Source organism: Hippocampus guttulatus, chromosome 6 (genome assembly GCF_054856545.1).
Source record: "Hippocampus guttulatus isolate MCC_2025c chromosome 6, RoL_Hgut_1.0, whole genome shotgun sequence".
Taxonomy (NCBI): Eukaryota; Metazoa; Chordata; class Actinopteri; order Syngnathiformes; family Syngnathidae; genus Hippocampus; species Hippocampus guttulatus.
In genome coordinates, this window is record NC_141266.1 from 2,827,052 (window position 1) to 2,956,578 (window position 129,527).

Consider the following 129,527-nt stretch of genomic DNA (forward strand, 5'->3'; position numbering starts at 1 on the left):
TCTTGAAAATAACTCTAAAATGTATGGGGAGCCAGTGAAGGGATGCCAGAGTAGGAGTTATGTGCTCCGTCTTACGAGTACCAGTCAAGAGGCGAGCAGCGGCATTCTGGACCAGCTGAAGGTGCTTATGGAGGACTGGCTGACTCCAAAGTAAAGGGCATTGCAGTAATTGAGCCGGGATGTGCCAAAGGCATGAATTACTGTCTCAAAGTGTTGATGTGAGAGGAGAGGTTTTATTTTGGCCAGCTGTCTAAGGTGAAAGAAGCTGGATTTAACAACGGCACCAATTTGCCGATCAAATTTGAAATCACTGTCCAGGTTAAGGGGGCGGCCCGGTAGTCCAGTGGTTAGCACGTCGGCTTCACAGTGCAGAGGTACCGGGTTCGATTCCAGCTCCGGCCTCCCTGTGTGGAGTTTGCATGTTCTCCCCGGGCCTGCGTGGGTTTTCTCCGGGTGCTCCGGTTTCCTCCCACATTCCAAAAACATGCATGTCAGGCTGATTGGACGCTCTAAATTGTCCCTAGGTGTGAGTGTGGGCGTGGATGGTTGTTCGTCTCTGTGTGCCCTGCGATTGGCTGGCAACTGATTCAGGGTGTCCCCCGCCTACTGCCCGAAGACGGCTGGGATAGGCTCCAGCACCCCCCGCGACCCTAGTGAGGATCAAGCGGTTCGGAAAATGGATGGATGGATGTCCAGGTTAAGGCCCAAGTTTGAGACTGTTGACTTAAGATAAGGAGACAGGGGGTCCAAGTCTACAGGATGGGATGTACAAGGGCCAATGGGACCAAACAATATCACCTCTGTCTTCTTTTCATTGAATTTCAAGAAATTTTGTGCCATCCAGGTTTTGATTTCTTCCAGGCAGGATAGGAGTGGCCTTAATGAGAAGGTGTCTTTCTTGCTCAGTGGGACATAGATCTGGCAGTCATCTGCATAGCAGTGGAAGGGAATACCATGTTTCCTTAAGATGGAACCCAATGGGAGCAGATACAGCGAGAACAGCAGAGGCCCCAGAATTGAGCCCTGTGGAACACCACATGACAGGGGAGCAGTGCGTGACTCAGAACAGCCAAGGCTGACACAAAAGGTTCTGTCAGCTAAATAGGACCTAAACCACTCAAGAGCACTGCCGCCAATGCCCACCAAGTGCTGCAAACGAGTCAGCAGAATACTGTGATCCACTATACCTGCAGTTAAGTCCAATAAAACGAGACGCACGTGGTCTCCAGCGTCATTTGCCAGGAGGATGTCATTAGAAACGCGTAACAGGGCTGACTCCGTGATATGCATCGTCTTGAAACCTGACTGGAAGACCTCCAAGATGTTATGTTCATCCAAGAAAAATTTCAACTGCATGTGCACCACTTTTTCCAGAATTTTGGAAATGAAAGGCAGTTTGGAAATGGGCCTGAAACTTGACAGCACATCTGGATCAAGACCAGGTTTCTTGATCAAGGGTTGGACCACAGAATGTTTAAACCGTTAGGCAACTATACCAGGAGAGAGGCTGCTGTTGATGATATCCAAGACCGATGCGCCAACACTCGGAAGGACCTCCTGAAAGAAGTGCGGGGGAAGAGAGTAGCAGGGGGAGCCAGATGGCTTCGTCTGGCGAACTACATCCTCCAAAAGCGTCAAGGACACAGTTTCAAAAGAATTTAGCACAGCTGAACATGGAACATGGACAGAGGGGTAAGATGCAGTATTTGTGACCGGAGTCCTAGCTGTAGAGACCTTAACAATGAAAAACTGAAGGAATCTGTTGCACATCTCGGGTGAAGAATCCGAGCAAGTCGGTAGAGGGGGTTTGAGTACAGAATCTATCGTTTTAAATAGTGCGCGTGGGTTGTGACGGTTAGCTTGAATAAGGTCCGACAGATATTCTCTTTTGGCCTCTTTTACTGTGAGCAGGTAGTCTTTCCAAATTTGATAAGAGACATGCAATTTGTCTTTTTTCCACTTGCGTTCGGCTTTGCGACACCCCTGCCTAGCTGCGCGGGTAATGTCGTGAAACCATGGCTCGGGTTTAGGTTTTGGGAGCACAGTTTTTGAAGGAGCCACCAAATCCAGGATGGCACGGCATTGATGAGTTGAACCAAGAGGTGAGTTCCTCTGTGTTAGACGAGGGTACGCAAAGGTTATTAAAGGCATCAGAGAAACGACTAGCAGTGCGTGGGTTAAAAATTCAGCGTTTACAACTAGGAGCGGCAGATTTCACAGCAGCATGCAATAAGACTACGTCAAATAAAACTGCCATGTGATCAGAAATCCCATTTTCAAGGACTTCCAGATTTGACACCGGTAGACCATAAGCAAGGACAAGGTCTAAAATATGTCCTTGTTCATGTGTCGGGCTGGTCACATACTGCACGAAATTAAAAGAGTCGATAAGTCTTAAGAAGTCCTTTGCTAGTGGTTTTTCCGGACAGCACACATGGATATTAAAATCCCGCATTAGGAGGATATGATCATATCTCAGCCTGATTTTCGCAAGAAAGGTTGCAAAGTCGCTTAAAAAGTCTTTGTTGTATTTAGGAGGACGGTAAATGACAGCACAGAGCACCGGGAAAACACGACCGACTTCAAAGAAGGTTGCCTCAAAGCTGGTGGCCGATGTGGTGAATGTGCACCGTTTACATTTGAAATTGTTTTTAAAGATACTCACCATTCCTCCACCACGGCCTGATGTCCTCGGGTATCGAGGAAACCACAGTCAGGTGGCAACAATTCAAGCAAAGCGTTTTACTCACCAGTACCTGCCCAAGTCTCCGTCAGACACAGGAAATCCAAGTCATTGGAAAGGAAATACTCCCTCAGAATATGGGTCTTGTTCGTCAGCGACCGGGCGTTTAACAACGCGATCCTTGTGGGAGTAGCAATGGGAGGGATTGCCTCTTCCGATCGCCGAGCCCGGGGGAATTCCCTCAAAAGCTTTCGCTGGATTCCTTGCCGAGAAAGGCGTGGAGGGTAGAAATGCCGTGGCGCGGTGGGAGAGGGCACACCATGCCGGAGCGATCGAAGTGTGTCTCAGATCCCGTTTTAGCTTCACGAGCTGACCGCTACGTTTGCCGCGGCGGCGGCGCTTCTGTGAAGGGGGCGAGCGAACGCGGAAGAGATTAGCCGGCAGGTTAGCCAAGAACGGAGGTAGCGTCTTTTCACCACCGTCTTGCCAAAACGCGGCCGAATCGCCGACGTGTTGTTGAATCAATAACAACGATCGGCGATCATAAACCAACCGAGACGCTGTTAGGGAGGTAACAAGCATTGCGAAAAGTAAAAAAACCCGAAATGACAGGAGCGTCGCCGAACACACTGGCGCACAGGCGGTCATCTTCAGAAAACATGCCCTGCTCTACTGCTACCTGTCAATCAATGATATTCTTTTTTTTTCTGATGGCTCAATGCCTTAAGCAAATTTTTTAAAACTGTTGGCCATTTATGCCAACTTTCACCAAAATGGCAAAGCATCATAGCTCTCTTGCAAGAAGTCCTCATTGTTCTTGGCCTTAGGCCATCAGAAAAAAAACTGTAAGAAGCTATTATGAAACAAAGAAATTCAAGCAAAATAACTGAGCATACTTTGCTAGACAAACTTGCTGAAATGCAACTTTCAGAAAAAAGAGGAAGTGAAGTCCTGTTATATCACATCCTGTTTAATCTGGCCATATACTAATTTGTTCTGGTGAACTCTGATTCTACTTTCACACACATTCAGCGGTCACAACATTAAAATTTATTAAATCTAATGAGCTGCCATAAGAGTTATTTAGATAGATAGATAGATGGACAGACAGATAGATAGATGGACAGACAGATAGATAGATAGATAGATAGACAGATAGATAGATAGATAGATAGATAGATAGATAGATAGATAGATAGATAGATAGATAGATAGATAGATAGATAGATAGATAGATAGATAGATAGATAGATAACTGTTCAAAAGTTTGGGGTCACCCAGACAATGTCGTGTTTTCGATAAAAAGAAACACTGTCAAATGAGTTGTGAAATGAATAGAAAATATAGTCAAAAAACTGACAACATTAAAAATATAGATTTTTATTTTTATTCCTTTAAACTTTGCTTTTGTCAATTACAGCATTGCAGACCTTTGGCATTTTGTTGTACTGCCCTTTCCGCTCTCCCAACCCGCCCCTCGGCTCCCTCAACCCGCTGGAACCGTTGTGGCGGGTGCGCTGTGCAACTCCGGCCGGGCCCAGTAAGTGGCAGCAGCTCTGTTCTGTACAGTCGCACTGGTGGGCAGTGGGGTGTTTTTGCCTTTCCCTCTCCATCTGCCCCCGTGCCAGCCCTCTGCCCCCCCCCCTCCCCGCCAGAGCTGCTGTGACGGGTGCGCTGCGCAGCTCCTGCGGGGCCAAGTTGCCAACAGCAGTTCGGTCCTGCAATGTTGCCCAGGTGGGCGCTGAGGTGTTCTTGCCCTTCGCTTGCAACCCGCGCCACTCCAGGTCCTCCTTCCCACCGGAGACACTGGGGTGAAGAAAGGGGCAGAGCTGTCAACTAATCATCATCTGGTGGTGTGTTGGCTCTGATGACCTAGCAGACCCAAACGTATTGTGAGAGTTTTTTGGGAGCCTCTGGCAGAATCCCCTGTCAGAAGGAATTTCAACTCCCATCTCCGGCAGAGCTTTTCCCATCTTCTGGGAAGTGGGAAAAGTGGAGTGGACCTTGTTCTGTGCGTCTATTGTTGAGGCAGAGTTGTGGCCATAAGATGGTCAGTGCCTGTCGTGGCGGCAACCCCCGAACCCGCTAGTGGACACCAGCAGTAAGGGATGCCGTCAAGCTGAAGGAGGAGTCTTATAAGGCCTTTATCGGCTCCAGGAACAGGCTGGCCAAGTAGAACACAGCTTCAGCGGTCGGCGAAACAAAAACTCAGATGTGGGAAGAGTTCGGTGAGGCAATGGAACTTGACTTCCGTACAGCTTTGAGGAAATTCTGGTCCACCATCCAACGTCTCAGGAGGGGGAAGCAGTGCACCATAAACACTGAGTACAGTGGAGATGGGGCTCTGCTGACCTCGACTCGGGACGTTGTGAGTCGGTGGACAGAGTACGATGACGACCTCCTCAACTCCACCAACATGCTTTCCTAAGAGGAAGCATAATCTGATGGGCTCTCCTATCTCTGGGGTTGAAGTCACCGAGGTGGTTAAAAAGTTCCTCGGTGGCAAAGCCCTGGGGGTGCATGAGAGCCTCCTGCAGTTCTTGGATTCTGGATTGGATGACCGGGGTGGTGGTCCCTCTTGTTAAGAAGGGGGACCAGAGGGTCTGTTCCGATTACAGAGGGATCACACTCCTCAGCCTCCCTGCTAAGTAAGTAAGTAAGTAGCCTCGTGTACTCAAGAAGTGGTCTGATTGCGGGATAACAAAAATTGAACTTTTATGATTTTTTATTTTATTTGATTTAATTCTGCTGGAAAGGTCAAAAGTGGACTTTTAGAAGCGATTTATTTTGAAATGCAACTTCAGATCTTAACCAGATACCTGGTGTGGTCTCGTGTTCCTTAGACCTGGTCTGGCTGTGGGATAACGAAATTTGACATTTTTATCCATGCATCCATTTTCCACCGCTTATACGGGGTCGGGTCGCAGGGGTAGCAGCTTTAGGAGGGAAGCCCAGACTTCCGTCTCCCCAGCCACTTCTTCGAGCTCTTCCCGAGGCGTTCCCAGGCCAGCTGGGTGACATCGTCACCTAGATGTTTTTTATTTCCAAGATGGTGCCCGGATAGGTAGCCATCGGCAAGTGCTCTTCAAGGGCCTTGCGTTTTTTGTTGTTTTTGTCTTGTTTTGTCACATGGTGTTGTTGTTACGTCATGTGGACCTGATGTGGACTGTTTTCAGCATTTTTGGCCCAGGGCATTCGTCAAAGAAGAAGAATCTGTGCTTGGTGGTTGCGCCTTCTCGGCAACACACGCGTACCAGCACTGATTTCTTGATTGGGAGGAATGTCTGCGCCATTTGACTATCGTTGCTGGACATCCCCGGGGTGCTTGTGTCTTGCGCCTGAAGTAGGCAGCATTTTCACAGCCCCGCTTTGTTCAGCGAAAAGGTCGGTGCTGATGGACAGTCTGTGGCTGGATGGATGCATGGATTGAGGAGCCGGCGATGAGAAGAAAGGAGCGTCAGCGCAGAGCGCCGATGCGTATGTGGAACTGAGAGTCGCGGCTTGGAATTGAAGCGGACTTACATGGGACAGGAGAAGAGAGCCAATCTCTCTTTTTCGTGAATGGATGCTACAGCTTCTTGTTGCTTTCAAGCTTCGCTTGTAGCAGATGTGCACATTGCAGCATGACGTCTTTGATCCACTGGTGAAAAGGACACTTTGATTCGCTCCTCTTTCATCTATAACTGCTTCAGACAACAAAGTGTATGCAGGAAAGTGGTTAAGAGTGCACGATTGTCTGTGTCTCATGTGTTGTTTTGTATTATTTTGTCTTTTTTTTTTGTTAACTTTTCTTTTGATAGCGGCGCGGACACCCGCAGTGGCTCTTGTTTTATGTTGAGAGGGAAGAAATTTCATCTGTGCTGGATGTTACACATACAGTACATTTGACAATGAAGCTTATCCAATCCAATCCAATAGTCTCTCCAGCGTGTCCTGAGTCGTCCCCGGGTTCTCCTGCCAGTGGGACATGCCCTGAACACCTCACCAGGGAGTCGTCCAGGAGGCATCCTAATTAGATGCCCGAGCCACCTCATCTGGCTCCTCTCAATGTGGAGGAGAAGCGGCTCTACTCTGAGGCCCTCCCGGATGACTGAGCTTCTCACCTTATCTCTAAGGGAGAGCCCGGACACCCTGCGGAGAAAACTCATTTCGGCCGCTTGTATCCGGGATCTCGTTCTTTCGGTCACGACCCATAGCTCGTGACCATAGATGAGGGTTGGGACGTAGATCGACCGGTAAATTGAGAGCTTCGCCCTTTCGCTCAGCTCCTTCTTTACCATGACAGACCGATATAACGTCTGCATCACAGCAGACGCTGCACCGATCCGCGTGTCGATCTCTCGCTCCCTCCTGCCCTCACTCGTGAACAAGACCTCAAGATACTTAAACTCCTCCACTTGGGGCAAGATCTCCTCCCCGACCCGGAGAGGGCACTCCACCCTTTTCCGACTGAGGACCATGGTTTCAGATTTGGAGGTGCTGATCTTCATCCCAACTGCTTCACACTCAGCTGCGAAACGCTCCAGTGAGAGTTGGAGAGCCCTGCTTGAAGGAGCCAACAGTACCACATTGTCTGCAAACGCAGAGATGCAACACTGAGGCCACCAAAACAGACTGCGCCTAGACATTCTGTCCATAAAGGTGATGAACAGAATCGGCGACAAAGGGCAGCCTTGGCGGAGGCCAACACTCACTGGAAATTATTCCGACTTACTGCCGGCAATGCGAACCAAACTCTGACTGACAAACTGCTCCTCCTCAATCTGAGGCTCGACTTCCTGACGGACCCTCCTCTTCAGCACCCCTGAATAGACCTTACCAGGGAGGCTGAGGAGTGTGATCGCTCTGTAGTTGGAACACACCCTCCAGTCCCTCTTTTAAAAAAGAGGGACCACCACCCCGGTCTGCCAATCCAGAGGCACTCTCCCCGATGACCACGCGATGCTGCAGAGGCATGTCAACCAGGACAGCCCCACAGCATCCAGAGCCTTGAGGAACTCCGGGCGAATCTCATCCACCCCTGGGGCCCTGCCACCGAGGATTTTTTTAACCACATCGGTGACTTCAACCACAGAGATAGGAGAGCTCACCTCAGGGTCCTCAGACTCTGCTTCCTCCAAGGAAGGCGTGTTGGTGGAGTTGAGGAGGTCTTCGAAGTCCTCTGCCCACCGGTTCACAATGTCCCGAGTCGAAGTCAGCAGCGCCCCATCCCCACTGTACACAGTGTTCGTGGTGCACTGCTTCCCCCTCCTGAGACGTTGGATGGTGGACCAGAATTTCCTCGAAGCCGTCCGGATGTCGGCTTCTATGGCCTCACCGAACTCTTCCCACGCCCGGGTTTTTGCCTCGGCGACCACCGAAGCTGCGTTCGGCTTAGCCAGTCGATACCCGTCAGCTGCCTCTGGGGTCCCACAGGCCATAAAGGCCCGATAGGACTCCTTCTTCAGCTTGACGGCATCCCTTACTGCTGGTGTCCACCAGCGAGTACGGGGGTTGCCGCCACGACAGGCACCAACCACCTTACGGCCACAACTCAGATTGGCCGCCTCAACAATAGAGGCACGGAACATGGTCCACTCGGACTCAATGTCCCCCGCCTCCCCCGGGACATGGGAAAATCTCTGTCGGAGGTGGGAGTTGAAACTCTTTCTGACAGGGGATTCTGCCAGACGCTCCCAACAAACCCTCACAATACGTTTGGATCTGCCAGGATGGACCGGCATCTTCTCCCACCATCGGAGCTTACTCACCACCAGGTGGTGATCAGTTGCCAGCTCCGCCCCTCTCTTCATCCAAGTGTCCAAAACATGCGGCCGCAAATCCGATGATACAACCACAAAGTCAATCATCGAACTGCGGCCTAGGGTGTCCTGGTGCCAAGTGCACATATGGACACCCTTATGTTTGAACAAGGTGTTCATTATGAACAATCCGTGACGAGCACAGAAGTCCAATAACAAAACACCTCTCGAGTTCTGATCGGGGGGGCCGTTCCTCCCAATCATGCCCTTCCAGGAATACTCTCCAGCACACCCTCAAAGGACTCCAAAAAGGGTGGGTACGCTGAGCTGCTGTTTGGTGCATATGCACAAACAGCGGTCAGGACCCGTCCCCCCACCCGAAGGCGGAGGGAGGCAACCCTCTCGTCTACCGGTGTGAACCCCAATGTACAGGCACTGAGCCGGGGGGCAATGAATATGCCCACACCTGCTCTGCGCATCTCACCGTGAGCAACTCCAGAGTGGAAGAGAGTCCAACCCCTCTCGAGAGAACTGGTACCAGAACCCAGGCTGTGTGTGGAGGTAAGTCCGACTCTCTCCAGTCTGAACTTCTCTCCCTCGTACACCAGTTTGGGCTGCTTCCCTGCAAGAGAGGTGACATTCCACGTCCCTAGAGCTAGCTTCTGCAGCCAAGGATCGTACCGCCAGGGTCCCCGCCTTTGGCTGCTTCCCAGCTCACATTGCACCCGGCCCCTTTGGCCCCTCCCATGGGTGGTGAGCCCATGAGAAGGGGGACCCACGTTGCCTCTTCGGGCTGACCCTGGCCGGGCCCCATGGGTGTAGGCCCGGCCACCAGGCGCTCGCCAACGAGCCCCACCTCCAGGCCTGGCTCCAGAGGGGGGCCCCGGTGACCCGCGTCCGGGCAAGGGAAACTTAGATCCATTAATTTTAATCATTATAAAGGGTTGTTAGAGGAATCTATGAGCAAAATTGTATCATGTTTAAAGTTTCATTTAATTTGGGCACATCGAAGCGTTTGGGTGCGTATCCAGCACCCCCAAATGCCTGCACACAAAGGCGCCGGCCATCTGGCCGGGGGACTGTTGAAGTCCACAATTAGCACGTCAATACAGGTGGACAACCACAGGGGAGAAGGCGACACTCGGTCACAAAAGGGGAATGAATAATTCGGGAACAGCGGTTCAGCAACAAAAGACGAGTTGAGAACACCCGTCGCGCCCAGACGACATTGACCATCCGCAAAGTCTACAACATGCTAATTCGATGTAGACCAGCCAGAAAAGGCGCCAATGTACTGGTGGTTCAAGTTGGAAAAACAGGTAACCAATCACTACCGAGGAGCCGGACCGGGGTGCGGCATGCAAACATCGGGGGCAGTGTTTTTCTTGTATTTTGCATATGTTACAATAAAATGTCGAACTCGCGGTGGCGGGACTGAGAGTGTGATCGCGGAGCAACTAACCGTCGTTCGCTCTCAGAGATCCGCTCCCGCCGATATTGAAGACAATTTTTCTGTGTGACGAGTCATTTCTTTAACTTTGTCCGAGAGAATCTCTGACAAGGGTCTTTGAGCCGTGCTTTGTCTGGTCCCTCACCTAGAACCTGTTTGCCATGGGTGACCCTGCCAGGGGCATAAAGCCCCAGACAATTTAGCTCCTCGGATCATTGGGACGCACAAACCCCTCCACCACGGTGAGGTGACGGCTCACGGAGGGGTTGAAATTTTTATGATATACTGTATATATATATAATTTTTTCTGATGTTGAAAAAAAAATCATTTAAATTTTTATGATTTTTTTCACATTCATGTATAAAATTCAAAATTTCAGATTACAGAGGCCTTATGTTTTGAAATGTAACATGATATATTAACGAAAGTATTTTCGCTGAAGACCTGGTTTGGCCTAGTGTGCCCTAGACCTGGTCTGGTTGTCAGATAACGAAATTTGAATGTTTTATGAATATTTAAAATCAGGTGTTGTTTTAGTCAGTGACGGAGAGTTAACTATCGGGGTGTTCACACGGCACACATTTGCTCCGGCGCTACACCGATGTATTTTGTTGCGATATATTTTACACCGTAGCAAATTTTGTGGAGCGGTCACGCGTACAAAGCCGCTAAGCGTGTCAGCACTGGCGCAGCGCCGGTGCAGCTCCACTTGTGTTCACACGGCAGTTTCTGCAGCGGAGCAAAACGACAGAAAACAAATGAGCTGTCGTGTTGGTTCTTTTTAAAACTTTTACACAACTCAAGCGACTACTGTACAGGCGCGTCCTTCTCCTTCTCGGTCTCCGTGCCTTCTGCTCGAGAGTGACCGCCCCCGAAAACGTAAATCAACGATGACTCTAATGACACTCCGAAAAGCAAACATGTAATGCGCCAAACAGAAAATCAAGAGAGGAAATCACAAAATAAATTATATGGGGGGCGGGGGTTGTGAACACACAACAAAGGAACAAACTACACAAACAACTCCGAGACAGTCCAGCCTCCTACAATAGGAAAGATGACATTTAGGGACTATTTCCCCCCCCCCCCCCCGCCCCCCTCTCCGTTCTAGTTGAGATGGTATAGCCCAAGAGGTGCTTGCTACTGTTACCAGCCAAGTCTTGTGTCGTTATTAAACAAACACATGACGGAAGTCCGACAGAGCAACGCATTTTCGCTGACAGAGCAACGCATTCTCGCCGTACGTAATCAACTCTTCTCGAGCATTTGCTCTCGAGCAAATTTAACCCAGTTGCGTTCACACGTGCAAATTTACATTGGTGCTGCTTCGCAAACGAGCATTTGCTCTGGAGCAAATTTTTAAACCACCTCCCTGAGGTGGATCAAATTTGCTCCGGTGTTAGCTGTTTTCCGGGGCTACGCCGGAGATAATTTGCACGTGTGAACACTCTACTGGGGCAGCCCCGGCATAGCACCGGAGCAAATCTTGCCGTGTGAACACTCCTATTAACTCCTGCTCCGATCTCAACCTCAGAACGTTTCTTGGTGCAATTTTGAGATGGTTTGCATTCTCCCTGGGTGTACAAATTGATGCTTGACCACAAAGAAGTTATATCCATCCATCCATTTTCCGAACCGCTTGATCCTCACTAGGGTCGCGGGGGGTGCTGGAGCCTATCCCAGCCGTCTTCGGGCAGTAGGCGGGGACACCCTGAATCAGTTGCCAGCCAATCGCAGGGCACACAGAGACGAACAACCATTCACGCCCACACTCACACCTAGGGACAATTTAGAGCGTCCAATCAGCCTGCCATGCATGTTTTTTGGAATGTGGGAGGAAACCGGAGCACCCGGAGAAAACCCACGCAGGCCCGGGGAGAACATGCAAACTCCACACAGGGAGGCCGGAGCTGGAATTGAACCCGGTACCTCTGCCCTGTGAAGCCGACGTGCTAACCACTGGACTACTGGGCCGCCCAAGAAGTTATATTGTAACATTATTTTAAATCCTACGGACCCCAATCTTTGCGTTACCTCGCAAAGATTGCATTCACTTGCAAAGATTGCGACATACTGGAACGCAAACTTTTTTTGGGAGGGGCGGGGGTGGAACAGGCGCTTTTTTTAAATGCACGTTGATGTACTTCTGGGTCATCTCCCGGGTAACTGAAAACAACAAACATGGATGGCAATACTAATGGAATTTTACTTTGAAATCGGCTTGAAATACAAAGACATTAAATATGTTCTTGAGCTTAAATACAGCTTTCAAGTCCTCCTCCATAATTCTCTCCTTCCCCGAAGTAATGTCATCTCTCAATCAGCCGCGCATGTGAGCCTACATTCGCCATGATGACCCGTACAAAAATGTGCATTTAAAAAAAAGCGTCCCTTACAAAAAAAGGTTGCGTTGTCTCGCAATTTTTGCGAGAGAATGCAAAACCTTGCGTGAGAATTTTTTTTTTCTTCCATGTCCCCCGGCTCAGGGGCTCCGCAAAATCCCAATCATTGAAGGTGAATTAGTTGTGAATCTTTACTTTGAAGGTGGTCAACACCGCTCGCTGGCGGCTGGTTATTGTCATGCACAGTATTGACAATCGCTGTGGTGACTTTCTTTCGTCTTTGCGTGTGGAGACTGGCTCGAACGCAGTCACTCATGTGGTTACCATACAGTAGGTTTGGCTGTCTGACTGTGTCCAACCTGTTCTAACAAACGCGACCAACTTTACAACGGTGTAGGTACTGATACCTCTCAGAGCTTTTGAGATTGCTCATTGTCTCATGCCTGAAGTGACAGAGTTCAGAAAGTAGTTAAACATGTCACCGTACCTTTTCACTGTCCTCTTTTTTTATTACGTCATCCTCCTACCTGCCTTGATTAGCAGCAACTGAAACTGAAACGTTTTGTCTTCTAAACTGCAACAACTGACGTTTCACATTGTTAAATTCTCCAACTATCCTAGGAAGAGGACTGGGACTAACCTTTTCCTTGGAAACAACTAACCACCCCAGGTAAATCTGACATTGTCTGACACGGTCCAAATGAAAATGAATGAATGACAAGCTTGAAAATGAAAGACAAGCTTACAAAATATGTGAGCTGTACGTGCTTATTTTTCACATTGTGACGTCCTCATTGGACAATATTGCATGGCTGACATACATACATACATATATATATATACCGTATTTTCACGACTATAAGGCGCCATTAAAAGTCTAAAATTTTCTTCAAAATGCACAGGACGCCTTATGATGCGGAGCGTCTTGTCTATGCGCTGAGTTCCAAAACCTGACTGACAGCCGACACGCTGTTTATATAAAGAAAGGCGGAAGTGACTGTGGACAGGCATGCGGCAAAGAAGTCGGCCAATCAGTGAAGGGTGGGCGTGTATATATACATATATGGAGAGAAAGAGAGAGAAAAGGCAGACGTGAGTGACAGGCATGCGGGGAAGCAGTCCGCCAATCAGTGAAGGGTGGGCGTGTAAGTGGACGCTAAAGGGACGCTACAAGCACGTACCAACACCTGTATAGAGTGTGGCTATGTGCATTGTTGCAAAACAACTTCGGTTTTGGTTTCTAAGAACCCCCGAAAATAAATTCTACAAAGAGACACGCCAAAGTTCAGCTCAAGTTCCATCGGTTATGCTTTTGGCATACGTGCCCATCTCACAGCAGCGGTGAAAAACCAAGTCAAGCAAATGAACTCTGAGCTTGCCGTTATTCCCGGAGGCTTGACTAAAGAACTCCAACCGCTGGACATCGGCATCAACCGGGCGTTCAAAGTAAAGTTGCGAGCGGCATGGGAACAATGAATGATCGATGGCAAACACAACTTTACAAAGAGTGAGAGGCAGCGCCGGGTGAGTTACGCCACAATTTGCGAATGGATTGTGTCTGCTTGGACGAATGTGTCTGCTTGCACTGTTGTTCGAGTTTTTGGCAAAGCCGGCATCATTTCTGTGGAGCCACATGGCAATGAGAGTGACTGACAACGAGAGGGAACACGGCGTTTTTGATGGATTACCGGTACTTGCACAATTGTTCAATTCGGATGCAGAGGATGAGGACTTTGATGGGTTTCTGGGTGATGATTGATCGAAAAACGTGAGTACATTGTACGATGGCTAAATAAAATACAACGGAACTCTGTTTTGCTTCGTTGCCTTTTTAAAAACGTGTTTTTAGCTTGTATCTGTATGTCTTGGCATGCTACCGTATGCTACAAGCTAACGTGTTTTTAGCGTGCGCGCATGCATGCCGTATGTTTAAGCTGGCGTATGTTTTACCACTTTAAAATTGCGCCCAATAATACAGTGCGTTTTGTCTATGTGTAAAATACAGAAATAGCACCCATTAATGAGACTGCGCCCAACCATACGGTGCGTCGAATGGTCGTGAAAATACGGTATATATATAAAAAAAAAAAATATATATATATATATATATATATATATTTTTTTTTTTTAAATCCTCGTCTCACCCCTCGGGTGGTGTCCGTCCCTCATTCAGCTCGGGTCCTCTACCAGAGGTCAGGAAGCTTGAGGGTTCTGCGCAGTATCCTTGCTGTTCCCAGAGATATATATATATATATCTCTATATATATATATATATATATATATATATAGAGAGAGAGAGAGAGAGAGAGAGAGAGAGAGAGAGAGAGATATATACTGTATATATAGATATATGTGTGTGTGTGTGTGTGTGTGTGTAAAGGAACAGCAAATGAATAGAAACGATTGGGTTTCTTCAAGTTACGATGACCCTATTTAGTGTTTAGCATAAAAAGTTTTTCAATGTACGGTACGCCCTCCAGTGCCCAAGTTCAGTAGTGAAAATTAAAAATCGTGTGGTACGTTCTCTACATGATGTAATACAATGGAAATCCATTGTTTCTTTTCCTTTCTTTCTTTTTCCTGCTTTTTGTGAAACCAGCATTCAGTTTCATTTAAGAGTTCAAATTTATATTGTACTTAAAAACAAAACAAAACAAAACAAAAAAAAGAAACACACACAAAAGCAAGGTGGCACACATTTCCAAGCCAACAAACAAGCTGGGAGCAGAGTACAAAAGATCACAACGTAATATATAACACAAATACATGACAAGCATTCTCAGTGAGACAATAAAAAAAGATCAGTATGTACACGGAAAGTGAAAAATATGAATAAAATAAAACAAATGTATCGATTAATCAAAATGGGGGATGTGGGGAATGCCACTTTACACTGGATATACGACAGGCACAGTAGTTATTCTTCATTAGTGGTTCATATACAAAAATCACTGTCGAGGTTCATTGATTCTGCATAGTGCAATCGTCTTTTTTAAAATTTTTGTTTTATGATTGTTTACATTCAAGCCAGCTGAAGACATGGGCTAAGCCTGTATATGTAAAAGCTTTAATAAAACAAAGTATTTGATCAAAATATGAAAAGAGATTTATGTTATGTCATAAGCTCTTTCTTAAAACAGGAACAGGACCCTTTGTGTACAACTTTTTAGACCAGCCTACGAGACAAGCGAAAAAGTGATGATAAATAGAGACGAGGGTAAGCATCCTAAAATCAACATTATTAGGTTCACTTTGTCACATTACACACAAGTAGAGACATACAAAACGTACAATGCAAACAGAAATAGAATATTTTACACTTTTATATCACTATGAAACTTCCATAAGTGATGGAAGAATCGCATCCAACTTCAAAAGAATTTAAAAAACAAACATTTTACGTGCCACTGGATATTGACATGCTGTAGTTTCCCCCATCTTGACTGCAGTATATGGTGAATAACAGCAAAGACATCTTTTGAAATGATGTACGATATGATGAGTTATGCCATGTTGAGTGAGAGTTGCATAATCATTAGCAACTCACCTATCATTGCCTTTAGAACGATTGATCAGCTTTATACATGTGAAATAACTGTATGTGCATTAAAAAAAACAACAACAACAAAAACAAAAAAACACCAAAACCCTCAAGGGAATGTTAATTTCCCCCCCAGACCAAGGCTGCACCACTTGGCAAAGAGAAGAAAGATTTGGATCTGGCACGAGTATATTTTGGCCTCTTTGTGATAACAGTGGCCTCTGTATGACCTTTAGCATCTCCTATTAGCTAAACGACAATCCCTCAACACAAGCCATTCCGTCACGTCTTGAAATTAACACATCACACATTTACCCCGCCCATCATTCCTCAAATAAGGTCTTCTGCAGGCTGACACGATATAAACTCAAAGCAGATCTAGCTTACTTCACCCTCCTCCTCTAATCTCTTTTGGCTCTTCCTTTCCGCTTTCTCCTGCTAGTATTTTCCTGGGGTTTGTTATCATTGCTCCCTGCCGCCACGCCGTTGGCGGCCTTGCTGAGTCCATTGAGGGCCCCGTTCGAGATGGCCCTGCCCACCTTGGAGGAGGAGGCGTCGCGCCTGGGCTGCTGGCGGCGGTAGGTCTGGTAGTAGAAGTTGCCAAAGAGGACGATGAAGGTGATGGCATAGCAGATGAGGGAGTAGTGCATCCAGTGGGGGAAGTCACAGTTGACGTAAAGGGACAAAGCCGTGTGGCCGATGGTGACGTGGAACTGGATCTGAGACACATGCAGAATGTCAGATTGCATTACACATTTACAGATTCATGAATACAATTAATAAAATTTAATTTACGATTAACATGAGATCACAGGCCTTTCATAAGGAAAAAACATTGTCAGGCACAAAAATGATCATCTCATCAGCAAGCTCTGCAGGAGACTGGTAATGATGCTGATCATTTGAACCAGGTGTGTTGCAGCAGCAGCGAGAGATGGAAAACATGCAGGAAAGCGGCCCCCGAGGACCGGAGTTGGACACCTGCGATGTATTGTATATGTCTATGTGTATGGTTCACAGCAACTCTTCAAACCATTTACCCAATAATAATTTACCCACTGATCATTTCCAAGATGGCGTCATATTTAGCAGCCATCGGCAAGTGCTCTTCAAGAGCTTTGTTTTTTCTGGGGAGGGGCTGGCTTTTGTTTTATCACATGGTGTTTTTGTTGTTAAAATGTGTGGACCCGATGTGAACCGTTTTCAGTGCTTTTAGCCACGACATTCGTCAAAAGAGAAGAATCTGTGCTTGGTGGTTGCGCCTTCTCGGCAGAACGCGTGTCCCAGCATTGATTTTCATTGGAAGGAATGTTGGCGCTATTTGACTGTCGCCGCTGGACTTGTGTTTTTTTGCACCTGTAATTGGCAGCATTTCTCACAGCCCCGTTTTGTTCAGCAGAGATGTCGGCGCTGTTGGAAAGTCTGTGCTGGTGTGTTTGAATGGATGGCTATTGGAGCCGAGGACTGTATGATGAGAGAGGAGCGGTGGCGTGGAGGACGGGTACGTATTTGTAACTGAGAGTCACCACTTGGAATTGAAAAGCATTTACATGGGACAGGAGAAGTGAACCAATCTCTTTTTTCATCAATGGACTAAACCAATCACTTTTTTTCGTCAATGGATGATACAGCTTCTTGTTTACTTTCAAGGACACTTTGAGTCTCTCCTCTTTCATCTACAGCTACTTCAAATGACAAAGCGTACGCAGGGTAGGTGGTTAAGATTGCATGACTGTCCGTTTTAACACTTTTTAATGACAAATGGAAACCCTGTTATTGTAAATATAAATCGGTGTGCACATTTTGAATTATTTGCACCCTTTACACACTGGACAAAAATTACTTAACTTTCAGTTGCACATATTTCAAATGTGGCCAACCACCTAATTTTCTACTCTTTTTCTCCAAAATATTCAAATACATTAGCTTCATATATTTTGATTGTCTGCAACCAAAGTGTGTTTCTAAATAAAGTAAATCCAATGTATCAGTGCAGCATAGAGCATATTTTTCCCCTATATAAAGCAAACATTTAAAAATCTAAATTAAAAAATGTTAGTTGGTGTAACACAAAATCTGAGTCACTGATGTTTAAAAAAAAAAGAAAAAAAAGAATGATCTGGCTCATGTAGCAACGAAGAATGTTACCATCTGGATAATGGTCAGGTACTTCTTCCACCACAGGTACTTTTGGATCTTCGGACCACAGGAAGCCAGGCCATAGTAGAGGTACATCAACACATGGATTGCGGCGTTCATGTGGGCACCAAAAAATGCTGAAAATATGTCACAGGTTCAAACTATTGATCAATGAGTCTCAACCGTATGTATTGTGATCATTTTTTTCATTTGCAGACACAAACCCTCACCAGGCACAATGCAATGTGATATCCAACTTAAATATGCTGGCGAGGGACATGGGGCAAAAGAAAAAGCCCGCCGTGTGCTGTTGTAACATGAGCCACTCACACTGTCCTCCTGCCACCCATTTGATGCCGATCCACCAGAGCGTGAACATGGTGCAGTGGTGGTAAACGTGCAGAAAGGTGACCTGGCTGAACTTTTTCCTCAGGATGAAAAACACTGTGTCCAGGTATTCGATGCCTTTGGAGATGAAATACCACCACAATGCTCCTGCCACCTGAGCGGGGTACAGTGAAAGACTCAAAAATGTATGACTGGATGACTTTGGTGTGGAAAGACCCGAAAGCCCGTACCTCAACCCCATCAAAAGCTTTTGACATGAACCAGAAGAGTGACTTTACAGATCTGTCTACTTGTGGCCTGTCTGTAATGTGTGCATTGTTCAACATTGTTCTATAACTACATCGCCTGCACTTTGGCTTCTTTTGTTTCATGTATTGTTACATCATGAAGAGAGATAACTGAAACTTCACATCCTATGTTACCCAGTTTTTTGTTCAGTTATTTTTAGCGTGAACAGTACCGGTACTTGTTTTAGAACAGGCATGTCCAGCTCCGGTCCTGGAGGGCCACTGTCCTGCCTGTTTTCTATCTCTCTGGGCTGCAACACACCTGATTCAGATGATCAGCTCATCAGCCAGCTCTGAAGCAGCATTAGAACGATCCTGATTATTTGAATCAGGTTTATTGCTCCTGGGAAAGCTGGAAAACAGGCAGGACAGCGGCCCTTGAGGACCGAATTTGGACACCCCTGTTTTAGAATATCCCTTCCATGAACCCCTTTAAAATTTTGGTTCAATAAAAGAACATGGTAAATATATTGCTTGACATCGCTTGCATTATACAAAATTCTGCAGATTGGCTCCTTGCACTCACCCTGACTTCATTGGGATCGTCTGAGTAGTCCACTCGTTGACAAATGTAGCTGTAGCTTGCTGCCCGGGCTGCCATAAACAGCTAGCGGAACAAAATTTGAGATATTATCTGAGTCCCTCCCAGTTGGTTGACTTAACAGAAAAAGACAGACACTCCAGGGACTGGAGGCAAAGCATCCAAACAAAGATGGATACGCTCATGAGGCTTATCTAAATCTGTCATCAAGATGGAATCTGATGAGTTAAATGCATATTTTAAAAAAATGTATCCTTACCTCTTTAAAGATGAAGAAGTTGAGGAAGACCATACTGAAGTTGTAGACAATGAGCGTTTTGCGAAGCTGGAAGGGCTCCCTGTTCTTCATATATTTGGGCCCCAGCCAGAGAAACAACAGGTAGGATGCACTGATGGCTAAAGTGAGCAGGGGGTTGTCCATCAGGGGCCATTTCTCCACTCGCTTGTCTGCAAGAAACATTTAGAACATTGAACTGGCCACTGTACACACAAGTGCTGCTTTATTTTAAGGTTGCGAGTTGGGCGAGTACTTAAAAATACAGACAAGAGGCAAAATGCCCCCGATGTTGTACATCCTATTATGGATCAACATTTTCAGGAAAAATATGCCTGTAAAGTTGTACGTCATTTCAGTTGTCTCAAATTATAGCGAAACAAGTATCAAGGGATTCACTCGGAGTGCTCTGCTTTTTCTGAATTAGTAGACGCAGCATATTAAGCGAGTAAGCCGTGTCATCCTGGATTCGGTGGCTCCTTCAAAAACTGTGCTCCCAAAACCTAGACCCAAGCCTTGGTTTAACGACAAAACTCGCGCAGCTAGGCAGGGGTGTCGTAAAGCTGAATGTAAGTGGAAAAAGACAAATTGCAGGTCTCTTATCAAATCTGGAAAGACTACTGGCGTAACTACCAGATCACAGTAAAAGAGACCAAAAAAGAATATTTATCGGACTTTATTCAGGCTAACCGTCACAACACACATGTACTATTTAAAACCATCGATTCTGTACTCAAACCCCTCAGCCTACTTGCTTGGAATCTTCACCCGAGATGTGCAACAGATTCCTTCAGTTTTTCATTGATAAGGTTTCTACAGCTAGGACTCCTGTTTCAAATACCACATTTGACCCCTCTGTCCATCTTCCGTGTTCAGGTGTGTTAAATTCTTTTGAAGCTGTGTCCTTGACTCTTTTAGAGGATGTGGTTCGCCAGACTAAGCCATCTGGCTCCCCGTGTGACTCTCTCCTCCCACACTTCTTTAAGGAGGTTCTCCCGAGTATTGGTACATCGGTCTTGGCCATTATCAACAGCAGCCTTTCTTCTGGTATAGTTCCCCAACAGTTTGAACATGCTGTGGTCAGACCCTTGATCAAGAAACCTGGTCTTGATCAAGATGTGCTGTCAAATTTTAGCCCCATTTCCAAAATGCCTTTCATTTAAGAACATCTGGAAAAAGTGGTGCTTTCTTGGATGAACGTAACATCTTGGAGGTCTTCCAGTCAGGTTTCAAAACGATGCACAGCACAGAGTCAGCCCTGTTACGCATTTTTAATAACATCCACCTGGCAAATGACACTGGACACTATGTGTGTCTGGTTTTATTGGATTTAACTGCAGCATTTGATACAGTGGATCCCAGTATTCTGTTGGCTCGTTTGCAGCACCTGGTGGGCATTGGCGGTAGCGATCTTGAGTGGTTTAGGTCCTCTTTAGCTGACAGAACCTTTTGTGTCAGCCTTGGCTGCTCTGAGTCATGTACTGCTCCACTGTCATGTGGTGTTCCACAGGGCTCTATTCTGGGGCCTCTGCTGTTCTCACTGTACCTGCTCCCATATGGTTCCATCTTAAGGAAACATGGTATTTCCTTCCACTGCTGTGCGGATGACTGTCAGATCTATGTCCCACTGAGCAAAAAAGACACCTTCTCAATAAGGCCACTTTTATCCTGCCTGGTGGAAATCAAAACCTAGATGGCACAACATTTCTTGAATTTCAATGAGAAGAAGACAGAAGTGATACTGTTTGGTCCAGTGGCCCTTTGGTCTTGAACTGGACAGTGATTTTAAACTTGACCGGCAAATTGGTGTCGTTGTTAAATCCATCTCCTTTCATCATAGGCAGCTGGCTAAAGTAAAACATCTCCTTTCTCATGAGCACCTTGAGACAGTAATTCAGGCCTTTGTCACATCGTGGCTGTAATGCACTTTACTTTCGAGTCAGCCAATCCAGCTGGTCCAAAATGCTGCTGCTCGCCTCTTGACTGGTACTTATAAGAGGGAGCACATAACTCCTACTCTGTCATCCCTTCACTGGCTCCCTATACATTTTAGAGTTCTTTTTAAGATCCTATTATTTGTTTTCAAATCTTTAAATGGCCTCACGCCACCGTACGTCTCTGAGCTCATCCGCCCCTACACACCTTGGTGTGGAAAGAATGTGCGGACCAGACATTAGAAGTACCAAGAACCAAACAAAGGCTCAGAGGGGATTGTGCCTTTTCCGTTGCTGGTCCCTCTCTCTGGAATGACCTCACACTGAACCTTCAGCAAGCCCCCTCACTGCCCATCTTTAAAACCCGCCTCAAAACTCACTTGTATTCTTTGGCATTTACTCAGCATGACTCAGACTTGATCTTAGTTTTACCGTTTGGTCCTTTCTACCGTCCTTGTCACTGATTTATTGCTTTATTGTTGTATATATGATAGTTGCTCCATGTACAGCACTTTGTATGCAGTGATGGCTGTTTGAAAGTGCTCTATAAATACAGTTGAGTTGAGAGTAGAGTTGAGTTGAGTACTGCCTCTGTGTTTTTCTTTCTTCAGCTTTTTGTTGACAATTATTCTGAAGAAGCAACAGCATCAACAGAAGATGAACGTGTGAAGGGCAAAAACAGGAATATTAGCAAAAGTTACAAGAGCAAAACACACCTTGGTGTTACCATATGCATCAAAGATAGGGGTGTCTTTTGGTGAAGATACAATACAATACAAATTTATTGACATTGCGCTTTCACAACAGCTGCAGCTGTAACAAAGCGCTTTACAGAACAGTTAACATAAAATAACAAAATAATATAACAGAACACATAACATAAAACAGTCACGCAATCCTAACAACTATTCCTGCATACGCCTTGTTGTTTGAAGGAGTTATTTACGTAAAACTGGTTAACTACTTTTTATACTCATGTGGTATGAATGTGAAATAGCATTTCATCGATTTATACGGTAAAGGTGATGTTTATAGAGCAGGGATGCACAGAGATGGGCGAGTGGAGGAAAACACCACTTTGGGGTGCTTTTGATGAGGAATTATAATCTTAACATAGCTAAAAGATCAAAAAAGTTGAAATTGCATAATATAGACCCTTTAAAATCAATCACAGGACAGAAACTTCTTTTATTTGGGTTGTCAACGATCTTAGAATCAATTCCGACGATTATTACGATTCTATTCTGGCTCTGCTCGACATCAGTGTGACTTTTGATGACTGATCATACCGTTTTGCTTCATTGCCATCTGTGGTATTCCCAAGGAATCCATTCTTCACGGTTTCCTGTTTATTTTATATACGCTCCATAATTTTAACAGCATAACATATAGGACGGCACGGAAGCCAACCGGTTTGCATGTCCGCCTCACAGTTCAGAGGTGTTCTCCCAATGCCTGTATGGGTTTTCTCTGGGTATTCCGTTTCCTCACACATTCCAAAAACATGCATGGCAGCAACACTCTAAATTCAGATTACAAAATAATGGAAAACATGTGATGTAAGGTCACACGTGATTTTCTTACGGGGGGTTGTGGGGGGGGGGGGGGGGGGGGGATCTGGCCCCCAGGCCTTGAATTTGACACGTGAATAAATATGCGTGAAAACCTGTAACCATTGCAAATAGCACAGCCACCTTATATGCAACTTATATTTATGTTGTTTACAGTTTTCTGAAACATTTATTTATTTTGTGCATGCAACACTTTGTTTTTTTCTTCTCCCCCCCCCCTCATGTTGCTGCTGTAGACTGCAAATTTCCTCAACGTGGGACAAATAAAGGTTATCTTATCTTATCTTTTTCTGAACAGCTTGTGGGGTTGCTGGAGCCTATCCAGTGATAATTTTACAGTTTACCACCAGCGAGTCCCAGGGACTCGCTGATCAGAAAAGTACAAGTCCCATTATGCATTTCGAGAGTCCCAAATTTCGAATTTTGAAATGGTCTACTTATTAAATTCATATCATATGATAATAACACAAACGACAACATATACTGTACATACATTTATAAATAAACGCTGCAAAACTTTAAATAATTCAGTAGCAGGCCTGAGGATTTCGGGAATTCACGTTTTTCGGTTCCGTCGGATTACCCAATAGGAAACCACGGTAACTAATTTTGGGTTCCATAAACGTTCATCATGGGAACCCATTTTTCTATTTTGACTGATATTCATAATCAAGAATTCTGAAACTCAAAAGTATAATGTTTCAAGGGTCAATGTTTGAAAACTATGCATTAACAATGAACATTCCATCAGTTGCTGTGTACTCCAGGTTTATTCAATAAAATAAATGGATCAAAATATGTTGTACTCATATGGCATCATGAATACAGCATACCACAAAATCAGAGTATTTTTTCCAATCTTACGCTGCAACGATTAATTTACTGGTAATCATTAATACAGGTAAGTATTGATGTGGCTTGACATCCTCTTCCCAAGACAATGCATGTGCACGATCAATTTGACGAAAGAATCCAACACGTCATCATTCGTTCTACCAACAGTTAACATTGGCATTACTACACCTTGTGACGAATGTTTTATTCCTAAAGTTACCATGTAAAACCAGTAAATTAAATGTAGCCGGGCCTTTGGAAAGACTGGACTGGACACAAAATAATTTTTAGGTGGGCTTTATTCCCGACTGAACAATGAAAAATTGTTCAGCATTAAGATGAAAGACTGAGATGTTAACTGAATTTTAAAAGAGTTGGAAAAGGGATCTAAGAGATCAAAGAAAATTATCTAACAGATTAAAGAAAATTTCACCATAATAAACAACAGCAGTGGCTTGTCGACACTTTCCGGCATGTTGGGTGTATACAAAACACGTGGAAAAACACAAATGATCTCCCCTGCTATACAGCTGTTCACACGACTCACTAGCGGCAGATTTCAAACTCCAAACCACGATATTTTGCTCTGAATATCGCCAGGGTTACAACGACGATCATGGGTGTATCAAGTTGGAACAAGCAGCAGGCACAGTTCAACGACTACCCTCCTTCACGTGCATGTCACCCTTACTTCGCTTCCTGGTCTGATTCCCACACGCTCTATATGTTCCCGCGTGTTTTCATCTAGCGTGGCTCTTAAAGTGACAGTGCTACATTTGTTAAACAAGGCAGCCTTCACTACAAAAGTCTAAGTATGGTTCACCTGGTTACATAAAGAATAACCAACACTGTTTCATAATATTTTTCATAGTGATTAGCCTATACAGTGATCCATCGCTATTTTGCAGTTCGTTTATCGCGGCTTCAGTGCATCGCGGATTTTTTCAAACATTCATAAAAAAAACGTTTCTTTTTTTTTTGGAAGTCCGCAAACGGTCCGCGAAGAGCAGCGAAAGTCAGCAAAACAACAGTGAGTCACATAGAGCAAGGTTTTCTTATCTTATCTTATATACAGTATGTGGGGTGAGGGGGGGGGGGGTGAGAAGATGCAGCAAAGCCATGTTGATTGACTGCATCTTCTTTCTGTCTTATCACGTGGGTTACTCTTTGATCTTTAATCGGTGTCTAAGTGTTGTTAACGATGCGTGCTAGTGTGTGTGTGTGTGTGTGCTCGTGTGCGTGCTAGTGTGCGTGCTTGTGTGTGTGCGCGCGTGTGCGTGTGGCTGAGAGAGAGAGAGAGAGAGAGGTTTATAAGAACAAAGCAGGTCTCTTCCATTCTTAATTGACAAATCATGAACACGTCTGCTGCACAGCAGCGGGATCGCTGGCGTGTGCGTGCGTGTGTGTGTGTGTGTGTGTGTGTGTGTCGTAGTTTTTTTTTTGTTTGTTTTGACTGAGAAATGTCCTTGCGTCCCAAAAAACGCACACTATTTGGAACTGTGCGTCCCACGGGAAAATTGTGCGTCTAGGACGCGGGACGCAGAGGTAACGAGATGGCTGCTATCCCCGCTGACTTCAGGCGAAAGGCGGACTACACCCTGAATTGGTCGCCAGTCAGTCGCAGGGCACATCGAGAACAACCATACACACCCACATTCAAACTGTCAGTGAGTGGGAACCAATCCCACGCTGCTCGAACACAAGTCAGGCGAGTAAACCACTACATTATCAGCGATTTATTATGATTATTGGAAAAATCAACAATTTTCTCAGTTTGGATTATATGACAAAACCCCCTCATAATTACCTGCGATGGTTAAGGTCCATTTGTAGAATTGTATGGTGTCATTAATAAGGTGTGTGACAATCTCCATGACCGATGACCTAAAATGAAAACAAACAGAGCAAGATGGAATTTTTAACTCATGATATGGAACATGAATTCTTAGCACTTAATGGGTTAATATTGATACAGTATGGTCCGGAAATCATGCTTGCTAACTGTGTGTCTGCTTCTGAATGATTAGTGAGCAGACCACGCCACAGACAGGCCACGGGCCAACCACGACGGATACTATATCTATTCTATAGGCTTGAATGCGCACAAAGGCGCATTCAAGCCTATACGTGTCATGTGCCGTGACAGAGCGTGTGTCAGCAAATTTTTTCGGATAGAACACGACCACAGGCAGCAGACACGAGTAGGAAGAGGAGTAGGCGGAGGAGTGACCTGAGCAGGAGGAGAAAGAGGAGGAGGATGGAGAGGAGGAGGAGGGGGGAGGAGGAGGAGGAGAAGAAAGAACATGGACAAAATTGAAGATTCACTTGGCCTGATTCATCCATCCACCCATTATCCGAAGTGCTTAAGGTAACACCCACCCCCAATGACCCCATCACTAACACCCCAGGCAGCATCTTGTTGCAACATCCGTCATCGGCCTCTTATTGCTTCAACGCTTCCCAATAAACCCCAATTCTCCAATGATTATAAAGCACATCACTGAAAGTAATATGATAATGAACATCTGCACTCTGCGGCAGGCACTCAGGCCTTTACCTCATGAACCTTTCTCTAATTACTGACTCATAACCGTGAAGATATTTCCGGCTTCAAATTCAAAACTGTCGTTACAACCGTGGTGTCCAACACGAATAACACAAAATGTCATTCTATCTCACCCTCTCCACAAGAAAGGATACCCATTACCTCTGTGTGTTGTTTTTTATCCGTCTATGATGACATTCAATGCAAGGTCATGCGAGGTAAAAATGGTCCCTCCTCCCAATCGGCCGTTGAGCGTTTTTACTTTCTTCTCTTTCAATTTTTTTTTCAGAATCACTTGCTCAGCATCCGCGGTGACTTAAATGACGATGGCATGAATGTGGCGTACAGCTGTAGCCTCCCTCTACAGTCGGTTTGCCTAACAATTCTCCTGAACATTCGCAGCAGTTCCGTCTAGTTACCTCCTCACACATAGAAAAACACACTGTTTAACTATGCTATCCACATTTCAAAATAAAGTAATAATCTGAAACATGAACGTACAGAGAGGTATACTGTAATAATACTTTTATTTTTGCAAATATTCAGTGATATCCGGTTTCTGTTTAATCTGTTATTATGTGGCGCTTGATTCGGCTCAAACTGGGTGCGTGAGGCACGGACATAGACAGTATACGGTGTGAGGATGGTGGAAAGATGCTTTGAGCATGCGCACAATAGGAAGCGAAATGCAGAACAAGTGCCTTGGTGACATCGTCAACCAAAACTAACCACAACAGGAAATACGGCTGTTGTGCCATCAAAATCAAATTACGCGTTTCTTCTATGCCGAACAGGCCACAGACGCAATTGATCCAACACAAAGTCGAAATGTGGTGTTTCAACCACGAAAGACAGGAAATTGTTCGATACTTACCAAAATTATTTCCAGAAAAACACAGCCCAGTACACGTCACGTGTGTGTGCGCGCGTAAGTGCGTGTGTGTGTGTGTGCGTGCGTGCGTGCGACCTTAATCAGTGCTAGAGTAACACATTGTGATTGTGATTCATTGAAAACTCCAGTTCATGTTCTTTAATCCGAGTGTTTATTTTTTAGAATAATGTAAAATTTGTTGCATTAATTAAAACATGTTCCTCCAATATCACTTCGCTAAAATGTATCAAATAATTTGGTGATTATTGTTTGTTTTATTATTTGTTTGTCAAAAGAGGTTTATTTATTGTGAATAAAATAAAACACATTAGTAAAATAAAAAAAATGTAACATACTTATTTTACAAAACAATTTGTGGTTTTTATTTAAACAAATAACACAATTATTTAATTATCAAAATTAACTACAGGTATTTTACACATACACCATCACATCACCTCACAACTGTGAGGTAGAAAGCATTGACACTGGGTTTGTTGCTGTAAAATTCACCACATCATGCTGCATTATTATTATCAATGGGTCTCACGGCAAAACCTGTGTGGGGCCCATGACGTTTTATTTGGAAAATCCCAACGTCACTTGAGCATCTCGCTCAGGCTAACTTTACGTTTGATGGCAATAACGCTGGGCCGGCTTTTCTCCTCGTTTTCCTCATCGTTGTAGCACATACTGTAGCACCTTCTCCCTCCTGTTCCAGTCTCTTGAGGAACGGAGTGATCCGTTTGCAAGTGGTTCCTCTTCTTCACCGTTGATGCTCGGAAGGAAACGAGCATCTGGATGCACTGAACTGATGGTGGTGGTCACAGGGCCCAGTATACTTGCTGAACATACCCGTCGCGTGATATGGTCTGCTGAACTCAGTCAAGCCAAAGAGGGTATTCCGAAGAGACAAGGTCATTTTGTTGATTAAAAACAAAACAAAACATGAAGATTTGGACCACAGAGCATGCTTTCAGGTACTGTTTTTGTTGGTTTGATTGTTTTTTAAGACTTCCTCGTGAGACAGCTCACTGATGCTATAAGATCTGTGAGGGTTGATAAGATTCGTATGAAATAAGTGTAAACTAACAAAATGCGAAATACACGTCCATTTTTGTCATTTTTTCAAACTACGTTAATGGGGTGTCCGCGTTTCGGACATTCCATTAACGTAAAAAACAGACAAAAATGGAAATAGGTGGCTTTTATTCACAGTACAGCAACGACATATGAACATACAATAGAACATAAAGTAAATGACCACTTGCCCAGTTTTATTTGAATGGATTTGAAAGTAAACTCAATGGCCAGATTGAACTCAATTGTTTATTATTAGCACCGTATGGTGTACTAGTATAGAAATTAGCACGTTTATCTCACAGTGCGATTTATGTTTGAATCGCGACGCAGGACTTCCGGCGAGGATTTTGCATTGTCTTCCCATGCCTGTGTAGGTTTTCTCCAGGTACTACAGTTTCCTGAGCACATTTCAAAAACATGCATGTTTGGTCAACCAGGGACTCCAAAATTGTTCAAAGGTATGCGTGCCAGTGATCGTTTCATCTGTATGTGTCTGAATTAATCATGAATGTGAATGTGAGTTTGAATGTTTACCTACACTGTATATGCCCTTTGATTGGCGGGTGACCAGTTAAGCGGGAACCCCTCATCCCTAGAGTCAGCTCGTTTCACTCCAGCTCACTTGTTACAGCAAATGGATAACGTCTGTGGTATGGAAAGCGCACTGCAACACACCGAGAACCGTTTCTCATATTCCGCCCCAATCATGTGGTTTGATGAAGCAACCAAAATATTACAAATTAGAAACAGCCCAACGAAGTACAATCACAACAGTAAGCATATTGTCAAATGAATACCTCTATGGCCCGTTCGCCTCATTCCCTTAAAGGGAGTTTAAGTGGCCCACGTTTAAAGCAGGTTTGAGGAAAGCTTTGTTTCCATGTTGTACTTGCTTGTGTGAAGTTACCCATGGGAGACGGTGATCAAGGCCGCAATGAGAAAGTACCCTAACCCCATGAATCCGCACGTGGTGGGCGTGGACGTGCTGGACCGCCGCCTGGATGCAGAAGGACGCCTGCACAGCCACCGACTCCTCAGCACAGAATGGGGCCTTCCAGCGATCGTACGAGCGGTCAGTGGTCACGCTATCATGATGCTCTGTTCACACTATAGCAACTCTGAGACATGCGCTTGTTGTCATTTCTTCTTCTTGTTTTCGTAGATACTGGGAACCAACCACCTGCAAACATACGTGAAAGAGCACTCCATAGTCGACCCTGAGGAGAAAAAGATGGAGTTGTGCTCAACAAATGTAAGATCGTTGGCATTGTTGAAAAGTGTTGAGGGAACTTCCACCTGGCCCTTTTATCTGTGATGCTTGCAAGATTGTACGAACAGTAACTACCAGAAGACTCTATATTCTCAGTTAAACTATTTCATGGATGCCAGAAAGATCAAGACGCGGCTGTGGAGCCTTTTTCTGCCAGGGTCTAATCTGTGCAAAATATTTCCCATTTATATACTGTACTACCAGACAAGAAGGCGGCTCTACTTCGCCCATGTGACAATGTGTGAATCCACAATCTTTATTGGTTTCAACTAGAATGGTGTGTATGGGTACAGAAAGATAGGAAGATGCCGATCCAGACTCACAGCGATAAAACTGCCTCAAATCACCTCTCTACTTCTGTGCAAAAGAGCCCTACTCTAACATTGTGAATATTTCAACTCTTTAGTGGGCAAAGAACCATTTCTTCAACCTTGATTGACATACAGTAAGGCAGGGGTGTCCAAAGTCGGTCCTCAAGGGCCGCTGTCCGGCCTGTTTTCCAGCTCTCCAAGGAGCAACACACCTGAATCAATTCTTCAGGATCGTTCTAATGCTGCTTCAGAGCTGGCTGATGAGCTGATCATCTGAATCGGGTGTGTTGCAGCTGGGAGAGCTAGAAAACAGGCAGGAAAGTGGCCCCCCAGGCCCGCAGCTGGACATGCCTGCAGTGAGGCATATGTATTACATTGGGAAAATTTCATGGCACAACACCAAACAAAAACAACCTGTTTATTCACAGAAATACGGATGTTTTTTTTCTCCTCGATTTACTCACAAAAGTAATTTCTCAGAATATCTGTGACTGTTTAGGTGAACACAAAACTATTCTTGTATTACGATTCTTACTCAGTTTTCTGACAGGCAATAGGTGGATACTCAATTTAAGTGGCCCTTCTGCCATCTAGTAGGAGGAGCATTTTATTGTTCTTCCAGTCACTATACTGTAAATAGATGATAGTTTTGGCTCCATGATGTGAAATGGAATTATTTCGCACATACTGCAGGGAGTCACTGTTCCAATTTACAGTGTGTGGCACACATCTCTGTCACCCAGTAGAACTAAGCCCCAGCCACCTAAAAACGGAGAAATGATCCCATTAAAATAAATTTCAGTCATTTTGATGTGGTTAAACAGTAACTCATCAGTAAATCAAGACGCAGGTGTGAGCAATGATATTTGCCACTGGTCCGGTCCATTTAGGTTTTACAGAGACCAGTTCCAGGAAATCTGGATTGTTGTCTAAATATGTCTTGAATCGATTCTACCTTAATTGTGTGTATTCTCAACCCAACTCAACTGTGTTGAGAGCATCTTAAAACAACCACTGCTGTATATAAAGTGCTGTACATGGAGCAAATTTCTTATATACAACAATAAACTAATAACGAAGACAGTAGTAAGCACAAAAACAGTAAAAGTAAGATCAAGTCTGAGTCATGCTGAGTCAAAAGCCAAAGAATACAAGTGAGTTTTGAGACGAGTCTTAAAGATGGGCAGTGAGGGGGCTTGCCGAATGTTCAGTGGGAGGTCATTCCAAATTGTTCAAATCACAGTTAGCTTTGCACTTTGGCAGTGTTTCCCAACTTTATTGAGGCAAGGCTTGTATTTTATATGAGAAATTCTCATGGCATCCATCCTCTGAACCGCTTATCCTGATGAACATCGCAGGCATGCCAAAGTCGATCCCAGGTGTCTTGGGGCACATCCTGAACTGGTCGCCAGCCAATCTCAGGGCACACATAGACCAACAACCATTCACACTCACAACGCACCTAGGGACGTTTTGGAGTTTAGTTAACCTACCGTGCATGTTTTAGGAATGTGGGCAGAACTCTTCGTACCAGGAAAAAACCCGCGCAGGCATGACGAGAACATTCAAACTCCACACTCTGAGGCAGATGTGCTAACCAGTTGTCCACCATGCTGCCCTCATGGCACACAATCAAACAAAAAATTCAGAAAAAAGTGTATACATTATACAGTGTAATGTCCATCCATCCATTTTCTGATCAGCTTATTCTCACCAGGGTCGCAGGGCATGCCAGAGCCTGTCCCAGCCATCTTCGGACAGTAGGCGGGAGCCACCCTGAACCGGTTGCCAGCCAATCGCAGGGCACACACAGACGAATAAACATCCGTGCTCCCACTCACACCTATGGACAATTTAGAATATTCCATTAACTTGCCATGCATGTTTTTTGGGAATGTGGGAGGAAACCGGAGGACCCGGAGAAAACCCACACAGGCACGGGATGAACATGCAAAACCCCACACAGGAAGGCCGGAGCCGGAATCGAACCCTGCACCTCAACACTGTGAGGTCGACATTGAAAAATCAGTTCATAGATGTCTTCAGGCCTGGACTATCATCAAATTTGTGAAACTCGTCTCTGTCAAGTTACAGCAGCATTTATTGGTTGGAGTTTTTCGACATTTAGCGACGCTAAAATTGTGTTAGACTCCATAGGCAGGCAGCCATGAGCCCACCTCAGCTAACAGGCTAACGCCACTGTAGCTGTCAGGGATCAATTCACGCTCCACCATTAATACAGCCAAGGGTAGTGGTAACAAAATGAGCATTATAAGATAAGATAAGATATCCTTTATTTGTCCCACACTGGGGACATTTACAGCCTCCAGCAGCAAGAATGTAGGCAGAAAGAAGACGAACCGACCTATACCAACCTAAGATCATATTATTCACTCAATTTTTCTTCCTCATTCACAGATTGATTTGGATTTCATTTTTTTGTGTAAATCAAAGAAAAAAACGTAAATATTTTTGGGTATTATGTCTATGTCTCTGGTTTACAAACATTCTGAAAAGGTCTGTTGGGGAAAGCCTTTTAGAATTATGGAGCAGTGCTACGTACATCAGCACCATCTCTTTTTAGGCCTCCTCTACTTCAGGTATCCAGATGCAATCTCTGCTCTGTGTGGTGTTCTGTGTTGTGCTAAAGCTTGACTTTGAGATGCAGATCTTATTTGTTCTAATGGGCATGGCACCCGGCAAGTAATTGGGGGATGACATCTGTTATACAGTAAAATGCAGGAGGAAATACTGTCATTTAAATGATTCCGCGTGTTGAGATTTAAGTGTGTGTTGCTTTGTCCAGCAGATTACTCTTACCAACCTGATCTCAGTGAATGAGAAGCTCCGATACACACCTCACCCAGACAACCCTGAGGTGTAAGTTTATTTCTTTTATATACAGTGATCCCTTGCTCCTTTGCGGTTCACTTATCGCGGTTTCAGTGCATCGCAGATTTTTCAAAAATATTCATTAAAAATAATAATTAAAAAGCGAAAATCCCGCAAAAGTCCGTGAGAGGCAGCAAAAGTCAACAAAACAACAGCGAGTCACATAGAGCAACTTATACAGTACTACATGTATATCTCATGTTTATGTTTACTGTATTTTGTTATTTATACACTGACCTAACCTAACTTATACATTTTATACGTGTGTGTGTGTATATATATATATTAGTATTTAGCATTAAGTAATGTTAATTACTGCAAGCGTTTACTTCTACATGCATGCATACCATTAAATTTGGCCTTATATATATATTTTTATATACTCATACACGCGTACATATACCTGTACGGCGGGGGGTACCCACTTTGTGGATTTTCCTCTTTCGCGGGGGTTCTGGTCCCCATTAGCCGTGTTAAGCGAGGGATCACTGTGTATATCATTTTTGGGGGGAGGGGAGTTGTTCTTTTGATTGACCTTTCCTGTGCCCCACAGCACCATCCTGACACAGGAGGCCATCATTACAGTGAAGGGAGCGAGCTTGAGTAGCTACCTGGAGGGCATGATGGCAAGGAGGATGTCTGCTAATGCCAGGAAGGTAACACTCACACACATTCACATCGTTGCATGACTTTTCTTTGTGTAAAGGTCTTTTGCTTGACTTCATCTTAGGCTTTACCACGTATGACGTTTGTCCTTTCTCTTCTTTTTCTCTCTAGGGTTGGGATGCTATTGAATGGATTATTCAGAACTCTGAAAGAGAAAATATTACTCTTTGACATCTACTACCTCTGGTAACTCTGCGCAAATGTCTTCTCCTTTATACAATACAATACAATACATGCTGATTTATATAGCGCTTTCACAACAGTGGCAGCTGTAACAAAGCGCTTAACAAAACAGTTAAAATAAAGTAAAATAAATAAACACAACACATAACATAAAACACGGGCAGACGTGCAGTCCTTTGATAAAACATGTCATTTAGCATTACTTGTTTAATGCTCATCTAATTGTTAACACTTGACATTTGCAGGACCGCCACACCATAACTAGAGCAAGTGCTTCAGACTAATACATGGAGGAGTCTTTGTGGACTTCTCACACTGCAAACGGGCTTAGCTGTGGAGTACATGCCCGAAGAGTGATACTGGTGGAGGTGCGGTTCCAATATGACCAACTTCTGCTCCAATAGCAAAGGACTTTGTGTGCAACAAAATTAATGACGGAAAAGGGCATTCCTGTTATTTTGAATAACCTTGATCAGGATGACCATATGGATGGGATGTGGAGATACAATCATGAATAATTAGTGACTGTAACACTCTCGCAGGTGAAGAGTCCTCAGAAAAAAGCTGCTTTTGACGTATTTAAAATCGACATCCATTTTGCACGATGAAGGTATGAGGAAATAAGTACGATGATTGCAGGGTTTAACCCAGTGTTGTGTTCTCAGATGGCAATGTTTTTTTTTGTGTGTTCACATTACGACAGAACACCAGCTCATTTTTAACGCATCGTCGGGCAGTGGTACCTCAAATGCTTTGCAACTGAGATCATGGGTGAAAACCCCCTTTGAGAGGGAGGGTGCAGTCTGCAAACTGCTTGGCCTCATAACACTGCCTGTCTGAGTGAGTGTGTGATCACTGGACCCTCATACCTCTGTACATGTGCTTAAGAACTACACTGCAGCCCAACCAAGTGATTATTGATGAACAGCATTACAGAGCAGAAAATGCTTAATACCGAATAAGTGTCAAGATTTTATTAGAACGTGTACAAGCAGTGAATTGTGACATGATACACATCCTTTGCGAATGAGTTTATTTGTATGACTAGTGCATCAAATAATTTGGTGTAACATTTGCAGTCATGACTACATCACCGATATGTTTACTGAAGCAGCCATTTTTTCTATGGTTATTTTCTTTCAAACGAAAATGTCAGGCTGACGTACTGCAGATGCACTGGGGGTTTTAAACTGCACACTAATTTCTGTTTCGGTTTTCAGAAATTAAACAGTGACTCTTGCAGTTCTCAATTTATCCAAAAGAGGGCTCTCTTCACCTTTGCTCATGCCCGAGAAAGGTGGGGAGGGGCGTAAAAACACTTATCTGCTCAAAAAACACTTGTCTGCTCAATAAATACACATTGCTTCTTAAAGTTAACAATTTATTTTCACAACCAGAGCGTTTATAGAATGCATTGCAAATATATGTACATCAATGGGTTGAGCAGTGCAAACAGAAAGCCTGGATCCGATTTCGAATCCAATTGAAACAAGCTGAGCTACGAACCAGAATTGTAATAAATACACAGCATGGTTCTTTAGCATGCAGGAGGCTTAGAAAAACACGATGTTCCACACACTCTTTGCTATCCAAAAATATACCCGATTGTGTTCAGAAAACCGAATCAGGATCTGGAAAAATGACCACTGCACTGATTTCAAGTTTTTCAATAAGTAAGGCACACCAAATTGTACATATATCAGCCATAAATAATTGCAATAGCAGCCACGGCAGAAAATAAACACATTTAAAAAAGGTATCAAATCTTTATAAAAGTGAAAAAGTAAAAAAAAAAAACGATGGGTGCACTGACACCCGGTTGCCTACATTTGACTTCTCTTCAGTACTGAAGCCTCTTATACCAGCAGTGCCAAACCCAAGAATACCCTCTGAGTTTTAAACATTGTACCCCCAACGTGGTCACGGTTAGCAAAAACAAATAATTTTACAGATTGAGTCATACTCTTCCAAATTCCTATGTTGATCCTCACAAGGATCGCGGGGGTGCCTATCCCAGCTGTCTTTGGGCAGGAGGCGAGGGAAACCCTGAACCGGTTGCCAGCCAATCGCACGGCAAGAAGTCAAGTATGGTCTTGGCACATGCCATGACCAGGATTTGAGACAGGATTGCTGCGACCACAACGCAGGGCACTAGCCACTTCACGATCACAGCCTGTTGAAATAAACTACAACCAACAAATTCATACTTTTGCATTTCCTCACTTCTACTGCTCCCACTTCCTGCAGAAGGATTATTGTTCAACATTCCGTAACTCTCACTCATTTCAAAGCGACAAACCTAAATCTCAAATTGCATATTTGTCCCACTGCCTAATTGCCATCGAGTCACATCATCTGAATATATACAGTACATGCCAGACTAGATGAAATAAAACACATGTTTACATACAGTATGTACACTTTGTTTCAATGTATTTCACGGAGTGTGGCTGGCATCAGAATTTAAAAAGGTTGATGAAGTCTTGAGGGGACAGGGCCATGGTGCAGCTTTCTGGGTTGTTGGCAGTGCAGGGATGATTTGTGTCCTGTGGGGGCAAATGACGACACTTGAAATACTTGATAGACGATAGGCCTACATTTTAGGTGTCATCTCAAAACACAAAACGTGTGTACCTTCCAGAAAAGGATGTGACAGTGTGAGCAGAAGTGCAGAGTGTCGCTGTACTGCTCTCGCCGCGGATAACAGCGGCTGAGCTTGAAGTACATCTTCTTCCATTCCAGGTGACCTTTGTCTGACACCATCAGGCGCTTTCGGATCTAATAGAAGGAGATCCCTTTTTAAGAAATTACTCAAACAACAGAACAAAGAAACAGCAGTTCGGTTTTAGTTTCTTGCTCCCCTATCACAACGTTGTTGTTGTTGTTTTCATTTTTTTTGCCAAACACTATGAGCCACTTTACGTAGTAGCTTAGTACCTTATCAAGTGCATTTGTGTGAGCAGGGGGTGAAGTCACTGCAGTGCCAACACACACCCACACACACACACATACTTTTACATTAAACATATCATACAGGACAACAGAAGTAGCAGAAACACCTCTCATCATGATGCAATGCAGTGCTAAAACATTGAAAACGCTTCATGTTGCTTTCCTGGGCAAGCACCATGTGACTTTTGTGAAAACACAGCGACGTCCAAACTGATAAAACAGACATGTCAGTCGGACGATGTGTGCTGGAACTGCAGTTAGTTCTTGATAAACGCCGAACCACCGCTACAATAATAAACACTTCAAAACTAAGCATTGTTATTCTGTATTTAGAAATGCAGAATATCTGCAATATTGTACCTAGTACAGTATAATGTCTGGTGACTGAAATGTCATGATTTAGGATGAAATTCCGCGCCCAGTGAAATAGTTGGTTGACAGATGTACTGAATATGTACATGCCTGTCTGTCTGTGAAGTGGTACTGGCAGAGTCTTTTCCAGAGTAGGCGGTCCTCAGCAAGGCCCCCCAATTCTGGACAGACTTGGCCCAGGCAGACCAAGTCCCTGCCATCCGACAGTCGCTGCATGATATTCAGCTGCAGGCTGGCAGGCAGCTCCATTAGCGTCATGCCCGTTGATGTTGGCTGGGAGGGCCATAAAAAAAAAAAGGGTTGGTGCTTATTCTTATTTTTTTTTACTTACATAATCACCACTGGGAATACAAAGCAGAGCGTTCATTTTTCCTGTCTCACCCTGTTGATCTCAATGTTGTTTAGCTGCTGCTGCCACTGCAGGATGTTGTCCATGCGGTGCACCCACATGTTGATGTTCCCCACAAGCACCGACTTGCCCATGTCCTGAACCAGACTGCACAGGGAGAGATAGAGCATTTGGAGCAGCTCCTTGATGGGACGCACGTTCTGCTGGTCGTGGAGCACTGCGGCAGGAGTGATGAGAGACAGATTTCTCACTAAAGACAATTTAAACATTTGCTCAGAAATACAGTGGTACCTCTACTTACGAACGTCTCTTCATACGAAATTTTCAAGTTATGAAACGTCTTTACGAGAAACTATTGCCTCTTTTTACGAAAGAAATTTCAAGATACGAAAGGTAAAAATACAGTCTGTCTTAAAATCAAAATAACTCATCAACCTGCCTTTTTTTCCTAAATAACTTTTGATCACAAGAAACAGCACCTTTGAATAAATCCACTTTAAACAAGCATTTAAACTCTGAATATCATGTACCAAAAAAAAAAAACCAAGAATTCAGACCCACTTTAGCAGTTTTACTTCCTTTTTAAATCAGTCGTCTGAGCTTTAATGAGAAACTTCACCCGACACGTCTTCGCCACGAGTTATCGTCTCCCGGGGAAACATATTGCAGCACACATATTCCATTTTACTGACAGGCTTATGAAATGACTGAAAATGTTGACTTCTTGGAAATCAATTATTTCATGTTTCCACGGACCCCCTGCCATGTGCTCACCCCCCGATGGGGAAACACTGCTTTCATGGATCTAACGCATCCCTGCTAGGAATATTAGTGAAATTACAAAAGGTCATTGGTCAAAAAAAAAAAAAACCTTAAATGCAGACCTACGGTAGGTTTAATCAGTGATTCCCAACCAGTGTGCTATGACAGATTATCAAATGAGCGGCGGGAAATTATCCTATCTAGATTATTTTGATCCTACCCCAAAAAATATTTGAGTAAAAAAAGATAATTTATCTATGCCAACAACAGATAATAAGAGGCAAAAAAATATCAAATGCTCTTCCACCAAATGACTGAAGGAACACAATTAACCCATGTACCACTTGTTTTCGCCAAGTGGTGTGCTGTGACATTTTTTATTCCTCTGTGAAATATGGGCCCTGGCTCAAGGGAGGTCGGGAACCGCTGTGTTAAATTAATTTGATGAGAAGTGTAACAAGGCTCACCTTTCTGCACCACTCTCTCCAAAATATTCATGTAGTTCTTCTGAGCCACGCCGCTGAGTGAGGGCAGCTGTGACTTGGCGATAAGCTCCAGCAGCTTCAACAGAAAAAAAAAAAAGATGGGGGAAAGGAGCATAAACTGAATACTGGCATCTGAGAGACTGATTTGGCACTTAAGAAGTATGTATACTGTACAAATCTCTTAAGTAAATATGAGAAGATCCACACACACACACACACTTGCGCGCTCCTGGTGAAAACAGTATGGTTGCAGGCCACCTGGGCTGAAACTTATTGAGTGTTTTTCAAGGGTAAAAAGCTGCTGGGAAGCATTTGGACCACAGCCGAGAAAGCCAGATAGCTTTGCAAAACCAGCTTTAATCACTTGCCTGCTAATCCTCTCAAGTGAATTTAGTGAACTATTTATCCGTGTGTGCGTGTGTTGTTGTCATCATTATTAGCCTATGAAGCCAGCTGGCATGGACCACATGCTGTGACATCATGGAACAACATGTTTGACCTTGGATGACAAAAGACAGAAGGTCCAGGAGCAAAGGAAAAACCACCCTCATGGATTAAGCGTGACCTGAATTACATGAAAACACATTGTATATAAAGCACTGTATGGAGTGGTTCTTCGTCATCACTCCTTGTGCCCGCATCTTCGCTTGTTTGCTTGTGCCTTCTTCCTTTTTCCATTCCTTCCAGCTGCATTCCTTCAGCCCAAACTTATGACCTTGGTCTTTTCGCAGCTCACCTTAATGTGGTTTGAAAATCTCTCTCTCTCCATCTCTCCCCCCTCCCTCCCTCCCTCCCATGCGCGAGCCATCTGTGGCAGAAGTGTGTTCGGTTCTTTCAACCCCTTTCACTCTTGTATTTAAGATAAGATAAGAAAACCTTTATTAGTCTCGCAATGGAGAAATTCCCAATTCACAGCAGCAAAGTTATGAAAGGAAGAAGTAGAACAACAAAATATAGGAGCTGCTGGAAAGGCAGCCACTCTCGCGGCGCCATTTTGAAGTCAAAATAACACATAGGACACAGATCTTCACCACTTTTCTGCATACGTTTTGTTGTCTGAAGCAGTTCTAGATGAAAGAGGAGAGGATCAAAGTGTCCTTTCACCAGTGGATCAGAGACGTCATGCTGAAAATGTGCACACGTCTGCTACAAGCTAAGTTTTGAAAGCAAACACGAAGCTGTAGCGTCCATTAATCCGTTTACGCTGATTGACAGTGTTTGATTGGATGTTACTCTTTCTTCGATGTCAGGGTTAGTGTAAATATCATTTTTCGAGGTTTTGCTGGCTACTGTTCAGCTGCTGCCGCCAACTACGTTCAATTCAGAACGGAAGTGAATGGTGTTTCCGAGTTGGAGAAGTTAACTCACCGCCATGCCGTCAAACTTTGTCCCGGTGCAGGCATTTCAGTGGAGGAATGCAGTTTGGCAGTGGCATCTGGTGTTGGTTAGGCAGTATTAAATCTGCCTCAGGCATCAACAGCGCCATTGTGATTTTTTTTTTTGATAGTCAAAAAGGATAATCGTCTGATTTTTTTGTGATTTCCAATGGACCCCCTTTCTTGAGAAATGAAAATTATTGCAAAAGGAATTAGCCCGCCATGGGCAACGAGTGTCACCTACTAAGATGATCCCCCTTGGATTGAAAATCACCACAGCTGAAACACGTCATGTCCTTCAGGAGACAGGTTTTCATGGTTTTAAAGGGAAACAAGGAGCTGAATGGTACCGTATAGAATATTTTGATTATACCGTTCATCACGTTAGATATCCTGAAGAGTTTTGGATGTGGGGTGGAGGGCCATTTGGTCCGTTCGTGCCCGAACAAGATTAATTAGCTTTCCGACGCACAGTCTACTCGTCTAAGTGTCGCGCAAAATAACAGAGAGCAATTTGAATATTATACCGGGCATACAAAAACGTTAGGATAAACACGCAGAATGACAAATCAGATGCACGAGATGACACACCAAATATGCAAAACAGTTTGGACGCAGATAGTCAGGAGGGTGGAGACAGGGCTGACAGATAGAACACCTCGCTTAACGTTCAGATTGACACTGCCCAGTGCCGCTCATTTCAACTTAAAAGAGCAGACTCTCCACACCGCTACTTGGGTAGCTGAGTCAATCCTGGATGAGGTAAATAAATATGGTGGAGGAAGATTTGCTCAAGTTAGCTGTTAAAAGGAAAGGCATTGAAGCAAAAGAGAACCATGTTAAAATCCTAGAGTGGCTAAGAAAAATACAGATTGCCCCACCCTCAGTCAAAAGCAAATACACCATTTTCTCAAGGAGACAAACAATTCACACAGGACACCTACCTCACTCATGACACACACAACACGCAGCTCGCACACTCATCACAAAGTGCATGTCGCACACGACACATGCAGTCATTTACTCAGCGATATGGAGAGTGACTGTGAATAGGCAACACAAAGTGATTCCTCTTTTCAAAGAGTGAGAGATTTCCGAACAGAAAATAAAGGTCGAAGGGCTGTGATAATAGAAGATTATATTTTCCAGACTTGTGACCGTTTCCTGACGCTATCAATTACTTTTGGAAAACTAACGGTACTTTGGGGCAAGCTGCTTTCGCTGAAAAGAGGATTTTTAGGATCAAGAAAATGTTACTAAAGCTTTGAGCCCATGATGGGTAAGTATTTTTAGTATGTTTTATTTTTCATCTGCTTGATGATATTACGTGGCCAAGAGTATAACCCTACACAAAACGTGATATGAAACTAGGATCTTTAGATATCAATGGTGCAAGAGAAGATGCGAAAAGAGCATCTTTGTTAAGTCTGATTAGGAGCATGAATGTAATGGTAATTTTCTTACATTAAACTGCACTGCAGATCATGAGACAGACTGGGAGAGGGAGTGGAACGAAGATATATATATATTTTTTTAAACAGTCATGGGAGAAGCAACAGCAGTGGAGGTGGGTATTCTCTTCTCTGTTTTTTTTTTTTTTTACCTAGCTGCGCGACCGTCAAAAACATGACTCCAGGTCGACTGCTAAAGGTCAGCACAGAATTTGAAAAAAATGAAAATTGTGTTTATGAGTATTTATGCTCCCTCTGTAGGACTGGAAAGATGAAACTTTTTTTTGATGCCTTGAAAAATGTTCTCAGTAGTTGCAACAATGCTAAGTATTTGTCTCCGGGTGGCGATTTCATTTGAGAGCACATCTCATTTCAACTGAGGCTCAGAAGCCTGAGTGGAGGGCACTTTATAAACCACCGATAACAAAAAGGGTTGGCGATTTGCTGTTGACTCTCTGATCAGTGTCTCTCCACGCTGTTGTGTTTGCTAAGTGCGCGACCTCGATGGTTATTGGGATGATTTGGCTTGTCCGAAAAAAAGCAGCACGTCTCTCTTTGCCTCATCCTCGTCAATAACAATTATTTGTTTTATCATAAACACGTCGGCTGCGCAGGGATAGCTGGCCAGAAGCTAGCTGCTACACTGTCAGAGTGTAAAGTGACAGATGAATGTTAGCATTACTGTATAAGGTTTTATAATTAAAGATTTAAGTAAATATGTGTTCTGCTGTAGTTTTTGTCTCAAATATGTAAAGTATAAATACTGTTTACACTTTTTAAACACATACACTTACACAAAAATTCCTAGGGGGGGGGGGGGGGGGGGGGAGCCAATGCGCCATCGCGATTTTTCACTTATGGTGGCAGGGCCCCAGTCCCTATTCAGCGTGATAAGTGAGGGAACACTGTAATCATGTTTTAGCCTGACCTACGTTGTCACGACAGTGACATCTCAGGAAATAAATGTGATTTGAAAATTCTCTCACCCCATCTCTCAGCACAAGACGCGACCGACCGAATGTCTCTCAGCAAAGAACCTGATCTATGAAAGTAAGTCAGAGTGAAATGAAGTAATCAGGCATAGACAGAGGAAAGCGGTGAACCAGACTGCTTTGTTCAGACTTGACGATCGAGTTACACAGACATATTGTTGTACCGGCTTATTGCACTGGACCGTAAGTGTTAGCTCTGGAGGCTACATTGAAAGGTCATTCCGAAACACATAACCTGCAGGAAGCTCCATTTAACTCATTCACTCCCAAAGACGTTTTAAAACGTCTTTTCAGACTTGGTCTAGAATTGGCTGGTACTGAATGAGTTAATGATCGAAAGTCAAAATGGCAAGTAAAGTACCTGCGACTATTGTTATGATACATTACAAAATAATGCATTTATTTTTGGACAGAGAAAACACAGGGAATGTTGGCAGTAAGGGCAAGACTCACAAAGGGTGTGACTCACAAAGTGCATGTGTCTGGCAATGAGGATGGAGGAGAGTCAATCACCTGACTAAACCAAGTCTACTTTCATGAGGCCTCTGAGGAGCGGTCTCATCTCACTGCGCAGTTAAGCCTTCCCACACCAGCCCATCTGCAGCTCACATGGGTTCACATGTGGAAATGTTTTTAGATCAGTGGGCTGAGGCTTTGTGGGGAACAAAAAGGATATTTGGTGCTATTGTATTATAAGCGTGTGAAGGTTTCTATGCAATTTATTGTTTGAAATTTGTTAAGAATGAATTAGATTCTGAATTGTACGAACTGCAACAACCACATTCTTGTCAGGTACAGCTTGTTATTAAATAATGTATACTGTACAACTATTCACAGTATGGCTCCATTTTGACAGTTAACCAAGGGTAGCAATTTGTCATGAAAATCTATAGTACAAATAAATTGAAGTATGGCAGTACCGGTAGTTTTTAACATTATTTTTATCATTTTGAAATGAACAATGTACTGTATACAAACTTTTGAAAAGTATTGTTGTTAAGTGGCACCAACTCTTTACTGATGATGTCCTGCTTTGGGGAGACATTATTCAACCCCGCCCGCCCCCCACACACACACAATCCATCAATCCATCCACCATTAGCGTCAATTGCTATGACTCATACACGCAAACAGGCACGATCGTGGTCAAAATCATCAGCACTGTCTGCAGAGCATTGATAAGTGAAACACACCCTCATGAAACTGTGACCCCTTCAGCATGGCTAAACCAAACATCAACAAACAATGAAGATGGCAGAGGGAGAGAAGATAGAGAGAGAAAGGAAGGACGACTCACTCTGACGACATAATTGAACCTCCTTGTGTCCTTGATGGCGCTACAGAAATCCAAGCGGTTGAAGGCTTCCCCCAGGGTGCAATATCCGTGGCGCTGAGAGAATTTAATTAACGGGTGATTAGTTTACAATCGTCTGCAGGATGAATGAGTTCTCTCAGTATGTTGACATAAGCAATGACAACAGTTTTTGGTAGCAAAGGTTATGCATTACCTCCTTGGTGCTTCCTTTATGAACATAAATCCATTTTTCCCTGTGGAAATCTGTGAGAAAGCACATTGTTTGTATTAGTGGCCTGAAGTAGAGTTTGGGACAGCGAGGGCAATAAATCCCCCCAAACATTTTGAGCATCAATCTGTGATCGGAAGCTATCTTGGAGTTTTTCATTATATCATTCAGAAATCCACATTCAACAATAAGCGACACTGATCCACGATACAATCAGTCAGATGGTGGTGAGTGACTCACATGGGGCCTTGGTGTTGTTGTTCATGATGTCTTTTTTCCTCTTCTTGGCAGCCATTTCATAGCCAAGAGAAAGCAACAAGTTCTCCTTGTTGTAACACTCCTGCTCAGTTTCGCAGAAGCTACAAAACGACGAAGGAGACATGTTCATCATTACACCAGTGTTTCCCAACAAGGGTGTGGTGCAGGACATTGCATGAATTCCACTTGATTGATCAGAAAATGACTTATTTACTACAAATATTGTCTTAATCCGAGATGCCAGTGACGTATATTGAAAAGAAGAACATTATATGTTCTTCCAATCGGGCAGAAGGTTGTGTATGTGTCCTCTTCTTGTGCCTGAGTTTACTTGAGCAAAATATGTGCCTAGGCTCATAGCCTCGTGGTTAACATCAATTCCGTTTTAGAACAACATTCCTAATTTACACGGACGAAAACGTCTGGTTTGCATTCTGAATGTTGTCACGTTGAAGACAAATTGTTCGTGACAAAACGTCAACTCGGTTTATAAAGTGACACCCGCCGCTAATCTGCGCACTTGTACGGTTATTAATAGATGAGCATGAACAAAAGCATCAACTTAGTTGTTGATGTTTTTTGTGGGTCGTGTATTTAGTATTACTTTATTCAAAATGGCACCTCTATTTCCGTCATATTTTTCAAGCGTAATGACGTTTCGGTGTTAGGCAGATTGATGACAAACCTCTCCACGGAGATGATGTTTTTGTCGTCCAGCGTCTTTTTCCATCCATCCTCGGTTTTAACCCAACATTGTCCGGGCGACCTCCAGTCCTGTCCGAGGAAAGGCATTCTTTACTTTTTTGGGGTGGAATATATATGCTAAAATAAACAAACAAATGGGCAAACAAAACGCGGACGCCTTAATATAACTCCCTCTTTGTGAGCCACCCGTTCTTCGGCATGTTATTGTTCCTGCTGTGTTGTCATTGCGCAAGCTTCTTATATGCTCCCGGAAGCATGTTGACCCCGCCCACCTCGGAAACTTCCCTGCAGCACGTGGCTTTGTTTATCTACTTGCGCGTTGCAAAACGCCGCGGAAAAGAAACACACACGGAAACGCAACATCACACACGAACGCTTTGATGACACGACATGCGCGTGTTCATAAATAGGAGTCGGAAAGACGCCTGAACGAATGTTTTTGTGCTTGCGCTGCCTTGAGAGACCATTACGTAAGCGTCTCCAGCAGCGGAGAACAGAAGCGAGCAATTGTTATTGAACCTCGAAGACACTCCATTAAAACACACTTACTCACATATATCCTTTTTTAATTCCAGTAAAGGTTTTCATTGAAAATCCATCCCTTCCTTGAGACGCTTCACAGGCGGATAGAATACGATATGAACCCTGGGCCAGGTGTTTTGAAGTATTGCTGATGACACGGGCGGAAGTGTCCCAACACGTGCTTAGAGTTCATGTGGTACAAACAGAGCCGATATGGCAATGTGGGATTTTGGGGACCTCTATTTATCCGATAAGAAAACAACTGATCGATCACTGTTGGATGTCTCCCCGAGGGATTATAATCAGTGTAGTCAATGTAAAAAAAATATGTAATGAAAAACACACAAGAGGTGACGGTTTGATTTAAACATTCCAAGGGATGAAGCACTAAGTGGGGTACTGAATATCATTGTCGGGGGGGCTCAGCAGATCCTTGGTTCGTTCTGGATATAAATAAGTTTATATTAAACACCATTTTAGTAAACATAACCAGCCAAAATGGCAGGAACAAAAACAATTGTTCACTGATATATTTTGTTACATTAGAAAGTAAAAACAGAGGTTGTTTGGAACAACAACTCTTGTGAGTGATTCACTGCAGTGACCCCGTGATGGGATGAGCTGAAAGTGACAATATTATTCAAACAAAACTACACAAAAAAAATGTATTGACATAATCAGAATATAAAGATACATTTTGACAATAATTACAAATGAATGAATGTTATATTTTGACACCATTTGTGGGAAGTGATGGTTCCCACAAATGATCATGCCATATATGTTGTGAACACACAAACCAATTTTAAGAGATATTTTTTGGGGGGCTAATGTATTCCTGTCCTTACAAGAACAAAAGATTCAGAAATGTAACAAGGAAGCATGGCAGTGTAGTCCCATGATCCTTAGTCACTCCTGGTAATATAAATAGATCAAGTTGTCCTCCTCATTCGACATGGCTATTGAATTACATTGTGTATTGTGTGTGGTTGCTTATCCTGTAAGGAGTGAGGGGCCGGAACTTTGTATTTCAATTATTCCAAAGCAACAGCAATTGATCCTAGTGAGGATAGACTCAAAGCTTTTCCACACTTTGGATAGTGCCATAAAAGAAACGTTGTCTGCAGCACGAGGTCAGCCCTATTTGCTTCAGTCCACAAACTCTGATTCGTGATATCACGTGTCTGTCTGCTCATGTAAAGTTCACTTCCTTAATGTCCTGCAGCATGATAAGCATAGAGCAGTGGGGAGGGGGTAGTGTGGGTGGGGAAGAAGCTACAGATACTGTACACATATAGTGTGCGTGAGTCCATGAGCTTGAGTGTAAAGCAGTGGGGGGGGGGGGGGGGGGGTTTACATGCATGTATTGCGAGAAGGACATTTTAAGTGTCCTCAGAATTCATAACACTATACAATCCCTCAAAACGTGACCAGCAACAGCACATAGTGTGCAACACTGTCTTCTTCTTGGAAGAAGATAATCTCATGTTTATGTAGGCAGTGTTTGTTGCACTGGCGTTTCTGTTCATGTATAACTCACCACTGAAGACTTCTCGTAGTCCTGAAAATGTTGTGGCAAAGGCACAATATGTGTGAAAATGTATCATTTGATGCTCAGTGTTTGACGGGAAATGTATTTTTACTCCTGTGATGTTTTTAGAGAGGTTGCTTGTACATCTTAGAGTGTGTGGTGGATCGTGCAACACCCTGAAGTAGGCAAAAGGTCACACACACATGCTTGATTCTTGTATTCAGCAACATATGCGGACACTAACTTGGACATTTATTTCACAATGATTGTGGCAATTGCCACCAATTTTGACAGCCATTAGGAAATACTGGCTTATTATTAAAATCATGTGTTTAAATAATGGAGCTCTATTACTGCATGCACACTATGGTGTAAAATGGGGAGGTGAATGATCCTCTCGTGTGCCATTGCTGCCATTTCAGTCGTAGACCAAACGACAAGATGCCACAGAAAGTCCTGACAAGAGTTCAGTCCGCTGGTAACCAAAGGAAAATCCTGGCTTGTATTTAATTATTTCATTTGTTCAATAAAGATTTTTTGAAAAAGATGCAAAGGTTCACCCTATTTTCTTACGCTTATCTGGGTTTGGGTTGTGGGGGCAGCAGTTTAAGCAGGGTGAGGCCAGACTTCCCTCTCCCTAGCCTCTTTGTCCAGTTCCGGTGAGACCAGCTAGGAGACATCGACAGTCCGGCATGTCCTGGGTCATGTCCGGGTCCTCCTCCCGGTAGGGCATGCCCAGAATCCCTCATCAGAGAGGCGCCAGGAGCCATCCTAATCAGATACCCGAGCCACCTCATCCAGCTCCTCTCAACGTAGATGAGAAGGGGCTGGACTCTGAGCCCCTCACGAATGACCGAGCTTCTCACCTTATGTCTAAGGGATCTCTTTCTGGCCGCTGGTATACACAATTTTGTTCTTTCAGAACTGAAGAAAGCACTTCACCTTTTCCGACTGAGGACCACGGCTCCAGATTTTCAAGGTCCGAATTCTCAGTCCAACCGCTCAGCTGGAAACTGCTCCTGCAAAAGTTGAAGATCGTGGCTTGATGAAGGGAACAGATTCACATCCTCTGCAAAACACAAAGATGTAATATTGAAGTCACCAAACCGGACCTTCTCAATGCCTCGGGCTGCGCCTAGAAATTCTGTCCATAAAAGTTAGAAACAGAATCACTAACAAAGGGCAGCCTTGGCGGAGTCGGAGTCCAACCCTTAGTGAAAACGCATCAGACTTACTGACAGCAATGCAAACCAAACTCTTCACCAGTCGTACAGGGGCCGAACAGCCTTTATTAAGGGATCCAGTACACCAGGGGTGTCCAAACTGCGGCGTGGGGTCATTTATGCCCACCATCCATTTTTCAGCGGCCTACTGCATGACAAAAAAAAATTAATAACTAAAATGACATTTGACATGGGCTGCAAGATTGGTTAAAAAAAGGCGAATGGAGGCGGTCAGAGAAATAGGTGCCATTCCTACTCATACTTTTGTTTAGATACAGTAGAACTTTTCTCTGTCATCGAAAATACAAACAAAACATTTATGATGAAAGGAATGACAATGTATCTTCAAAACACTTTAGTGAATGAAGATAATTAAATTTTAGAGGCAAAAATTGTTTTTTTCCACTTGGTGCTTGATGGCTGATTTATGAAGGCATCACAGCACAGTAATGATCCTCAAGTACATGTAACTGTTTGAAAAATGGTCACTTTACTACAGTTTGTTCATTTTTGGGTTCTGAATTTGGAGATGGGATTCGGCTGCTGTTTATTGCAGAGATGGATCTACCCTATGAGATAGATGGCCAGGCCACCCCCCAAAAAAAATCCTTAACTATTTTCCTTAACACCTCAACAGAAAGCTGATGAAATTAACCAGACAATACGATCAATATATAAGTGCTTCCTTGACTGACTTTAGCGTGTTTCAAAAAGTTGAAGGATTTCACAGTGGCCCTTTCATCCTTCCGTTTTTCTGTATGCCGCCCCCAAATGAAAAAGTTTGGACACCCTTGCAGTACACGATACAGTACTCCCAAAGCACTACGACTTCCCAATGCACACTCCTCTCCAGAATAGACCTTACCAAGCAGGGTGAGGGGTGTGATCCTCCATGTTGTTGGAACACACCATTTGATATTTATACTGACAATCAGTATTTGGATCGATACGTCACGATCCTGTTCTTGTGTGTCTGCAGCAGGTGGCAGCGGAGGACTTTTCCTCAAGCATGCACACCTGCTTCCAATCTGATCATCATGATTAAGACATGTATTTAAGGACTGCCAAGATCCCATGTCTCTGTCGGATTATTGACCTTGTTGCTGCTCTTGCTCAAGTGTTGTTTTTCTAGACCTTTTGATCTCGTTATAGTCATTCTTGTTCCCTAAGTTTCACATTTTGTAAGTACTGTACAGTCATTGTTTAGTCATTATTTTGATCTTGCTTTTGTTTGTCGTATGAATTGAACTCTTGTCATTTCGTTTGTATTCTCGGTGTTCCATTACCTTACCTTTTGCAAGTGCCTTTTTGTTGATTCTTCGTTTTCCCCTGGATCCTTGTGACCAGCGTTTTCTGTTTTGAAAATTGTCGGTTTTGCGTTTTGGATAAACATTTTTGTTATTGCATTTTGTCTGTGTCTGCATTTCTGGGATCCTAAACCTTTTTCAGTTTTTTTCAAACCTAACACGGTCCACCCATCAGTAAAATAACAGGAAAACACTGCAACCATCGACCAGACATTGATTACGGTACTATTAAACAGACACATATGTGATGTTGGTGGAGGTCTTGAATGCTCCTCAATCGTGAACTCTCCTCCCTCGATTCAGTCCATCATGTCTGTTTTTGATGCGATGTTGTGAGCAGACGAGACAGCTGCTCCATCCTGACCACCCCTTCTCATGCACAACACCTGTCGCTGTTGCTCCCGGATGGGTTTCATCACTCGATCACGCTCTCTCTTGTGAAACCTCAATTGCTGCCCCCGCCCCCCCCCCCCCCCCCCCTCACATCTGCCAGCCCACATGACTCACATGGTGTCGCAGTTGCCCTCTTGTTTGTGTCTCAAAATAACACCGGCTCACCTATATTTTTCCAACACCCCTGACAAACAGTCACGCTTTCTCTCCACCCACTGTCCCCTGAACTTTATTTGCTGGCAGCCTTTGACTGCAACGTCTGACCCAATGACTTTCAATGAAATACACGCCAAAGTAATATCTGCTGGTCACATTGCACTAACTTAACAGCTGGCATGGCATTCTCGAAATGTTATCTTATTCAGTGATGATGACTTGGCAAAATATCTCAAGATGTTTTTAATTTAGGTGTTGAGAGGCAATTAAATTCTCATGAAATATAAATCGAACAGAGGGGCTTCTACTCAGAAAATATGATTATTATTGCTTTGAAAAAAAAATCTCAGTCAAATAAATCCGACTTGGACTCGAGAACTTCATCTGTCTGACATTTGCCTCGGAGAGACCACACCTTCGCAAGCCTACTACCAATTCTTTCAGCAGAGTGATGAGGAGTGATGAGGTTGGATAGTAAATTAGCTCATCAAATGGACAGCCTAGGTTAGATGTTTGGAGACCAAGTTAGAGAGCAGACTTTGATGGTTTGGACACAATCAAAGGAGAGAACGTCCATCCATCCTTTTTCTAATCCCCTTATGCTCACGAGGGCCGCAGCCATGGTGGGGCCTATCTATGCCAGGTGTCTTCAGGCAGTATGCGGGGTACACACCGAACTGGTTGCCAGCCAATTAATCGCAGGGCACAGAGAGAGACGAACAACCATCCGCGCTCACACTCACACTCACACCTAGGGACAATTTCGAGTGTACCATTAACCTACCATGTATGTTTTTGGAATGTGGGAGGAAACCAGAGTACCCGGAGAAAAACCCATGCAGGCACGGGGAGAACATGCAAACTCCACACAGGAAGGCAGGAGCTGGTATCGAACCTGGTACCTCTGCACTGTGAGGTGACGTGATGTGCTAACCACTGGACAACTGGACCGCAGACATTACAATGTTTTTTTTCACCAAAAATGATTTTATTGCCACAAAAATGATACAAAACAGTCAAAGTTTGGGAACATGTTAATATGCAAAACACAGTGATACATTTGTTAACTGAAAGTGTACAAATATGTTCAAAATGCCTAAACCTATGTATAAACACACAATCAAAATGAAATCGTATCCTGTTTGGCACGCTCTCAAGTCATCATCTGTTTGCATCCCCATCTTTTTTCCACATCATCTTAATTTTAGTGCCCAACTGGTTGTCTAAGGCCAAAATGTAATCATAAAAGCCAGAAATTGTTTCCCTCTGCAATGGATGAAGTAAGGGCAATCGATGTCCGGTCTGCCACGGTGATCAAGAAGGACCACAATGCATTTTCAGAATCTCATTTCGTATCATCAGGCACAAAAGAAAACTTTTATTACATGTTTTAATAAACAACAATAGGACTGTTCTGTATAAAAACATAAGAACATATCATAAAAGTGAAGATAACAACATGCCTTTATGAAGTGTAATGACTATAATATTCATGTGTTGGATGTGTGCTTTTAAAGAGTGTGGATCAGGGAGTGATGACAGAAGCTGGAGCAGGTTGCACTCTGTGTCTTATATATATAGATTTACATACATACATACATAGATATAACCACCATTCAAAAGCCAACGTACAATGCATTCAATTAATACACAAAATAAATTGTTTTAAATGTACATCATTGTTGCATCTAATGAACAAAAAAGTAGACCTGCTCCAAAACACAATTTCTATCATTTTGAAAAGGTGCCAGTTATTTCTGCAGAAAGATAGCCTTCATACATATTAAAAATAACACTCTCAGCTATAAGTTAGTCCATGTCTGTGAAACACACGTCAGCGTAAGACAGCCATGGTCAAAGAGCTTATACGGCAGAATCCCTTTGGTTGTCCAAGCATCTGTCTTTGGGTCGTAGCACTCAAAATTGTCAGAGTCCTCAATAACATCATGGCTGTTGATGTACCGTCCGCCGGTGATGTACAGTTTGTTATTGACCACTGTAGCTGAATGATGCATGCGCCTCACTTTCAAGTTGGCACACTTGACGAAGCGGTTGGCCTTAGTGTCATATGCAATCATCCTCCTGGTGTATCCTGGGACAGGGATGACATTCATGTGAGACTGTGGTCTCAAAAGGGATGCATCAACAATTTATACAATGAGAACAAAAACATTGAGGCACTCCTTTGTATTCTTCATTTCATGAAAGCAGTTTTGACTTTATGTACATATGCGCACACACACACACACACACACACACACACACACACACACACACGGTCCGAGTCAGCCTGACACACAGCTAAATAAATACAAAAATAAAATAAAAGTATAAAATAAGTGTTGTCTTGTATACCTTTTGGTCTCACAGACTGCAATGACGTGTCCCATTTTGTTTTTAAATAAACGATCATATGCATATGCGCTGTGTGCGTGTGTGTGTGGGTCTATTGTTTTTATGATTTATTTTATTTTTTATTTTTTTGGCTGCTTGTGTGGTGCCTCACACCTAGGGACAATTTAGAGTGCTCCATGACCTACCATGCATGTTTTTGGAATGTGGGAGGAAAACGAAGTACCCGGAGAAAACCCACGCAGCTACAGGAAAAAAAATGCAAACTCCACAAGGAAGTTAAATAGTTGAATGAAGTTATTTTCGTAAAAGTGGATTGCGCTCGCTAACTCATTTTGGCAAGCGCAATCCTTACTCAGCATGCCTGAACAGCTAACAGAATTGAAGCAATCAGCACAGTTCTCAAAATTAAGAGCAGTAGTGAGGGCATTCGAGTTGGCCAAAGGAAAGGTTCAGGTGTGTTCTGGCAGGGAGAGATGGAAAACATGCAGGAAAGCTGTCCTCGAGGACCAGAGTTTGAGAACACTGATGGGTGAGTGGGTGCTCTCTCCCCCTGATGCTCATGCCAATTTTCAGTTCATCACACTTGAATTAACCAAGGGACAGCAACCTCCAGGTCCATCTCACTATGGCGGACACAGAGTGTATAACTGTTTTGTCCAAATATTTTTTAAGCAGCAGGATTGTGCCATAAAAAGTCAAGACCAATTTTGATGACGTCTATCCAGGGGTTTAACTGAAAAACACAGCCAAGATTGCAGTGTTTGGAAGGACATCACACACTCTCCGCTGGGCTGACAGAGGAATGGTGTGCAAGGGGCTCGAAGAAGAGGAGTCGGAACCAGCTCGGGTCAACACAGTTTAGATTTAAGTGGTGACTTTGGCTACACTGAGGTCAACAGAGCAAGTCCACATTTTTTTCGTTTGATTATTAGGTGACCTCAGTTGGAGAAATAACGAATTCTCAACTCTGGCCCAGTTAAACAAACGCATTGAGCAATCACTGTGGTATGACTGAGACATGTTCAGGTGACTGCTGCTGCCATGGAGGGGCTGCTGTTGGCTCAAGGGTCCTGTCTGTTGCTTGGGTGAATGCTCTCTATGTACCCAGAGAAAACCCACGCAGGCACAGGGAGAACATGCAAACTTCACACAGGAATTCCGGGGCTGGAATCAAATCCCTGACCCCTGCACTGTGAGGCAGATGTGCTAATTGATCACCGTGCCGCCTTACACTTTTTCCCAAAAAAGAAAAATAACTAAAAGGCAACTAGAAAATGGGTCTAAAATTTGACAGCGTACCATGATCAAGGCCAGGTTTTCTGAGCAGGTTTGCACGACAGCATTTTTAAAATGTGATGTGACTACATCAGAAGACAGACTGCTGTAGATAATGGCGAAAAATAATTTAATAATAGTCAGGAGAACCTCCTTATGGACAGACAGATAGATAGAATGTAATGCAAAAATAAGTTTATTATTATTTTAGATTATTTTTCATAAATACTTGGGCCAGTACCTCCGACTATGTAGATTTTTTCATCCATCACAACAGCAGGAGCGGACACGTTCTTCACTGTTCTGTTCTCCATCTTGCACCACATGTTCCTGGCGATATGGTACACCTGCAGACGTGGAAGTGGATGAAAGGAAACTGACCATATGAATCAAAACCCAAACGATAACTATTGATTCTTGGGAGTTTGTATGTTTTCCCTGCCTGTGCTTGTGTGGGATTTTTCTTTTCCCAAACTTCATTCTCCATTTTCTGATCCTTTTCATCCTCACTAGGGTCGCGGGGGGTGCTGGAGCCTATCCCAGCTGTCTTCGGGCCGTAGGCGGGAGACACCCTGAACCGGTTGCCAGCCAATCACAGGGCACACAGAGACGAACAACCATCCGCGCTCACAGTCACACTTTGGGACAATTTAGCGTGTTGAATCAGCGTGCCATGCATGTTTTTGGAATTTGCGAGGAAACCGGAATACCCGGAAAAAACCCACACAAGCACGGGGGAGAACATACAAACTCCACACAGGAAGGCCGGAGCCGGGATCGAACCCACGACCTCTGCACTGTAAGGTCGACGCGCTGGACCACAGGGCCGCCCTTTTTCCAACCTACCTTTCACATTTCAAAAACACTGTCACAGATCTGTATGGGGGCTCGTAAAAAAATTTGAATATCATGAAAAAGTTTTTTTTTTCATGATATTCAAATTTTTTCATACTATGCCAAAAGTGAAACTTGTGTAATGCATCCATTCATTCCACACAGACTGATACATTTCAAGTGTTAATTCATTTTAATTTAGATAATTAAGTTCAGCGGCATAGTGATCCAGTGGTTGGCGCGTCGACCTCACAGTGCAGAGGTACCGGGTCCAATTCCAGCTCCGGCCTCCCTGTGTGGAGTTTGCATGTTCTCCCCGGGCCTGCGTGGGTTCTCTCCGGGTACTCCGGTTTCCTCCCACATTCCAAAAACATGCATGGCAGGTTGATTGAACACTCCAAATTGTCCCAAAGTGCGAGTGTGAGTTGGTTGTTTGTCTCTGTGTACCCTGCGATTGGCCGGAAACCGGTTCAGGGTGTCCACCGCCTACTGCCCGAAGACAGCTGGGATAGGCTCCAGCACTCCCCGCAACCCTTGTGAGGATAAAGCGAATCAGGAAATGGATGGATGGATGATTACGTTTGCGAGCATTCATTAAAATTTGGATGCATGAAACTGCGCCTAGTGAACATGTTGCATAGTTTCCCTTCCTGTACATTGTGTGAATGCAACATGGCCACTTTACTTGTGCTCCTTTCATCGTTTTCCGATTTAAACAAGTTTGTAGATTTTCTTTTCGGGGGTGGGGGGGTTGCAAAATCGGCACATACAGTCAGCGGAGTCTCACATGATGAGCAGGCGTAAGGGATTTTGACTTGTTTGCAGAGAAGACAAAATAATTAAAAAGGAAAAAGGAGGCACCTGGAAGCAGGAAAACAAAACCTTGGTTGTGTTCTAGTGGCTTGGACCCTGTGTGGCCTCAAAGCTTCATCAGGAACACACAAAGTGGTTTTCCTGACCTTCAGGCCACGAGCATTGGCTTGTGCTCCCGACAGCTGGTTTGTCATTGTCATGGCAAACCTGCCACGTGTGTGGTAGGTAGATCAGTCAAGAACCTCAAATTCGAGTTAGTCAATCGCCAGTGGTTTTGTCCGGGACTTAGCACTTATTGAAGCGCAACCAATAACTAGTCGAAAGAGCAAAACAATTTGTTAAAATAAAAATTGTCAGGAAGCAAGAGGTCTTTCATCAGAGAGCGTAGTCAGAGAAATGTGCAACAGAGTGCTGGGATTTTTTTTGGAGACCTTTCAGTCAACCTTGGGGATTGGAGAGAATTTTGCAGTGGAGAGAGAGTCAGAGCGCAGAGAGGACAAAAGACCGTTTAACTACTCAAGACAGGCAGCTGTGCAAAGTAACCGCTCCTCAGCTCAAATTTCAGGTGAGACTCAGTTCATTAACATAACAAAGTTAGATTTGAGCCTATTGAATTGTCCTTTTTGAGGATCCAGCATGGGTCTGTCAAATCGATTTGCAGGGATTTCCTGGTGATTCGCTTGCTTTGAAGTTAGACTGGAGCAAACACTGTACAGTGGTCTGGGCTGGGGTTAGCTTTTGGATGAAGAGACATGGTCCACTTCCATCATCTTCATTTTACCAAACTCCTTCCACACCCGCGTTTCTGCCACGGTGACCACAAAAGCTGTGTTCTGCTTGGTTAGCCGGTACCCATCAACTGCTTCGGGAGTCCCACAGGCCCAAAAAGGCCCAATAGGACTCCTCCTTCAGCTTGAGGGCATCCCTTTCCGCTCATGTCCACCAACAGTTTTGGTGGCCGCTTCAAAAAAACAGAACATAGTCCACTCAGACTCAATGTGCCTCATCTCATCCCGGGCATGGGTGAAGTTCTGCCGGAGTTGGGAGTTGAAACTCCTGAAGACAGGGGACTCAACAGACATTCCCGGCAGACCCACACAAATCGTTTGTGTCTGCCAGACTGAATCGGAATCTTGACTGAAAATCGGAGCCAGCACACCACCAGGTGGTGTTCGATTACCAGCCCCGCCCCTTTTCACCTGGGTGTCTAAAACACGCGGCCGCATTCTCCGGGCATCGAACTGTAATCTAGTGTGTCCTGGTGGCAAATGCACACGTGGACTTCCTTATGTCTGAATATGAACAGATTACTGTCCTGGCTTATGATTTTGACTTTTGAGGTCGGCATAATAAATGTTCTGAAAATTACATCACAGTAGATTGAGTCTTTTAATCATCTTTTCTTCTTCTTTCTTCTTTTTTTAAATCAATTTAGCTTGGCAAAAGACCATGAAAGCCATTCAGAAATACTAAATTTAAATGAAATATATATTTGTGTTTGAAATTGCCCCACTAAAAATGTTTCAAGGCAACAAAATGCAGTTTGCTGCTATCCATAATGTGAATTTACAAAATCAAAAAAATATTTAAAAGAAAAACAAAACTCATTTGTTATACTGTATGGTTGATAAGATCTTTCCTTCAAGTTCCTGGGATTAACTGTCAAAAAATGATTAGAAAGTTACTCCTCGAATGAAGGCATTGATTTCATTTCACCGAGTCATTTTAATGAGTCATTGATTTGCTCTACAATTTTTTTTTTTAAAGTTGAAGAGAACGTTACCTGAGTGAGTCGGACTGGGTTCTGCATGGCATCTTCTCCTCCAAACATGTAGATCCTCTGGTTGGTGGCAGCCACAGCAGGGTGCAGAACAGCCTCTGGCATGGGGGCCATAGACTCCCATTGGTTGAACATGCTGTTGTACCTGAAAGCATTGTAAAAAGTGATGATATTGTGAGTCGCTGCTCCAACTATTTAATGCCACAAAATCCTCCCGTCTCATGTTACCGTTCCACGCTGTCTGTCAGGTGCCTGTCGAACCCGAGCCCCCCCAGGATAAAGATAAAGTGTAGGTAGGAGACACTCTGGTGGCTAAAACGAGGCTCCAGAATGGGCTGGGCCATCCGCCACTCGTTAGTCTTGAGTGAGAGGGTGTAGACAGTTGTGCAGACTTTGCAGCATTTGGCATTGGTATTCAGGCCTCCAATAACATACACCACACTGTGAAGGGCTGCAGAGGAAGCTTTGTACAGTCTGATAGGAAGTTTGGCCAGACGCTTCCACTCCTGGCTCTTCTCATCAAACACCAAAGCTTCTCTTGAGCTTTGCTCATTGTTCTTCCTTCCTCCTACCACCACCAGATTGTCATGGTAGGTGCCACGCCTCGGTGCAACCCACACAGATTCGAAGTCACCTGTCAAACCCCCCAAATATTTGATGCTGACAGAAAACATGAGACGTCGCACTGATTCAATGAGCTCGATGCAGAGGGCGGATGACTGGATCAGAGGGTCATTAGCGATGAATTGGAACAGGTAGGTGGGGTGAACATGGCGAAGGCGCACTTTCTTGAAAAGTGCATTGATGGCACCGCATCTAGTTAAGGGGTCATGGTGGATCCAAGCAACAAGCGTATCAAAGACTTGTTCCTCCTCTGCACAGAGACGATCATCCTCCAGGTAGCCCATCAGCTCCGGTAAGGACAGCTCACACAGATCCTCCGAATGAAACACATCACTGAAGCTCTTCATAGCCATATCCTTTGCCTTTTCTCTCAGAGTGTTACAGTTCAGGATCTCTGAAAGCCTTATCAGGCTTAAGCAGTTGTCAGGGCTCAGCTGATTCTGAAGAAAACTGGAGCAGGCCTTGAAAAGACGAACATACTGCAGCATAGATGTGGCCTGCATGAGAGGCAGCACATTATCCATGCTGATATGAGCCAGGCCGGTGTAAACATAGTCAATGATAGTGTTCAAGATGGCTGACGTTAGGCCCTGCAGCTTTATCCTGGTCTGCCGCCTCTCTATGAAGTTGTTACAGAACATGGCTCTGAAGTAGGGACTGCTGGAGACCAGGACATTGCGGTGGCAGGGAATCTCTGTGTTGTCGGAACACAGTAAAACATCTGTGAGAATTTTCTCATGTCTGAGGCTATTGAGCTGGAGGAGGAGGTTGGATGACTGCTCTTTATCTTTGTAGTGGAACACCTCCATTGCTGGTCAGTTCATCCTGAGGAGATACACATCGTAAATTCTCAATTGTCAGGGAGAAAATAACTCACTTTGTCTGTGTATTTGCGTCATTGATGGTGCATGCAGCAAATTCAGCAGATTCTTTCATCTGACTTTTTCAGCATGGGTTCAGTTCCTGTTCAGTTCAGTTCTCAGTGATGGTGTGAATTTGAGAATTTTGAGAACTGTCTGTCTCTATATCAATCAAACCTTATTTATATAGCACTTCTCATACATAAAAATGCAACTCAAAGTGCTGTACAATGCTTTAAAGAATTTCAAACTTACAACATTAAAAAAAATCAAATGTGCCCTGACTGACTGGTGACTGGTCCAGGGTGTAGTCAGCAGTGTTGTGTCCAAGGACCGGCAACCCGAGGCCAAGGCCAAGGCCAAGGACTTGGAAAATTTTCCGGGGCAAGGCCAAGGACCAAGGACTTGCCTCCGAGGCCAAGGCCAAGGACCAAGGACTGATTTTGAAGCTGAGGCCTAGCCGAGGACATGTATAAAACAATGCTATCATACCACTTGGCAGGTCTTCATGATTTGCAACACCCCTCCATCATAACCCTTTGCACTCCCTAACGCTTGAATGTAGTGTTTTTATTCAAAGAGTAGAACAGTCAGGGTACGTGTTATTTATACTGAGAAAAAAAAATCATATGGTATACATTTATGAATTAATGTTTTAGTGCAGTAGTTTCTTAATATGAAGTAAATCAACACTCAACAGGCATGACGTGGCACGGAACACAAGTTGAGAAATGACTGCATAGAAGTCAATCACTGACTGCAGAAAAAGCGGTAATCTCTCAGTGATCATTTTACAGTTTACCGTGGGACTCGCTGATCAGAAAAGTACGAGTGCCATTATGGATTGAGAGAGTCCCAAATTTCGAATTCTGAAAGGGTCTACTTATTCAATTGCATATGATAACACAAACAACAACATATACATACAATGATAAACAAATGCTGCAAAAATTTAAATAATTCAGGAGCAGGCCTGAGGATTTCGGAAATTCATGGTAACTGTTTTTCGGTTCCGTCGGATTACCCAATGGGAAACCACGGTAACTAATGTTGGGTTCCGTAAACGTTCATCATGGGAACCCATTTTTCTATTTTGACTGATATTCATAATCAAGAATTCCGAAACTCAAAAGTAGAATGTTTCAAGGGTAAATGTTTGAAAACGATGCATTAACAATGAACATTACATCCGCAGCTGTGTACTCCAGGTTTATTCCAAAAAATAAATGGATTAAAAACTGGTGTACTCATGTGGCATCATCAGAGTATTTTTTCCAATCTCACACTGCAAAGATTAATTGACTGGTAATCATTAATACAGGTAAGTATTGATGTGGCTTGACATCCTCTTCCCAAAACGATGCATGTGTAATCTACGATCAATTTGACGAAAGAATTTAACACGTCATCATGAGTTCTACCAACAGTTAACATTAGCATTACTCCACCTTGTGACGAATGTTTTATTCATAAAGTTACCATGCTACAACCAGTAAATTATACAATAACCAATACCGTTTCATAATATTTTTCACAGCGATACAAATCTAATGACCAACTTGCCTCGTAATCGTGCCTCGCGTCGTATTTCGCTCTCGCGTTCTGTGCATACGTCACAGGTGAGTTTAGTGATACGCCCTTTGGACGATTCATCCGAAAAATCAAACTAGCATTCCCATTTCTTAAATGTCGTAATTAGTAGACCTTGGTGAGTTTTTTTCGTCGCCATCTCAAACTTTCATCCGCGCGATTCCTCAGTTTGCGAACTAAAATAGCAACCCGCATGCGCACATAACGTCATCTGTTGCGCCCCCCAACACTGAAAACAAAACAAAACGAAAGTAAATTAGAAGAAAGACACTCACACCCCACATCACATCACAAACACACATACAGGCGCAGTGAAATCGCGTGGATCACACAGTCAACTCAAGTGCGGTGACTTTTATAATTAAACTATATTTCGGTACCGTGAAAATGACGCCACGGAAACGACACGCTACCGGTAACGATTGTTACTGTGAAATCCTCAGTCTTGCCGTCGTTTTTTTGTTTGTTTGTTTGTTTGTTTTGCCTGAGAAATTTCCTTGCGTCCCAAAAACGCACATTGTTTGGAACTGTGCATCCCGTGGGAAAGTTATGCGTCTCGGATGCGGGACGCAGAGGTAACGAGATGGCTGAATCTCTAACCATTCTCTGAGTACTACTATTATTACCACTACCACTAATACGACATTAATTAATACCTTCAACTTCACAATAATAATAATAAATAATTAAACCAACAATGATTTTAAACTATGTATTATCAATATTCATTATTCCAAACATGAGAAAGCATTCAGCAAACATAACTGGAATCGAGCACAAGGAATCCCAACGGCCAAACCCGGAAGTGAACTGCCGACATTATTGACTCCAGCTGTAACGCAAATTACTTGGTTCAAACAAACATTCTTGTGCGACCGCACAAACGTGACGACTGTGCAAAAATAACTAAATAAAAGACACCACTGTTACAGAAAGGCTTTACACGCTATTTAAACTGCCGATCGCTAACGCAACAAACCGTGATTGAAACTAACTGTGATGCCGCTTTTTATAATTTGCGCTAACTGTTACCTGTCAGTGGCAGACCCGCCCCTCTTAAAGCGCCAGAGTTAATGCATCAATATGGGTTACCTTGGATGGACTTTGTTAGATTCTTTCGTGATTTTTGCGGTACTTATGCAAGGGATTCGAGGCTCTAATCCCTCATCGTGTCCGATGAACGACAATTCGAGGATAATGCCAAGGACTTGACTCCCGAGGCCAAGGACCAGGGACCGCCTCTCGGTCCTCGAGCCGGTCCTCGAGGGCAAGGACCGGCTCGAGGAACACATCTCTGGTAGTCAGCCTTCACCGAAAGTCATCTGGGATAGGTAGGAACTTCCCTGTGATGCTGGAGAGGATAAGTGTTATAGAAAATGGCTGTCTGGATGGATGGATGGACTTTTCCATTGTTTCATGCAGTCATATCGGCTAGCGCAGCATCAAAAGCATTATTCACCATCTCCACAAATCATTCATTCCATTCACCAACACAATAATGTACACTGACAATGTTTATCAATTAGCAATAGTAGTCCTGACATATTCATGAAAAAGGTGCCTCACTGACATAAATACCACAGATTTTAAGTGTTCAATGTCACTCTGCTGTTTGTACCTGCCTTATCTTTTGGCTGACGACTTGTCTGAACATTTAATCTCCTCGAATTTTTGTCATGTGGCCCTACCATCTGACAGTGTTTTACGTATCTCTCGTTTCATTTTTTCCTCTCATTCTCCATCATATCAGGAACATCTGGAGCCCCTAAGGCACAGGTGTCAAACTCAAGGCCCGGGGGCCAGATCTGGCCCACTACATCATGTTCGGTGGCCCTCAAAAGCAAATCAAAGATGTCAACTTTCATAGCGCTTGCTAAAATCTCTACTAAATATTTCAAATTCTCCTTTGTAATAAATAAGAGTGATACTGTAAGCAGTTTCTTGTTACCAAATCCCTTGTTCCAGCAACTTAAACACTAGGTGAATAAACCTTTATTCTTGACTTCTTTATATGATTTCAGTCATAACGGCCCTCCAAGGGAAACTGTAACTAAAATCAGGCCTGCGATAAAAATGAGTTTGGCACTCCTGACCTAAAGTGAGATGAAAGGATTGTTTTGGGGTTTTTTTTGCAAGGGAATGGTTTTTAAATGCACATTTATGTACTTCCAGGTCAATTTAGCTACTATTGCCTCTTACCCGTGGCTGTTAGAGAGAAAATAGTACGCTTCAGATGTCTTTCGCTGATTTGGAAACAATGCTTAAGATCAAGAACAGATTTTATGTACCGGTATTTGTATTTCAAGTCAATTTCAAAGTATAATCCAATTAAATTCACTCACAGGTGAAAACGCTCCATCTCAGTTGCTTTCATTTACCCGGAAAATGACCTGGAAGAATAAATGCATATTAAAAACAATGTTTTAAACTATTTCACGTTATCTCGCAATCTTTGTGAAGGCATGCAAAGTTTGTCTTTTGTCACCTTATTGGCTCCATAGGATCCAATCTAAGAGTTTTTTATTTAAAAAGAAGTATGAACCTTTCCAACAATAATAATATTAGTAATTAGGTGATTAGAGGTGAGCGAGTAACTGCCGACCAGTCCTGTGTGTACCCTACCTCTCGGCCATGAATGATTACAATCACAATGTAAAAAGGATGGGTGGATGTCGAGAGGTATTTATTTAGTATTATGATCATTGTTGTTGTTGTTGTTTCTTTCTTTTTCTCATAAATGTGGTGCAAAATATGAGATGCTGATGTACAATTCCACAGCACAAGAAGCTACGATAAGAAACATATTGTTCAGCTGATCAATTAGTCTCTTAATCATCATTTAAATTCAGCTTTTTTTTTTTTTTTACGTCGGCTCTCATTAAATGTAATGTTCGTGTTCCTAATGTAGTGTGTACAGACATTACATGGTGACCTCCGGACAGATAGGGATTTCAAATGCAAAGCCCACAGCACTGTGCTTTTTAAACATTTTATTCAATGAAGTAATAATCAAATCTAACAGTATCTATTTCCCAAACCCATTGAGCAGTCTCTGCTTCATCCAATGACAAGGCTTACCTTCTTGGCCCTATATCTGGCTTCTGCAGGGTCCTTCAATGTATTAGCAGCAAGTACTCAGCAGAAAAACTGACGGCTACAAATTTTCTTGCACTTTCTCCTGCTTTGCTCTAGTGTTGCTGCTGTGTGACTCTGTTATCCAGAGGGGGCTGTCTCTTTGTAGAGTAGGCCGCATGCTGCTTGTTATTATGATCCCCTTGCACGGGGTCTCTGTGTACATTCCTGCTCTAAATATAGGGCCTGTTTGGCAACACCGTAGCAAACTCACATGTGACTTGAGGGAGAGCGTTCTCAATATCCACCAGACTGAATCACCGTGTCGTTTGATTTCAGCAACTTGGTTATAGCAAGGATCATCGATAACACTGACTTTGTTGATATCTTGTGCCGCTGAAGCACAAACACAGAGGAATAAAAGGGAACAAACAGTCCTAGCCCTAACTATTCATGTCACATAAGTCATCGCGGGCCCTTTTAAAGATTTGCTTTGGCAAGATGCTTGGTTTTGTTGGCTAGAAGAAATGCATAATCATCTCATAAATGAACTGCACATGAGAGGTAGACATTGCAGTGCCATACTCTCCAGCCAGAGCACATGGAGTCTTATTATTTTTGCATTTTCCTTGGACTCTTCACAACTGGTGGATACCTCAACAGAAAAGCAAATAATTATTTCAATTTCACTCATGACATTGTCTTGAAGTTGAGAGTTATTTGAGCCAAGCAACACATTTCTCTCTTTGACCCTTTAATTCCACATCCACCTCTGTGGTTGTTTTGTCATCCTGCCGTCAAAAGTGAAACATGAAGGTCTCTGCTTCTACAAAACAAATCAAAAGAAATTTTGGTCATGCTGAAATGAAAATGGCCAAACTTGCATTGTGAGCTCATGCAGTCCTGGAGAAGTTGTGAAACATGGGAGTTACATAGCACCATCTAGTGTCAAGACAGCGTGAACAAGCATGTTCTTTTACTAGATTGCTTTGAATAATTTATCGTCAGCAGAATATAGTATAGATTGTAATACAGTGTTTTGGTGTGTGTGTGTGTGTGTGTGTGTTTTGAAGGATATAAAGCCAAGTATTGTATGCTATTTCCTATTTGATTATATTCTTTCAATCTTTACAATTAAACTGTACACTGCTTCCAACTTGGACCCCTTTCGACATTTTCACAGCAATTTGAAAAATACATATCTAACCAAAATGACATTCATCATAAAATTTGAGGACTTACCATGAAGTTACCCAAAGCACATAAATATTAAAATATAGCATTTAAAGATGTAGTTTTTGCACAAAAGCTATAACGTATCCAGGAGATACACTGCAAAGTCAACCCCTTTCCTCTGAAATGTTAAGATCTACCTTGTTTAAAATAACTTCATGAAATGACATAATAAACCATTATCAAAGTGAGTGATACTGAGTTTTATCATTGTACCAGTATCTGGTTGTGTGAATGGTGGTGGTTAGCATAGCTGTGTCATGATCCTGTTCTTGTGTGTCTCCAGCAGGTGGCAGACGAAGGCCTTCCCTTCAGTGTGCACACCTGCTCCCAATATTCATTAGCCATGTATTTCAGGACTGACAAGCTGCCTGCTGCTTGTCGGATTATTGAGCTTGTTGCTGCTCTTGCTCAAGTATTTGTTTTCTAGACCTGTTGTCATAGTCATTCGTGTTCCCTTAGTACCACATTTTCAAGTATAATCTTTGTTTAGTCATTTGATGTTGCTTTTGTTTTTGCCTCTGAATTTGACTCTTGATATTTCGTTGGTTTTCTCAGTTTAACCATTTCCTTACCCTTTTCAAGCGTTTTTTGTTAATGTATTGTTTTTCCTGGTTCTTGTTGACCAGCGATTTCTGTTCATACTTTGTCGGTGCGCTTTTGTTCTTGTAAATAAATATTTTTTGCTGGGGTTTTGTTTGGTGTCTATGTTTGTGGGTTCCGATCGCTATTCAGTTTGTTCCCGAGCTTTCACAAGCTGCCAAGCAGTTGGCCTCGGCCACATGTCACTTTGTGAAAGTCGGGTGAGCTTCCGACAATACTCTTTCTCCTATGTGCTATGATTCCAGAATTGGAGGAGATTTTGGCTTCAAATTTCTTGAAAAAGAAATCTTCACTTTTCAGATTTTCTACTACATATTCAACAATAGGTTCTAAACTATCAAAGGCTTAATTAGCTCAGTTTAGATAAATGTTTCATTTTTTATTACATGCTTTATTTGGTGTTTACAATACCTGTCACTGTGATCACAGTAACAGAGTTGCAAATCCGGACAAATGTTAGATTTCTCGCAGGAGTATAAGCTGACTTTTTAGCTCGCTGTTACTGCTGACCAAGAGGATCAACTTACTTATGTAAATAAGTAAAGAGAAAAAATGGTCTTATTCCGATCATATGCATGAAATGGTTGCATGACGTACAGTGAGACTTTTCATCAAGGCTATAACTCTGTTATAAAAATATGAAAAATAGACGAGAGGACATACCTTTGCTGTACCCTTTCTTTTGAAAAAGTGTTTAATGATGTCAAGTCCAGCGTATCATGTGATTCACTCCTTTCCTCCTCCTCTACCATGCTAAAAAGGTTATGGTAGCAGGGCTGTGTGCATGTTGTGGGACACACATACCATGAATAATAATATCTATCCAGCCATCCATTTTCCAATCCACTTTATCCTCACAAGGGTCGCCGGGGGTTCTAGAGCCTATCCCAGCTGTCTTCGGGCAGTAGGCAGGGGACACCCTGAACCGGTTGCCAGCCAATCACATGGCACACAGAGACAAACAACCATCTGCATTCACACCTCGGGACAATTTGGAGTGTTCCTTTAACCTGCCATGCATGTTTTTTGGAATGTCGGAGGAAACCGGAGTACCAGGAGAAAACCCACGCAGGCCCGGGGAGAACATGTAAACTCCACACAGGAAGGCCAGAGCCGGGATCAAACCCACAACCTCTGCACTGTGAGGTTGACGCGCTAACCACTGGACTACCAGGCAGCCGTGAAGAGTAATAATTATTGAAAATATGTTTACTAAAACACTGGTTCCCACAATTACAAGAGACAGCAATGAAACAAATTGGCTGGACACAAAATGTTTTCCAAATCTGGAATTATCCTATTGTCCATCACTAAATCACATTCAATTTCTTGTACCATTTTTTTATTTTGCTTTTTTTTTCCACTTCATTGTCTGCTCTCAGGTCAGCATTGCAAATGAGAATACATTCTCAATTGCCGTACCGGGATAAATAAAGGTAAAATACATTTTTTAAAATTGTGCTTTTAGTTCTACAATTCCAGAGGTGGAACATCACTTTGACATCATCGCTCAACTCAAAACTCCCCATATACTTCGACTCCTTGCTGCACTCAAACGAATGTGAAATGCGGGAGTTTGTTACTCTGTGATGTCTGTTCACATTTCTTCTCACACTGGGCCACCAATTCTATATGCATGACATGGTTTGTTGACTTTTACAGCTCTGACAAGTCTTACGGTCCAACACACTCGAGAACTTGGAAGTCATGCCTGCCTTTTTTTTTTTTTTTTGGAAGAAAAATTCACACTGTCACTTTCTTGACAGTGACAGTGAACTATCCAGTCCCACATTTAATTTGTGGTTGAGTGGCGCTGTAAATGTCACAATCACAAGTTAGTGTCATGTAAAGGTATTTTTGTAGAATATACTTTACATCTGAGCTGTCAATGGGACCATTGAACAGCTAGTGTAGAAGAACAGAGCTATTTGTTTCATGTGTCAATGGCTTTGTTTTCAGGGCAACATTTTTCGTGCTAGCCACTAAATTTCAGGAAAAGTCATAAAAATTCGTCTCTCTTGTGACCTCGCTGGAGGAGACTGAACTGTAGGATCATCCGTACACAGCAGATGATTGAATTGGATTGGATTGGACAGGATAAGCTTTATTGTCAAATGTACTGTATGTATTAATCGAGCTAAGATCGGTCCTAAAAAATCAAGCCCGACCCGAACCGGCCCAAGGGTATTTAACAGTGTTGTGTCCAAGGACCGGCAACCCGAGGCCAAGGCCAAGGACTTGACTCCGAGGCCAAGGCCAAGGCCAAGGACTTGAGAAATTTTCCGAGGCCAAGGCCAAGGACCAAGGACTGATTTTGAAACTGAGGCCTCGCCGAGGACATGTATAAAACAATGCTATCATTGTTCACAATAATAATAATAAATAATTAAATCAACCATGATTTTAAACTATGTATTATCAATATTCATATTCCAAACATGAGAAAGCCAGAGATGTGTTCCTCGAGCCGGTCCTTGGCCTCGAGGACCGGCTCGAGGACCGAGGGGCGGTCCTTGGTCCTCGGTCGCACTAGAATGTTTGTTTGAACCAAGTAATTTGCGTTACAGCTGGAGTCAATATGTCGGCAGTTCTCATGTTTGGAATAATGAATATTGATAATACATAGTTTAAAATCATTGTTGGTTTAATTATTTATTATTATTATTGTGAAGTTGAAGGTATTAATTAATGTAGCATTAGTGGTAGTGGTAATAATTGTAGTACTCAGAGGATGGTTAGAGATTCAGCCATCTCGTTACCTTGACGCATTTTCCCACGGGACGCACAGTCCCAAACAATGTGCGTTTTTGGGACGCAAGGAAATTTCTCAGGCAAAACAAACAAACAAACAAAAAAACTACGGCAAGCCTGAGGATTTCACGGTAACAATCGTTACGGGTAGCGTGTCGTTTCCGTGGCGTCATTTTAACGGTACCGAAAAATAGTTTAACCATAAAAGTCACCGCACACGAGTTGACTGTGTGATCAACGCGATTTCACTGCGCCTGTATGTGTGTTTGTGATGTGGTGTGGTGTGTGAGTGTGTTTCTTTTAATTTACTTTCGTTTTGTTTTGTTTTCAGTGTTGGGGGGGGGGGGGGGCACAACAGATGACGTTATGTGCGCATGCGGGTTGTTATTTTAGTCCGCAAACTGAGGAATCGCGCGGATGAAAGTTTGAGATGGCGGCGAAAAAAACCTCACCAAGGTCTACTTATTACGATATTTAAGAAATGGGAATGCTTGTCTGATTTTTCGTATGAATCGTCCAAAGGGCGTATCACTAAACTCACCTGTGACGTATGCACAGAACGCGAGAGCAAGGCACGATTACGAGGCAAGTTGGTCATTAGATTTGTAGGCTAATCGCTGTGAAAAATATTATGAAACAGTATTGTTTATTCTATAATTTACTGGTTGTAGCATGGTAACTTTATGAATAAAACATTCGTCACAAGGTGGAGTAATGCTAATGTTAATTGTTGGTAGAACTCATGATGACGTGTGTTAAATTCTTTCGTCAAATTGATCGTAGATTACACATGCATCGTCTTGGGAAGAGGATGTCAAGCCACATCAATACTTACCTGTATTCATGATTTCCAGTCAATTAATCTTTGCAGTGTGAGATTGGAAAAAATACTCTGATGATGCCACATGAGTACACCAGTTTTTGATCCATTTATTTTTTGGAATAAACCTGGAGTACACAGCTGCGGATGTAATGTTCATTGTTAATGCATCGTTTTCAAACATTGACCCTTGAAACATTCTACTTTTGAGTTTCGGAATTCTTGATTAACAATATCAGTCAAAATAGAAAAATGGGTTCCCATGATGAACGTTTACGGAACCCAACATTAGTTACCATGGTTTCCCATTGGGTAATCCGACAGAACCGAAAAACGGTTACCATGAATTTCCGAAATCCTCAGGCCTGCTCCTGAATTATTTACATTTTTGCAGCATTTGTTTATCATTGTATGTATATGTTGTTGTTTGTGTTATTATCATATGCAATTGAATAAGTAGACCCTTTCAGAATTCGAAATTTGGGACTCTCTCAATCCATAATGGCACTCGTACTTTTCTGATCAGCGAGTCCCACGGTAAACTGTAAAATGATCACTGAGAGATTACCGCTTTTTCTGCAGTCAGTGATTGACTTCTATGCAAAGTCATTTCTCAACTTGTGTTCCGTGCCATGTCATCCCTGTTGAGTGTTGATTTACTTCATATTAAGAAACTACTACACTAAAACATTAATTCATAAATGTACTGTATATCATATGATTTCATTTTTTTTTCTCAGTATAAATAACACGTACTCTGACTGTTCTACTCTTTGAATAAAAACACTTCATTCAAGCGTTAGGGAGTGCAAAGGGTTATGATGGAGGGGTGTTGCAAATCATGAAGACCTGCCAAGTGGTATGATAGCATTGTTTTATACATGTCCTCGGCTAGGCTTAGTTTCAAAATCAGTCCTTGGTCCTTGGCCTTGGCCTCGGAGGCAAGTCCTTGGTCCTTGGCCTTGGCCTCGGGTTGCCGGTCCTTGGACACAACACTGGAGAAAGCATTCAGAAAACATAACTGGGATCGAGCAAAAGGACTCCAAATCCCAACGGCCAAACCCGGAAGTGAAGTGCCGACATTATTGACTCCAGCTGTAACGCAAATTACTTGGTTCAAACAAACATTCTTGTGCGACCGCACAAAGGTGACGACTGTGCAAAAATAACTAAATAAAAGACACCACTGTTACAGAAAGGCTTACACGCTATTTAAACTGCCGATCGCGAACGCAACAAACCGTGATTGAAACTAACTGTGATGCCGCTCTTTATACGTTGCGCTAACTGTTACCTATCAGCGCTTGTGTTTTTCGCGCCTGTAATGGGCAGCGTTTTTCACAACCCCGTTTTGTTCAGTGGAGATGTCGGCGCTGTGGGACAGTCGGTGTTGGTGCGGTTGGATGGATGGCTGCTGAAGGTGAAGGTGAGGATGAGGAGAGAGGAGCGTCGGCGCAGAGCACCGATGCGTATTTGGAACCGAGAGTCGCCGCTTGGATGGCGGATTTCCATGGGACAGGAGAAGTGAACCGATCTCTTTTTTTCGTCAATGGATGCTACAGCTTCTTGTTGATTTTGAAACTTAGCTTGGAGCCGACGTGTGCACATTTTGAGCATGACGTCTCTGATCCACTGGTTAAAGGACACTTTGATTCTGTCCTCTTTCATCTCAAACTGCTTCAAACACAAAGCGTGTGACGGAAAAGTGGTTAGGACTGCACGACTGTCCATGTTTTGTTATGTGTTGTGTTTATTATTTTACTTTATGTTAACTGTTTTGTTAAGCGCTTTGTTACAGCTGCCGCTGTTGTGAAAGCTCTATATAAATCAGCATGTATGTATTGTATCAGTGGCAGACCCGCCCCTCTTAAAGCGCCAGAGTTAATCCATCAATATGGTTTCCTTGGATGGAATTTATTAGATTCCCTCGTGATTTTTGCGGTCTTTATACAAGGGATTCGAGGCTCTAATTCCTCATTGTGTCCGAGGACCGGCAATCCGAGGCCAAGGCCAAGGACTTGACTCCTGAGGCCAAGGCCGAGGACCAAGGACCGCCCCTCGGTCCTCGAGCCGGTCCTCGAGGCCAAGGCCGAGGACCAAGGACCGCCTCTCGGTCCTCGAGCCGGTCCTCGAGGCCAAGGACTGGCTCGAGGAACACATCTCTGGTATTTAAGCCCGACCCGGCCCGAGCCCGATCACTTCGCTTGATTTGCAGGCCCGAGCCCGAAGCAAACCCGACATTTCATATTTTATTTGTCAGGACTCGGGAGGAGGAGGGGTGATTTCTGATAACAAAGCCTGTCTTTTGTAACGAAATCTAAGTTAAACAAGACTGTATACACATTTACATCTTTTATATTTCTGTTTCTGAAGAGGTTACATTAACAGACAATTTTCCATCATTGACGGATTTGTTTTAAGAGTGGATGGGTAAAATTTAAGGCCGTCCGTCATTTTGACGGGTTGAAAATTGGGCCGTAAACCACTGCAGCAGTACGTCCTTAAGAATCTAGCATAGCACTTTAAGAGAGAGTAGCAGAGAGACAAAGACTAACAATGATGGGTGGATACTCGACAGAGACTGGAAGGAGTTCTTTGAATTGTCATTGCAAGAGTTTAGTACAGTACGTGTTGTGATGAGGCGACTTCTGTTTTTTTTTTGCGAACCACGGTCTCTTGTGGCCAAAACTATTCACGGCCTTGAAACAAAAAAAATAAATAAGTCAGCGAGAGAGAAGCCCGACCCGACCCGAGCCCGAAGCAATGATTGACATTTTAAGGCCCGACCCGACCGGCTCGGGCGGCCTGATCTTACCTCTAACGTGTAACATACAGCACAGATGAAATTTCTTCCCTCTCAACATAAAACAAGAGCCACTGCGGGTGTCCGCGCCACTATCAAAAGAAAAGTTAACAAAAAAATGACAAAATAATACAAAACAACACATGAGACACAGACAATCGTGCACTCTTAACCACTTTCCTGCATACACTTTGTTGTCTGAAGCAGTTCTAGATGAAAGAGGAGCGAATTAAAGTGTCCTTTTCACCAGTGGATCAAAGACGTCATGCTACAATGTGCACACGTCTGCTACAAGCTAAGCTTGAAAGCAACAAGAAGCTGTAGCATCCATTAACGAAAAAGAGAGATTGGCTCCGCTTCAATTCCGCTTCAATTCCAAGCCGCGACTCCCAGTTCCACATACGCATCGGCACTCTGCGCTGATGCTCCTTTCTTCTCTATTGGCGGCTCCTCAATCCATGCATCCATCCAGCCGCAGACTGGATGTAAAGTCTGAGGATGAGGTAGTAAAGTCAAACATAGAGTCCACACTTTACACACTTTAATACAATTCCCATAGAAATTGAATGTAGAGCGATGTTGTCACCAAGCTGAGGTTCCAAGGAAAGAGAGGCATTGGGGATCACAATGACAAACTCACTTATCTGCACTATTAGATGAGTTTTCTTTCAGCATTGACATGAATAAATGGCTGCATTAATGTTGCATGATTAATTGTTTTTATGCAATGACTAAGTTCTCCCCGGGCCTGCGTGGGGTTTCTCCGGGTACTCCGGTTTCCTCCCACATTCCAAAAACATGCATGGCAGGCTGATTGAACACTCTAAATTGTCCCTCGGTGTGAGTGTGAGCGCGGATGGTTGTTCGTCTCTGTGTCCCCTGCGATTGGCTGGCAACTGGTTCAGAGTGTCCCCCGCCTACTGCCCGAAGACGGCTGGGATAGGCTCCAACACCCCCCGCAACCCTTGCGAGGATAAAGCGGCTCAGAAAATGGATGTATATATGTGGTATTTGAAAAACATTAGTCTAAAGGTGTATCGTATGTTATTTGTATTGTGGATACGCTAATGATAGCCTGGCGTAGGTTATTGTGCAGTGTTCCATGCTTTCTGTTAGTGCTAACATATTCACATGTCCATTTATAGTTGTGTTAAATGACTATATGCTTGTCTTTAATCAAGCCATGGTAATGCTTAGTTCAGCAACAACACAATACTTCTACTGCAAGTCAGACAACAACAGATCATATCATGTGAATATGATTCTCTCATCATAACATTTGTGTAATCCATATATTATAACAAATCTTTTTACATTGTTTTTCTAATACCACCAAGTCCTCATATAGCTTTCTGACATATTAATCTTTGTCATATGCATTGAATTTGTGTGGAGTCCACTGTGGACTGTGTCCTGACATAAAATTGGGGTTGGCGCACTCTAGCGTTCAATTTGGAAATTATATTTAAATCACATTTAAATTCAAATTGGAGGAGCTACCTATTCCTGGAAGTTAAACCAATAATTGATTTAATCAATTCATTAATTTATTTCGCAATAAATCCATCAAATCACCATCAACTCAGTTGACATGGTGCTCCTGTTACATCATTTATGCATCTTTTATCATCCACACCTCACTCACGGGCCCAAAGACCTCGTCGCAACTCATCAATCTATTCAGACTCTGTGTGTGTGTGTGTGTGCGTGTGTGTGTGTGTGTGTGTGCGCACGCGCATGGGTCTTCTAAGTATTTTTTAAAAAAACGTTTCTTCTGCAGCAGTCACACAATACAGGCAATGTAGATTGAACAAAGATGATGTTGTGCAAACAACTTCACATGATGCATTCATGCACTGTGATGTGATGTGATGTGAAATGTAATGAGAACTTCGGTCACATAAAAACAATGGATGCACACAAAGAGAATCACATGATAATCCCTGGAGTGCAGGGAAATATTTGCCCCGAGGCATAAGGAGATCCATGCTGGGCAACACTGAGCGTTCTAATGTGTCTTTGATGGTGAGATCGGATGTGTGAATCAACAAGTGAGGAGGACGAGAGGCAAGGAGATTTGAGAGGTGGCCTACAGAGGCTAAGGCAACTGAGGAGCTTTTGGTGGGAAGCCATGTGTGCACATGAGTGTGTACATGCACACATATAAAACCACAGAAGAGGTCTTAAAGGGCTTATAGTTAGCTGCTTAAAATTCCTTTGACGTAAGCAGCACATGCAGGTTGTGTTATTTGGGATGAAAAAAAACGCTGCTTTGTTGCTGTGTGCGTCATTTTCCCCCTCTTCCATTTCTTGGCCTCCTTCCCTCTCCATCTCCATGTATGTCTTCTCTGAAACACACACAAACACCATGTGCGTGTGCTCACTGTGGTAAATGCAGACAGTTGGGTACCTGTGTGTGTTACGTGTGTGTGTGTGTGTGTGTGTACCTGTGTGTGTGGGGGGGGGGGGGTGAGAATATATTAGTATTTCGCTTGTAGCGAAGTTGAAGTGTTTCAAGTGTCAACCCTAAGTAGGTAGTCAGGTTCAGCGTGGTACAGACGGAAGAGGAGGCCAAGTGAGGAGGACAAAGAAAATATAGAGAGAAAGACAGAGGGCATGACAGGAGCCAAGACGAGGACACACAGAAATAAAAAGAGACAGAGAGGAAGTACAACGTGCTCCAGAGAAGGAATAAAGGGTGATGGAACGTGTTTGGCTTGCATTCTTAGAGCTGAGATTATTTTGGTTCTGAGGGTAGCTGTTGTCATTCTGTGTTCTGCCTGATAAACCCACAGTGTCAGGGACAGGTAGACTTAAGTCACTTGGTGGCTTTTCAATAGATAAAGAACAACAATTGAGCATGCACAGTTGAGCAACAAAGCGTTTACTAGTTTAGGGTGTGACCTGACGTCCTCTTTTGCCCTGGCATGTCCACTTAAAACTGCTTGTTGCTGAGTTTGGATAGAATGAAGCCCCAGTTTATTAAGAAAGTAAGACAACATTCGTCTGTGTTTCATCGCTATGGTTGAAGTCACAGGGCCGAAAGGTGCATTACGTTTTACGAGCTGAACAAGCCAATTTCACCTGCTGTCAGTTTGCCTGACTAACAGGACAGCAACAAGTCTATCGACACACAAAAAAAGGCAACAGTGTGCAAAACCCACACGTAAATGTTTCAATGTCTAACAAAGGTGCTGGTCGGAGATCTCAAATCTCATATGGACACAGAAAAGCACCATGGAGAAATAAACAAAATAGACTGCAATGACATGTTTTTTCTTGTGTTCAATTAATATCTCTGTGATTTTAATATTTACATGATTACAGTAAAAACATATTTTGTTTAAACTGGATTTTCTCAAGAAAAGTTATTATTTAGAACATTGTCATATTATTTATTTACAATACATTACATCTTTATTTGTCAAGTCAGACTTCAAAAGGGAGCTATTATGATGGGGGGTTTTCCTACACATACAGTGGATGCATGCTTTAACTTTGCTGTTCACAATACTGTGTACTGAACACTGAAAAATATCATCATTGTGAGGATAGCAAATGCAGCAAAAGACGTGCAATAAATTCATATGAAAGTCTTACTTTGACAAATCAGATTCCTCCTGAAATCCGCATCAGCATCCAACAGGAGAACTGCATCTCGGGCAGGGGTGTCGACCATAGAGCTCTCGTGTCGGATCAGGCCCGCAAACAAATTAATCCGGCCTGCAAAATGGTTGCAAAGTATAAAAATGAGCAGTACTTGGTGTCAATATTTATTACTCGCTACTCGACCTACACATTATAATGAAATATAATGAAATTTGATGATTTGGTAGAGCTGTCATTCAAAACAGAGAAATTAGGGTTGTTTGTTTTTTTAACAATATATTTCTTGCCGACACCACACAACCCCTAGCCAGAGTTTGCAGGGAATAGGGACCCCACTGTCTCGCTGAAATCAGCAGGGGTGTCCGTGAAAAATAAGTTGCATAGATGGCAGCATATGTTTCTCCAAAACCTGTGTGTACCTTTCAGTATTATTAATGGTGCCTTCTCAGATATGTAAGTTACCCATGCCATTGATACGAATACAGCCACATACCAACACAGATGCTGGCTTTTGAACTTGCCGTCCATACCAGTCCGGATGATCCTTTCCTCTTTGGAAAGACCTCTTTGGAACATGACATCCACAATTTCCAAAAATGAGTTGAAATGTGGACTCATCAGACCACAGAACACTTTCCCATTTTGTATCATTCCAGAGAAGCCGGCAGCATTTCTGGCTGCCTTTGATAAATCGCTTTTGCTTTGCACAGTCAAGTTTTAAGTTGTAATTACTGATGTAGTGCCAAACTGTATTTGCTGACATTGGTTTTCTGACGGATTGACAGTACCACATTGTTAGTTTTCGGCCTTGCCGCTTACGTGCAGTGATTATTTCCACATTCTCTGAACCTTTTGATGATTTACGGACTGTGGATGATGAACTATCATAATTTCCAGTACCAGTTGTACCATTAAATATCTTGTGTTTGTACGGTATTCAATTACATATGGGTTGAACATGATTTGCAAATCATTGTATTCTGTCCCAACTTACCGGGAATTGGAATTGGGTTTGTAATTAAAATACATTGAATCTTCTTAGGCGGCACAATGTTAAGTGGTTAGCACATCCGCCTCACAGTGCAGGGTTGCAGGGTTAGATTCTGGCTGTGGCCTCCCGGTGTGGAGTTTGCATGTTCTGCGTGGGTTTTCTTCGGGTACTTCGGTTTCCTCCCACATTCCAAAAACATGCATGGCAGGCTGATTGAACACTTTAAATTGTCCCTCGGTGTGATTGTGAGCGCAGATGATTGTCCGTCTCTGTGTGCCCTGCGATTGTCTGGCGACCCGTTCAGGGTGTCCCCCACCTACTACCCGAAGACAGCTGGGATAGGCTGCAGCACCACCCACGACCCTTGTGAGGATAAAGCGGATCAGAAAATGGATGAATTTCACTTCACAGAGACTTTAAGATTCACACAACTTTGCCAATTCATTAACAGATGAAATAACCCCACACATCTACACATTTAATTCACTTGCTCAGTCAATGATACCCAGTAAATACTGACATCAAAGATTACAAAGGTAATTGTCAGAGTTATCAATTAGACATTCATAATAAAGACCCAATGAGGAGAGGACACACTGGATTCTGGTACCAATCACTCGAGGGGGGAACGAGGAGAAGCGTTAGGTTTCAGTTCTCAGCACGTCACCCAAGAATCTCCCCGCTCGCCCTCTCATTTATTTCTCATTGGGAATCTAATACATGGGTGTCTCCAACCTAAAGGGTGAGGGCTGTTGACACATTGAACTTGTTTGACTATGTGTGTGTGTGTATGTGAGTAAAAATTACGTACATATGTGCAATCATTACAAAAACACCAAATAAGTTGGTTGCAGCTGGTGTTGACAGCTCCATCCACATGCGGCCTTGCTCTTGTTTTGTCTTATTACCTTATCTCTTCACAACCACTTTCTCAGAAAGGTGGTTGTGTCCCTCAACTGTCACACAGTGCACTGAGCATTCTTTATTATAAATGTGAGCATATCTTTATTAAAAGCATAATTATATCTTTATTAAAACAAAGGTGTTCTTCATTACAGGCGCAATCAATTCACCATTAATAATATGTAAATGTATGACAACTAAAAATCATAATCAATTTAACAGTAACAGTCAGGGGTGCACATAAATGTGCCATGTGCATGGGGACTGGAAATTGAATATCGCACTCCCCTTCAAGTCTGAAGTGGATGTGCTACCAAGTTGTCCACCGCGGCAACCTGTTGCTGGTGTCACTCTGAGTCCATACGTGGCTTTTGATCACAAGGTGCTCTCCACCTCGCATTTTAACCAGCTTGTCTGGCTTGCACGTTTTGTGCCTCCATCCCGGGACTGTGGGGTCAATCAAGAGCCCTTGTGCCCTGTGAGGGCTCTGCGCTTTTATCTTATCTTGCCGTACGTAGTCTCAGCTTTTCGTTTCTTATTGGGGCCCTAACCAAGGGCGCTCCTGGTCATCACCTGGCACTTTCTTCAGATTTTATTGTGTGGATGTTGCCACTCATTCTCTGGAGGGACATTGTAAAACAACGGTTACATATGTAACTACGGTTCTATGAGTCTCGAATGACCGTCAGACTGGCATCTCACTCGCAATCCTCATGTTCCTGTAAGAAGGTTCTGAGGGATTATGTTCCGGGTGCGACAAGCTTTTATATATATATATATATATATATATATATATATATATATATATATATGTGTGTGTGTGTGTGTGTGTATATATATATATATGTGTGTGTATGTGAATAAAATAAAATAAAATCCTCGTCTCACCCCTCGGGTGGTGTCCGTCCCTCATTCAGCTCGGGTCCTCTACCAGAGGCCAGGAAGCTTGAGGGTTCTGCGCAGTATCCTTGCTGTTCCCAGCACTGCACATTTCTGGACTGAGATGTCCGATGTTGTTCCCAGGATCTGTTGCAACCACTCATCTAGTTTGGGGGTCACTGCCCCGAGTGCTCCGACCACCACAGGCACGACTGTCACCTTTACCTTCCAGGCTCTCTCCAGCTCCTCTCTGAGCCCTTGGTATTTCTCGAGTTTCTCGTGTTCCTTCTTTCTGATGTTTCACTTGGGACCGCTACATCCACTACAACGGCTTTCCTCTGCCTTTTATCTATGATCACGATATCTGGTTGGTTCGCCATTACCATCTTGTCAGTCTGGATCTGGAAGTCCCACAGGATCTTCGCTCTGTCATTCTCCACCACCTTCGTAGGTGTTTCCCATTTTGACCTTGGGGTTTCCAGTCCATACTCCGCACAGATGTTTCGGTAGACTATGCCAGCCACCTGGTTATGGCGTTCCATGTAGGCTTTCCCTGCCAGGATCTTACACCCTGCAGTTATGTGTTGGATCGTCTCAGGTGCCTCTTTGCACAACCTACACATTGGGTCTTGTCTGGTGTGGTATTTCTGGGCCTCAATGGCTCTGGTGCTCAGGGCCTGCTCCTGAGCAGCCAGGATGAGTGCCTCTGTGCTGTCCTTCAGGCCAGCCCTCTCTAGCCACTGATAGGACTTCTTGAGATCAGCCACTTCAGTTATGGTCCGGTGGTACATCCCGTGTAGGGGCTTATCCTCCCATGATGGTCCCTCTTCCAGCACCTCATCCTCTGTTCCCCATTGTCTGAGACATTCTCCGAGTACGTCATCCGTTGGAGCCTTCTCCTTGATGTATTCATGGAGCTTGGATGTTTCGTCCTGGACAGTGGCTCTCACACTCACTAGTCCCCGGCCTCCTTCCTTTCGGCTTGCGTACAGTCTCAGGGTGCTGGATTTGGGATGGAACCCTCCATGCATGGTTAGGAGCTTTCGGGTCTTAACGTCCGTTGTCTGAATCTCTTCCTTTGGCCACCTTATTATTCCTGCAGGGTATCTGATCACTGGCAGGGCATAGCTGTTTATTGCCCTGGTCTTATTCTTGCCATTGAGCTGGCTTCTTAGGACTTGCCTCACTCGCTGGAGGTATTTGGCCGTAGCCACTTTCCTTGTTGCCAGTTCGAGGTTGCCATTGGCTTGTGGTATACCGAGGTACTTGTAGCTGTCCTCAATGTCTGCTATTGTTCCTTCAGGGAGTGAGACCCCTTCAGTGCGGACTACCTTTCCTCTCTTAGTCACCATCCAACTACATTTCTCAAGCCCGAATGACATCCCGATGTCGCTGCTGTAGATCCTGGTTGTGTGGATCAGGGAGTCTATGTCCCTTTCGCTCTTAGCATACAGCTTTATGTCATCCATCGTAGCTCCATTTCTGAGGCGGTATCCATAGCCTGTCTTGGTGATTACTTGGCTTAGGGGGTTCAGTCCTATGCAGAACAGCAGTGGGGAGAGTGCATCACCTTGGTATATGCCACATTTGATGGACACTTGGGTAAGTGGCTTGCCATTGGCTTCAAGTGTGGTTTTCCACATCCTCATAGAGTTCGCAACGAAGGCTCTTAGAGTCCTGTTCACCTTATACAACTCCAAGCATTCAGTGTGTGTGTATGTGTGTGTGTGTGTGTGTGTGTGTGTGTGTGTGTGTGTGTGTGTGTGTGTGTGTGTGTGTGTTTGTGTGTGTGTGTGTGTGTGTGCCCCAAGTCACCCGAGGGGCACAAATGACATTTGTTGGGATGTGTTCTTGATCTGCGTGTGCGTGATGGGACGATTTAGTGCACGATGAGTACGGGACTCATCGTACCGTAGTTACTTCCCTGACCATTGTTTTGTGCCCACAGCTAAGTTCTGCAGTTCAGCTGAGGTGTCAGTGTCATGTGGGTCTGTGTTTGTTTTGTTTCAGCCCCAGCTGGAGTGAAGTCGCTGGAGTGAAGTCGGCGCACCAGTTCCCGATCATCATTATGTCTTGGATTTGAGGACTCCGACATCTGCTTCCCCTTGTTGGATTCTTGACCGTGCTCATTGTTTTGCTTCAAGTGATATGTCGATACTATTCATCATTGCTCTTGTTTTTCATAGATCCTTGTTTGTAAGTATTTTCTTCGTTTTATTATTGCTTTTGATCACAGGTGTCAAACTCAAGGCCCGCGGGCCAGATCCGGGCCGCCAGATCAACATCCGAAATATTGATTCTCTTCCCACATTTAAATCACATCTCAAAACCCACCAATTTAAAATCACACACTCAGTTTAAATTCATCTCTCCTTTTATTATTTATAATTTTATTTGTGGTTTGTTGTTTTGATTGTAAAGTGTCCTTGAGTGTTTTGAAAGGTGCTCATAAATGAAATGTATGATTATTATTATTATTATTATTAAATAATGTGTGTCAACTTGCTAAAATCGGCACCGAAATGTGAAATTGTCATGTGTAATAAATAACATTGAGATTTTGCAATAATTTTGTTTCTCACTTGAACAATTATTGAACAAACTATTATAATTGACTGATTTCAAAACTAGTAATATATTAATTTGTTGTGTACAAGTAATAATTTTGTGGTTTCACTGTCATAACAGTCCTCTGAGGGAAGACGCAGCTCCAAATTGGCCCGTGGCTAAAATGAGTTTGACACCCCTGCTCTTGATCTTTGGTTTCATGCAATTGGACTGTTGACGTTTCATATTTGTATTCTCCGTGTTTCCCTAGTACCTTGCCTTTTGGAAGCGCTTTTTGATTCATAAATTGTTTTTCTTGGCTCCTTGTAACCAGCTACTGTATTTCTGTTTGTACTTTGTTGGTGCCCTTTTCTGTACATGAATATTTTTCTTTTCCCATTTTGTCGAAACAAAACATTATTTGGTTCAGTTCTGAAGCTGAAAGTAATTACGGGTGCATTTGAGAGTTTAGTGTACTGTCAGAGATTTTCTTGGACAAAGTTAAAGAAATGACTCGGCACACAGGAAAATTGTCTTCAATATCGGCGGGAGCGGATCTCTGAGAGCGAACGACGGTTTAGTTGCTCCGCGATCACACACTCGACTCCCTCTCCGCCGGTTCGAACTTTTATTGCAAAATACAAGAAAGACACTGCCCCAGAGATTTGCATACCGCGCCCCCCGGTCCGGCCCCTCGGTAGTGATCTGATCTACCCGAATACACAAGTCACAGACTTTGCTGATGACAAATGTCCACCTGGGCGCGACAGCTGTTCCCAAACTGTCTTTTGGTATTCAACAACTCTTTGTTCCCAATTTGTTTATTCTGATTGAATCTAGCCTTCTTCCATCTGTTCGCCCCCCTTGCTTTGACGTGATTACTCAAGAAAAAGCCCTCCGCCCAAACGGCCGACACCTCTGCGCTGAGCATGTCCAGACATGCCCAAATTAACTGAAACTTTAAACATGATACAATTTTGTTCACAGATTTCTCTATCATGTACTCATCGGGACAATGTGAGTGAAATCAGTCATTTTAAAATTGCCAGTTAATTGTGCTGTGTCATTAACTCAACGGAAGGTTTGGTGTTAGCAATTAACTGCTGATTAGCTCAACATGGGAACAGTCAAAAGTTCCTGTGCGGGGAAAAGTGTTTTCTACCAAGCTTTTGAGTCACGACAAACTCAGGAAATGTGAATTCATGGACATATGAGTTTTTGAAGGTTTATTAATCTTCTTGATAATGTTCTTCTGCAAAAAGTGTGCTTCGAGACTGCTGCTAATAGAAGTGCTCAGTACTTGTCATCACGGGCCTACTTTTTCACCTGTGCATCACGCGAGGATTCTTCTTGCTAAGCTAACTGCCTGACAGAGCTGATTTGAACTCACGTTGCTCTCTGATGCAACCGTGAATACTCAAACTTCTCCTTGTGGATTACAAATGAGTTGCAACAAGCGCACCAACAAATGGTACCAAAGAGCCCGGGTATTTCTTGAATTATTTTTTTGCTTAATTTTTTTGTCAATAAACGTTCTGTAATTATGTAAGAATTATTTGCCATCTTTCATATGAATGTGTTGTTAGTGGTTTAATGTGGTCCACGTTGACGTGATGGTTCCAAGACTTGAACATAAGTGTATACAGCTTGCCTGGCCTCTCTGCATCCTAGTCAGTCATATACTTCGTTCAGAAATGATCTATTTTTTAGCAGTTATCAACAATTCAACTCCCATGCAAAGTTGACCATTCGTGTCACAATCAACCTGCATAGAACTGAATTGATTGGGAGAGCAAGAAATGGTTGCAGTTTGCAACAGTTACAAACTTCCTTGAGTTGTTGAACAAAATAGACCACATTTCTTATAGTTTGAGCTCATTAGATTATGCAAGTACACTTACCAGTAAGTGCCAGTGTTTGTGTATGGAAATGATCAACTGATATGCTTAAAATGTAAACAGGAACCAACAGAAGGAAGTGCACAGTCTGTGTCCTATTCACATTTCTTTGGCCACTATTTGAATGTTCTGTGTTTCTTCAATATTTTACTCTTTCATAGGTTTTACTTTTCAGGTGTTGAATTAACAATTATATGGCTTATATTTCACATTTATTTTCTGCTGTTTTGTCAGTCTTTTATTTTCTCTGTTGTATTGGAAAATGTATCACGAAGGAGGAAATGGCATCTCAAAAATGAATTAGTAATAAAATAGAGAAAATTTGTTCATCCCTTTCTATTAAAGATCAAAAGCTGTCACTGGTCGCTGTAATGACGTGACACATCCATCCATTATCCAAAACTGCTTAATCTTTACGAGGGTCGCAGGTGTGCTGGAGCCTATCCCAGCTGTCTTGGAGCAGTAGGCAGGGGACACCCTGTATCAGTTGCCAGCCAACCGCAGGGCACACTGAGTGTTCAATCAGCCTGCCATGCATTTTTTTGGAATATGGGAGGAAACCAGAGTACCCGGAGAAAACCCACGCAGGCACGGGGAGAACATGCAAACTCCACGCAGGAAGACCGGGGCCAGAATCGACCCCTGCACCTTTGCACTGCGAGGCGGACGTGCTAACCAGGCACCCACTGTTCCGCCTGACTTGAAACAATTGAATCAAAATGTCTAAAAACGAATGAATATCAGACATTTCAGTCATTGATGTAGTAGTTTACTCTGCTGACTGCTGTGCAGGGAAATGGGTTGAATTGCCAGTCAGTTACAGTGTGCGTGTGAATGTGAATGGTTGTCCGTGCCCTGTGATTGACCGCTGACTACTCGAGAGCGTCGTCAGCCTTTTGCCCAAAGTCAGCTCGGATCGACTCCAACTCCCTGTGATCCTGAACGGGATTAGCAGTGCAAAAATAAATAAATAACTGCAATCGAATGGTTTTCGGGTACCGGTAAATGTTTCAGCTCCTTCCATAGATGTCCAATTGGCTCAGTCCTCATGATGGTCTCCTCAGTTTATTCTGATATTTCTATAGTGTTTTTATCTTTTGGAATCTTTGATTATGGTTGGCCAATGGCCACCTTTTGGATTAAAACCATTACTGAAAAAAAAAAAATCTGGTTCCTTGTTTTTGTTTCTGGTTCCAAACGATTCTCAATTACATTTCTACTAGGGGGCAGCACCTAGCAAAAAGTAGTTTATTCAAGTATACTAAAGTAAACTTTTTAAAATTCTAAATTGGAGACAGTGTACTTTAAGTGTACCTTTTAAATACTACATTTTTATAAGCTTAGAAGTATGCTTACTTGGCTTGTACTGAAAACACAGACAGATACTTATCATGTATAGTACTTTTAAAACTTAATTTGTTCCAATTTAGTATGAAAGAGTAAACTTCAGATATTTATACTCAAGTATACAGTACTTCACATGACCTACTTTTTTGTAAGGGAGGGTCAAATTTTTTTGGCATGGAATAACTTAGGGATGCCCAAACTACAGCCATCCATTTTTTAGCTGCTTGCAACACACACTAAAACCAACAAACATTTGATATTGTGTTTTGTATTACCGGTATTTTATTACCGATGACAATTTGAAACAATTTGACCTGTGTGTGTATTTCAGCAAGATTTCTTTGCCTGTTTTCTGACCAGAGAAAAACAGTTCAAAGACCACGAAGCAATTGAAACCATATTTGGAAATTGGAATTTGTTTCTTGCACATATATATATTTTTAAAATTCTCGTCCTGATACAAGTGACATTTCATGTGTTTCCTCACTTCAACCCCTTTCGATGTTGATCGCTCTTAAACTCTGAGTGTATTTGTCTTCTCCTGTGGTGACCCGATTGCGCCTCTGTCCTGCCTTCCTTCATTCCACTTTAGCTCACCTTTTGCCTTTGAGTTCTAAAAAATGATTCTCATAACATGTGTGCGAATTGCTGTTGATTTGCTTTCCTTCAAACATTACTCAATATATAGAAAGAATGACAGCTCTTGAGAACTCTTTGTAACAATGTAACTGTTTTCTCCATCGAGATGTTGAGTTGGCATTGACTTTTGACATTTGAAAACGCTCTTCCACAACTAATAGCATGTGCCATATTACCAGTGATGTGGTCCTCGAGCCGGTCCTTGGCCTCAAGGACCGAAGGTCGGTCCTTGGTCCTGGCCTCGGCAGTGGCAGTTCTGGGGGGGGGGGGGCAACGGGGGCCAGTGCCCCTGTAGCACCGATTCTGCCCCCCCCCCCTGTGGCCCCCCCTCCGAGCGCAGATTACGCAGTCGTGCCGAGTCGCCGACGCGAAAGGTGGAACCAAAGTGCGTGATTTAACATTCTAGTCGGACCCTTTAGTGCGCTGCGCCACTTAAAAATGAGCGGGAAAATGAGAAGCAGTCCGCAGAGAAGGAAATTACCACGACACGAGTGCCATTTGCGTGTGTGTGCGTGTGTGTGTGCGTGTGCGTGCGCGTGTGTGTGTGTGCGTGTGTGCGCGCGTGTTTGTGTGCGCGTGTGTGTGTGTGTGTAACTTTTTTAGTCTCCCTTTTTATTTTTATTTTTATTTAACAGGATCAATATATAAGACATTGCCTTTTTAAATTTGGATAATTATATGCATGTAAAACATCTAGCTTCAGTGTATTTGCAATTTTTGTCCCCGGCAGGCTGGTACCATATCATCCCCTGGCTTGAATATTCTCAACAGATGGGCACGGCGTATTGTTACGCTTGCAGACATTTTAGCCCTCCTAATACCGTTTTTTTCTCATCACTGTAATGTTATGACTACAATTTCAAAGTCTGAAGAAATAAAAAGTCAAATAAGATTTTGAATCTGTCTTTTTAGCCCTGGGTTAAATCAAGTCCTTGGTCCTTGGCCTCGAAGTCAAGTTCTTGGCCTTGGGTTGCCGGTCCTCGTACACAACGAAGGATTTGAGCCTCTAATCCTTGGTCCACAGTTGTAAAGTGGGCCCGAGGACCGCAAAAATCATGAAAAATCAAACAGAATCCATCCAGGGAAACCTATGTTGATGGCTTTATCTGGCGCTTTAAGAGGGGCGGGGCTGCCACTGACACGTGACAATCAGTGCAAGGAGTAAAGAGCGGCATCACAGTTAGTTTCAATCACGGTTCGTTCCGTTCGCGATCGGCAGTTTAAATAGCGTGTAAAGCCTTTCTGTAACAGTGGTGTCTTTTATTTAGTTATTTTTGCACAGTCGTCACGTTTGTGCGGTCGCACTAGAATGTTTGTTTGAACCAAGTACATACCTGTCAACTTTTCGGAGCGCCAACCTGTATAAACTACCAAAGAAATCCTTATAAAGAGCAAAAAATCCTTATAACATACCAAAGCATTTTATATGTAAAAATAACGGCAGAAAAAAACCCAACGAAATTTTCAATGATATTATATATTGTAGATCTCCATAATACAATATCTGGTTAATGTCTAATCATCATTCTAGTTAGTGGCATTACTGTGTTCAGAGTTGTATTCCTGCGTTACTTTTTTCACCAACTCCAAATGCTGACCCATCGGCTTGAAGTTACAGCATCCATTCATATTTGCTTTGGAAATGAACTAGCACCATTCGGGGGGCGGGGGGGATTTTCAAAATCCGTATGATTTGTGCGATACGGCCATATACGTAAGATTCACCACAAAATCCGTATGAACTATGGCTAACCCGTATGAGTTGACAGGTATGCAAGTAATTTGCGTTACAGCTGGAGTCAATAATGTCGGCACTTCACTTCCGGGTTTGGCCGTTGGGATTTGGACTCCTTGTGCTCGATTCCAGTTATGTTTGCTGAATGCTTTCTCATGTTTGGAATAATGAATATTGATAATACATCGTTTAAAATCATGGTTGATTTAATTATTTATTATTGTGAAGCTGAAGGTATTAAATTAATTAATGTAGTATGAGTGGTAGTGGTAATAATAGTAGTACTCAGAGAATGGTTAGAGATCAGCCATCTCGTTACCTCTGCGTCCCGCGTCCGAGACGCATAATTTTCCCACGGGACGCACAGTTCCAAATAATGTGCGGTTTTGGGACGCAAGGACATTTCTCAGTCAAAACAAACAAACAAACAAAAAAACTACGGCAAGCCTGAGGATTTCACGGTAACAATCGTTACCGGTAGCGTGTCGTTTCCGTGGCGTCATTTTCACGGTACCGAAAAATAGTTTAACCATAAAAGTCACCGCACACGAGTTGACTGTGTGATCAACGCGATTTCACTGCGCCTGTATGTGTGTTTGTGGTGTGGTGTGGTGTGTGAGTGTGTTTCTTTTAATTTACTTTCGTTTTGTTTTGTTTTCAGTGTTGGGGGGGGGGGGGGGGGGGCACAACAGATGACGTTATGTGCGCATGTCGGGTTGTTATTTTAGTCCGCAAACTGAGGAATCGCGCGGATGAAAGTTTGAGATGGCGGCGAAAAAAAACTCACAAAGGTCTACTAATTATGACATTTAAGAAATATAATGCCAGTCTGATTTTTCGTATGAATCGTCCAAAGGGCGTATCACTAAACTCACCTGGAATGTATGCACCGAACACGAGAGCGAGATACGACGAGAGGCACGATTACGAGGCAAATTGGTCATTAGATTTGTAGGATAATCGCTGTGAAAAATATTATGAAACAGTATTGGTTATTGTATAATTTACTGGTTGTAGCATGATAACTTTATGAATAAAACATTCGTCACAAGGTGTAGTAATGCTAATGTTAACTGTTGGTAGAACTCATGATGACGTGTGTTAAATTCTTTCGTCAAATTGATCGTAGATTACACATGCATCGTCTTGGGAAGAGGATGTCAAGCCACATCAATACTTACCTGTATTAATGATTACCAGTCAATTAATCTTTGCAGTGTGAGATTGGAAAAAATACTCTGATGATGCCACATGAGTACACCAGTTTTTAATCCATTTATTTTTTGGAATAAACCTGGAGTACACAGCTGCGGATGTAATGTTCATTGTTAATGCATCGTTTTCAAACATTGACCCTTGAAACATTCTACTTTTGAGTTTCGGAATTCTTGATTATCAATATCAGTCAAAATAGAAAAATGGGTTCCCATGATGAACGTTTACGGAACCCAACATTTGTAATCGTGGTTTCCCATTGGGTAATCCGACGGAACCGAAAAACGGTTACCATGAATTTCCGAAATCCTCAGGCCTGCTCCTGAATTATTTAAATTTTTGCAGCATTTGTTTATCATTGTATGTATATGTTGTTGTTTGTGTTATTATCATATGCAATTGAATAAGTAGACCCTTTCAGAATTCGAAATTTGGGACTCTCTCAATCCATAATGGCACTCGTACTTTTCTGATCAGCGAGTCCCACGGTAAACTGTAAAATTATCACTGAGAGATTACCGCTTTTTCTGCAGTCAGTGATTGACTTCTATGCAGTCATTTCTCAACTTGTGTTCCGTGCCACGTCATGCCTGTAGAGTGTTGATTTACTTCATATTAAGAAACTACTGCACTAAAACATTAATTCATAAATGTATACCATATGATTTTTTTTGTCAGTATAAATAACACGTACCCTGACTGTTCTACTCTTTGAATAAAAACACTTCATTCAAGCGTTAGGGAGTGCAAAGGGTTATGATGGAGGGGTGTTGCAAATCATGAAGACCTGCCAAGTGGTATGATAGCATTGTTTTATACATGTCCTCGGCTAGGCCTCAGTTTCAAAATCAGTCCTTGGTCCTTGGCCTTGGCCTCGGAAAATTTCTCAAGTCCTTGGCCTTGGCCTTGCCTCGGGTTGCCGGTCCTTGGACACAACACTGCATATTACGTGCCAATAGCCTACTTTGCCATTAACAGAAGTAGCAGTGTGGAAATTGAAATGCATCCCCGAGTCAGCGAGAGGTTAATGGCAAAACTTGCAGAATTACTGTATTTGCTAAGGGAGGCCGAGTACAAAACAAAACATATCCTGAACAGCTGTATCGTCAATCCGTGGTACAAAAACTTCAACCATCATTTTTGCTGTAGGTGAAACTTACAGACATGCATTTAAGAATAAAATAATTCAAAATTGACACAAGTCAGAAAAAAATTCGGAACATCAGTCATCATTTTTGTGAAATGAAAAAAAACATCCTCAATATAGTACTGGCTGAGTCACAAACTCGAGTGGCATTTTGGATTTGATCTCGGTGCAGGCAGCCTTTTTGTCAATCATAATTCATATCTTATGATGTACCCTCACAATAAGAACAGCATCCCAGACACTGTCTCTTCATTGTCATCCTCCGGAATAAACATCTGTCCCACACATTGAAAGTTCATGTTGATATTTGTACATTTCTGCTTCTTGTGCTGACCTGTTTCTTCATTTGGCAATAACAATATGCTAAAACGGCAGATTAAATTTAACGACTGGGAGGTTCCTGGAAGATAAATCTGAGAGAATATCTTTCGAGCAAGTACTTTTAAACAAACAAATGAATCATGTCACGTTTTTTTTTGTTGTTGTTTAAATTGTCAAATATGCTCTATGTGCAACATACAGCACAGATGTACCACCGAAAAGAATGTGATCAGACATGGTAAAAAAATAGAAAAAGGACACAGATGATTCTTGTAATATGAATCCATGAGAAAATGTTCTGTTCAGTGAAAGGTCCCATGCCGTACAAATCCATGTTTTCCCCTCACCGTTTTATTCATAATATGTCTGGGACTTGGTTTACATTTAGCATCTACACAGTTTGATTGTTTGCAATAAACTATGAAAGGTGAAGGGTTTACATAACCAGCAGATCAGATTTTCACATTGTGATGTAGATTCAACGCTCACAATTCTAGTACCCGTCTAGTTTGTGATTCCTATACGGCCACTCAATTCAGGTAACATGGCGGAGCAGCAGCCAAGCACCTGCGTATTGTTGAAACCTAAACTTTGCCTTAGTTGCCCACCTCAGAGGAATAAACTGATTCAACTCATTTTTGGAGACATTTCTAAGCATTTCAGAACCACAATTGTGTTGTGTTCCAGCACTTATTGAGGAGTGTAGCTTCATCAATTTAAGCTTTCACACATGGCCACACATACACACGCTGGTCAGGCCACCTCAGAGTGCTCTCTTCGCCACTGCAAGGATGCAGCTCATCACTATGGAGATGGATTAACAAGTAATAAAAATCTGAGTACAACAGGGAACCAGCCTGGGACCGGGTCAGTGTGCCTCAGAATGCTTGCATCACCATGGAGAAGGACAAACAGAAAAAAAAAAGGAGGAAAAAGTTACCTCCTGGCGGCCAGGGGTGTCAAGCTGTCGTGGTCGCCTCACGGTGCAGCGTCGCCACAAAGGAGAAATTTTATTCGACGGTGGTGAGGTCAGTCATGATGTATGGATTTGAGACAGTGGCGCTGAAGACACAAAAGCAAACAAAGCTGGAGGTGGCTGAAATGCAGATGTTGAGGTTTGGTTTCGGAGTGATGAGGTTGGATAGTAAATTAGCTCATCAAATGGACAGCCTAGGTTAGATGTTTGGAGACCAAGTTAGAGAGTGCAGAATTTGATGGTTTGGACACAAAGTAGCGAACGTCCATCCGTCCTTGTTCTAATCCGCTTATGCTCATGAGGGCCGCAGCCGTGGTGGGGCCAGCTGTCTTCAGGCAGTAGGCGGGGTACACCCCAAACTGGTTGCCAGCCAATCAATCCCAGGGCACACATAGACGAACAACCATCCGCGCTCACACTCACACTCACACCTAGGGACAATATCAAGAGTACCATTAACCGGCCATGCATGTTTTTGGAATGTGGGAGGAAACCCGAGTACCCGGAGAAAACCCATGCAGGCACGGGGAGAACATGCAAACTCCACACGGGAAGGCCGGAGCTGGAATCGAACCTGGTACCTCTGCACTGTGCGGTTGACACACTAACCAGTCGACCACTGAGCTGCCCGAGGGAAGAACGTGTGTGGGCTATAGTGGTAGAAAGGTGATGAGGATGGAGCTGCCAGGTAACTGAGCTGGAGGAAGACCGAAGAAAACATTGAGAGATGTAGTGAGGTAAGACATCAAGGCAGTTGGCTTGTTTTCTGACCGTATTTAGCAGTTTTAAAAAATGCCGACTTTGCATGTCCAAAAGTCATAAACCTGATGATGTCCATGCAGGAACGATGGAAGCCTTATGTTATAGTTTACTTGTTTGCCGGGTTTCGTTTTCAGTGTTGTGTCCAAGGACCGGCAACCCGAGACCAAGGCCAAGGCCAAGGACTTGACTCCGAAGCCAAGGCCAAGGACCAAGGACTGATTTTGAAACTGAGGCCTAGCCGAGGACATGTATAAAACAATGCTATCATACCACTTGGCAGGTCTTCATGATTTGCAACACCCCTCCATCATAACCCCTTGCACTCCCTAACGCTTGAATGAAGTGTTTTTATTCAAAGAGTAGAACAGTCAGGGTACGTGTTATTTATACTGAGAAAAAAAATCATATGGTATACATTTATGAATTAATGTTTTAGTGCAGTAGTTTCTTAATATGAAGTAAATCAACACTCAACAGGCATGACGTGGCACGGAAGACAAGTTGAGAAATGACTTTGCATAGAAGTCAATCACTGACTGCAGAAAAAGCGGTAATCTCTCAGTGATCATTTTACAGTTTACCGGCAGCAAGTCCCAGGGACTCGCTGATCAGAAAAGTACGAGTGCCATTATGGATTGAGAGAGTCCCAAATTTCGAATTCTGAAAGGGTCTACTTATTCAATTGCATATGATAATAACACAAACAACAACATATACATACAATTATAAACAAATGCTGCAAAAATTTAAATAATTCAGTAGCAGGCCTGAGGATTTCGGAAATTCATGGTAACCGTTTTTCGGTTCTGTCGGATTACCCAATGGGAAACCATGGTAACTAATTGTTAAGGAAATATTCCGCTAGAAGTAGTAGTAGAACATTGTTAAGGAATTTCAGCTTGCTATGAGAACTATTGACACTAGTCTCTGTCCTGAACATCTGCTGAAGTACTTAAAACAAAGAATGTAGTGTGAAGTTTAGGTCCTATTTTCACTTGGTTAATTAACAGCCCCCCGAGGGTTTTCCTGCCTCCACCACCTCATATAAATCCCTGAAGGCTGTCAAGTGCCCTCAAAGAGGAAACCTAATCTCAAGATCTGTGACCAACAGCAGTGGTCTATACTTCATCATTTCAAGGTCGAACTTTGCTTGACCTTCTTTGTCTCTAGTTTTTGCTTAGGTAGGTTTAATGGTTATGGAATGCTGTTTAAGGTATTTTCTGTTCGCTGTGTTTACAATCACCTTTAGTGCCCTCGAACCCCACCGCTCCCAACTTCTTCCAGCCACGCCGGGTTGGATGACATGTTACTTTCTTTGTCTCAGGGATTTGCATGAGAGGCGTACCTCCCCGCCTCTCATTATCATATTGTCCCTATATAATCTCATGTATGTGTTTCTTTGGGGCTTCCGAAAGAAATCTGAAACTCTCGGAAGCCCAAATCGATTTGTGCTGTGCTGTGATAAACTGAAAAAGTACGACGTGGTGTTTGGTCTTTATTCCACCTTACAGAGGTATAAAAGGACTTGTGTCCAAGGAGAGCAAGAAGCAAACGAAAAGCTGACTCTCCTCAACAAATGGCGTCACGAACAGGATCCCTCTGGAAAAAGACAGACACCGGTTCCAAGACCTCCAAGATCAGGCAGTAACCAGGGGCCCCGCTAAATAAGGTAAGACACACCTGTTCCTGTTATTACGGGCGAAGTGTCAAGATTCGGCCTATGTCCAATCAGGACCGATCAAATCAAACTGCTCTGATCCTGAATGTGTTGAACCAAGTATAGTGATTGGATCTTGTAGGTGGCAAATAACAAATTGATAATGAGTTTTAAGAGATATTTGAATTGATAATGAGTTTTAAGAGATATGTGACTATGGAAAAATGAAGTACTGTACAGGAAAAAGGAATTAAAGGATAGGTGTGAGGTATATTCAAAACAATATACCGTCCAAACTTTGCCACTGAGTAGTAGATAACTGAATTGGCACAGTTATTGAGTCACCACGTAGGCGGTTTAAATTAGGTAGAACCGTTGAGACGTAGGTTTGGCTAGTAGCTGACGAGCAAAGACCAAACTGAGTTAGTAGGCAATTAAAAAATTAGTGGTTAATTGCTGGAGCAGGTCCAGGTAATTTTTATTATTCTGGATGCTGTCAAAATGCAGGACTGCCGACTGGAGATCGGGGCCTGAGTAAACAGCTGTAGGGCAAGTTAGGGACAGCTCCATTGTTACAATTGGAGAATTACGTGACGTCACACGGTCCATAAGGGAGTATATTGGACGGTGAGTATGATAAAAACATGGTGAACTGTAAGATGGACGGAAGGCCTGATGGCAAGAAAACGGTTGAAATACCGTCTGGTGGTAAGTAGGAAAGAAAGGAAGGTGAATGCATTGCGCAGAGAGAGAAAAGGGCGAATGCACTGCACAGAGGGGTAAGTAAAGCGAGAAAACAAGGATTTAAGAATAAATTTAAGAATAAGACAATAGTTTGAAATATAAAAAGAAAAAGCTAAGTGAAATTCAATTCGAGCTATAATAACAATAATAATAATAATAATACATTTTATTCGTGGACGCCTTTCGAGGAACTCAAGGACACCTTACAACAAGCAGTTAAAATCACGAATACGATGTGAAAACAACATCAAATAAAATAAGGAAAAATACAACAAAAAGAATAATGGCTTTATGGTCCGAGTGAATAGGCTTGTCCAAACAGATGTGTTTTGAGGTCAGATAGGTATGGAGGGGCTAGGTTATGGATGGCTTTGAATGTGAGGAGTGAGAGAAGAGCGGAGCCGGCGGATGTTTCTATGATGATAATGTGCAGAACGAGTGATGTGGTTGATATGTGAGGGGAAAAGAGAGAGTCAAGTTGACAAGTAGAGGTTTTTATATATATTGCATTTCATGGGCGGTTTGACCACTGCCTTCGACATCGGAAAAAGAAAAAAATGAACAAACAAAGTAACTCCGACAAAGTTATGATAAACAAGGCAGCGATGATGCCTCCTCCACCGCATGGGGTGAGGAGCGCTAAATTTATGACCCCACTACAAGTGCCGAGCGGCCATATGAACATAGGCGAGGAAAGGGGGATAACACATACTAGCCATTTTACTGGCCCCCACCCGAACCCATTGTGTGCCAAGCTTCCCCCTGATCTGCCCAGGGTGGTTCATAAACAATTGGTAAAATTAGAAAAATGTATGCAAATTAAACAGGATAATGAGAGCATGAGTGTTTGGGATGCAACCACTTTTATAACCAGGGAGACTGAATTGATGAGGCAAATGTTGCTGGATTTGCCTAAAATTGACTATGACATACAGTTATGGGCAATAGACTGGCTTAAGAGTAAGTATTTACCCAAAGAGATTATGGACCTTTTAGAGGGAATAGCCTCTTGCAAATTGACTAGGTTGAATAATAGAAAATCTGACGCGCTGAGTTCCCTTTATCCAACAACATTGGGTCCTCTACAACAATTGGCGTTTGAATTGTTATCTGAGGTACACCCAATGACTTATTTGGTTAATTGTATAGATGCTTGGGTGACTGCAACTGGGAAGGACCCCAATAGTCATCCATTGAATCAAGCTTTGTTCAGGCAAGCAGTGCTGGGGGGTTGTCCGTCTGATGTGCAGAAAATGATGACTAACTCTCCCACTCTCCCCACTTCAGATGACGTGAACTGGCAAACTCATTTCCTATATTATGTGCAACAATCTCGAATGAGAGCCGAGGAAGAGACTGAGAAAACATCCAAGCTACAGAACAACTCTTTGAACCCACGAGTAGAAGAGGCTAAGAGAGCCACCAGTAATGCATGCAAAAAAGAGAAACTTGGGAGATCTAATCAAATGTCAATCAGTGTCTCTCAGCAGGCTCCACCACGGCTGATCACACCCCCACCGCAGCTCCAAGCCCCACCTCAACATTACGACCTGCCCACAAGGCAGGGCCGAGACGCATGGCTGGGGGGAGGTCCGAGACGGGAAGGTGGGCGTGGACGAGGAAGTCACGGGAGCCAAGCTGGCTGTTTCATTTGTGGTGATGTGAATCATTGGACAAGGAAATGCCCGCACCGCCGGCACCCACCTGTTCATCAATCAGGCTATGATCAACAAGCCCCGACTCCTCCTCCACAAAACCAACAACAATGACAGGATACGGCACCCCCACATGGACAATACCCATCTGCTCCATGGGTAACCGAATCCCCAACAATAGGGATCGCTGCTGGCCTCACTGAAAGACTGTCATGAACTTGAACATGCTGGACCACACTTGCTCCCAATGCCTGCTGATACAAGGCTGACTGTTGCTAAAGTCAGCCGATGACCCACCACTGAACTCTGTCTTCCAACAGTATCGGCTTTGGTCTCCTTAGACTTCCTCCATATGACCTTACCATCCACTGATCGGTCCTTCCCACTGCACAATGCTTTTGACAAACTAGAGAATGAAATATATCGCATGGCCTGGTTGGATGAAACACAAGGCAATTTATTTAATGTTCCCTCCTCCTCAATTATTGTAGGTCCTGAAGGGTGTGGCAGCCAGAGTGGACCTGTCAGAGGATCTCATCTCATTGACTGGTATCTATGGCCGCGCTGCACGTACTGTTTTTGCCGTCTACTCAAATATACAATAATTCTCGTTTGTACACATTCTTCTGTAATCGATTTAGATAAGGTTGTTCGATATACCACTTTCAGGATCGTATAGGGACTTTTCTCATTCTCTCACCTTGGAGTTAAATTACGCTACACTTGTTTGCCCCACGTATTCACTTTTGTCTTCTGGAATTTTTATTCAAGTGCTTAAGCAGCTACTCTACGCTTTTCGACCTACGGATGGCGTTGTACTTGTTCGGTATGGTAATGTTCTTCTCGATGCATCATCTAAGATTTGCTGTTTGGATGCCGCAAGGTGGTTCCTTTGACGTTTGGCTTTTTGCAGTTTCAAACTATCGCATGGAAAAAATTACAATTCGCTCTGCCTTTAAATTTTAGGGGAGATTGAACACATCAGAAGGTACAGCGATGCCGGTTTCTCTTGTGCGGCCTGATTTAGCTGATTTACTTGGATATTTCCGAAAAAGAAGGCTTTGTTTCTGTAGTTCTTTTTCAGAAAAGAGAGGGAAATGTGGATGACAGGAACATGAACAACAGGGAAGTAAAAGACTAATTTTGATGAATTTTGACATACGTCCGCATGCAATCGGACCCAATTGAACAAAAACATACAGCATGCTTCAGATATGCGGCAGCATTAGGCAAATTTTTGCAAAAAGTGGATCACATTGTGTTGAACAATCCCCTTACGGTCCTTACTTCTCACGCAGTGGCGGCATTTGTCTGTTCTAAAGATTTTACGATGTCAGCAAAACGAAGTGACAAATTGGACAGAATTTTACACAGACCCAATCTGACATACAAATCAGAAGGAATCAATGCGGCAGATGGAATGGTTGAAGGCGCACCCCATTGTTGTGCCGACCTTTCCCTGAATGAAGAAAAGCTCAGAGAAGGTTTGTATGCCGCACCAATATCGGAACCAGATTATAGCGTGTTCACAGATGGCTGTTGCTTTAGACATCCAACAGAAGGGCTGATCTCGGCCTATTCGGTAATAATCGATGATGGCCAACAAACAAGACAATTTAAGATACAAGAAACTGACAGAATAGAAGGGAAACAGTCGGCCCAGAGAGCCGAGCTGGTAGCAGTTATAAGGGCACTAGAGAGGGCGCAAGGGTTAAGGGTTAACATCTACACGGATTCAGCATATGTAGTCGGGGCGATTTTTACAGAGATGCCCCTCTGGCGAAGGAATGGGTACAGAACAGCAGCCGGAACATCAATTAAACATAGTATGGAAATCCAAAGACTCGGAGAGGCTCTGTTAAAACCAAAAGAAGTAGCCATTGTTAAATGCAGGGCACATACTGGAGGGACTTCCTATGTAGAAGTGGGAAATGACAGGGCAGATAAGGTAGCGAAAGAGACAGCGGGCTACAAGGTGAGCCAGCCAGTGATGGTAGTAGAACCAACAATGGGGAAGATGTATGATCTGGACATTAACCACCTTCTTGCAGATCAAGAGAGGGCATCCCCTGAGGAGAAGAACTACTGGCTATCCACAAACAGGGTGGCCAGGGATGAGACTGGTTTGTATCGGCACAAAACAGACGGACGCCCAGTTCCGTCAGCAGATAAATTGAAGACTCTAATTCACGAGGCACACGGTCCAGCTCATTTGGCAAAAAGGAATGTGGCAGATAAATTAAGATCCTGGTATCATCCTCGCCTTCTGGATATGGTAAATGAGGTAGTTTTGGGGTGTGAGGTCTGTAATCGACATAATGTAAGGAAAAGTCTCAGGACGGTACCTGGGGTGTATCCGCTACCCCGGGGTCCAGGTGAGGAAGTCGTTATCGATTTCACTGACATGGTAGATAGGATTAGAGGCAAACGATACCTTCTAGTGATGGTGGACGCTTACACGCGATGGCCCGAGGCTTACGCATGTGGCAAAGAAGATGCGATGGCTGTAATTAAGATTTTGGTAAACCACTACGTTCCAACGCATGGGTTTCCGCGTGTGGTTCGATCGGATAATGGTACTCATTTCAAGAATAAACATCTCCAACAAGTCGAGCAGTTGTTGGGGCTTAAGCATAAATTTGGCACGGTTTATCATCCACAATCGCAAGGACTGGTTGAACGAATGAACCAAACACTCAAACTAAAACTTTCCAAGATAATGGCATCGGCAAAACTGAATTGGGTCGATGCGCTGCCGATCGCGTTACTTGCTGTGAGGTCCACCATTAATTCTGCCACAGGTTTCACACCTTTTGAGCTGGAGCATGGCCAGGAGTTCCCTGGTCCGTGGCGATCGATGGACCAGGGCACTCTTCGACAGATGGTTCCCCATAAAGCATACATGGACTCATTGAGTGTTCTCGTCTCTCATTTCCAGAAGCAGACTGCACTCGGGTGTGGGCACCCGAACGATCCAGGCGTGAAACCACAGACGTATCCGGAGCAGGTGTATCTAAGGGTCCTCAAGCGGAAGTGGCATCAGCCGAGATGAATGGGACCACGCAGAGTGACACAAAGGACCCATCATGCTGTCTACCGGGAAGGAATGCGTCAGCCCCAAGAAGCATCTCCAACTTCAAAGTGACATTCGGAAGGACAACTGGACATGAAACCAAGACAAAGTTCTCAGGGGGCCCAGAACTAATAACATATCTTTCTGATTATACTGGTTATTTTGGTCTCTATTTCTCTACTAATGTGGGCACTGGTGTCAGGCTTCACTGAGACTGTTATTTCCAGCTGTAGTTTGTTTGATAATGCTTGCACAAGGGGGAATTTGTTGTTCCGCTTTGACGACGGATTTTGGCACTGAAGTTTTGTGATCACAATATTAATTGTGATCAAGAGAGGGATTTGTTAAGGAAATATTCCGCTAGAAGTAGTAGTAGAACATTGTTAAGGAATTTCAGCTTGCTATGAGAACTATTGACACTAGTCTCTGTCCTGAACATCTGCTGAAGTACTTAAAACAAAGAATGTAGTGTGAAGTTTAGGTCCTATTTTCACTTGGTTAATTAACAGCCCCCCGAGGGTTTTCCTGCCTCCACCACCTCATATAAATCCCTGAAGGCTGTCAAGTGCCCTCAAAGAGGAAACCTAATCTCAAGATCTGTGACCAACAGCAGTGGTCTATACTTCATCATTTCAAGGTCGAACTTTGCTTGACCTTCTTTGTCTCTAGTTTTTGCTTAGGTAGGTTTAATGGTTATGGAATGCTGTTTAAGGTATTTTCTGTTCGCTGTGTTTACAATCACCTTTAGTGCCCTCGAACCCCACCGCTCCCAACTTCTTCCAGCCACGCCGGGTTGGATGACATGTTACTTTCTTTGTCTCAGGGATTTGCATGAGAGGCGTACCTCCCCGCCTCTCATTATCATATTGTCCCTATATAATCTCATGTATGTGTTTCTTTGGGGCTTCCGAAAGAAATCTGAAACTCTCGGAAGCCCAAATCGATTTGTGCTGTGCTGTGATAAACTGAAAAAGTACGACGTGGTGTTTGGTCTTTATTCCACCTTACAGAGGTATAAAAGGACTTGTGTCCAAGGAGAGCAAGAAGCAAACGAAAAGCTGACTCTCCTCAACACTAATGTTGGGTTCCGTAAACGTTCATCATGGGAACCCATTTTTCTATTTTGACTGATATTCATAATCAAGAATTCTGACACTCATAAGTAGAATGTTTCAAGGGTAAATGTTTGAAAACGCTGCATTAACAATGAACATTACATCAGTAGTACCCTTGTGGCATCATCAGAGTATTTTTTCCAATCTCACACTGCAAAGATTAATTGACTGGTAATCATTAATACAGGTAAGTATTGATGTGGCTTGACATCCTCTTCCCAAGACGATGCATGTGTAATCTACGATCAATTTGACAAAAGAATTTAACACACGTCATCATGAGTTCTACCAACAGTTAACATTAGCATTACTACACCTTGTGACGAATGTTTTATTCATGAAGTTACCATGCTACAACCAGTAAATTATACAATAACCAATACTGTTTCATAATATTTTTCACAGCGATTCGCCTACAAATCTAATGACGAACTTGCCTCGTAATCGTGCCTCTCGTCGTATCTTGCTCTCGCGTTCTGTGCATACGTCACAGGTGAGTTTAGTGATACGCCCTTTGGACGATTCATACAAAAACATCAGACAAGCATTCCCATTTCTTAAATATCGTAATTAGTAGACCTTGGTGAGTTTTTTTCGCCGCCATCTCAGACTTTCATCCGCGCGATTCCTCAGTTTGCGGACTAAAATAACAACCCGCATGCGCACAAACGTCATCTGTTGTGCCCCCCAACACTGAAAACAAAACAAAAGGAAAGTAAATTAGAAGAAACACACTCACACACCACATCACAAACACACATACAGGCGCAGTGAAATCGCGTGGATCACACAGTCAATTCAAGTGCGGTGACTTTTATAATTAAACTATTTTTCGGTACCGTGAAAATGACGCCACGGAAACGACACGCTACCGGTAACGATTGTTACCGTGAAATCCTCAGGCTTGCCTTAGTTTTTTTGTTTGTTTGTTTGTTTTGCCTGAGAAATTTCTTTGCGTCCCAAAAACGCACATTGTTTGGAACTGTGCGTCCCGTGGGAAAATTATGCGTCTAGAACGCGGGACGCAGAGGTAACGAGATGGCTGAATCTCTAACCATTCTCTGAGTACTACTATTATTACCACTACCACTAATACTACATTAATTAATTTAATACCTTCAAATTCACAATAATCATAAAAATTAATTAAATCAACCATGATTTTCAACTATGTATAATCAATATTCATTATTCCAAACATGAGAAAGCATTCAGCAAACATAACTGGAATCGAGCAAAAGGACTCCAAATCCCAACGGCCAAACCCGAAAGTGAACTGCCGACATTATTGACTCCAGCTGTAACAAAATTACTTGGTTCAAACAAACATTCTAGTGCGACCGCACAAACGTGACGACTGTGCAAAAATAACTAAATAAAAGACACCACTGTTACAGAAAGGCTTTACACGCTATTGAAACTACCGATCGCGAACGGAACGAACCGTGATTGAAACTAACTGTGATGCCGCTCTTTACACGTTGCGCTAACTGTCACCTGTCAGTGGCAGACCCCCCCCCCCCCTTAAAGCGACAGAGTTACTCCATTAATATCGGTTTCCTTCGATGGAATTTATTAGATTCATTCGTGATTTTAGCGGTCTTTTGACAAGGGATTTGAGGCTCCAATCCCTCATTGTGTCCGAGGACCGGCAATCCGAGGCCAAGGCCAAGGACTTGACTCCAAGGCCGAGGACCAAGGACCGCCCCTCGGTCCTTGGCCTCGAGGAACACGTCTCTGATCGTTTTCTCATGAAACTCAAGGAATTAAGCAGTACAAAACAAATGGAATGGACCAAACAGGGGAGTGTAATTTGCAACGATCGCTTCAATGATTCCCACTTGGAAGATAAAATGTTTTGCTTGGAGTTTGGAAATGACTTGACAAATACTTGTCGACACACAATGGGGGCTGAACGCAAACGTGTCCCTGGGTTCTTGAAGGCTGCAATATAAATGTCTTTTATTATTATGATCAAAGAAAAGGATTATAGTGAGCTGTTTTGGAGAGCGTTTATCGTTGTGATATTTTAAGAGGTTAAAATGGGCAAAAGTAAAAATGCCCACAGAAATTTTGGTGACGATGGAGCATAGTTTTCTGACATAAGTTAAACGTTTTATAATTTGCTAATTGTATTCTGTTCCTTTGCTGACGTCAAACTCAAGATATGAGTGGGGTGTACTGATGAAAAACAGTGGCTTCAAGATTAATTATTTACTTATTTCTCCAAAGCAAACTGATAAAGGTGAAAATACATGCTAGTTTCATTTTTCTGATTAAAAAAAAAGTAATTTTTGAGTGAAAAATGGGTCAACCTGGCCCTATCCTTCCCAAAAAAGAATATTAAGGTAGTAGAATGAAGAGCTACATTTTTTTTAAACCATTCTGACACTTTCACTATTACGGTCAGACTAATGTGTGGCGTTTGCATGTTCTCCCTGTCCCTGCGTGGGTTTTCTCCCGGTACTCACATTACATGTCGGGCTAATGGAACACTCTAAATTGTCCCTTGGTGTGGTTGTGAGCACAAATGTCTGCCTATGTGTGCCCTGCGATTGGCTGGCAACCGCTGTGGGTGTGCCCCAACTTTTACAATACTATACATCCTGATTTATATCGCGCTTTCACAACAGCTGCAGCTGTAACAAAGCGCTTTACAAAACAGTTAACATAAAGTAAAATAATAAACATAACATAAAACACGGACAGTTGTGCAGTCCTAACCACTTTTCCCTCATGCTTTGTTGTTTGAAGCAGTTCTAGATGAAAGAGGAGAGAATCAAAGTGTCCTTTCACCAGTGAATCAGAGACGTCATGCTCAAAATGTGGACACGTCAGCTACTAGCTACGTTTCAAAGTCAACAAGAAGCTGTAGCGTCCATTGATTAAAAAAGAGAGATTGGTTCACTTCTCCTGTCCCATGTCAATCCGTTTCAATTCCAAGCGGCGACTCTCAGTTCCAAATACGCATCGGCGCTCCGCACCAACGCTCCTCTCTCCTCGTCCTCAACTTCAGCAGCCATCCATCCATCCAGCCGCACCAACGCAGATTGTCCAACAGCGCCAACATCTCCACTGAACAAAACTGAGCTGTGACAGCTGCTGCCCATCACAGGTGAAAAAAAGACAAGCGCTCCGGGGCTGTCCAGCACCGACTGTCAAATGGCGCCGACATTCCTCCCAATCAAAATCAGTGCTGGTACACGCGTACTACTAACCACCAAGCACAGATTCTTCACTTTTCCATCACTCCCTCCCTCATACAGGTTTGCAAAAGATCTGCGATCCCTAGGCTCAAAGGTGCGGATCAAACCGTCGCCAATTCCTAGTGGATCGCAGTGAAGTCCGTAAGGGAGCCTCCACGCCGAATTGACGGGACTTTCCATCACTGGAGAGTTGGTGCGAAGTGGTAATGACCTTCGCGTCAGCAAAATCCCGCGGGACCGCGTCCGGCGGTATACAAATCCACCGCAGTCCTGGCGTTAAGTGCCTAGCAAGGTGGCGGACCGGATCCCCAAGCCGACCATCCCCATGGGTTATGAAGGAATGCCCACCCTTCAAAATAAAACACTGGGCCCGGCGCACCCACGGTCCAACCTCAGGTGCTGCAGACCCCCTGGACCACCACTGTCGGCCACCGCGCTGCCGTGGACCCTGGCTACGGGGTCGAAGTGCGGGGGCGGGGTTGCGACCCGTCCCCCTCCCTCACGCTACATAGCCCCCAGGATGGCAATTCTCCCCCCCCCCCCCCTCCTGCCCCCTCAACCTGTTTCCCCCCTCTCCCGATCGCCTCAACCACCCCTCATACATTCCCTTGATTCACCGTCTTCATTGTTTATGTCTTGTGACCTGTTGTAACTGTCATATGCTTGTGCAGGAGTTTTTTTGCCTCACTCAAATTATCCTCAAAATGAGGGTAGTTCGAGCGTGGTTTTTTTTGTCCCTCTCTCCCTCCCCTGTGGTTTCTTTCTGACCTTCGGGTTGAGTGAACGCTGGCGCGTTTTGGCTGCCGCTGCTCAACCCGTATTGTTTTGTGTTTTTTGTTATTGTAAAGTGTCCTTGGGTGTCTTGAAAGGTGCTTATAAATAAAATGTATTATTATTATTATAAAACAATCCACATCAGTTCCACACGATGTAACAACAAACACCATGTGACAAAACAAAAAGTCAAAAACAACAAAAAAAAAGTAAGGCTCTTGAAGAGCACTTGCCAATGGTTGCCTACTCGGGCGCCATCTTGGAAAAAAAAAAAAACAACTTTTGCTCGAAGGCGGCTATGATAGGCATCAGCATGCCCACGACCTTCATGAAGGACAAGTGAATCTGGTCATGGATGGATGGATGGATGAATTACTTATGTGTGAGAATAAGATAATGTGAAAACAAGTGATTTGTCGCGCAAAAACAAGCACACAATCGAACTACAGATGTAGGCAAATAGCTACAATATTCCGGTGACTAGCTTCCATTTTTCCAGCACCTAAATCACCAGCTGATTGAAATGCCAAGCAGGCATGAGCTGAAGGCTCTGCCCATCCACCAGGCTCAGGGCCTGGAAAAAAAAAACAACGCTCTCAGGCGCAGAACACAGGAACATGACAAAAATACCTGTGAATTATTTGAAATTGTCTACAAAATGTCATGTTTTTCGCTTGTGACCAACAGGTGGCACTGTAGGGCTCTCCCTGCAGCTGCACACCTGTTGGTCATTAAGTCGTTATGTAATTGTTTAAAAGGACTGCCGGCACAACCACTCAGTGTTGTTTGTTTGCTTGCAACTGTCATGTTTGTTTCTGTCATGGTTCTGTTCCTGTTAGTTTTTTTTGCCACAGTCATGGTTTTGTTTTGCTACTTTGGATTCGTTTTGGTTGTTAGCACTTTGTTTGTTTTGAATTCAGTTTTCTGTTTTATTAAATACAATTCGTCAAGTTTACCCTGCTCCTCCCTCCTGCCTGCTTTTTGGGGTCCACCACCACCTTGCAACGTGACAGAATGACCCGACCACCTGGACACCGCAGATACAAAGGACTGGTCCCTATTTCCACCATGTGCATGGCGGAGCACGTCTGCGGCTGACACCTTTTTCCCCTTCAGGCAGCACTGGTTATGCGGCTGTCCCATGTTTTCGTCTCGTCAAGCCACGTCTACGGTAGGCCGAGCCCAGTCCGCGTCCACGTTGAGCCGAGCCTCGTCACGTGTCTGTTTGAACTGAGTCACATTCACGTCCACGACGAGCCGTGCCACGTCCACGCCCACGTCAGGCCGAGCCCACGTCCGGCTGTCCCATGTCCCCTGTTACGTCGAGCTCCGTCCACGTCAGGCCCAGCCAAAGGGTTGCCGTCGCTTCTTGTTCCTGTTCCTGGTGAGGCAAGGGTTGCCGTTGCTTCTTGTTCCTGTTCTCCGGCGAGGCAAGGTTTGCCGTCGCATTTGTTCCTGTTCTCCGGCAAGGCAAGGGTTGCTGTCGCTTTTAGTTCCCGTTCCCCGGCGAGGGAAGCCTTTGGACAACTTTGGGACGTCTGGGATCCGTCTCTTGAGGGAGGCGTACTGTCATGTTTCGGTTTGTGACCAACAGGTGGAACTGTAGGGCTCTCCCTGCTGCTGCACACCTGTTGGTCGTTATGTAATTGTTTAAAAGGACTCCCGGCACAACCACTCAGTGTCGGGTCATTGCTTGTTTGCTTGCAACTGTCATGTTTGTTTCTGTCATGGTTCTGTTCCTGTTAGTTTTTTTTGCCACAGTCATGGTTTTGTTTTGCTACTTTGGATTCGTTTTGGTGGTTAGCACTTTGTTTGTTTTGGATTCAGTTTTCTGTTTTATTAAATACAATTCGTCAAGTTCACCCTGCTCCCTCCTCCCTGCTTTTTGGGGTCCACCACCACCTTGCAACGTGACACAAAATGCATTATATGTCACCTGGAAAATGTATGAATTCATGGTTTGGGTGTCTTGATAAGGCGCATAAACTTGTGGATAGACCTTCAAGGAACAGACCAATCTTTCAACGAAGTAAAAGCAAATCAGAATAATTTTTTTATGTAAGCTCTTATTATGGTGGGCTACATTGAGCTGCATATAATATTGCATCAGTTTAACGCGCTTCTCTGGACATACCCAATAAAGAGAAATAAGTCTTCACTGCATGCTTCTGCAAACTCTGAGAATACTAATGGGCTTGTATCCCCAGCATGCAATTGATTGCATTCACCTCCAGTCCCAGGTCTGAAATGACTCTTTAAACATCCGCTAAAATGAAAAGCTGTAGGGGGTGGACTGAAGACCATTTATCCAAGCACTCTCTGACTGCCTGATTACGCTGCTTGCTTACCCTTGCACGCTAGCCCGCTCAACCTTCAACCTGTAATCCAGCCATCAGTTATCCAGGCAAGCGCGCTGACTACTGTTGGGCCATGTGCATGGTGCTATCAGGTCAGGGATAAAAGTGCCTGGAGGGGGTGAATGCTCGTCACACCTTGCATTTATCTGCACATCACCACAAACATCCAGCACACTGTGTTTCCCGCCCATAGCAGAATAACAACACCTCAGTGTGATATTTAAGGTACATGAATAAATTATGAAATTACACCATAAGCACGCATTTTTATAAACTTTAGTATTTGCACATAAGTCAGTACCAGGGCTGGACTGGCAAGAAAAATCGGCCCTGGCATTTGGACTTTTAGTGCCCGCAAGGTTGCATGTGTAGGTTGCATGGGTAGGTGCACCCACACACGTGGTATGGGAGTGAACCTAATGTAGTATAAAAGCCAAAGTTGGTCAACTGTGTTATCTGAGAAACAATTTCAATCATTCTTATTTATATGCAATAATTTCATGACATTTGTATTTTCTGGGATTTGACTGATTTGATTTTGAATCATGTTCTCTTTCAAGTAAGATGAAAGGGATTTTGGGGGGAAAGGTGTGGTACACCCTGAACAGGTTCAATATCAGGCTTCCGCAGAGCTTGCTGATGATCCGATCATTTGAATCAGGTGAGTTGCAACAGGGAGACTTGGAAAACATGCAGGATAGCAGCCCTCCAGGACTAGGATTGCCCACCCCTGAATTAGAGTATTTAATTAACCCGACACAAATGCTTTTGTGATGTATGAGCAAGCTGGACAACCCAGAGTTAACCGCAGAATGTACACAATGCACATAAGGGACCCACAGTTCATTCCGCAGGTGTTTGATGGAGTTGAGGTCAGGGCTCTTCCACACCACATTGATTCAACCACACCTTTTGGGATACTAGGCCCAGTCATGCTGATAACTGAAGGAACGCGATCCCCGAACTGTTGAAACGAAGTTGGAAGCACAAAACTGTTCAAAGGTTCTTATGAAGATGAAGAATTCTGATTCAAGGAAAAAAGGGCGCTTTATCTTTCAATACAGTTTGTTCTGTTTTACAGTTGTGCATATTATTTACATTTGTATACAAGGGTCAAATGTGAAAACAGTTGGAACACACACATTGGGTAATGTTCATGCTCTGGACTGGTCGCCAGTCCAGCACAGGAAACATACTGTATATACAAACAGGCATTCACACCCACATTCACATTTTTTCAGAATCCAGTTTATGTGTAGGGGGATCGAGGTGTAGGCGTCTTAAACCACCTGTTTGTTATTCATGGTCTTGGTCATGGTATTCATGGTCTTGCCATACACTCCAGGATGTTATTATCAGGTTTTGTTGAATATGCGGTTCATTAAGGTCTCTGAATGCATTAAAGACATCTTTCCAGAATATGTTGGGTTTAGTTGTCTATTTGGGTGTGATTGGCAATCTTTGAATAGAAATTCCACCAGCGTACACATTTTAGATGTTATTTATGGAGTCCAGAAAATTGTCGTTACATTCCTCTTGAATACACTCAATTGGTTCGTGACAAGGCGTGCAGCATATTTCGCCTCCCACCTCTGACTGATCTGTTCAGAATTATACACATATGTTTCCAGTTTTCGAGCTATTGGATTGGATACAACTTTATTGTCAAATGTGCTGTATGTGTACAGCACAGATAAAATTCCTTCCCTCTCAAGACAACATAAAACAAGAGGAGCCGCTGCGGGTGTCCGTCAAAAATGACAAAATAATACAAAACAACACTTGCTTGCCTGTTTGATTGGAAACTGGATATTCTTTCTTTACAAATTCATTTTTCAGTTATTCAAATCCTTTTAAGATTGTCTTATTGGACAAATTGGTGTATATAGCTTGGCGTAGGATTTCAGCACTTCCAAAAGCTACTGCCTAGTTAAATTTAAATGACTGGAAAACCTTATTGATTAGTTCATTTATTTTGATATAATAATCTTATTTTAATATTATTTTATCAATAATATTTAATATTATTGATATAATAATAATAATATATATACCCTGACAGCACTGGGTAGCTCCTTCAGCCAGAGACTGTTACACCCGCGCTGTAAGAAGGAGAGATACCGCCTCTCATTCTTACCGACTGCTGTCAGGCTGCTCAATAAACACACATGAAAACCTGGACTCAACCCATCCATACATTGTAAATAGCACAGCCACCTTAGGCAGCATACACGCAGTTGCATATATGCTTATACCTGTATAAGCATATATACCTGTATAAGTTCAGGGGTACACCCTGAACTGGCTGCCAGCCGTTCTCAGGGCACACATAGACAAACAATAACCATTCACACTCACAGTTACACCTAGGGATAGGATAGAATGTCCAATTAACCTACCATGCATGTTTTTGGAACGCGGGAGGAAACCAGAGTACCCGGAGAAAACCCACGCAGACACAGGGACAACATGCAAATTCCAGAGCCAGAATCGACCGTCCACTTCTAGTTCCATCTGTCTGTTTTAAAGTGTTCAAAAGCATGGCGCAAACATACACAGGGCCAAAAAAAGTATTATGAAGAGTACATTGAATTAATGTGATGAGAGTGATGAGATGAAATGACTGTCCTTCACTTTTATGTACATAGAAAAATAGATATACGACTCAACGGAACACTACAAATTGTCCTTATCGAGCAGAGAAACAATTTATGCTTCATTGGGATTTATAGAAGTCTGTTGTACAAATAAATGCAGTTATATTTTTTGGGCCAATAATTATATCTGTGAATTCACTTCCAAACTGAATTGAACTTTAACTAAACAGAAGAATCACATGATATGTATTCTCTCTCAGGACCTGTAAACACTCATCCAAATAGCCTCCAAAGTCCGCTGCATGGCCATAAGAGGGAAAAAAGGAGTCAAATCCATTTGGGAAGAGTGACTGTTGGAAAATTGTTCCTGACTTCTTTTTCTCCCTTATCTCCATGACAGTGAGGAAGGAAAATGGGATGACGCTTGAAGGGGGAGTAGCATGTCGTGCTGGCCCAGCTCAAAGGCGGAGAGGGTGATCGTGACTGGCAGGCCTGACGCCCCAGAAAAAAACGGGGAGGGACAGCAAGGCCGAAGACAAGAGCTTGCACAAGTAATGCATGTCACATCGATGAGGCCATGCCAAGACAAGTTGGAATCAAGGTCGGCCTCGCGTCCTGTCTCCCACTGTTGTATTTAGTCTTTATGCGTTAGTCTTTTTCTTCTCTCTATCTTTTCTCAGCCTCCACGACTATTCACACTTGACACATTTCAACTGTCAATTTCTTTTTGGCCTCCAAACATTTCATAATTCACTGTGTGGTCACCATAAAACTTTTTTTTACCAGAAAGGACCAAACTCTATGACACTGCCTTTGGTATTTAAGTAAAGCTCTGCTACTCTGTTACGTTACAGAACAAATAACCCAAGGCTACTTTGTGTGCCTCTGCAGATTTGTTCGATGAATAAACTATACATACGCTATTGTACATCGATAGTGTCTTACACATTTTCAGACCAATCTAAAGTGTTGAAAATGGCTTGCTTTATTTGACGATGTAATGTTAATGGACAAACAAATATGCTGTTTTGGGCATCTCCAGAAAAGCGATGATTTTGGAAGTACAAAGATTCCACCCGATGCCAGTGATGTATTATGGGTATAATAAAAATAACAACTTCAGTAGCTACACAGCCTACATCACAGATCATACGGGTGAGGGGGGAATTATTTGTAATTCAATAGTGACCTCCTCGCACTACAAAGCATAGCATGCTGTCTCTCTCAAAGCAGAGGCAGTCTCTCTCTAAACCTATGGTTTCCCTTAAAAGCTTAAACATCAATAATTATAATTGGTAAACACAAAAGAGGGTGAAGTCTTGTGTACCAAATGAACAGAATGTATTCATATCGTGTATTATGTCAATTAACGATGCCGGGGAAAAAAAACGAGCACAAGTGTATCCTGATATGAATCCAAAAACCTTTTGACAAGAAAATGTGTGCCTGCCTGATCCATCCATCCATCCATTTTCTGAACCGCTTTATGCGGGGCATGCAACTACCTACCTACTTGCCTACTGTAGGCGGGGGACACCCTGAACTAGTTGCCAGCCAATTGCAGGGCACACAACCATTCGCGCTCACACTCACATCTAGGGACAATTTGGAGTGTTCAATCAGCCTTGCCATGCATGTTTTTGGAATGTGGGAAGAAACCGGAGTACCCGGAGAAAACCCACGCAGGCCCGGGGAGAACATGCAAACTCCACACAGGAAGGCCGAAGTCGGGATCGAACCCACAACCTCTGCGCTGTGAGGTCGACACGCTCCCCACTGACCCACCCGGCCTCCTGCCTACTTGATGATTTGGTCAAGGCGATTGCTATTGGCTGGGACTCAAGCTTGTGCTAGCATCAATAAATTACGTGAATCTCTTCACTAATTGGTTGGATATCTCTCTGCACCTCCAAAGGATTATGTTGTATGTGTGCTAGAGGTAAGATCGGGCGGCCTGAGCCTGAGCCCGAAATTTGAGTCGGTCAGGCATAAAATGTCAATCATTGCTTCGGGTTCGGGTCGGGTAGGGCCCGGGCTTCTCTCTTGCTGACTTATTTTTATTTATAAATATATGTTTAGTGCGCTGAGGCGTTTCGAGGCCGTGAATAGTTTTGGCTACGAGAGACCGTGGTTCCCAAAAAAAAAACACAGAAGTCACCTCATCAAAACACGTACTGTACTAAACTCTTGCAATGACAATTCAAAGAACTCCTTCCTGTCTCTGTCTATTATCCACCCGTCATTGTTCTTCTTTGTCTCTCTGCTTCTCTCTCTAAAAGTGCCGCGCTAGATTCTTAAGGATGTACTGCTGCTGTTGTTAATGGCCCAATTTTCAAGCCGTCAAAATGACGGACGGCCTTAAATTTTCCCCAGCAACGCTTAAAAAAAGTCCGTCAATGATGGAAAATTGTCGGTTAATGTACTCTCTGCAGAAACAGAAATATAAAAGATGTAAATGTTTATACAGTCTTGTTTAACTTTGATTTCGTTACAAAAGACAGGCTTTAATTTGTTATCATAAATAACCCCTCCTACTAAGTCCTCACAAATAAAATTTCAAATGTCGGGTTTGCTTCGGATTGGCTGGCAACTGATTCAGGGTGTCCCCCGCCTACTGCCCGGAGACGGCTGGGATAGGCTCCAGCACCCCCGCGACCCTAGTGAGGATCAAGCGGTTCGGAAAATGGATGGGTGGATGGGTTTGCTTCAGGCTCGGGCCTGCAAATCAAGTTACCGTATTTTCACGACCATTCGGCGCACCGTGTTGTTGGGCGCAGTCTCAGTAAGGGGTGCTATTTCTGTATTTGACACATACACAAAACGCACTGTATTATTGGGCGCAGCCAGGCATGGTAAAACATACGCCAGCTTAAACATACAGGCATGCATGCACGCACGCTAAAAAAAAACGTTTTTAAAAAGGCAACGGAAGCAAAACTGAGTTCGGTTGTACTTTATTTTGCCATTTTACAATGTACTCACACGACTGGTACCTGCTAGGGGCGTGCCTATGGCGTCCTCTTACACGCCCACCCTTCACTCAGTGGCGGACTTCCGCATGCCTGTCGTCACTCACTCCGCCTTTTCTCTATATAAACAGCGTGTCGGCCAGAGGTGCTCTCAGTCAGGCTTTGGAACTCGGCGCATACATTAGACACTCCGCATTATAAGCAGTGGCGGTTCTGGGGGGGGCAACGGGGGCCAGTGCCCCCTGTAGCACCGATTCTGGCCCCCCCTGTGGCCTCCCCTCCGAGCGTAGATTTCGCAGTCGTGCCGAGTCGCCGACGCGAAAGGTGGAACCAAAGTGCGTGATTTAACATTCTAGTCGGACCCTTTAGTGCGCTGCGCCACTTAAAAATGAGCGGGAAAATGAGAAGCAGTCCGCAGAGAAGGAAATTACCACGACACGAGTGCCATTTGCGTGTGTGTGTGTGTGTGTGCGTGTGTGTGCGTGCGTGTGTGTGTAACTTTTTTAGTCTCCCTTTTTATTTTAATTTTTATTTAACAGGATCAATATATAAGACATTGCCTTTTAAAATTTGCTTATACAAATCAACACTCCTCACAACCAACCAATAATGGGGTGCATGAAAATAACAATTATTCACTTTGCCTGTACACAACAAATAATGAGAGGTATTGTGTTGAGGCACAGGAACTCTTTTATTTTGTTAAGTTGTGCCTGCTTAATAATAGAAATAGCCATTTTAGGGAAATAAGACATTTTTACTTTAACTTTGTTAAACAGTAGTTGTCTTTTTTCCCTTAATTTAACAAAAACAAAATACTCATTTTACCAAAATAAATACTAAACATGAAAACAAAAACATCCTTTTCACATCCCCTCTGAAATCACTGAAAAATATATCAGAAGAGGAGGTAAGAACCATTTTAAATACCGACACAAGGGAGCACAGGAATGTGCAGTGCTGTTCTTCCACTAAAGGTGAATGCAATGTCTGAGGCATGCAAATATTATTTGAGGACGCCATTGTGATGTTCATTTACCATGTTGCGGTGTTCTGCTGTTAAACAGCTGCAAAGATCCCCGGGTAGACGGGAGCAAAACTGCACACAATCGAAACCTCCCGTGATTCGTCTTGTCTAATTGTCTGTGTGCGGCTCTCCTGGGCTGAAGCTGTGAGCACACTGTGGCGTCGCGCATGCGTCTGTTTCCGGACACAATCATCCATTTTGAATGCGTGTGTATTGGGATAAACGCGTGCTGACGCTTATGTATGGGCACACCTTAAGTTCAGAGGAGCCAATCAGCACATCGTTATCGCCGACATGCCCTGCTCAGCCAGGGTCTCCAGTTAGTCAAACATAAAACAACGCACAGTCGCGCTGTGCGGTCCTCTGCATTACATCTGTTAGTGCACGCAAAGAATACAACGGATAATTTTAACAAGCGATCGCGGTAATGCGCAGATTATAGTCCAAAAATATAAAATGTATAACGTAAAAGTCACTTTAGAATTTATTATTTTATACAATTTGCTGGACAGAGGAGGTCCGGACAGAGGAGGTCGGCGGTCAGGTCGTGGATCGCGGTCCGCCAGTTGAGGAAGGCTGATCTAGCTTCAGTGTATTTGCAATTTTTGTCCCCGGCAGGCTGGTACCATATCATCCCCTGGCTTGAATATTCTCAACAGATGGGCACGGCGTATTGTTACGCTTGCAGACATTTTAGCCCTCCTAATACTGTTTTTTTCTCATCACTGTAATGTTATGACTACAATTTCAAAGTCTGAAGAAATAAAAAGTCAAATAAGATTTCGAATCTGTCTTTTTAGCCCTGGGTTGAATGTGCCCCCCCATCAAAACCCCTGGCCCCAGCCCGGCCCCCTCAGTGAAATTGATCCAGAACCGCCACTGATTATAAGGCGTCCTGTCCATTTTGGAGAAAATTTAAGACTTTTAATGGCGCCTTATAGTCGTGAAAATACGGTAATTGGTCAGGCTCGGGCCGGGTCGGGTTTTAATACGCGCGGGCCGGGTCGGGTCGGGCAGGATTTTTTAGGCCCGATCTTACCTCTAATGTGTGCATGTATCTGACCAATGTTCAATTCGTAAATATAGCAGATACAGCTTCCTAAAATACTTCAAGCAATTTTAAAGATACATTTAGCATCCAAAGACACGGGCTTGTCTGCCTCCAGTTTGACATTCAAACAACCAAGAGGACATGACAGGCATAATCCACAATGTCCAGCCTATGAAGCACTTATAAATGTGCCCCATGAATTCTTTGTCCAGCAATTGCCACTCTGGCCAGGGAAAAGAATCAAAGCAATTTTGTCTTCACATTGGTGATGTCGTCGACGTCACCTAGTTACATTCCGTTTCAACTGTCTCATGAACCACAAAGTATTTTTTGTCGTCAAGAGAAAGTGAATTTTAAACGGAACATCTGACGGCTAGTGAGATGACTTCAGTTGTTCTTAAGTCCTTAAGTGTGTTGTGCTCTGCTATTTCCCCCCTAAAAGCCATTGGAAGAGACACATCCTGTTCGCTGACAAAACATCTTGATGATAACCAAAGTGGGCTGTAGCTCTGCACATTTTATCTCACTCTGGGAAGGCAACATATGAAGCAATTCTCCTTGAAAGGGGAAATCTGTTTTTTTTTTAATTGACTATGAAGCTCCACTAGTTTGAACTCAGTATTCTGATTGATATTGTGTTTGTGGAATATGAATTAAGCAGCAAAATCCATCTCACAGGGCCATTTTGTCACCTGCTGTTGACTTAAAATGACATCACAGTTGCTCAGCTCTCAGGTAACGACCAATCACAGCCTACTTATTTTTCTGCGTTTGGTCATGTGACGGTCGCAAGCTCAGCAACTGTGATGTCATTTTCAATTGACAGCAAGTGGGATTTTACATCTTAATCCATATGCCGCAAAGGCAATATGAATCAGAATACTGCGTTAAGACTTGTAGGGCCGCAGGGAACATATTAAGGAAAACTTTTTGAGCTGACTTCACCCTTAAGAGTGCTCGTCCCTTAAAAATTCCGTGGGTCTTTGCAAACAACGTTAGCATTGACTATGTTGTGTTTTGTCAATTTACTCCAGCACAGATGAAGCATTTTGGGCTCTCACTCTCAACTTATCCGCAGTTTGCCAAGCAGAGCGGGACATAATTCTGGGTGGGCGACGCCAGGGTGTTGCAAATCTGTTTGCAGCCCACTGCTCCAACAAGCTACTGAGAGGATTTTAGGACATAAAGATGGCAAATTACCAATCATTCCCCTCGCTCGCCACCCTCGCCTTCCCACTTAGGATCCTTTCCGTCACCTCCTTCTCATTAAAACAACTCGCTGGCATGCTGATGTATTGTTAAGCCCTCTTAACGGAACTTGAAGATTCTAGATATACCGTCATTCTAACGCTCTTTGTGTATTTCACTGTTGGTGAGTCCAAGTCCTCTTTGCTGTATTAATCTTCACCTCCTCCACTGCACATTCATTCATCTCGAAGTATTGGCGGTGGGGGGGGGGGGGGCAGATCAGTGATGTGCACACACCGAGGGTAGAAATGCTGACTGCTAACACAACAGGGGCAACAAAAGCATTCGCTCAGTGCCAGTTGGGACCAACAAGAAGGTGACAGAAAAGGGAAAGGCCAAATCGGCAGAGAGGAGGAAGCGGCAGGGAAGCGAGAGAAAAAGTTATTGAAGTAGATGGGGCAAAGTGACATCAATAGCATCCTAAGCAGGGCCACAAACTAGGGAGCTGACAGCTGGGGACCCGTGTGCAACGCCACAAGGGGATTAGTTGGGTTTCACCGTCTGACACAGAGGGGATGAGCGTCACGGGCAGAATAAAGAGCGTCGCTGGGATTAGAGAGCTTCCTGACACTCCACCAAAACTCATGAAAGGCTAGAGGGATATAGATATAATTAGTGATCCGACAGAGAGAGAGAAAGGAGCTATTTTTCCTTTTTCTTCAGTCCTGCAGCTTTTTTGGCCGCTGCTCAGATTTTTAATGATCGTACATTCCACATACAGACATGAAAATCAATGAGAGGCGGGTCAATGAGGCAACGTGGCTTCGATGGCTTGATCACGCTACTAAACACACTGCTCACCAGACAGACATGGCCACCACTGACAAGGTCTATCCTCTGAATATTAGGCCTGAATTATTTACCCGAGAGTCGTGTGTAAAATGCCAAACGTATCTTTGAATAATTGAATAATTGTGGGCATGTCTGTAAATAAGATGCACATTGACATGCCAGGCTGATGGGCTGACATGACTACTAAACGTGATTCGTACACAGGAACTTGCTGATTTGTCCACCTTTAAATGCAACGCATCTTCAAAGAGGTGCTGTCTCTCCACTAACGGTTCTAGACGGTTTTACCTGGGGTGACGTGAGGGTAGCAGGGGGTTCACGTGGGAGGGCGGAGGTTATAACAACCCACAGGCACGCACACACACACACACACACACCCCCTATAAAACCGTCTATGTGCCTTATGAAAAAGTCTTCGCCGATCAACTCATTTATTTATTTTGATTTGTTTTGTGACACCAAGATACCCTTTGTTCTGCCTTAGACCAAAGGCTAAAAAACATGGAGCTAGTATTGTCTGGAAAATAGCCAAGCAGGACTAAAAGTTGGCTGAACATCAGGACAATCTGTAACCTTAACCCCCCCCCCATGCACCATTATAAAAGTGTTGCCTCAGAGGCAAATGGGACAACATGGACAGGAAGGAACATCAAGATAAGTGTGCGTGTTGTTTAGGAACGCGCAGTTATCATCATCCTTCCCTCTCCTCTGCTCTAATGGAGTCGTTATCATGAAGGACTTATCATTGGTTAGCCGCTGCAGATCAAGAGCACAACTGAATTTGCCGCAGGGGCTCGCTGCTCTTTGATGAACTTAGTCAAAGTTTAATTTAGGTAAAAAGAAGCTCTGCTAAATAGAAGGTCTGCTCAGCTTGCTACTTCTTTAAAATGAGAACATTTTGTGCTCCTATTCTTCCGTTCAGTTGTTTTGGAACTGGTAGCCCCTCCTATTTGGATTCTGTCACTCACTGTGCGTGCCATTCCTCATTATTGCTCACACTCTCCCACTGTTGTTCTCCGTGACCCACCAGACGTCTCCAGGAAGTGTATGTGTGTGTGTTTGTACACCCCTTGTTCTCTCCTGTAAACACGTGTACTACATAACCATCTGACGCACTTTACAAACAGATAACAAACATGAGAAGATGTATTCATTTTCTGTACCTTATCTATCCGTAATGGAGGAAGAATGTTGCAACATTGCAATCACCATCCTTTTGTAAGGTAAAAGCATTTTAATCCTTTGTGTGAAGTGAAATTGTATCATATTGATTTACATAAAGTGGGTGTTAAAAAGAGTTCGCCCCTAACCCCACAGAGTGACGTCCAAATTGCATATTAATGAAAGGTTACAGTCAATAGTGTCAACCTCTTATCCATCCATCCATTTTCACTAGAGCAGGGGTGCCCATTACGTAGATCCTGATCTACCGGTAGATCTAAGACAGGTCCCAAGTAGATCCGAGGAGTGTCGAGGAGAAAAAAAACAGACAACCAACATTGACAACGTGTTTTTGTACATGTTAGTAATAAATTGTTTTGTGTTAATGTACACTGCACCCTAATCATCCTTTCAGTCTCATTTTCACCCAAAAAATATTTAAAAAATAAAATAAAGCAGGTAAATTCTGAATTTACGGTGGCGCGAGATTACGTCACCGGAAGTTGTTAGCGCTCAGCAGTCTGCAATTGCAGCTTGTGATCAGGGTTGTTGCGCTCCATCTTTTATCGTCATTATTCTCATTCAGAGTTTGCTTCGTGTACAATTCACCGAGGGCACGGGCAAAGAATAGGAATCTAGGAGGGTCCAGGGAAGCACTTTAAAACGGTACGTGTGAGCTACGATAGTTAACAGGCTACAAAAGTGCATCGCATGCCTCAGTTTCAGGCTGTTTCTCATCATGGCGTGCGTGTGTGTGTGTGTATGTGTGTATGCGCGCACGCCGGTAAGGGTGGATCCCGGGAGGTTAGTTGGTCGAAAAGTAGATCTTTGGTCCAAAAGGTTTGGGCACCCCTGCACTAGAGCCTATCCCAGATTGGGCAAGAGATGGGTTACACCCTGGACAACGAATCAATCAGTCAATCGGTGAGTCAATCAAACATAAGCCACTCAGTTTGAACCTATGCATTAATTGGCATGTATAACAAGAATGTTTTCATGATGTGCTTTTTTTCCCCAACATCCTGAATCAATATCAATATCATAAATTATAATTTGATATAATTAGAATACTTTTATATTCGTTCTCCCGAAGCATACAAGAATCGGAGGTCACCAGGGGCTATGGTGTTTTGCAGTGACATACAGTCAGGGCCATCAAGGCCTTCTCTGCTAGCCCAAACACGATCAAAAGCATCGACCGACATTTCCAATTGACGTGAAATTGGAATGCTTTATTTCCAACAGTCTTTTGTCTTCATTTCATAGTGTGTGCCATCCAGTTTCAGGCGTGGGCAATTTACAAAATATTGCCGGTCCGTCATTCATCAATCATCAGCGGCCTGGGAACCCATCTGTCATCATCAGTCCATCACGTTTTCAAGGCAAACCAAACTGTGATCATCAGTCGGTTAGTCCGTCATGTGATTCTAACCACGCTTCCGTCATCGCTTTCTAAGGTCAGTCTGTCAGTCCATCCCCCAGCCCCATAAAAGAAAAGCACATCATAGTCCAAAGGATGAAAAATCCAGTGTGATTAAAATGGTACTGTACTATTGAACTGTGAAGCAAAGTGGGAGCATGCTGATGGGTACCTGCAGCGGCTTTAACCCCTAAAACGCCCCAAACCTTTAGTTTAAGGTTTAAAATGGCTTATTTTCAACAGAATCCAGTTCCGCATGATGGCCAAGGGGAAAATCCAATCCAAGTCGCTTGCACTCAATAAATGCTCATCGTCGTCATCTTCTTCTTCCTACTTCCACCTACTGTGCAGGATGCGAAAAGCGTTTCCATATACTGTATACTCAATATAGGCAATCCTGCTTTTATTCAGTCCCGCAAACCAAAACACAACACAGGCGCGGCGTATTTCTGTCAGTACTTGACCCGGTTAGTGATGATTATGTCACATTCGTGGTGGTGGACCCCAAAAAAAAGCAGGCGAGAGGGAGGACTAGGGTGTACTTGACGAATTGTATTTTAAACAAAGAGAAAAACTAAATCCAGAACTCAGACATGAAGAAAGCAAAAAGCCAAAGTAACAAACAAAAACCATGGCTGAAGCTAAAAACTAACTGTGACCGGAGCATGAGCGAGAACAAGAGCGAAACATGAACGAGACATGAGCTAGAAACAAACATGACCAAAACGTGACAGGAGCAAACAAACAATGACCCGACCCTGTGTGGTCGTGCCGGGAGTCCCTTTATAGCAATAATCACATAATGACCAACAGGTGTGCAGCTGCAGGAGGAGCCCTACAGCGCCACCTGTTGGTCACAAACAGAAACATGACAGATTACACTGATGGAGAAAACCCCACCGCCATCGGTTCCTAGTCAGTCATCTTTTTTCATTTCGTTACCTGTCAATGGTCTGCAAAACAGGCGTCCGTCCATCAGTAACGGATTGACGGACTTTCCTGTACTTTGTTGGGGGGGTTTTTTTGTTTGTTTGTTTTTGCCCAATGTGATTTCAGCTTCTACTGTATGTATAATGTGATCTACCCAAGGCCTTCACATCCCAATTACTGTTGAACACACATGCACACACACACACACGTGCCATTGAAATGGCTGTTTCTTTTTTCAGATTTTGTTTTCACCATTCTGCGCCTTCATAGTGATGTCTGCATATTTTCATCCTCTGAATGGTTCAACTCAGTAGTCTGATGTTTACCACTCTGATTGGTTGAACTAAATAGACATTGGTTTCCCCATTGATTGTAAATTTCCCCAGTGTGGGACTAATAAAGGATATCTTTACACTGATGTTAGACACAATTACAAATTCATTTCCAAGGAGTACTTTTTGAGAAAAACTGGACATTTTGAGGATAGGGCAATCAAACCCTTTGCTAGCTGGATTCAACCTAGAAAGTGATTTTTGGGGCATTTTGAGCGCGTTTTGTGCAGCATGTATGAGCGCTACAGCTCAGTCACGAGGGCCGGCAGCAGCCATTTTGGTGCCCGAAGCATAAATGCTTGGTGGTGCCACCCTACATCCCCCGCACCAGCTGACAGAAATGAACAATATCTGAGTATTTGTCAGTTTTGCTTTATTTTACAAAATACCTTTCACAAAAAAAGAGAGAAATAATAAGAATTAAGTCTTTATGAAACACTAAGAATGGCACCAAACACTCAAATAAACAAATAAATAAATAATGAATAAAATTTAAAAAAATAAATGCCACTACAATTAACAGTGAAATATAGTTTTGAAACATGGTACTGTACAAACATTTTCTAAATTAATTTTGTTATTCAATATTATTATTATTATGTCAACATTCTACCTTTACAGACAAGGATTGATAGGACACTATATAAACATTGCTGACAATATGTGAAAGCGGTGAATATGAAGGGAGAAATCTACACAACTTTAAGATCTATTTTTTATTTTCAAAATTACAGTTTCACCAGTAGATGTTGGCCTTGGCCTATGAACCTCTCCAAAATGTCGGCATAGTCGTTGCATATAAAACAACTTTGTCTCGTAACATTCCATTTTCATAGCGTAATCAATGTACAGGTCACAACTTTTCCACAACAGCGTTTTGGGTTGTTTTTGGCGAGCTTGCATAACGCAATCGAACAAACTATGAGAGAATGAAAGAGAGGGGCACCAAAGATTGACCAACGAGAGGTCCACACAGGAGATTCATCTTTTTTTGGGTAAATAAGCCTACGTTCTTTTTGAATTACATATATCTCTGAACATACAGTACTTTACAAACCATCCATCCATTTTCTGATCCGCTTTATCCTCACAAGGGTCGTGGGGCATGCCAGAGCCTATTCCGGCTGTCTTTGAGCAGTAGGCGGGGGACAATCGCAGGGCACACAGAGACGAAGAACCATCAGTGCTCACGCTCACACCGAGGGACAATTTTGAGTGTTTAATCAACCTGAAATGTGGGAGCAAACCGGAATATCCAGAGAAAACCCACGCAGGCTCGGGGAGAACATGCAAACTCCACACAAGAAGGCCGGAGCCAGGATCGAACCCACGACCTCTGTACTGTGAGGTCGACGCGCTTACCACTGGATCACCGTGCCGCCTACTTTACAAACCATCCATCCATCCATCCATCCATCCATTTTCCGAACCGCTTGATCCTCACTAGGGTCGCGGGGGATGCTGGAGCCTATCCCAGCTGTCTTCGGGCAGTAGGCGGGGGACACCCTGAATCGGTTGCCAGCCAATCGCAGGGCACACAGAGACGAACAACCATCCACGCCCACACTCACACCTAGGGACAATTTAGAGCGTCCAATCAGCCTGCCATGCATGTTTTTGGAATGTGGGAGGAAACCGGAGCACCCGGAGAAAACCCACGCAGGCCCGGGGAGAACATGCAAACTCTGGAGTTGGAATTGAACCCGGTACCTCTGCACTGTGAAGCCGACGTGCTAACCACTGGACTACCGGGCCGCCCTATAAATATTATATCCTTTTATTATTATGATCATTCCTATTATTATGATTTTTTACAAGCTTGAGTTTTTTGGTGCCCGACCCCAGGCTGTTGGTGCCCTACGCGCAGTGCGTGATCAGCATATGCCGAGCCGTGCCTGTTGGTTACACCGACAGGCACGGAGCAAAGAAAGGAGGTCTATGGTGGGTATTTTCTTGAAAGTTTTTATATTTTTGTAACGTGATTAGATAAACATTGAATATGACCTCTGAATGGCTATATCGTTTTGGAGTTGTTTGGTGGTGATATCTTGAAAGATAAAGGTACTGTAACTGTGTTTCTTGATTGAGTAATTATGGAATTCACCCTCAAATAGATGTAATGCCTCTGTCTCTTTTTTAATGACACATGTACATAGTTGTATAGCATTTTTTGTTGTTATTTTGTGATTTAATGTTGGTATTAAGAGGGGGATTAGGTCACTTAAGTCCCCACTGACGGCCCAGGTGCAATACTCACCACGGGTTTTACTGTCTAATAAAACTTCCAGGGTGTATTTTGAAGAGCCACTTGGAATATGTTACAAATATTACTCCTTGTCCTAGACAGGGTAAGACAGAACTATAACGCAAATTGCTGAAAGCTCACAGTGTAGTCATCTCTGGCCGAGATTGTAATCATCATCAGTATTAATGATTGATGCACGTGTGTGTTTTGTACACATTTGGGGGGGGCAGACTTGTAATTCATCTTTGTAATTAGTCTCATAATGATAAGGCAATAAACTTGGGAGATTCATCTGCTCGATGCACAATTAGCGAAAGGAGATTTGTTACAGTGACAAATCTCCACTCATGAAATGGAGCGCCACTTTAAACACTGCACGGGCCCGTATCAGTATTTTTATCGACGCATGTACATTCGGGATGTGTGAATGATGCAGAATGAAATCCATTTGGGCTCTGGTGGCCTTGTGTCAAGCGTTGAAATGATTTGAAATTCCTCACCTGTTGCTCCTTCTGTGCTCGTCTTCAAACAGTGATGCTCAGCGCTCGCCTTCAAGTTCGATCTGTGTACATCACATGACCACTGAGTCCAAATTGGCTTTACCTCTTATAGCTCCAACAGTGCCAGCGGCCAGCCTGCAGCCTGCAGCCTGCGGGGCCAGACCTCAGCTAACACCACCCACTAATTCTATCACTCACTCGTTCTATCTCTCTCTCTCTCTCTCTCTCTCTCTCTCTCTTGCTCTCTCTCTCGCACACACACACACACATCCATTGGAGCCACAGGTATTTGCACAAATACAAACTTCCATTTCCATATCTTTATCTTTACCAGCATGGTTGTTTCATAGCAAACATCCAACAAAGATGAGGGAATGTTGCAGCTCCCCTGTAGAAGAGAGTGACGATTTGTCATGGCAATCGGAAAACATTCATACAGAGAGACGCACTTGGCTACAATACAAACGTGTGGGCACAAAAGGTTGTTTTGCACACACACACACACACACACGCACACACACACACACACACACACACTCACACACACACAAAATGCCATTTGCTGTTTTAACCTTTTCTTCATGACACGCAGACCTTTTTTCAGTTTCACAGGTTGGCGTCTGGACGCCTGTAAAAGAATAGATCAGAAGTTCATGTTACAATCGATAATTCTGTTTCGCTGGGTGAACCTTTGAGCTCAACGAAAGGAGGAAAAGGGAGGAGGAGGCTGCTGTCATGTTTCTGTTGTGTTGTGTTTCAGTTCCCGGAGGAATTGAAGGGCAGTTCCCTCCAGAGCCGTACCTGTCCAGCATTTTGGTCAGCTACATTTGAAAGATCAGCCATGCTGACGACTTGCACTCGCATAATTTAGCCTTGCTCACAACTCCTGTACCAAGTGTTTCATTATTGAGACATTCATGATCTTGTTTCATACTGCTCCTGGTCACATATTTTGTTTTTTCAACGTAAGAAGTGGATTTGTCACGTTGTTTATCTTTCTCGTCATTGGATTGCCTTGTTTTTTTTTTGTTTTGTTTTTTTTTGGTGACAAGCGATTTTGCGTTCTTTATTTTCTTTGCCTTTTGCAAGAACTTTGTGTTTTTCTCGTGTTATCCTGGCACTTAGTTACCAGCGACCTTTCTTGTACTTTGTCGGTACTGTATTGCGGTTTTCAATAATAAAGCTTTTGGTTAAATCTTTACCCGAGTCTACGTTTGTGGGATCCACTTGGTTCCGAAGAAATCCGGAAAACTGACAGCTGCAGGGCACACAGAGAGGAACAACCATTCGCGGTCACACTCACAACAAGGGACAATTTGGAGTGTTCAATCAGCCTGTCATGCATGTTTGGGGAGGAAACCAAAGAAAAACCACGCAGGCACAGGAAGAACATGTAAACTCCACACAGAAAGGCCGGGATCAAACCCATGACCTCAGCACTGTTAAGTTGATGTACAAACCACTGGACCACCGGGCCACCACCAGAAAACTCTTTCTTCATATTTTGCATTGAGGTGTCCCTTCGGAATGGCACTATATTTGGATGGAAATAAGTGGATGTACAGTAAATATATTGGAACCAAATACTGATGCACACATTAAAGCCTGTTTGTGTATTCCACACAACCCAAGCATCACTGCACAGATGGGCGCCTACATTTAATACATCTGCACAGTTCAATCTAAGTCACGCCTGTATCAAATAATTCCGCCTTTAAAAAAATAAATAAATAAATAACAAAACTCAGTTTTGATCGGCGCAGACAGGAAATATTATTGTGAGTTTGCAGTGGAAGTGCACTGGACTGTAGTCGACTGTGTTTTTAATATTTTGGTTACAGAATACTAGAAACATCTCAGCACAACGCAATTTGACATCAATGCAAACTCCAGCTTCAATATTGAACATTTTGTTAAATGAATACATTTCTGACAAAGTAAATTTAACACTGACCTTTAATTTTCTTTGGAAATGCAAGATTTTTGACAGAGCTCCAATAAAAGATGTCAATTAGATTATGACAGGTACCTCATGTTATGGCTGGTGAGTGATTGCTTTGATGAAAGCAATGGTCACATCAATGTACAGTAACTGTTTTTTCACACATACATTTGCCCTCATCTCCACTCGTCTTTTACCCGATCAGTGAGCTCGCTCAACCACTTTTGAAATTATGCAAGTCATACTGACAAAGGTCTCTCACCATTGCCAGAAAAGAAGCAGATGTAAAATGCCAGTCATTGAAGTCATTGCGTTTTAATCAGACAGCTCAAGCGAGAAACAAGGGCCTTTCTTTTAAGGAGAGCAAAAAATAAATAAACCACTGACGTGGATCCAGCAGTGAAGTGAAGTGAAACAATTGAAGGCAAAAGTGCTGCTTTGTTTCTTGGGAACTTGGGAGGAAGGTGCTAACAGCCAGTGGCGGTTCTGGGGAGGGGCCTACAGGGGCCAGTGCCCCTGTAGCACTGATTCTGGACCCCCCCCCCCCCCCGAACGTAGACTATACAGTAGCACCCAGTCGCCAACGCCAAAGGTGGAACTAAAGTGCCTGGCTCAACATTCTAGTCAGACCTTTTAGTGCGCTGCACCACTGAAAAAAGACGAGCGCGAAGATGAAGATCCTGAGAATGAGGAAACTGAGACTGAGACTGTCTGCGTGTGTGTGTGTGTGTGTGTGTGTGTGTGTGTGTGTGTGTGTGTGTGTGTGTGTGTGAGTAACTTTTGTTAATATCCCTTCTTATTTGTTAATGTTTATTTAACAGGAACAATATATAAGACATTGCCTTTTAAAATTGGGACAATTAGATGCATGTAAAACATTTAGCTTCAGTGTGTTTGCAATTTTCGTCCCTGGTCAGGCTTTAGGATGTAGTCATTTATATTTACTGAATACAATAAATGAATAAATAAATTAATTAATGCAATTAATAAATAGCATTCATGAATACATTTTAGACAATTATGTTTGAGTGCCAAACAGTGTGTACGTGTGAACGCTCCACAAAATTTGCTCCGGTGTAAGATATATCGGTGCAGCACCGGAGCAAATGTGTGCCATGTGAACACCCTTTCGGACACAGTTGTCAGACTCCGGTCCTGGAGGGCCGCTGTCCTGCATGTTTTCAAAGTTTCCCTGTTGCTACACACCTGATTCAAATGATCAGATCATCAGCAAGCTCTGCGGAAGCCTGCTATTTGATCAAGCCAATTATTCTAAACCAGGGGTGGGCAAACTTTTTGGCTCGGGGGCCGCATTGACTTTTAAAATTTGACAGAAGGGCCAGGTCAGCACGAGCTATGGTACATAAAAAAAACTGCATTTGTTGACAGTCCATATCAAACATCAACAGAACAAAAGCATGAAAGTACTGTATTAATATACTTTTTTTAAATGACAACAGTGTTGTTGATGACCTATTTTAGCCTGTGCATCGCTGCAGATGGGTTGTGATCAGACCAGTAGAAGTAGAGCGATACAGAGGTACTAGGTGGTCGAAACGACCCCCCCCCCCCCCCCGTGTTCTGCAACTTCAAGTCAATGTGCCACCTGGCGGTAAAATGCCTGTCATTACAAGTCCAATTGAAATGAATGCAATCATTCACATCGAACCTTAATTGTGGACCAACCTTCGGCGGGCCGGATTAAAAAGACCAACGGGCCGGATTCGGCCTGCGGGCCATAGTTTGCCCACCTCTGTTCTAAACAGAGTGACCAAGACGCCTTTCCCATGACCCACCTTTAATAGAATTCCCCAAAAAGAAGGTGTGTGTGTGTGTGTGTGTGTGTGTGTGTGCGCGCGTGTGTGTGTGTGCGCGCGTGTGTGTGTGTGTGTGTTGTCCTATTGTGAATCTTCCTTTGATGTGTATATGGTCTCCAACATTTGGCCATCTTTTGTTGTTGGAGTCGGTCTTCCTGCTGTGGGGCCTTTTCTAGTGCTGATAGCGATCTCCACTCTAGGGGTCCAACCGGCCTCTCCCCTTTGCTCGTGGCACCTTGGCACCCCCTCTTCCTCAATCACACATGAATGCAAACAGTCTCTCATTTACACTCAGAAAAACATCATTATTTGCAGTCATGGATTCCGATCCTCCACCCGAGTCATTTACAACCATGAAAACAGCACTGTAACAACAGCAAGTATTTTGTGACTATATGAAAAACGCGATACGGCAATACTAAAGCGTATACCATGAATGCAAGTCCCTTCAACGCTCATTGTATATTTGTAGCCAACTTAGTCACTTTGATAGTAGGCTAATATAGCTAATATAGATAAATACAGCATGTGTTGCCTTCATTATAAGGCTTTTAATTTTCTTGCGGCTTCAGACATGTTTGTTTTTTTGTTTTTGTTTTTTGGTCCAATATGGTTCTTTCAACATTTTGGGTTGCCGACCCCCGGTCTAAAACAAGCAGCAAATATGTAGTAGTTATTATGAACCCTTACATGGGTTGATGCTTAGTCATTCTAATTTTTGAGTTCAAAAGTCAAAGGCCCCAAGGTCAACTGCTTTGATTTGGACTACAATAGAACTCTAAAGGGTTCAGGGGTCGCTCCTTAAGACTTTCTATAACTCGGTGGTGGCCTCGGCCATCCATTATGGCATTGTCTGCTGGTCAGGTAGCATCTCAGCCCGGGACAGAAAGAGACTGGAGCGACTGGTCAGGAAGGCCAGTTCTGTCCTGGGCTGCTCCCTTGACACTCTGGAGGAGGTGGGCAACAGAAGGATGCTAACTAAGCTAAAAGCTATGATGGACAGTCCCTCCCACCCTCTCCAGCCCGCCCTGACAGCACTAGGTAGCTCCTTTTCCAGAGACTGTTACACCCGCGCTGCAAGAAGGAGAGATACCGACGCTCGTTCCTACCAACTGCTGTCAGGCTGCTGAATAAAAAATAGCAACAATAATATTAATAATAATTAAATGATGTGGAAAACAACTGTAAATAGCACTGCGATTTATCCATTTTGTATTTATATTGCACTTAATTGAACGGTGTTTGTTTGTTTTTTCTTCTTTCTTCTTTCTGCCTACATTCTTGCTGCTGGAGGCTGTACATTTCCCCAGTGTGGGACAAATAAAGGATATCTTATCTTATCTTGTCTTGTCTTATCTTAAAGAGTGTGACCCACCGCCATTACAGCTCAAAAGCGAAAGCATCGAAGACTGAACTTTTTCTTTTTGCAAGAGAAATTCTAAAAGACCGTAGCACGGTGGTCTAGTGCAAAATACAAAACTGTTTGTTTTTGTGTAAACATGAAGAAACTTCACATCATTGAAAATGAAACAGCGACATCTTGAATTTTTTCTTTTCACTAAGTGCAACATCAATAGTTTGTGCTTTCTTTTGGAATTTAGGGATGCAGAAATTCAGTAACAGTTTGTATAGTGTGAATGATTAGGCTGTTAAAACACCAATTATCTGATTAGCTCAGGAGAAGTCCTCTTTTAACACCGCTGAATTAATTTGGACTCCTCTCATCCATGAGTTGCTGCTTTTATGCCTTAGTATGAATCGTTTGTTAATTTAATTCTTGTTTCACACACAGTAGTTCAGTTAATCGATCTAATTTCTGTAGCGCTTGTCCTCATGAGCATTGCAGGTGAGTTGAAGCTTATCAACATGGTCCACCTTGGACTGGTTGCCCGCCATTCGCAGGGTACATTTAAACAGACAACCATTAACACTCATATTAACACCAATGGATCATTTTAGGGCTGCAAGTCGATAGCGCACAAAGTTTTATTGCTTTGTAATGAAGCATGACGGGTCTACTTTCAACACCCACGAACAGAAGGATCAGTTACAATGGTTAACTTCTTTTTACACTTGTGTGGCAGGCAAGAATCCTTGAAGTGACATCTCACTTTGAGCTGAGCTGAGTGAATGTTTTTGTCGTAACATGAACAGCGGCTCACTGAATTTGATACTCAGTTCACAGTCGAGAATGTTGGTAAATTGTCTTGAAACAATGCCTGTACAGTTCATCTGTTTCAAGGGTACAAATCGTCACCATTAAAACCGCATTTATTTGTGTTCCCACTTTTTTTTTTGATGGGAATGCATTCTGATGGGAACTTGTAGATGGGAATCTACAAGTTCCACTCCATGTCTATATCTTCTACAGGCATTAGGGGAATAGTTCTTAATACATTCAAAGTGTGCGCACATACACACACACACACACTCACACAGGGACCAGCAATTCTCATTTTTGCTCTGTGTTTTAGGGGTAAGATTTAGTCTTCAGTTTAGAATCCCAGGTGACTTCGCTCCCCGTGCAAGATGGGACTTTTACAGCGAATCCTAATTGAAACACATAAAACTAGAAAGCACTTATCTGATTTCGTGTTGTCTGGTGATTTACAGTATACATGTGTCGCTCAAGGTTGAAAAGCAATCGAATGGCATAAAAAAAATGTCAATAAAATGCCCGGAGGTGCAATTTCATCCATGTAATAGGCAAGCGATTAGCCTTAAATTGTCAAATGCTCCAAAATGCAATATAAGCACTCTTTTTCCCCCCACATCAGCTCTGCAATAGGGGGTGCCATGATTCGGTTTAGGGACCAACAGGTGGCACTGTAGGGCTCCCCCGGCAGCTGCCCACCTGTTGGTCGTTTGGTAATTAGTTGTATAAAAGGACTCCTGCCCGAACACTCAGTGTCGGGTCATTGTTTGCTCTTGCTACTGTCACGTTTGTTTGCTTGCTGTTCCTTTGCTGCTGTCATGTTTGTTCTAGTAGTGTTTTGGTTATTGATAGTTTTTGTTTAAGTCATGGTTTTTGTCTGTTACTTTGGACTTTGTTTTGGATTTAGTTTTCTTTGTTTTAAATACAATTCGTCAAGTACACCCTGCTCCTCCCTCCTGCCTGCTTTTTGGGGTCCACCACCAACACCACGCAACGTGACAGGGGGAAGAGGGTGCATGGGTACCTACTTTCAAACTTCCTGTTATACTCTCAGTTAGTTTCTGACCTTCATAGAGCGTCCCTGTATACATTCCCACATGTTGGCGCATGGCAAAAAGTTTTTGTAGATAAAGACAATTATTAAACACTTGGGTGGGTTTGATTTGAGCCAACTCCAAAATTGACAGTTTTGCCTGGAGGAGGTGGGCTTTGCTCCAATCCTCCGCAGGAACCAAGTGAGTCTCACCGGCCAACGGTCTGACAAGAATGAGCCAACATGTCAAACTAAAAGCTTTCCCCTCGTGGAACAATTGGAGGAAGAGGTGGGAGTGCTCACATCTCTCTCACTCGTCAGTGGCGTGTTCTGTTAAGGATGTTGTACAGTGTTTTTCTAGTGTACACAAAACAATCAAAACCCACAATGACAAAAAGAACAGAACAGAACATTGAATCCAGTTAGTGAAATTGATAAAGTTCTGATTTGATTTGGAGACAATTTAGCAAAATAGAAATAATGGACATTACATGTATTCTGCACTGTCACTGCCATAATAAAAGACTTTGAACTGCCAAGGCAATGTTTTCTTATTGTTTATAGGCATACAAGAGTGACACGTTCACCTCGGTTAACAAGACAAAAACTCCATATAGGAAATGAAAGTTTGAGTCATGTCACGCACATTTTCTTTGCTTTGCTTCGAATGTTTCACAAATTCTGAAGTTATACACAACTTCAGAGACATTTTTTTTCTAGAAAAATTGGATTGGATTGGATAACCATTATTGTCAAATGTACTGTATGTGTAACATACAGCACAGATGAAATTTCTTCCCTCTTACATAAAACAAGAGGAGCCCCTGCGGGTGTCCGCGCCGCCATCAAAAGAAAAGTTAACAAAAAAAGGATATGATAAGACTCATTCCAAATTACATAACTACAGGCACTCACAACGAAAGGTCCTGTTGCATCTTCATTTGGGCAACATATGGTGATTGCATTTGAGCATGATGTTTAAAACAAACAAACAAACAAACCAACCAACAAAAAGCTCTATATCCATATTCTGAATAGCTCCGATGCATGCCCACCTGTTTTAACATTTTGTGCTTTGGCCCATGTGGTCCTCACTCTGTTGCCGTTACAAAAATAAATGATGCTCATAAATATGCATTTCACACACGCACACACAATTCCTATTTCATCACAGTGACAGACCGTGGAGAATTGAAGAAATGCTAATGTGTCCGGCAGCTCGTTTGCTTGTTACCAGCCTGCATCACGGTCCTATTTTAGCTCGTATGGGACATGACCTGCTCAAAAATGCAAAGAAATACAACAAGCATGAAAACATTCTCATGGCTCATAAAAGAGAGAGAGAGAGAGATTCTTCCTCTTCAAAGCCAGAACATTTGTAAACGGAACAGGTAGAGCTCTTTCTCTGCACTGTATTTCTCTAATCCCAAATACACACTCAGCAGTTTCAAGCCACATATGATTTCCATGTTAATTATGTA

At 43.3% G+C, this 129,527-nt stretch overlaps 4 protein-coding genes and 1 long non-coding RNA gene across 13 annotated transcripts; 2 read left to right on the plus strand and 3 right to left on the minus strand.

Moving 5' to 3' along the window:
• The first annotated feature begins 12,785 nt into the window (after positions 1-12,785).
• LOC147203303 (uncharacterized) lies at positions 12,786-18,258 on the plus strand. 4 transcript variants are annotated; one of them, XR_015101146.1, is made up of 6 exons: positions 13,211-13,985; positions 16,201-16,336; positions 17,158-17,259; positions 17,409-17,468; positions 17,943-17,987; positions 18,114-18,258. It is a non-coding gene; the product is annotated as an uncharacterized LOC147203303 (long non-coding RNA). The 4 variants fall into 4 exon arrangements; XR_015101143.1 differs by having other exon boundaries at positions 17,158-17,468; XR_015101144.1 differs by lacking the exons at positions 13,211-13,985; positions 16,201-16,336 and adding an exon at positions 12,786-12,887 and having other exon boundaries at positions 17,158-17,468.
• On the minus strand, positions 14,824-26,652 carry LOC147203304 (very long chain fatty acid elongase 4-like). The gene is made up of 7 exons (XM_086113078.1): positions 26,394-26,652; positions 25,494-25,570; positions 19,333-19,520; positions 19,059-19,139; positions 18,228-18,399; positions 17,907-18,034; positions 14,824-16,477 (listed from the first exon to the last, which is right to left on the minus strand). The coding sequence occupies exons 2-7, from the start codon at positions 25,558-25,560 to the stop codon at positions 16,160-16,162; spliced, it is 954 nt and encodes a 317-aa protein (XP_085969204.1). The 5' UTR covers positions 25,561-25,570; positions 26,394-26,652; the 3' UTR covers positions 14,824-16,159.
• Positions 26,653-27,719: 1,067 nt separating this feature from the next.
• prelid3a (PRELI domain containing 3A) lies at positions 27,720-34,747 on the plus strand. Of its 2 annotated transcripts, none has more exons than XM_086113252.1 (7): positions 27,720-28,082; positions 29,089-29,257; positions 29,348-29,437; positions 32,573-32,646; positions 33,212-33,314; positions 33,436-33,510; positions 33,753-34,747. In XM_086113252.1, exons 1-6 carry the CDS (start codon positions 28,051-28,053, stop codon positions 33,493-33,495), a joined length of 528 nt encoding a protein of 175 aa, XP_085969378.1. In that variant the 5' UTR covers positions 27,720-28,050; the 3' UTR covers positions 33,496-33,510; positions 33,753-34,747. The 2 variants fall into 2 exon arrangements, with proteins under 2 accessions (XP_085969378.1, XP_085969379.1); XM_086113253.1 differs by having other exon boundaries at positions 32,576-32,646.
• A 124-nt stretch (positions 34,748-34,871) lies between these two features.
• fbxo32 (F-box protein 32) lies at positions 34,872-45,304 on the minus strand. 2 transcript variants are annotated; one of them, XM_086113251.1, is made up of 10 exons: positions 45,286-45,304; positions 44,713-44,801; positions 44,010-44,128; positions 43,755-43,804; positions 43,544-43,636; positions 38,410-38,503; positions 37,213-37,397; positions 36,922-37,104; positions 36,142-36,285; positions 34,872-36,053 (listed from the first exon to the last, which is right to left on the minus strand). In XM_086113251.1, the coding sequence occupies exons 3-10, from the start codon at positions 44,062-44,064 to the stop codon at positions 35,964-35,966; spliced, it is 894 nt and encodes a 297-aa protein (XP_085969377.1). In that variant the 5' UTR covers positions 44,065-44,128; positions 44,713-44,801; positions 45,286-45,304; the 3' UTR covers positions 34,872-35,963. The 2 variants fall into 2 exon arrangements, with proteins under 2 accessions (XP_085969377.1, XP_085969376.1); XM_086113250.1 differs by lacking the exon at positions 45,286-45,304 and having other exon boundaries at positions 44,713-44,959.
• A 5,532-nt stretch (positions 45,305-50,836) lies between these two features.
• Positions 50,837-121,250, minus strand: klhl38b (kelch-like family member 38b). 4 transcript variants are annotated; one of them, XM_086113838.1, is made up of 7 exons: positions 121,100-121,250; positions 89,449-89,570; positions 74,878-75,000; positions 57,150-58,370; positions 56,925-57,066; positions 53,736-53,841; positions 50,837-51,956 (listed from the first exon to the last, which is right to left on the minus strand). In XM_086113838.1, exons 4-7 carry the CDS (start codon positions 58,352-58,354, stop codon positions 51,667-51,669), a joined length of 1,743 nt encoding a protein of 580 aa, XP_085969964.1. In that variant the 5' UTR covers positions 58,355-58,370; positions 74,878-75,000; positions 89,449-89,570; positions 121,100-121,250; the 3' UTR covers positions 50,837-51,666. The 4 variants fall into 4 exon arrangements, with proteins under 4 accessions (XP_085969964.1, XP_085969965.1, XP_085969966.1 ...); XM_086113839.1 differs by lacking the exon at positions 89,449-89,570; XM_086113841.1 differs by lacking the exon at positions 53,736-53,841 and having other exon boundaries at positions 51,797-51,956.
• Positions 121,251-129,527: the final 8,277 nt, after the last annotated feature.

Bases quoted from the DNA above. Each gene is read 5' to 3' on its own strand.
- fbxo32 (XM_086113250.1), bottom strand. From the start codon at position 44,819: ATGCCTTTCCTCGGACAGGACTGGAGGTCGCCCGGACAATGTTGGGTT. The intron at 44,129-44,712 runs GTTTGTCATCAA...GTCGTTTTGTAG, and splicing joins AACATCATCTCCGTGGAGAG to CTTCTGCGAAACTGAGCAGG. The intron at 37,105-37,212 runs GTGAGACAGGAA...TGGCCCTCCCAG, and splicing joins ACAACATTGAGATCAACAGG to CCAACATCAACGGGCATGAC.
- prelid3a (XM_086113252.1), top strand. From the start codon at position 28,051: ATGAAGATTTGGACCACAGAGCATGCTTTCAG. The intron at 32,647-33,211 runs GTAAGTTTATTT...TGTGCCCCACAG, and splicing joins CACCCAGACAACCCTGAGGT to CACCATCCTGACACAGGAGG. The intron at 33,315-33,435 runs GTAACACTCACA...TTTTCTCTCTAG, and splicing joins TGTCTGCTAATGCCAGGAAG to GGTTGGGATGCTATTGAATG.
- klhl38b (XM_086113839.1), bottom strand. From the start codon at position 58,354: ATGGAGGTGTTCCACTACAAAGATAAAGAGCAGTCATCCAACCTCCTC. The intron at 57,067-57,149 runs GTAACATGAGAC...CAATGCTTTCAG, and splicing joins CTGACAGACAGCGTGGAACG to GTACAACAGCATGTTCAACC. The intron at 51,957-53,735 runs GTACTGGCCCAA...TCCCTGTCCCAG, and splicing joins AAAAATCTACATAGTCGGAG to GATACACCAGGAGGATGATT.
- LOC147203304 (XM_086113078.1), bottom strand. From the start codon at position 25,560: ATGGAGATTGTCACACACCTTATTAATGACACCATACAATTCTACAAA. The intron at 19,521-25,493 runs GTAATTATGAGG...TGTTTCTTGCAG, and splicing joins ATGGACCTTAACCATCGCAG to ACAAGCGAGTGGAGAAATGG. The intron at 19,140-19,332 runs GTAAGGATACAT...TTGTTCCGCTAG, and splicing joins ACTTCTTCATCTTTAAAGAG to CTGTTTATGGCAGCCCGGGC.